Raw genomic sequence first — 122,227 nt, 5'->3', positions numbered from 1 at the left:
TCTAAATGACCATGCAGATCATGTGGATGGTGCAGGGCGGGGGGCGTGAGGAGGAACAGACTGTGGTGGAGGACAACTGGACACGACAGGCTTCAGGCTGACAGCAGTCTCTGAAGATGAAGACTACCCTATGGGCTATTGAACTGTTCTGGAGATTACGACCTGGCCTTAATCCAGTAGATACACCACAACCCTCCTGACCCCACCCCAACCCCCACCCCGCACCATCCAGCACAAACCTGAGCGAACGTCCTTCAGTTGTCCTTCCCCATGCCCCTTCCATCCCCCATAACACATACTGCCCGCCCGCCCGCCCGCCCGCCCGCCCGCCCGCCCGCCCGCCCGCCCGCCCATGCACCCCCACTAAGGCTCCATCACTGCAAGACGTCAGCTACTGGTGCTCCTGTTAAAAGGTCAGGAACAACACAAAGGGCTCTCTCTACAAGTGCTTCAAGCAGAGTGTGCATAAAACAATCTGTACCTCTTTCAGAGACATTCCTCTCAAACAAATGAGAATAAACGTGTGTATGTGTCTCACACAATGTAGTGAAAATGATTCAAAGGGAAAGGGTAAGAGAGAGAGAGCTTAAGATCAAGAGGTGAGCAATCATGAATTCTTGTTTTTTTGTGTGGAGGATGGAAAGCTTGCGGCGTGTTTTAGGATACGAGAGTGTGTGTGGTTTGGTGAGTGAGCGCGCGCGCGCGCGCGCGCGCGCGCGCGCGCGCGCGTGCGTGTGTGTGTGTGTGTGTGTGTGTGTGTGTGTGTGTGTGTGTGTGTGTGTGTGTGTGTGTATGTACATGTGCATGCATGCGTGGTGCACGGCTCCTTCATCCACAGTCTTAGTATCTGGGGACTTTGGTGTAGTCTTCCTGCAGGACACTCTTGCACAAGCACATGGCAAGGATCATTCCCAGGAGCTGGAGAGGGAAATAAAACAAGTCAGGACCAGAGCAAACACAGCACTCAAAACACACCCACCACAAACAAACACAAGCACAAGCACGTACTCGCGTGAACCGCTAGTGTTACAAACTCTAACCTGCGACTCAAGTTTAGCTTCACTTCCTCTACAAGAGCCTCAATAACAGTGATCTGGTATCAGTGCCTTGCGCAGAGGCTGATTACATGCGCTGTAAGATTAGTAGTGGCGTCGTGTCAATCAATAAGGAAACCCAGCGGAGCATGCTAATGCTGGGACGCCAGCCCCGGGTGGATGCAGCCAGGAGGCGTCCACCCACGACAAACAGCCTTTCTGTGGGAAACACTGGATGAAGCAGAACAAAGCCGCCGAGGTTTGAATGGTTTGAGGCTTTAAAAATGGTCCTCTGCTAGGCAGGCCAAATGTGTGCAGTGGTTAAAAAGAGTCTCTGTAGAACTCTACGTAATTACAGTTATGTGGCAGGGTGAGCAGGCAGAACATCGCAGTAATAAGGGGGCGGACGACATACACATTTCACAAAACATCCACATACCTCGACCACAGCCACGCCGATGCAGATCCCCAGAATTACTCCACAGTTGTTGAGGAGCCAGTCCTCCACATTGGTTATGCAACCCTAGAGGGGGAGAGAGAGAGAAAAGAGAGAGAGAGAGAGAGCGAGAGCGAGAGCGAGAGAGAGAGAGAGAGAGAGAGAGAGAGAGAGAGAGAGAGAGAAAAGAGAGAGAGAGAGAGAGAGAGAGAGAGAGAGAGATGAATGAGGGGATGATCCTATGTGGACAGTGCGCCAGCCTCTCCAAACACAACTGTTATTGTTGGACGAGGCAGCGGAGAGGAAGAACAACAGTGCAGGCCAGAGACGAACAAAATCATTTGGACACGGAGGGGAGAAAACACTGAAATGAACTCATGGCTCACAGGAACAGAAAGGCAAAATTCACAATAACCCCCACCTTGTTAGAACACACCACTGCCAACTGCTCACAAGAAAAGAGGGGCGGACTGAGCTGCAGAAAAGGAAAGGATGCAGTCTTTGTTTGCTAGACTGACTGCTGTGAGTGATAAGGAGAACTATGAAAGGGCAGCGGCCTCGAAAAACTCTACTGTGCTTAAAATATCGCGTAATGATATGAAGGAGAGACTAAGAATACCTTTGCAAGGCAATAGTACAGGCTACCATAGTCCTGGCCAAAAACAAACTGTAAGAGTGGCTGTGTAAAGCCACTACACCGCTACTGATCTACGACACAAAGCGTGTAAATAATTGAAACTAGCTTGTAGGGCAGGCCCCTTCTTACATCTCAGACCTCTTAACCCCTTATTCCACCTCCAGGCCCCTCAGGTCGTCTAACTTAGGGGCTCATGGCTGTCCCGCCACCTAAGCTTACAGTGGGGAAAATACTTATTTTCTGCATCAAATGCAAATTAAGTCATAAATGTTATAAAATGCAGTTTTCTGGATTTTTTTTGTTGATATTCTGTTTCTCACTGTTAAAATACACCTACTATTACAATTGTAGATCACACATTTCTTTGCAAGTGGCCAAACTTGCGAAATCGGCAGGGGTTCAAATACTTATTTCCCCCACTGTAAATCCAGGGGTGGCCGTGCCTTTGCTGTTGCAGCCCCTAGACTGTGGAATAGCATCCCCCTCTTTATTAGGTCTGCCCCCTCTATTGACTCTTTCAAGTCCAGGCTCAAAACATACTTTTATTTTTTAGCGTTTGGATCCTCCTGATCTGATTTGATGATTTGTACTCTTTCACTGTGTGTATTGATGCTTTTGTGGGTGTTTTGTTTCTGTTTTAGCTTGATTCTATATTTTATTGTGATTGCCTGCTCTGGTTGTACAGCACTTTGGTCAACGTGAGTTGTTTTTAAATGTGCTTTATGAATACATTTGACTTGACTTAACACTTATTGTCCAGCACTTCTAATCTTGTTTGAACACTGATGTTGGTTTCTGCCAGTTCTCCTAAACCACTCAAAATTACCTTGTGCCGTTCACACACACACACACACACACACACACACACACACACACACACACACACACACACACACACACACACACACACACACACACACACACACACACACACACACACACACACACACACACACACACACACACACACACACACACACACACACAAAAATGGTGTGGAGAAGCCATCCTGGTGCACTGATCAAATCCAATAGCATCAGTGATGTACACTGGCTGGCAGTGGAATGCAAAGGGGGCTGACTTTGGCTGTGTACCTTAGTGTAGATTGGCCACTGAGGGGTCGGGGATTCACACAGTCCTGTCATCTGCAGGTCCCCTGGCTGCTGTGGGCTGCTGCTGTCATTTCTGCAGGAGCAGGGATACAGTATCTCCGAGCTGTTCTTTATCTTAATGTTGTCAGTCCAGTTTCCAGGGTCTGTCCATCCACAGCACTGGATCTAGAGACAGAATGAGGGACAGAGAGAGAGAGAGAGAGAGAGAGAGAGAGAGAGAGAGAGACACATGGTTAGTTGCCGATATGGACGAGCAAAGATCTGTGTCAAAACGCCATAACATCACCATGAGGTAATCTCTGCCTGACACCCAACACATCCTGCTCAGTACAAACACAAAGGGAGTGAGTGCTCACCGTCTTCTGGATGTAGTCCCAGGCAACGTCGGCGGTCTTGTTCTCACCCGTGTAGTGCACAGTGATGTTGTTCACGATGATGGCCATCTCTTGCTTCAGCTTAGAGAGAAGAGAAAACAACAAATGCTTTAGAAAGGAAGCAATTTCTTATGACAACAGTATCACAAGATAAGTCCCTTAGATAATTCGGCTGTCCTTGAGCTGTATTTTCTACATACGGCCTTATTTTGAGTCATAAACTCCAGGAGACATCTCACAGACTGTCAGAACAACAGCAGTCATCATTACTTAATGGTGTCCATCTGCTTGTCTCTTGTCTAAGGGTAGCATGCCGGTGTGAGAGCATGGACGGGTCAAGTCAAGGCATGGAGTTGAGATTTGGCAGCTGTTCAGCAAGGGGCTTGGAAAGGGCAGCCCTCTTAAGTGGCTTTGTGTGCTGGCTAGAAGCCTCGCCCTATCCTGGGAGAAAGAGAGTGCCACCCTGCCCTGTGGTGAATCATAACCACGGTGAATGAGTGTGTGTGTGTGTGTGTGTGTGTGTATGTGTGAGTGTGTGTGTGTGTGTGTGTGTGTATGTGTGAGTGTGTGTGTGTGTAGGAAGCATGTCTGTGCTTGGCACTTGGTCTGCATAAGACTGGTCCTCCAGGTAATGGGAGTGAGGAGTAAGCTCTAATTACTGAGGTAGGGAAGTTCAAACCACAACTGCTGCCTCGCCCATGTGCCAAGTCATCATGAATACAATCATGTGAGCTGATGGTAAACACACCAGGGTGTGTGTGTGTGTGTGTGTGTGTGTGTGTGTGTGTGTGTGTGCGTGCAAGCGAATGTGCGGTTGAAGTGTGGAAGGTTGTTAAGCAGAATCATACGGAACTCAAACCAGCGTGTTCTGAGATGTTGAATCGTCCAATTATGCGCTACTCAAAGCAGCTCTGGCCACACCCTGCAGAATGATGGCTTAGAAAATGGCTTTCACATTGCTTAGATGTCCTGCCATTTTCAGCTCATACTTTGGTTTGTTTAGTTTCATTCCCTAATAGCCTCTGCCTGGAGAGGGCACTATACCATCATAAAAACATTAACGCCTGCCCCTTCCACCCTGCATGCATGCATGCAAATCTCTAAGGTTGGGTTTACACTCATTGACGGAGGGGAAAACCACAGTGTGAAATGACGCTTGCACCCACGTTCTATAAATATGACCTCCCACCATCATTTCACAAGTCCGCCCTTTGCCCCAAAAGCAGTGGGGAACTGTGTGACGGTGGACAGAATGCAACACCCCACCCCCCCCTTAACCTCCGACCTCCCCCCCACCCCCCACCCTCCATCCCTGGCAACGCCACTCACCAGGTCCCGCTGGAAGTAGATGAGCACGCCGGCCGTCACCTGGGCGATGAGGATGAGCAGCAGGCAGGTGAAGTACTGTAAACACAGAGGGAGTGGTTGTGAAAAATAAATACAAAAAAAAAAAACACTGCACTAAAAATGAGACATGATGTGGCATGGCTGAAAAAAAAAAAAAAAAAAGATAACACAAGGATAACTGTTATGGGGAAATTTCACTGTGGCTACCCGCAGAGATGCATAACATTTATGGCCTTTCGGAAAGTATCTTGTTAATTTTAAGGGGACAGGGAGACACTGGGTTGCATTGGAATACTTTGATACACTGATGGAAGCTTTTATTCCATTTATAGTCCTCAACTCTAAATTCAATTGAAAGTTCATGGCATTAATAAATGACGGCAGCTCACACTATTTAACCCTTAAATGCACTACACATAGTGTTATTTTTTTTTAAAGAGGATCTTAGGAGAGACAGTTGTACATGTTTGGGGTTAAAGGGAGGGGTTCCTCAACTCTTTACACAAGGGGCTGACAGCTGGTCCATTCAGCTGGGTAAATGGGTCAAATAGTTCAACGTTACACCCACTTTACCCCCGGGATGGGTTTAACCCTTTGAAGGACACTGATCCACCATCAGTTCCCCTCCCAGACCCCTAAATCTCATGGGCTTATCCCTGTAACCCCCCCATCTCAACAAATCCACCAGCACGAAGCCTTAAAGAAGCCACAGGCAAAGCCCTTTTTTTTGCCGAGAGAAACGCATACTCATACACGCATGGCTTTGTGACCTTGTTTGAACAGGATGCCAATCCTTCACTGAGTATCCGCTTGTGGGGAGATCAGCCTTTGCCCTCACCAACCTCTCAAGGCTACAGATCCATCTCTGCGCTGTGCTACGAGCTTGAAACGTCTGTGACGGCATGAATGAATGTGTGTGTGTGTGTGTGTGTGTGTGTGTGTGGGTACTCACCAGCCCAAGGAGGCAACGGATCTCGTAGATGGAGCCGACACAGCCCAGGAAGCCCATGAGCATGGAGAGGGAGCCCACACCTATGAGCATATAGGAGGCCACCTTCAGCGTGTTGGACTCCTCCTCTGCACAGGAGGGAGGGGGGGAGAGAGAGAGAGAGAGAGAGAGAAATCCATGTCAACAGGATGAGGTTAACCCCCCTTACCTGAAGAGTCTAACTGACATAAAGCCTAAAACTGGCTCAAAAGATCTACAGCACAACCCAACCCTATTCGACATGTGTTGGATTTTAATCATTTCTTGTGTGCACTGGCAACCAGAGGCACCAAAAATGTGAAGCACACATTAGCACACTCATCGGGTGTGGAGCCATGCTTGGAACCCGGGAGGTACTGTTTTACAACCGACTGGAGGAAGAAGAATAGATGTGAGGAAAGCCAGCGCGAGGAGCAATGGGACCGCATCTTCCAGGCCGGATGCTGGTGTGCGGGGGAGGGGGGGGGTTAACACAGGATGGGGCTGAGGAGGAGCCGGAGGAGTCAGACACCAGACTTTATGGATTTTGCCAGGTTCTCACTCCCGCTATCTCGCGCCTGGAGCATCTCCAGAGGGCCCTGCTGTGCCTCCTCCAAAGCAGCCCTGGCGCAGTGGACGGTGTCGGCCCCGTCCCAAACCGCTCACTACAGGGCCAGGCAATCTGACGTTCTCTGGAACTCTTCTGCTCCTCTCTAACTCCCATAATCACATCAAATCCTCTGCTGCCTTCCACACACACAGATACTTAAGCACTGCTACGGAGCACTGCTGAGACACTACACATACAGCTTGTTTTAAGGTATTCATGTAAACGGCGGTTCAAGCCGTCAGGTTTTGAATCATTTGAATCATGTCCAAAACGGCTTTGCAAAATCTCCTATGAAAGCATGTCTGTAAAAAGTTAGATTGAGACGTTGATAATTATAGCCACGTACTGTACAAAAATATTATTCTTGCCATAGATTTAACGTGTGGGTGTAGTCTAGAGACTCAAATGTATCCAAGTATCCAAATGTATCCAAGGAGAATGAAAGCAGGTCTGCATACTGATTACATCTTTATCTACGCACAGGACCACCTAGCACACATTTTTCCACTCTCTTACACAAACACAGAAGAATATACAGGCCTACATCTGTGTCCCTCTGATAATTTAAGGCCATAGGGTACTACTAAAGCCTACTACCACAGACTATATATATGTAGAGCTAAGCACTGGGTGTGTATGGAGGCCAAGGGGATGATTTGAAGCACATGATCAGGCTATAAATTGCTCCACTGCATGTACCACCATGAGTTCCTCAAAACAAACACGGATTCACTTTGGCTTCCTCCATGTTCCCAACCCAATGAATATTTGGGTACCAACTGACATCAAACTAAATGTGAGCCAATGAAAAGTAGTCAGCATAACTGGCCTCGTAATGTATAAGATCTGTAACACATTCAGTATATTTTTAAGCCACACCACGCATAAGGGTTTGAAAGCTGAAACTCCTACTTCCTCCTATGTGGCAGCATCTGTAGATGACAATGTGAAATCACATCTTTCCACTGAGGTCAGCTCGTGTTTTCCTACTGAACACTAAACCCTCTCCTCCCTCTTCCCCTCTCTCCCAACTTTCTCCCTCTCTCTGACTTGGCAAGTTTCCATCTAGGTCGGGTATGGAATTCCAAAATAGTTTCTCTCTGGTGTGCACAGACAGTTTGACATAAACATAGCTACTATGACAAAATGCATCTTAGAATTTCCATAGATTAACCTTTGCATCCATATAGGGTCAGAAGGAACATGTTCCTTAAAAAACAATTGTCATACAGGCCCGACAACTTTGTCATATTTTTGAGCCTTATAGAGCCTAGCCTAAACATGGCAATGGCACTCAGTGTCTATAGGGTTTCACACAATACAAGTGAAATGTCTTTCAGAAGCACACTTGACCTCCATAGATGCCCAGCGGTTCATGTTGACACCTCCCTCAAGTCTCCTGTTCCTCCACAAAAATGACTACATGTATTTGAACAGAAGAAATCATTCTGACATTTTCCTCAGCTGGGATAAATATGCTCCCAGGGTCACTGAACAATAGCAAACTAGGGAGGGAACCTCAGAAATAGCAAAAAGAGAAAAAAAAAAAAAAGACAGAGAGAGAGAAAGAAAAGGCTCCTTTAAATAGAGCAGAGGCAGCTGTTGTGAAATGCTCTATTAATATGAGCGGCAGAGAAGCGGGACGAGGAGAACAAGAAACACGCATGCTGGAAACTGAAAACACACAGAAATCCTGTTTTCCACAAAGCCTCCGAGGGACTTCAGAGCGACCAGCTCCAGAGTCAATAAACAAACAGGCCTGCTCACGCAGAGCTGGACACACGAGACCCACGCAGGAGACCCACACAGGAGCCCCACGCCAGAGCCAGCGACCCGCCCAGGCTGGGAGCGCACTGGGGTGGGGACCTCTGAGAAAGCAGGGGGAGGGGAGTTCATCCTCCAGGTATCAAGGGCAGGGCTGGACGTGAGCCAGCGGGTTCCCAGCCATCTCTAGAGGGACTGGTGGATCGCAAAAACAATGGGGCTTCGGCAACGGTCAGGACGAGACGGGCCAAGACAAACCAGATAAGCAGACTCCACGGCAAGGCTGGATGCGGTCCAGCAACGGCTATCCTCTTCCAACGATTTACGAGAAAAGGGAGAATGGAGGGAAACGAGAGACAAAAGGATGAGCCGTTTGGTAAGCGGCTCAAATTCTTCTGCGCTTTGGTCAAAATGTCACTCATTTGTTAACTCCTCAAGGACATCCGGCATAAATAGAGATATTTTCAGAGACTTTCCAAGTCTCTTCAAAAAACAAACACCTTAACGGATAGTCTTCCGTCTCATATTCAGTTTCAAACGGTCCATATTACATTAGTTTAATAATGACTTACATAGAAGGTGCTCTGAAAGATGGGAAGGAGTGTGTGTGTGTGTGTGGGGGGGGGGGGTTGCAAATGACATCCAGGGTGCACAGAGTTGCCAAACGAAACTCTAAAGAATCATTCATACACCCGATTCGTCTCAGCAAACTACTGCTTTGGGCTGTGCTCCATCTGCGCCGAACACATTGGAAGCATTTATTATAAATCAGGGAGATTTATGCAAGTTTCCATCCACTTCTCCTGGATTCCAGCAGGGCAGGGCCAGGCTGAATAAATTCAGCTGTTGGAGCCCGTCACTGTGGAACATGGAGAGATAAAAAATAAATAAAAAATAAGGCAAGTCCACCAAAACCAGCTTCAGCTAGCCGGGGGGACAGGGGGTGGGGGGCGGTGGTGACGTAAAAGGGAAAAGAAAAAGGGAGGGGATAAAAGAAAGCACTTTTTCCTGCCCTGTGAAGTCAAATACCTTCTTGTCAGCATTGAGCTCTACTATGATGTGACCGAGATACAGACACTCTCGAGGGTATTTCGCATTTTCTTTTTTACTCTCAGCCCCTGACTCAGTGTGTGTGTGAGAGAGAGAGAGAGAGAGAGAGAGAGAGAGAGAGAGAGAGAGAGAGAGAGAGAGAGAGAGAGAGAGAGAGAGAGAGAGAGTGAGTGAGAAAATGTGTAGGGTGTACTCGGAGACGGACTTCTCTACCACCTAACTGTACTTTCCGTCAAGAGACATCTCCCCCAGCTGCAATGGAAACACCACAGCAGGGAGATGGCGAGGGCTGATTTCACACCATACGCAGGGGGCGGTTCGCACTGCGAGCAGAGCCTTCGCAAAAAACCCTGACTGTGGGTTGTAGAGAATGCTGTTACACATACAAACATTCACACCCGCATAGCAGTCCCTCACAACGTGCTAGGCAAACACGACACATAAGAGCAGCTAGAAGAAGAAGTGCACAGCCGTAAAAAAAAAGGAAATGTCGTATTGAAGAGGAAGGCAGCCCTTTCTAGAGTAAGTCAGCAGAGATGTGACGGGCCGCGTCGCGCCGCGTCGCGCCGGCGTCCCACAGGGAGAGCCGCTGAGTTAGTGGTCTTTGAAGAGGGGCCTGCTGAGGAGACGCTTAGCAGACAGCAGCTCTTCCTGTCCAATCCCCGGGCCAGACCTGTGACCTGCTTTCCCTCTCGGTGGGAAGGGACAGCCTCACAGTTTCTCGTCTGTGGGCTCATATTTTGGGTTTATTGCTCACATCCTTCGGGTTTTACAGCCCCTCTTCCCTGGGGACCAGCGGCAGAGAGGCACGGAGGATTAGATGCAGTGGGATGGATTTTGTAGAAGGGGGGGGGGGGGGGGGGGGCCGGTTTAGCAGGAACTACTGCAGCCTTTGACTCTAGATGATACTGTCCAGTTCCGACTGTTGTGCCGTACACCAAAGATACAGAGAACAGAGAAGACGAAAACTTATTTTGGGTACTTACGCAGCACAGCGATGAAGCTCTGGTTATCCAGCAGGATCCACAGCCCAAAGCCCATGATCAGTGCTCCAAACAGCTAGCAAAGGGAAGAGAACAACAAAGAAATAAATTACTACAAAAGAATGTGTTTGGCTGTTCTTGTTTGTGTGGGAGTGTGTGTGTGTGTGTGTGTGTGTGTGTGTGTGTGTGTGTGTGTGTGTGTGTGTGTGTGTGAGAGAGCCTATCCAACACATCTGGGACTGATCAGGTCTTCTCTCAGCAGGGCAAGGCCACATGACTGGCACTGATGCCACAACTGCGTGTAACTCTTCACTAACTAACTCAGCAGCACTATTTTGTTCACTTGCCTTTCCAACACTCTCCACTCCTAACCTCCATAGTTTTCCTCTCCTCCCCTCTGCACAGCTTCACCATATACAATTTAATAACTCTTGCTAGAGTTCCTGTCTGTCTCGCAGATGCTCACTGACAACCATCATCGGTACGCTGGGCTACTCTTTCCTGCTGGGACTAATGGGTTAATGAGAGGAGAGCTGTCTCTAAATAGGGCGCTTCTCAGACAGAGGTTTTGGCCCGAGGGGCAGTCGCAGATGTCTGAGTGTGGACAGCTCTCCTGTGGTCTGCAGTGGGCAGGTCGAGGCTCAGGCAGCTCTGGGGACCAGGGGAGGAGGGAGGCGGAGTGACTGTGTGGAAAGAGCAAGAACTCGAGCGGTAGCAGCGGTGGAGGCCTGCTAACTAATTAAAGGGCCCTGCTCAGAAACGCAGCGAGCCGAGATCTGAGAGATTCACCACCTCACACAAACACACACACACACACACACACACACACACACACACACACACACACACACACACACACACACACACACACACACACACACACACACACACAACTAATGAGCTCCAGATAGAGAGAGAGAGAGAGACCTCATCATCACACAGCTTCTCAGAGCAGTCATTAAGGGGCTCATGCAGTCCACACTTCCCACACACGTCTAACCAGAAACTTCTCTGGAAGTCACCTAGGCATGCACAGCGTGCACAGTGTGCACAGTGTTTAGTGTTTCCTCTCTGAACAGAGGCCCTTACTTGAGTCTGACCCACTTATGAAGTATGTAGTGTATTCCTGAAATATTCCGGTCAGTGCAAACAGCTGCTGTGTGGTCAGGCATGTCCGAGTGGAAGTATGTGGCCATGGAAGAAGAGAGTGGAGGGAGCATAAGCGGAAAAGCAGTGATATGCAAATACTTGCTGCCTGGAACTGCGGATAGTCAAACTACGCCATACTCATTTTACTAAAAAAAAACTGGCTCATAAGTGAAACTGATAGAATCAGGGGCTGGGACATTGCACAAGTGCACAGCATGCAGTCTTCACAGACGAAAGGAGAACTGATGGGGAGTCATATAGCTTCAGTGAAGTAGGGATGTGTGAAGGTGTGTGAAGATGTGTGTGCATACTCACAAAAAAGAGGAGGTTGAACAGGAACAGGAAGTACTTGGTGGCCGTGATGCACCCCTTCCCCATGGTAACGCCTCTGGAAATGAGAGTCAAAAGTTGATGAACGTAGCTGAAATACAGCGAAACTTGTGTAAAAAAAAAAAAAAAGATTTAGAACACACTTTGAGTCCATATGGAGTTGTGACATCAGACAGAGGCATGTCAGAAGCCTCACACGGAAGGAGCCCTCAGCCTCTTTTGGCAAGAACAACTAATGTGATTTCAACTGACAACCAAATATAGAGACAGTCACTGCAAGTAGTTTCATTCATTAGAAAAACATATCAGTATTACATATAAACCATTCCTCAACATTCACTGTCAGCCAATGGCAGGCATGGCAACTTATCTAGACCAGGGGTCTTCAACCTTTTTCAGCCCAAGGACCCCTTGGCTGAGAGAGACGCTGAGCAGGGACCCCCACCCCCGCCGCCCCAAATTTGGGCCTTATATTCATATAATTTATTTGGAACTAAGTGTCAGTCACACACACACACACTTCCCTACACATGTTTGAACAGAATTACAAATAATCTGTGACACAACTAGTTTCAATTTATTCTGTTTATTATTGACATTACAGTTAGTCGTCACTCTATATTCAATTAGGGAGGGACAAAGAATTGAGTAGCTTGAGAAGCTTAAGTATGGATGAAATATCTCATACCTAGTGAGAGATCTGACGTTTGAGAATTCATCATTCATGTCTTTGGCAACGACATTCTCCCTATGAAGCATGCAGTGCGTCATACATGGCTCTTGCACCGTCTGTGCACATCGCGACACATTTTGGCCATGTTCATGGAAAAAATTGTCGAATCTCTGAACTTTTTTTTACCTCCAGGCAGCTGCTTACAGAATCGAAATTCCTCCTGCATCTCATTTTGGTCGACAAATCACAAAAAAGCTAAAAGCTGAGCTTCGTTTGACACATCGGTGGATTAATCTAATTGTATTGCAAAATAATATGCCTTCGGGAGTTTTGCGACTAATAGTGCCCTCACATCAGCTGCCAATTCAATTCAATAGGGCGGGCATTGGGATGCTTTTCAGTTTTTTACGTACTCATCCTTCCCAAACATTGTTTTGCACATATCACTAGCTGTTGTCAATATTAAACGTTATTATATTATACAATTATGTATGGCTGTTTGGTCTGAGCGACACGTAACTTGATAAGAGGCTTTTAAAGCTAGCTCGCACACTTTGGCTGATTGTCTCATCAAGGTCTGCTGGCCCTCAAAAGATTTTAAACGGGAAATATTAAATGTTTTTTTCTTTCAAGTGAGCATGGGTTGTCTTTGAGTGTCGTTGCAGCTTTGATGGTTTCATAGTTTCGTTTGATAGCACGGAAGAGCAAACCACGCACACTGCTAATTATTCACCATCGGTCTCTTTGTAGGTGAAGGCAAACTTCAGATAATTCTCTGAATATTTACCTGTCTTCTCCCGTTTGCGCTTTTGGCTGTTCATGTTGGCATCCTCTGAAGGTAGATCATCTGAACCGCCATCAGTGGTGTCTGACGAGGAACTTTTGTTCCGAGAAATTACAAACGATCAATTATTTCAAATTGTATGGTTATGGCAGGTAACGTCTTTTGGCACCAGATAGCTAAATGTAGCTAAAAGTGCATATGTTGCCATTATGATCAAATGATCGCCTGGAGACTCATGGGTAGCCTGTGTATTATTTTTATGGAATAGAAAGCAATTTTTACGTTCAGTTTATGTTTATGTAGTCTTTTGGACGTTGTACATTTTTGGAAGAGGGAAAAAAATGCTTCAGATGAAATCATTTGGCGGACCCCCTGCAGTACCTCCGCGGACCCCCGGTTGAAGACCTCTGATCTAGACAATACATTTGTGTCCAAAAGAAGATTTCAGTTTTGTGGTTATGGTTTCCGTTCCAGTCCTTCTGGTTATAGTTATGGTTTCCCTACAGGGGAGTTACAGGGTGAATGAACCTGCAGTTAGCTGGAGCTGCATCCTGCACACTTGTGAAAGCCTCTTCATTACCTACTAGTTATCCAATGCACTGTGGTGCAGTACAGCCTAGAGATGTCTGTGTGTACAGCTGTGTGCGTGATGTTTTTATCGAACAAATCAACCACAGCTCATAGAGGGAGGCAGTTTTCTAAGACAGAGCTGGAGGCAGTTAACGTTGCCACAAGAGAGGAGGCTGTGGTCAAGCACACAACTGTCATCACACATACGTATAAGAGGCCCCGCAACAGACCTCAGCTACAGTGAAGGCTCTTTTACAGTCCTGTTTATGGTCTATTTGAGGCTCAAAGGGACCACTACAAGAACACGCTAACTTGTGTTTAATAGCTGAGATCATGTCATGGAACAATTTTTTTTTTTGTTGTGTAACTGGGAAACCGTACTTGCTGCGGCATGGGGGTGGGGGGCTGGTTAATAGTGCCAAGCAGTGGCAGACTGACTGATTGCAGTCCTAGGGGGAATGCTGAAATATCAACTGCAGAGGTTGTAATGGGCTACGGTGGAGCCACGGCACACAAAGTAATCCTCTTTCCCTTAATAAGGAAGGGGTGCCGCGTCACACACGCAACACACGGCCAACTCAAAGATCCGGCACTCCAAGCCTGCTGCTCCACTATTCCTTTCACTTTGCATTCACAAGGCTCGGTGGAACACAGCTTTGTTGAAACATGTCAGCACCATATATGAAATGAATACCCAAGATAATGGGTTTGTGTGTGTGTGTGTGTGTATCTGTGTTTGCTAAGGATGTGACCCACCCTGTTTTTTCTTTCTCTAAAGGCCCTATGAATAAATAATAATTAAAAGGCAGTGGGTGTAGAGGGGCAAAACAAGAAAGATCACTCTTTGTGAGACTTGACTCATTCCATGTGTGCTCAATTGGACTTCTTTTTGGCTCAAAGGATGTCTCTTTACCAAAATAGGCAGCACTCAGCACAACTCAAAATGCACAACAAATGTCTGGCAGCTATTAACATCAACATCAGTTGAGAAATGTAACGGCTGGATGTGGTTATATGCAACAGTCAGGAAATATGAGAGCGCAAACACCATACAGTCTAAATAAGAGACTCAAGGTTTTCTCTTCTGGCATCTGCCAAGTGCAAGACCATCCTTGGTCTCTGTGGAGAAACAAATACCAAAGGTAAACAGGGGAGCCAAAATAAGGAGGTACCACAGAAAACCTGTGCTTCAGTAGCAAACATGGGTGTATAATTTGCCAAACGTCATCAGACACACCGGAGACTGCCTCCTCCTTAGGGGGACCAATTTCTTCAATCCTTGCTTTAACTGATGTTTCCTATAGAAGGTGTCTTGTTATGATTCTTTGCTGGTGATACACAGCAAGTCATTAATTTTTTAATAAAAGAAGACTTTACAATATAGGCATAGAAATCTGTGTGTGTGTGTGTGTGTGTGTGTGTGTGTGTGTGTGTGTGTGTGTGTGTGTGTGTGTGAGTGTAAATGATTTCTGTTTTTATTTCTTTAGCACTGATACAACACAACAGCTCTTTGGTGATAAGGTTATGACTACTTCTCCTGTCTGATGAGAGAACTTACTTTCGAACTCTGATAAAAACTTGGGTAAGACAGTTGCGAACAAAAAACGCAACCAGGTAACACAGCTGGTTACAACGGGAGGATTCTAAAAATAGGGTCAAAGTTCTCTCCACAGACGTTGATACTTCCCCTTTCTATGATAACATGGCCAGTGTTTTTCTTTCTTTTCTAAATGGGATCTCAGTAATCATAACTGTAAAATCAGATCCACAGGTGCCACTTGGACCTGAACTTGGCCTATGCTATACATGAATGCAGCGGGCTGAAAAACAGTGACACACAGTGTGGCCATTCTTCCTATGGAATGAAGCACTAAATTCTATACATTAACAGTATTCTACTACTACTAATCGAACCATTTCAAATGTTGGTGCTGTCCAAACTTGCAGATTTTGCACAGGACACCCAACCACAATACCCATTTCACCCCAAATCCCCCCCCCCCCAATGAGTTTGCCATTACCCCTCCTGGTCTCTACCCAAAGTAACGGCATGCTACCCCATTCTCCCCTCACTCACGCACACACTCGAAAACACACCAAACAAAGGACGCCTTCTCCTAGGCTTTTTAGCACAGGACAAAAGGGAATCTGAACACACCCAAAGCAAGCTTAACAACAGCACCGAAAGGAATAGGCCTGTAACTGGGTCTGCTTTCCCAAAGATGCTTACTAAAAGGTCAGAGGACCTGAAATTTAATCCAGGATCACAGAAATGGTTTGAGGAAGTCTTCTTCCTAATCTGCTCAAGTAAGGGAAACTGAGGATGGGGTGTTGTAATTAGAGGCCAGACGGATCCCATCAGACAGCTTGGTCTGACAATTAAAACACAGGCTAACCAATCCACAGGACGACAGCAGAAATTCAGGAACAGCACCAAAGCACTAACAATCAAAAATGGAGGGATCTGCTTTCCTTAAACAGTTTCACAGCACAAAATACACTAAATATCCATCGTTTCTCAATGAAATGTGTGGCCCACTCGAGAGGATAAACAATCTCATGCTTCACCCTTCCTGAACTCTCCCTCTTTTCCCCCCAAAGATGAGAACGGTCAGCTGGTGCAGCTGACTTGGACTTATCTGACACATCCAACTAAACTCAAGTTCCAACCGGTCATTCCCACCAGAATCAGCACAGCATTGTTCTAATGGTCAAGGCAACAGTGAAAAGAGTAAGACAGGAAGCCCGCACGATACCAGCGTGTGCTTGAGAGATCACCCAAGTGGCCCTTCGGCCACACCACTCAGCGGCAGCATTAGGCAGGGGGGTGGGTGGGCAGACGAGATTCCCCAGATTAGGCCCTTTGTTTGGGCGCAGAGAGGTCTGCGGGGGGCCATGAGGGAATTATACTAAGCAGTCCGTGTGACCGGGGGACCACTTATCGGGCGACAGCGGGTGAGATTTGCCCAAACTACAGCGTCCTTATGCTGTGGGCTGAATTTTTCAGCAGCCCGATCAATTTTTCAGAGGTGAGAGGGAGCGAGTGGCCATATGCTGGGCTTCACTGAGACAGCGGGGACATTTATCTCCGATTTGGCACAAAAAGGAGAGTGAAAACTGACCCACTTGCTCACAGTGTGCTTACTGCCTAGAAAAAAGAAAAGAGAAAGAGAGAAGAGGAAGAAAATGAAAATGAAAGAAAAAAACGGTAGGGAGAACCAAGGGGGGAGGGATACTGAGAACCGAACACATGGCAACAGGGACTTTCCTTTGGGATGTTCTGATAGCATGCCCACCCAGCTGAGGTGAAAAAGCGTTCACTTTGACTGCTGAAACCTCAGAAGAAAACTGAAAATGAACAGTGGGGAATCCCTTAAATGAGATCATGTTAAGAGAAGTCTGAATCACTGGTAGGATGTTGATTCTCAAATGTGGAACAATTACCTGTGTGAACAGGTATTTAAAAAATAGGACTATAACATTACTTTTAAGGCAAAACGTGTGAATGGATTATGTCCACTAGTTGAGGCTTTGAATCCAGAGCGGGCAATGACAGTTTACAGTCCAATAAAGACTTGATGAATTAATTGACGAGATTAATTTGCCAAGGACAGGTGTACGATGAACCAGACAATGGCGACAGTGAACCAATGCCAAAAGTTCTCAGATTCATCACCAGTGTTGAAAACACTTCTCACAGAGGATAAATAACAACCATTACAATAGCAATGCTTTGTGGCCATCCCATGGTTAGATTCTTAACAGCAAGTAAGGTGAACTGAGTTATTGCAACTAATGTTTTATTGATTTAGCTAGTATTGACTGGTACCCCTTTAACCGTGCCATGGGAAATAGACAAGTTTGAAAACGTGGGATAATTAGTTTGATTTTCTGGCAAAGTTGAAAGGTAAGCTTCACAATCCACCGTTACTGAAAGCAAGTGAGCTCATAGCAAAGATAGGTAAGCTAGCACGGCACACTGTTAGCCCTTTAGGACAGCAATAAAGCTGGCACAAGCGAACCTAAGTTAGACTTTCATTTTCATTATTAAGGTCACCTTTCTCAATGACATCTAGTGAATGGTCTCGGTGGTAAAAGAAAACTAAACGTTATTTAAACAAGTTGCCGAAACAGCAAACCAAACTTGAGGTCTGACGTAGCCTAATTTACAGTGACTTAGAGGAACTTGGCACCTGTACTGAATTTGACTGGTAACGGTAACAGATCATGGTCCTTTCACTGGTTATGCTTGAATAACAGGCATGACACTTTATATATATATATATAAATATATATGCATATATAAAAAAAAACACAGCAGAAACAGAAAAGCAATTCATTGTTTGTTATACAACATTAACAGTTAGTTAGCTAGCTTAACTTCCGTTGAAGTTAAGGTTTACTTCTTAACCTTGCTTGACGTTTCGTTGGCTAAAGTTATCTAACTTTTCACATTACAGTCAGCATTTGCCTAACGTTTTATAGCGCTAACGTTACCATCTTACAGACAAAGAGGTGCAACATTTATCTTAGCTGTGACGTTTTCATATGGTTCAGGATATCAAGTTTCAGAAAGACAAAGAAAACTCTGTACTTACGTTCGTTATTTAAAAAAGGAACAAAACTTTGACAATACTCTTCGGCCTTCTGTCTGTCTCAATGTACTTGTAATGAGTGTCAGGATTACACGGAGCAAAGCATGGGAAAGCGTTCTGCCCCCCCTACACCCCCTCCCCTGTGCGCGGCTAGACGTATTAACCCTTTCCTAGCTCATGCTGTGTAACTTTAAGGTGGTTCACTGACTTCAATCACTTTAAATTAGTCATTCAGCAAATTCGCTACATTATGAAAAGTGAGATTATATGTTTGTTCCCTGTCCTGAAAGAGCTCTCCTAGCCTACTTCTTTCGAAGAAATTCTAAATTGTAGGTTACTTGAGGGGTTAATTCTTCAGTTGCTTGAAAAGTGGAGTAGGCTACAACTGAAAATATCATGTTAATTTGAGGGTCTAATAATACTTACTGTTTGGGTAGAAATACACTAGATGAACCTTAACACAACCCCTTGCAAAAGTTAAATGTACAGACAGCAATGTTTTTTTTGTATCACTGATTTATATGGATTAGTCACACAAAAGAACATCTGTGCAGAACAGGATGTAGCGTTCTTCATAAATTAATGGGAGTTCTTTCTCTGTCTGTTTATTCTAGCTCGTTAAAGCATTAGTGATTTTGCAACTTTTATCTTAAGACGTTATTTGTCTTATGTAATTGTGGTCTTTTGATGCACACAAACCACCTCTAGACTTACAATTAGGCTGCACATTTTGCCAAAACAGTCACACTGTAAAGTAATTATGCGTGCCTGTCTTTTTACAACCAGTCTAAGCTTGTTTGGCTTATTGTGATTTGTGGCTGTGTGTGGTGACAATACTGTGATCAACCTCCACAATTTGTGCAGACATGTTTTGTAAACCTGTTTATAAAATGCGGTGTAGGCTCACAGGTATGACTTAAGAGTGATGACTGATCATCCGCAGGAGTCAGGACTTCCTGCCTGGTAAACCTGTGCAGCCAGAGCAACACTTGACGCAGACAGCATAGTGACTAAGTTTGGGACCTAAGCTATTGAATATCAATTACTGATGTACAGTTAGGGTGACCAGGTGTCCCGCTTTGTGTTGTAGGCCTACTGCACAGCGAATGACCCTTTGTCCTGCATATTGAGATAATGTCATGCATTTTCATTGGTCATTTGGTTTTTGATTATCAGAAATAAAAACTCATGGATGTGTTATTTTACTGGCACACAAACCACTTATGTCGCTGCGGTATCGTTTCTACTCTATATAATAGTGCTACATCAAAAGCAGCAACCTGGCTCATACAAATGCAACATCCAATGGCTGAGAGCAGTGACAGTCATCACCATAATCAAGAGGCTCTGATGGCTGTCAATCAAACTGTGAAGACACAAAAAAACAAAACTACAGAGGTGTTTTCAAGCTGAAAGGCAGAATACAAATGTTTTGTATTCAGTTAGCTAGACATTATATCAAAGTTTTGATCAGCGTTGGTAATCTGTTCCACATTGTCCCACACAAACTTACTACACAAACTATATGTACTATATGTCACTCTATGTAAAGTTGAACCTACCTTATCCAGTCTCTTCTCAAAGTTGACTTGTGAACTGAGATATAAACTGAAAGAAATACTACAGCTAAGTAGGAATATAGAGTTTGGTTTATTTTTAGTCACCCTAATTGAATATCTAATAATAACAGGAGGAATGTAAAAGGTTTGTTTTCCTTCTCCTCACACATTTTATTGCTGAAAAGAAAAGGCACAGAACCTTGTTGGATGACTGGTTCCACAAACAAATCCCCCTAGGGGAACCAAGTAAACAAATGTTAGCTCATTTGGTGCGGCCCATGGGAACTATAGCACAGCGCTATAGGCCTTAAGTCATTCACTGTTAAAGCACTGCCTGGCATGAAGGAGGACTTTGTGTGAAAACTGGGAGGAATGTTGGTGAGGGTAAAAAAAGCCAACCAATCAAAATCCCAAGAAAGCACCACACATCTGCGTGACTCATAAGCACGAACCACTCCCACTGACTGTGCCCTGTCGAGATTTACTGGGATAGGGCCATGACCATATGTAGGTTGTGTAGGGGCTTTTCACCATCATGTCTGTGTTGTAGAGATTTTCCATCACTGCCATCGCAGAGCAGTATTACTACTGTCTGGCCAAGGATGTCTGTATGTGTGTGTATTGAGGGGGTAAAGAGAAAATGGTTAAACTAGTCAGGAGAATGTGACACTCTACTGCCCTCTGTAGGACACGTGCGTCACTATACAAAACCTTGGAGTCCAGCCTCCATAAGTGTCATTTCAGGTTAACGTGCAAGTATTGTGCAACGCCTGCTACGGGCAAACCCAACGCCAAGTATAAGGCCAGGAAAATAAACTTACAGAGAAACACATTTTATCCTCAAGAAGCTCCGTAGATGATCATGTATATCTTTATTTGAAAACAATTTCAAGACAACTACATTCTCTTGTGTACAATATTTACAAATAAAAACCAAACAAAAAAAAAGTCTGGAGCAGCCTTACACACATGAAAGTTCTCAAGAGATTGCTGTGAAGCTGCAACATGGTTATCAAATGGTAGTGATACAGGTAGTGTTCAAATTAGTGACGTACACATTTCACTTCACACCTCATGCAAGAGCTTCCTGGGTACTGGTACTCTGGTACTTATTTAATCCCAAATAAACTTGAATGACAAGAACAATTGGACCGTTGCTCAGAAACCGTTTAATAATGAATAGACCTTTGTGCTTCTACAGCTTCCATCCAAATGGAAACTACATGAAAGATGCCGATTGATCCTTACACTTTATCAGTTTGGGCAATCAGGCAGTATTTGTGTGTCAGATAGAACGACCATTAGGCTGTTCTGGTCAATGAATCCCTGCTGGGCTCCTCTTCTATACAGCTAAATTAAGAAAAGGGTTTCAGTGAGTCTGTGCAATCAGTGGCTGTGGACATGCAGTTTGTGGTTCACAGCACTCTAGCCTAATTGCCATTCAGTACAAGTTTCGCACTTGGCCAAAACAAGCATAGCAAAAGGCCATGGTTAATTAAACTTTATACAGGAAGAAAATTGCCATCTTACAGAGGGTGCCTGTCAGAGTTTAGACCTTTGCTGGATATTTGCCCTGCCTAGCATTTCTACATTGCCTTACTGGGCACAAGAGAGCCTATGATGCACTCAGAGCCATAGACCAGACCTCTGGTTGCCATGGTGGGAAACAAATAGTCAGAACACTGTTATTTACTAACCCACGCTTACACACACACACACGCACTGCACTCACATAAACACATCCTACCCTCTCTGTCCAGGCCTGCATGCAACACATGGGAATATTCCATGCCTCCTCTTGCCAGAAGACCCTTTTCTGTAAACAAAACTGATCCTGCCCCAGAGCTGGTGGCACTATGTTCAGTTTATTACTGTGTAGGTTACCTTATCTAGTTCTAGTCTCTTGCGTGCCTCGTGGTTACCTTATGCCCTCAAAATATTACTACTTCACAAGATTCAATACATTTGTTCAATTTTATTGGTCAAAATATCAGCCAGTTGTGCTTAGATGATGTAGCAAGAACAATGTTCACAATGAAAACCAGCATGAAGTTCGAATTTACTGAAACTGAAAAATAAAAAGGTGGATAAGTTACTCCCTTCCTGAAATATGCACAAAGCTTTTTGAACGGACACACAAATACACACACAGACTTACAAAATAACTTCTATTTGTCTTGAAAAATAAACGCACACACAATAGTCTTTCCAAAAGCTTTAAACAACCAATTAGTGTACAGCCGTGCCACAGATGATGCATCATCTTACATGCTTTCTCACCTCTGCATAGCTGTACATACATTTTTTTAGAGGTCTGCTACAAAAGCTACTTGAATGTATTATGCATGCGGTAGTCAGCTACAAAGAAAAAGGGGGCAAACAAAATGGATATATAGATCTTCTGTTGTCATACCAAAAATACAAAATGACTCCAGACACTCAAGACACACTCGGCCAAATAAATAAGCTATATTCATAAAATACCAAAAAGATCAATTGTGCAATTTACAGTCCATAATAATCACAATATTGGCAGTAAATATGGCTACTGTGAATAAGAGAGAAGACACTGATCCATGAGTGAAGGTCCTGTAGCAGGACTTCTATCAGAAGTTAAGGCAACACTATAGTAGAAGTAAACAGCTGTGCTGCAGCTGATGGAGAAAAGTAGTCTGCTACACTGGACATGCCTGGTCACAAATCACTTGTTAGAGTCAAGATCAAATGGTTTCTCTACCTACAGATCAGGAAATCGGCTGGTGTCAGGGCACCAACCTACTGAATCCCACGTCACAAGAGAGATTTTTCACATTGCTTGCAGCATGCACATACATGTAGCGTTACTCTAGAACGGATGTGTAGTAGTGTTGTTTAGATGGAAATAGTAGTCGTTTCACTTTGGTCTGTCAGTACAAGTTCTCTTATTTTCTTCCCACATGAGTAATTTGATCATTACTCAAATACTTTTTCCCTGATATCGTGCCCTGTGAACTCCTGTCTAGGGGTGGGGGTGGGGGTGGGGTGGGGCTGCTGACCTGGGGGACCTTCATCTACAGCTGAGCAGATACAGCAAGGTGGTACTTGCAAATGAGAAACAGCCCCAGAGAAAAGAAACCTCTAAGAGCACAATATACTGTTCATTAATATCATTGTCCTTGTTAAGTCAATACTTTGTTAGTGAAAACATGGCATAACGTAATTAAGACATATCAAGCTATCAAACTATCCTATCAAAATCACACTGCAGCTGCTGAAACTGAGGCATTTCATCCTCGGCAAGCAGTTCTTGTGATAACCTAGACAGAAAATACCACAGGGCAACATATATGGTGATGCACCACAAATCTAACAAAAAAAAACAACACTTATTTACCGTGTACACATGAAGATTTTCCCAATTCAAATAGAGAAACGGTGTTAAAAGGCAGAAGACTGTGCTGTGTGGTAATCTAATCTCGAACAAGGCTTAGTTGCTCTGTCCTGACAGTAGCTGGGCTGATGGGGAGGAGAGCTTGACGTTAAGGGCTTCCATTGTCGCTGTGCAATGATTCCTGCCTGCCTGGCAGTTGCACCAGCGTCCAGGGGCCTCACATCTTCCTGTTCCGGCGGCCAACGTGGTAGTAGTACAACAGGGTGACGGCGAGGAAGAGTAGGCGGCTGACAATGAGGAGGATTGCAGAGTTGGAAAAAAGGTCCAGTTCTACGAGAGTGATGGTGGTCACTGCAGAAAAAAGGAAAAGACGGTCACATTAGCTGTAAGGCCCTAGAAGCAAAGGTCGTCTATATGTTATTATAGTTTATCTGGATTTGTTGTAAATACTTCCTGGGAAACTACACATTAATTACACATTACTATTTGTGATCATTCCTTTCTAGGATTTAAAGCTCCTGTAAGCAGCACTTCTTCCCATTATTACAGCAAGCACTGACACACATAGAAAATATGAATCTGTTTCTCCGGCTCTCTAATAAGTGACTACTGAATTCTGCATGACTGGATAAAACAATCACCACACATCCTTCACATACCTGCATCTTTGCCTGCTAATTGTACATAATATTGCTCTTTGCAGGCTAACTACTGGACTGTGTTTCCCAAAAGTGTCATTGAGCAACCACCGCGGTAACCATGGAGATTGATTAAAATGAGTCTCGCCATCATTTAACTACGGTAATTGTTCATCGGCGCTTTTGGGAAATGCACCCGTGTTGCCAAGTCAAAACGTGTGCTACCAGAACCACCACAAGAGGGCGATGTTGCTCCTCAGGAGGGAGCGGTCACATTAGATCCTCACTCAAGCGTGTAGGAATGCACAGAGATGTCCCTGTGGCCCCCCTCACCTATAAACTGGATGGCAAAGTAACAGGCCTCGCTGAGTAAGGTCCACTGCATAATGACCTTCTCAGTAGTGTATAGCCCATTCCACATGATGAGGGAGAGACCTGTTCAGGAAACACACACGCACACAAACAAGAAAACAGGTGAATACACACACACAAGCACAAACAAACAAACAAACAAACAAACAAACAAACAAACAAACAAACAGGTGAATACAAACACACACACACAAACAAACAAACAAACAAACAGGTGAATACAAACACACACAAACAAACAGGTGAATACAAACACACACACACACACAAACAAACACACAAACAGGTGAATACACACACAAACAAACAGGTGAATACACACACACACACACACACACACACACACACACACACACACAAACAAACAAACAAACAAACAAACAGGTGAACACACACACACACACACGCAGAGGGTCAGAGGTAAGACTGATAGGCACGGAGTGTCATGGGAAAGTAGAGGTGGTGTGTGACAAACCCTGGAGGTCAAGGTTGAGTTGCTTACAGATATTCTGGGAATGTCTCTGTTCGTCTGACAAACTCTGCAGTAGTGTCTTTCTCCCTAGATAAACGCCCTGCTATTCGTCTTCCTATGCTGCCCGCAGGATGCGCCCTGTTTCCCCCCGCAGTCATACAGATTGATTTGGTGTCAACAGCAACTGAGGGGGCAGTGTGTGCAGTGGAGGGATGATGCAGGCACTGGGAGATGACTGCATTGTAAACATCCATTTTTCTCCACCGAGGACTGTGGCTGCGTTGCCTCCTAAAGCGGAGTCGGTAATATGGATAAACAAGCTTGTGAGCTCGTGAGGGAGAGAGTGGGTGAAAGGGAACACATTGGTACTATATCTGCCAGGGTGAGTGTGAGAAAATGAAAGTGAGAGAGGGCTGTGAATGTGAGTGTGTGTGTAGATATGTGTGTGTATATGTCTGTGTGTGTGTGCGTGTGTGTGTGTGTTTGTGTGTGTGTAACCGAGAGAGACTTAACAGGAATGTTGACGCTTGTGGCTACACAAAGACACCCCCTCCCTCTCCATAACTCCCCCATCCTCCTCCTCCTCCTCCTCCTCCTCCTCCTCCTCGTGAGCTTGTTACCTTTCTCTATGAAAATCCCACACAACCTGCTTGGTTCCTTTAAACCTCTTAAATGCAAGACAGCACATAGCTTGCCAGTGCAACAGCAATAAGGACCAATGAGACTCAGTTAAAAGGCAGTCCTCACAATAACCTCACACTGTGTTTGCTCCACTCCTCAAGACAGGGGAATTATGGATCTGAATGCATCTTCTGTGTGTATAGTGTGTATAGTGTGTGTGTGTGTGTGTGTGTGTGTGTGTGTATATATATAGTGTGCGTGTATGTGTGTGTATGTGTGTATAGTGTGCGTGTATGTGTGTGTGTGTGTATATAGTGTGCGCGCGTGTGTGTGTGTGTGTGTGTGTGTGTGTGTGTGTGTGTGTGAGAGAGAGAGACAGTGTGTGCCTGCCTATGTGTGCACATGTGAGAGAGGAAGGAAGAGAGACAGAGAGAGAGCCTTCCTTGTTTGGCTGGTGGCACTGGAGTACAGATGCGGGATTTAATGTGTAATTAAAAGAGTGAGTGGCATACCGCATTTTCATCTGGGGGAAGATTCCACCCTTCTCATTCTGCAGGCCACCCACGCTCCCCCTCCCCTCTCTCCCCCTCTCCCCCTCTCCTCACACGCCCCCTCACCACGGCATAGGACCCGCAGTGTGAGGCATGATATAAGAAGTATATTGTGTGGCTTTTGAATGGGCACAAGGAAATGATGGTGACTGTGTATGGGATTATGTGGCCCCAGTCAGACAGCGCTCTATGTACTGTATTCAAAGACCGGCTTCATCCAACACAGAGAGCCCCTGCTTGTTTTGTGGAGAAATGCGAGGAGAGAGCTGGATAGTGAAAAGGCAGACTGTGGTGGGGCTAGGGAGAGAATAGAGCATACAGAGACAAACAGATAAGAGAGAGAAACAGGGAGAGGGAGAGAGAGAGAGAGAGAGAGAGAGAGAGAGAGAGAGAGAGAAAGAAAGAGAGATAGAGAAAGAGAAAGAAAACCAAAGACAGATCTTACTGAGCAGTGCCCCTCCATAGAGACGTATCGACATGCTCGTGGCTGTATGCTCCTCTTCAAACACAACTTCATAGAGCTGACTGGGGAACGTGAGGGCCTACAGGTTTAAGGGGAAAAGCACACGCGCACACGTCAGTCAAGCCCGGCTACAACTCAGAACAAGTCAAGAGTAACGCAACAGTGTTGATATGAAGTCATGCAGGTTGAATAAGCCATTACATCTCATTTTTATACATCATTAACATGCAGCAAAACTACGATGCCTTTCAGTAACCAGGGTTCAGCGGTCAAACCAATTCCACCTCAAATCAGTCAAGCTGATGGTTTGAACGCTGGATGAACGCAATGGTTTGAACGAATGAGCAGGGAGTCAATTCAGTTATACAGTGGGCGAATTGTGTTAAACTCATTTCCTGACTGGCCCCTAATGGATGGACTCCAACCCTTGTGTGATCCCATAAAGTTCAGAGGAAAATAATGCCACGGTCTAAAGTCCTCGGGCGCACTATGATGCTGACGTGATTTTTACATGAAATAAAAAATGCAACACTCTCAGTCAGCAACATTCTCTCAGCAGCCCCTTCTCCACCCATCCCCATCCAACAGATATGGAGAAACAGAGGCGTTCGCCATCGCCTCTGACTGACAGCCTAATAAGGATGCTGGCGCCATGGCACCGCATCTCCGGTACCCCACCCCGACGGGTGGTGTGATGCAGGAGCACCCAGCAGGGGAGTGCTCCACCCAATCGCCTTCCGCTCTTCCCTACGCCACTCACCATGAGCGCCACGGCTGTGAAGACCACTGCAGAGAGGAGGATCCATAGCCTGCAGGGAGGAGACACGGTTAGGCTCGATAGAGAGAGGAGGCGCGCCCACTCAGCAGCAGCAGCAGCAGCAGCAAAGACAGACATACATTATTGAGTGCCTTGTGAGTTGTTAGAGAAAAAAAACAAAAACAACAACAACAAAACAGAGTGCTTGAGGTCATGGGATTGTATTCTGCACTTCTGAATGAAACAAGTTGTGGTTTCATAGATATAAATCAGGACCACTTTTCATTAAGGACATCAGATTGTTTTCACTGACATCATCTTAACAAATGAATTTCATAAATCATTCACTAACAATAAGTTAAGGAAAAGGCTGGGTGTATTAATGCTGGAGTTAACATCTGAATGTATAGAACGGTCATGTGTGTCAATATAAAGGGTTACATATTAACTATCTGACTGGGCTAGATTAGAGAGACAAAACATGTTTAACTATACAACTCTAACAGATCAAATGTCCAGGCACCGAGGAGTATCCTTTCATTTTCAACCACTGTTCAAGTCAACCTTTAACGACGTGCAAAAGTTAGAGAGAGAACTGCGGGCTAAACATTCATTTAAGAACCCTCCAAAGGCCTCTGGTCAGCAAGCTGACTTAATGTCCGAGCTCCACTAGGAGCTCCACTCGCCTGAGCGCAGTCATCAGGAAACAACACGGCTCCCAGTGGAGGGACAAGGGGACAGCAAAGGAGAGGAGGGAAGAGAGTGAAAAGGAGAGAGAGAGAGAGAGAGAGAGAGAGAGAGAGGGAGAGAGGGGGAGAGAGAGAGAGAGAGAGAGAGAGAGAGAGAAAAAAGGAGGTGGATAATGGTGTAGGAGAGAGACTCCAGTGGGTCAAGACAGGGGCAGAAGAGATGCGCCTCCTGAGGCCGTGGCCTCTTACCTCAGTCCCACAGGCTCTCGCAGGGCAAACTTAATCTCGTTCCCCAGCATCTGACTGATCTGTGGGAGAGAAAAGGGAGCGAGATGAAAACGAAGAAGGAGCCAAGACAGTCATTAAGAGACATGTTGATGATGACCCATGGGACCAACAGTGATATCAAACAAACGTGGGCTCCTTTTTGTTACTGAGCTATCGAGTTTATTACTGGAAAGTTGATTGGGGTGGGCCTGGGGTGTCATTAAAACAATTCTAATTAGAGTTTACCTTTTGTCATAAAGGGGGAGCTGGACAGATATGAACTGGTAATAGACAACCTATTAGGCAAGGTCTGGCAGATTAACAGGACTTTATATTTAGCACGAAATCGAATGAACTGATGGCTTACACATGCTTCTTCTGCCTTCAATATTGAGTCAGAACTGAAGGCAGTCATGCTAACATGGGAAATAACACTTCCAAAAGCAGTAGCAGAATATTAATTTTCTGGAGAGATGGTTGGTGCAAGCAACAAGTGTTTAATATTGGTGTTCCACTACGTGTAATAGCGACATCCGGACCCAAGCAGAGTTTAGCAGTGAGAGTAGTACAGGGAGTAAAAGGAGGGAAACCATAGTTGTAGCTTTTTCTTATGCCCCTTTCCTGTTATACTGGCACTAGCTGGGGGGGGGGGGGGGGGGGGTCAGGGGCAGTCATAACAATAAGATCCGTTCAGTGCATCCAGGCGCATGATATGAAAAGAAAAGGCTTCTTTTCTTTTCTTTTCTCTTCACACACACACACACACACACACACACACACACACACACAGAGGTGAACTTGCTTAGAAGAAGCATGTGATTATCCAGGCTCAGAGCGCATGTGTGCACGCGTGGACACACACACACACACACACACACACACACACACACACACACACACACACACACACACACACCCCAAGGCTGACCAGGACCCGGATACAAACACACAAACACACACACACACACACACACACACACACACACACACACACACACACACACACACAATCCAAAAAAATAAAGATAACCTTACCTGACTCAGGAGCAATACTAAAGCTAAACATGCCAATAGGAAACAGTGCTGTTCATCCCTTCACAAACTATTAGATCAAGGCTCAGCAGAGCTTGTAACCCTAACCCTAGCCCTCACAGACATAAACAAACAGGCCATCACATACACACAAACACATACACCGATGTACACCCACACACACACACACACACACACACACACACACACACACTTTTAAACTACACATTATCACAAAACGCTCTAAAAGACCATAGCTTCATGCATGGGGCAAATTTCTGAGAGAAATATTATGTAGAAGAGATTCATTTTCTGGTTGACGGTGCATGAAGCGTAATATCAGCCATGAGGAAGCCCTTTTCAGTCTGATACAGCTCTGAAATATCACAGATAGAGAAAGTCTTTGATAGGAGGACCGATAGACACAAAAACCAGACTAACAGCTTTGTTCTACCAATGGCCTCCTCTCCTCTCTTCAGGTCAAGGAAAAGCACTATATTCATACCAGACCAGGTAACCCACCACAGAAAAGGGCACATTAAAGTGCTGTAAATATACAAGGATCACTAAAAAGGTTCGCTTTAGAGGGCGGAGAAAAGTACATCATGCATACAGTCGTCGTCTTTAAACATTAACACCGCTGTTGGCACACTAGAAACCTGGCCAAATGTCCCATGACCCCCCCTCCCCCACCCTCTCTGACCAATCCAGTGCTGTGCCCATGTCCATTGCTCTTGGGGAAAACGCTCATGCAGAAAGAGGTCAGACGACCTTTTGCGAGGGTTTGCATAATAGCATCTCCATTAACTCTGGTTAAAAAGGAAAAAAACGACCATCCAGCTGCTGAGGCCAGCACTGCGTAAAATGGAAATAAATGCACGGCTAACACGGTGCAGCCGCAGACCTCTCACTCCCCTCTGTGTGCCCTGCTGCAGCTCAAGGCTAAGTGGGTTGTGTGTGTGTGTGTGTGTGTGTGTGTGTGTGTGTGTGTGTGTGTGTGTGTGTGTGTGTGTGTGTGTGTTTTTTAAGCTGCAATATACGCATACAAAAATGCCACCCATCCTTGACACCGTTTGAACAGCATGCATCTGTGGTAAACTAATTAACAGAGAGCGAATGCTATGATTATCATTTGGGCGAGCTTGGCCTGCCCATCACACACACAAGAGCACCGCTGGAGGATGCTGAGTGCAGCCTACTGGCTACTGAGAGACTCATGAGTGGGGCAGAGGGAAGGCGATGAGCACACTCTCTCTAATTGAGTGCCAGCAGGGGTGAGCCTACTTCACCCTTCAGTGAACTAAGGTGCAAGAGGCCCAGACTGTAGGAAGAGGTTTGTCAGAGGCAATTAAGAAGAAGAGTTCTACGTAAGTGTCAATCACTCACTTTGACTTACATTTCTGCTTTCCCAAAATGCAAAAACTACAGCACACACAAACACCTGCACACACACACACACACACACACACACACACACACACACACAGATATTGCACGCTATTATTCAGCACCAGCATCCAGATGGCCTTCACAGTTTGTGACCAGTTAAGCTCTGCCAGAATACCTGCCGGGTGTCCAGCCAAACATTGAGCATCTGCAGGAACAATGTGCACTGAACAAACCCCCACACCTCACCAGAAGCAGAAGCAACAGTCTCCATTAGTCACTGTGTGTGTGTGTGTGTGTGTGTGTGTGTGTGTGTGTGTGTGTGAGAGAGAGAGAAAGAGTGAGAGAGTGAGAGTGTGTGTGTGTGTGTGTGTGAGTATATATATATTCAGTGAGGCCTGTCTTCTGGCAGCTGTGAGGTCTCGAGCTCATGAATCATGCTTCCTCTACATCATTCCAGGGACTGTTTTTCACAGGAACAGAGACCCAACAGGAACCATAACTCAATCACGAGCCATGAGACTCCTATTCAACAGGAATTATAAATTCAATCACTGGCACTGCTATTGGTGTGGAGGCAGGGACGGGAAGACGGAGAGAGGGAAGTGTAAGAGGACAAACACAACAGCAACGACAACGACAACAACAAAGCTGATTTGCACGAGAATAATGAGACAAGTGCAACATGCACAGATTTCTCCATCGATCACATAGCAGCCAGGAAAATACTAGCCAAGTAACAAAACACCACGGCAATCAGAGTTAGCAGGGAACAGTGACATCTTAATGCAATCTGCAAAATTCTTATAGATTTTTCTAATTGCCTTATTAACATGCAAATGTCTCCAGTACATTTCCCTTTTTACCTACCGAGCCCCTCAGGACCTTCCAACTGATTGAAATGATTACCGTGATGAATGACGTTCAGTTCATTCATCAAGGGCTAAAATAAGGAACGAGATAGAGAGACAAGATTGAATTATTCCCCTTTTATTTCTTGCAGGGGCATTACCTGAGCCTGGAGTGTGGAATAGGAGCCATGCACTGCTCAGTCTAGACACCCACATACACATACTCATACTCTGCCCCCACACTCTGCTATCCTATTCACTCACACTCTGCAAAGCTCCCCTGGCTGGATTTGCTTGGAGGAGACCAGGCTGTCAACAGCGAGGCTGGGGAGGAAAGGAAGCGATGTGCTCCTGTTTTCCTTTTTCGCCAAGGAGGAAACAGGAGAGCGGTTTCCCTCCACTGGGAGCCGAGAGCAGCAGGAAGAGTGAGTGACAGAGTGAGCGTTTCCCCCTTTTGTTAGGGGTGGCTGGAGATGTGTGGGGGTGGGGGTGGGGGGGGCGGGGGGCGGGAACGGAAGAGAGGAGTAGGAATTATCCATCAGGCCCCTTATCATTTCACAGGAGCACGATTTTCTAAAACAAAAAACTTACTTCCAAGGTCAGAGATTTAAAAAAAAAAAAAAAAAAAGAAAGAAAGAAAGAAAACACTGGATACTCAGGAGCACAATGGCAGCTTTCTCCTACTTTTCCGAGGGAAAACCATTTGTCCTGAAGGACCATTTATAAGACTTACCCAATTTCCCATTTGCTCAGACAGCTGGCATTTTATCAAAACAGCTTCAAGCAAGAGCTAACATTTAAACTGCATGTGGCAAAAAGCAGCACTGTGTGCACTGTAAGAACTTACAAATGAGCTCAGGAGAGTAAAATTACTTCTAACTATCTAACATCTTTGCAGATTGCAGGGAGTGTGTCTTTATACAGGGGCGGACTGGCCATCGGGGATACCGGGGGAATCCCCGGTGGGCCGACGAGGTTGGGATGGTCCAAAATACCAGCCCACTTCCATCACCAACCGGCCCTCCCTCTTACACCGCCGGCACCTTCAACTACAAACTAACTTCAAAATGGGTTCTTACACAGCCAAAGTGTTCTCAGCTGTGCGGATTGAGGATAAGGATTCTTAAATTACACGCACCTGGATTTGCATACACGCCCCGCCAGGGCACTCAACCGTAGTGACGTGTGCCGTCAGCCCTTCTAACACGGAGCGGCCCGTGGGGCATCTGGTAGTTTTGAAGAATTGCATTTAAGAAAACTCTGGGCCATTTACGACTGTTATTTCGCGTGACAGTGATACAAGGTAAGTTGTGGCGTTGACTTGGCCAATGTTAGCTTGCTTTTCACAGATGAGGTAACGTTCACTACCAACTAGCTTAGCTAACGTTAGGTAGATAAATGTCCAAAATTGAGACCGTTATGATCTGCTAAAATAAGCAAGCTGGCGCTGTTGTCATCATCGAGATGATCTACTTTCACATGTTAGCCGTAGTCACTTGTTTACAATCGATGAGCAAGCTATCCATGGTGGTAGTTGTAAAGAGGGCAATCTTATAATTTCTAATAATTTATGTAAAATAAGTTAACCAGCTAGCTTGTTATGCTAAAATCACCGTGTTACACACAACACTAACATTATAAACAATGTTAATATGTTATCTAGATTAGATAGTGAGGTCATAATAACACATGAGTATACTGATATTGTTTTTTATTATCATGTGACTATAATGCACCCGGGCCAGCAGAGTTAGTTTAGGTTCTGTTACTTAACTTATTGTTTTGTTATGCACCTTCAACACCCCTACACACACACAATCACACACCCAGCATGCAACACTACTGATACCACTGATGTTCACACCCCATCGTATGTTCTATTCTGTTCATTTCTACAATATAGTTCATACTAATTCTACCCTCTGATTCCAGTTTCTTTATTGTGTGGATATTCATTCCTTAATGTTCTGTAGTTATACGTATAACCATCTGATACTAGCCCGGAGTTAAGCCTATTCATCTAGCAAACTATACCTACCTTGGAGGGTTACAATAGCCAGTATCATTTTATTCCATGTGTCCACCCAGGCAAATTGGTGGATGCAAATGTTATTAAAAAAAAAACATATATGATGTAATTTCTTTGTAATCATCCAAAATAATGTTAAGTGTATGGGTATTTTTCCAAGTAGGCCACTGACTGGTCTATACGTGCGATGCATTGAATGGGCAGCACGGTGGCTCACAGCAAGAAGGCCCTGGGTTCGCATCCCGGTCCTTCCAGGTCCTTTCTGTGTGGAGTTTGCATGTTCTCCCCGTGCCTGCGTGGGTTTACTCCGGGTACTCCGGTTTCCCCCACCATCATAAAGACATGCATTGCATTGTATGAATATGAATGAATGTTGGTGGTGGTCGGAGGGGCCGTTGGCGCTGATTGGCAGCCACGCTTCTGTCAGTCTGCCCCAGGGCAGCTGTGGCTACTGAGGTAGCTTACCACCACCGGTATGACTGTGTGTGTATGACTACTGGACTCTGGACTCTGTAAAGCGACTTCGGGTATATAGAGAAGCGCTATATAAAACTGAATTGATTGATTGATTGATTGATTGATTGATTGGGCAGCGCGCAGTGTACTGAGTGGGCCGCGCGCCGTGTATCGAGTGGGCCGGTCTGACAGTAACTCCCGGGCCACTTTTTTCCCCCAGTCCGCCCCTGTCTTTATACAATACTCTTCATTAGTGAGAAATGATCAACTTAATCTCTCCCTTGTCTCTCTGATGACATCTTTCAACCAACTATTTGACAAGTATTTCCCCCCTTTAACATCTACCTCAGTATGGTTGAGGACTGTAACTGGCTAAAGCAAACAGGCCACACATTTACAGGTGCATACTATGCAGCCTACTGTAGGCTAGATCTAATACACAGTCTAGTAGATGCCATATGCTCAAGGAATAAGTATGAACTTCACAAACAAATGATATATGAGGACATAAAGCCACCAAAACTTGCATGAATGCCACAGGACAGACGACAAGGGTCACAAAAGGAGGCAGATATTGTCCAAACGCCCCCTTGCCTCCACCTGCCATGCTTGAACAGGCTCCAGAGACGCTCCTCCAATTAAAATCTATCTCCACAATGAGGCGGCACGACTTCTCGGTTTTAATGGATATTTCGGGTAGGCTACATCGGCAGCCTTCGCTCTCTAACTGGTTCCAGCTGGGCGCAAACGGCATCTCAAATCACAAGCCAGCCGAGGGAATTCAGACTGACGTACATTCGTGATGAGTGTGACCTGTACAAGCGGCTGGTTAATGAGTGTGTCTGTTCGCAGGGGGACGTTTGATGTCCGTGTTAGGAACTGCGGCATGAGCAGACTGTGACTGTTACCGCATCTCACAGATCATTTACTGTATGTTTTTACATTTACAACAGATGAGCCTTCAAAACCTCCATTGTGTTGGTTAGAAGCCGTCAAAACAGTAACACCTACGATGCTGGTATGTCTCTGCATTCACAATTCACAATTCACAACATTATTTGGTGTAATGAAAAAGTATATCATTTTATTGGTATACTATGTATGGTAAATGTAAGTATATGAAATGATACTATGTATAGGGGAGTAAACTATAACAATGTGTTATTTAGGGGCTACATTTCATACATTATGGCATTAAACTTCTAAAATGTTTGACATTGACAGAGTTCAGATGAAGTGACGATTGTGCATTTGCTTTTTCTGTGCTGTTTTTACATTATTATTATTATTATTATTATATCATTTTACACCTTGTATGAAAGATTATCTTGTTGATCAAGATTCGTGGAGAGAGACTCATGCATGCATGCACAAAAAAAACTATTTTTTTTTGCAGATCTACACAATTTACATATTTTGAGGTAAAAACGACAAATTTCGCCAAAAGGGTGACAAGTTTGCACCCCTGAAAGACAATGGTGTGACACATGAGCACAATACAGGTTCATTCTGTATTCAAAGCACAGCTGATAGATCTTAGAATCACTTCAATGCCACACAGTGCGACAAGTGCTTACTGCCTCAAAACTGTGCTCCGGCTCTGCTGTTGTGCATCTGCAGTATTTTCATGTTTTTCACTGAGGCTTTTTACTGGGATTAAGAGGGATTTTTTTCCACCAAGTCTGACAGACATCCTCCACATGCTGCCAACTCCACAGGGTAATGCCTTCCCTTCCCGTGAAGCCGTAATGCATTGCGCTCACCTTCGATCGGTGCACTTCTCCATCATCGTCCTCTCCCACGCCCAACACCTTGCGTGTCTTGAGCCGGCTCACCAAGTCTGTCTGACTGTGCTTCTTCATCAGTTGATGGGATTTACCAGCCATACTAGGAAGCTAGGAGGAAAAGAATAATAGAAGTGAGAGTCAGACAGACACAGAATGAGAAAGAGGCTACTTGCCGTGTCTATGGCATAATTAACCAAATCAGTAATGTCATCAACAACAGCACCAACGTTAACCCATTGAAATATGTACTGCATTGCGTGGATTGCACTCTAAGAAACAGAAACCACAGCGTGATGTCGTCGTCGTCGTGGTCGTCATCACAACAGCAGTTCTTGCTGTGAACAAAAACCCTCATATGCGAAGCCCTATATCGGACTCTGTTGCTACAATTTGTTCTGCTGTTCTCCTTCCCCCTCCATCCTTCCTAGCACCCCTGCTGAGGGAAGGAGGTGACATCGCATTAGAACTTGGTTAACACAAATCAACCACCACCAACACTTTATATTACATGCTCACATTTCCCAAAGCACTAACCTCATTCTCAAATCCCTACATGAAATTCCCCCATGATTAGCCTACGTGACTGGTGCAATTCTCTTTGGGGTTTGTTGAATATGCATGCTAAAACACAATTTGCAACACACTGAACACTTTTGTCATTGATGTCACAGATGCAATTCTGATTAGATTCCTGTGTGGTCAAAGCTGATTATACTTCACTTAGTCAGCTATGTACGTTTCACACTCACATTGACTCAGCTTTTTATTCCGCGAATCACTGAATAAATAATATGCATAATGTGTGCGAAAGCCATTGTGTCTCTCCAAACGAATAGGAAAGAGAGGAATGTGTGCTTCTAGTGAGTCACTTTCCAGTGTGTTCCAGTATGTTCCAGTGTGTTCTCTTACATTCAACAGCACAATGGGAAAACTGAAACTGAACGGAGATCATGAATGTACAGCTGTGTCCTATGAGAGAGTCCAGACAGGATGCATGGCAGGCATTGGAGTAAATTTGATCAAACCAGTATATGGGATAAAAGGTGGCGTAAGGGACTGGCGTACATGTCAATCAGCAGTTTTTTAAGTACTTCACAGTGCTCCTTTGGTGTCATTGACTCTCTAAACAGACAATGTATCAATTTGTTACTGTAACAACAATGAATTCAGGCTTGCCTTTGACAAGTCAGTGTGAACATGGATACCGTCATTTCCTGATTATTAACCGCGGTTTATACAGCACTGTGGGTAATACTTGGGTGCAGCCTATACATGGAAATGCATGTTTTTCTCATTGGCTATTGGGCACTTAGTAGTTTGTCAGCGCTGCTACTGCCAGAAGGTTGCGGTAATGCACATAAAAGCCAACCTCCATTAAACAACATACTGGTTAGAAGATGAAAGCGTTACTACCAGAGACAGAACTCGAGGTGCTTTTCCACTGCAGGAGCTCAGGGCACTTACCAGGTTGCGTGAACCTTTACAGGAATGGCCTTGGCCCTTTCTGTTTCCATTGCAGTGCAGGAACTATAGACCTACAAGTGATAATATTTTGCTCTCCGATCGTGACGTAAACAAAATAATGATATATTTTTCCAGGCAGCAATGACATTATTCCGTTAAACCAGAGATTTTCTAGATAACATTAGGATGACCTCAAGGTCGAGTCAACAGTTGAATTTTGGAGTGGGTGGATTGAAATGAATGGACACTGCAAATCTAAGAATAGGGAAAAATGGCGTTGGATAGCTTGACGCTAGTTTCATGGCAGATGTAATGACTTGAATAATCATAGTCGTGCTGGTATATTCATTTAAGCCAGTGTATCAGCTGCCGTTTTTCTTGTGTTCACTCACTTGTGTCTGCAACCTCAACCAGCTAACTGTGTAAGCTATAATTTACTTAGCTGTATTCACCTCGTAACCTCTGGTAAATCTTGCTGGATTTAAAAATGGAATTTGTTGTGGTCTCTCTCCCCCTCTTTATTTGTTTGTTTGTTTGTTTGTGTGTGGCATTTGATAAATGTTCACGTTGGACATTGAATAAACCGCAGTCGATACACGGGTGCACAATACACAAGGTTTGTTTTATAAAATTACATAAAATACTATCTTTCGGTTTATATACGGTGCGGTTAACAGTCAGGAAATTACAGTATGGTAATATCACACCTGTCCTATATATGCTAATTATTCTGTCAAATTTGTATGGTCATAGGTGTGTATCTGTGCCTCTTAACCATTTATGAAACTATTTGGACTTAATATTTTACTGTTTTTAGGTTTTTCTGCAGCCAATAGTGAAATGCTCTTTGCAGAATGGGAGAAGCCTTTGAGGAAAGGAATATATGCCGTTTTGAAAACCTGTACTGTAGTCAATGAAAAGTAAAAAATAACTAATATTTACAAGACTTACAAATATAAGAGTACTAACTTATTCCAAGAAAAATGTGTGACCTGAACTCCTGCATTATTAAGAGTGGGTTGGCACTTTACCTAGTTCATCAACAACTTTGAGCTAACTTGATGCTTTGTCAAGAAATCTTCCAGAGGCATAAGAAGTGGCCAGCTGTCCAAATAATCCAATATTTGTTGTTTCCTCTAAGAGAAACTGAATATTTGATCTTGGTTTTACATCCATCAACTGTATATAGAGGTCCATATAGTGTCGTTGGTTACATCATGCACTTTCAACTGTCACTACAGATGACCTCATGATTGCAACAGTGTTGTAGTGAGTATTGTTTGCTCAGAAATCTCTGGATGTGTGACTGGCATTAAAATGGGAGGTTCTGGTGTTTTTTTTCCATCTTGTTTTAATTGGGTTTGGACTTGCATGAACATGAGAGGGACTGCTGAATTTATAGTGACTCTCTTGAGCAACACAAAGACTACCTGCTAAAATGCATGTAGCTCCTTTGTTATTATTTATTTTGATTAGGGTTAGGGTTTAAATGGTAAGGGAGAAAAAACAAGCCTGTACTAAAGTTTGAATGGCATAATATGATAAAGATTAAAATGTTGAAGATGTTTTACAACAACACAGCCAACACATGTCAACCAAACGGAATAGCTTGTGTTTCCCATCTTTCCATTATCCTACTGAAATTCCATTATGATCCAACATGGAACCGAGACAAGTACAACAGCTGCAACACTCATACATTTATGGGTGAACAAAAGATACTTCTAAACATCCAGAGGCTTAGTTCTGGGCAAGTAACTACTGGGGCAGTATCCTTTTTATAGCCATGACACACCCCCTTTCAAATGACGACCATATACGTGTTATGGCAAGAGTCAAGATATGCATCACGATACAGGAGTTATGATTTAATATATTGCGATACTGTAATAGATATTGATACTACTGTCATAGTATAAAGAACACACCTTAGGCCTTAAAGAAAGGACATTTTCTGTTCCTTAAATGTTTTCTGGGGTTACAAGAAAGAATGGCGGGAAGGGGGGGGGGTTCATGAAATAAAGAAATGAATAATCAAGATAGAATTAGTATATTTAGGGTTCATACACATTTCTAATACTATTATATTTTCCATGACTTTTCCATGTCTGAGGCAAATTGTCATGACCATACATTCTCTGCAACGTCTGTGTTCACATGAAGAATAAGAATAAAAATCTATGTCAAAATGTACCATAGTATATGTAACTACAATCAACGACAAGTTATGTGGTTTGACACAGAATAAAGATTCATTTCAGTAACGCCGACACACCAGTGAGTTATTTACAGAATGTTAAAAATGTGTCAAACCTGGAAACAAGTACAAGTTGCAACGCAGGTCAGAGTCTGACGTTACCCCCCGCATACACCAGACATACCAGATGTACCTGACATTTGAGAGTTTTGGAAGTACACTGTCCACTCCACATTCTCCACTTTTCAAACCATAGATCTCAATAAAGCTTACCAGTAAGGTGACCTTCTTTTTGCCCATTTCTTTGCCTTAAAGTTGCGGTTGTCTTCTACTACTCAGAGTTAGGTATGTCTTAAGGACATGGAAGTGGCTTGTACAAGCATGTTTAAGGAGGAGTCCAACATGACTCAAGGCAGGCTCACAGAATCAAGCATCGATTCCCAGATTAGGAAAAAAAACAAGATGGCCGAGTGGTTGGATCACACACTTCTTGTTTAGAGAAATGACAAGTAAATACATGTCAACACACATAACCAAGGACAAACGCTTCACTCACCTCAACACAAGAAGAAGTCAATCCCTGAGGAAAACAACTGTGACCGCACTTTCAGCAATTAGGCTACATAAACTGAGTCTCTTCTGTAAATGCCCAATGAAAGTCCTGTGCAGATGACCCGTTGGATGAAACAGGGGAATTGACAAACATGGACCTAACATACTCTACTGAGCAGTAAACTAATGCGGTTATAAATGTTAACCATGTCAAGGGCCATGGAGACAGTCTGCTATTACACCCAGGAGACTCTGTCTCAGACACAGTCAATAATTTGTATGAGATAACCCACCAAGCCAAGGACTTGGGATACGCACTCAGCATTTTAGATGTAAGGAACCGATTAGGCATTCAGGAGAGAGTGGAATAAACTGGAAGGTTGTGTGCCCAGACCTCTTCTGGGAGATCAAAATCTCTTCTGCTCTCCGCTTCTTGCCAAAGAAATCAAACATCCCTTTTCTAAACGGCAGCAGTAAATAAACACACACACACAACCATCCAGGCAGCCATACAAGGCGATAAACTTGGCTTTCGGCAAGTAATGGTTATAGAAAGCATTCAGTAAAACAATGTCCTAAAACAGGAGTTCTTGCCATTCTCTGAAAAAAATACATGCTGTAAATAGGGCCAAATTGGTCCAGTAAAGCTCATTACATAGGGCAATTGTTTCTTAAGTAGCTGTCAGAAATTGTGTGTTGATGGATGTCTCCTTCAGAAGTGAAAATGTCATCAATTCTCCTGAGGCGCAGAGACCAAGACAACACCTCGACCTTCCCATTAATAGAAATGTCATCAGCAAGCAGCATCAATGTCATTTTCACTCTGCAATCTGGACAAAGCCAAAGCAAAAAGAAATGACATTAGTTTCCTCCAAACAACGCGTGCTACGAGGAGGAAGACCAGTGAATGGAACAGTGAAGCCCTAGGTCTAGGCAAGGAGATGCTCTTGTTTGTTTGTGTGTCCATTTAAAGAAAGGGGAATCACATCCCATTCCTGGAGGGCTTCAATGAGGAAAGATTTGTAAGAGAGATATCCCCTAAATTCTACGCATGCAAAAGCAAGCTAGTACTTGTGAGATAACAACCTCTCTCATATTTTCTCCACATCCTTGAGGCCAAAAATTCAATTCGGAGCTTCTCTTATTTTTCATTGGTTCAAGTTTGAGGCCCCATGAGAAACTTCAGAAGGGAAGATAAATAAAAGATATGTGCTTTCCAGCACATTTCTAAAGGGAAAGCATGCCTACTCTCTTTAACTACTGTAGCAGCTTATCTTTCTACCAAGCAGCAGGTATTAGGAGAAACACCATTTTTTAAAGGAATCTTCACATATTTCTCGGAAGTAATGTGAGTCTGCAGGTAGAATTCCTTAAAATGCTTTAGTGCCATATGAAATTCCTAAAAACATTATTGTCGAGAGAGGCTCATGGACCACATGACTTCAGAAATCCGGGACTCATCTCAGGGAGCAAGATGGCCTCTCCCTTCTCTGCACCATCTCCAAACAGCAAAGCCTCCACTCAGGGAGTTATGTGTGGATGGGGGATCTCATGACAAAAGGAGTTCCAAACCCCCATTTCACGCCGACCCTCCCTAATGCCGTAACTCAGGATCTGACGTCTTCAGCACGACCCTGGGGGTCACCAGTTGACCATGAGTGAGAGAGCAAGAGATGTGTGGGTGATAAGGGAGCAGACCAGAATCAGTGCCTTCATGCTTATTTGCCTCACAAACACACATTGAACAAGCTTTCCTGCAATCTGCTTCTTGCCTTCTTAAGAGGGTGATGCTGATGCAGTTGCCTAGCAACGGCCACTGGCGGCTCTTTGCATGCTTTCTCATTATTGGGATGATGAGGCCTTTCGTCTCTGGATGATTCCCTATAGTTCTTTTGTGTTGCTCTGGTTCGCTGTTGCACACTTTGATGTTGGCTTAAAGACCCCTGTTTCCATCTAATTTGCAGGTCATTTAAAAAAAACTCTGCATCTGGATCAAGAATGTCAAGGGTGAGAAGCAGCTTGTACAATTATCTTATCAAAGCAAGCTAGCCTTCCTGTAGTGTGTTTTTTGAACAATATCCTTACAATATCCTTCACCAATGAAATCCCACAATACAAAGTCTGAAATTAGCAATGAAAGACAATGGTCACCCTCTTTATGTTTAGAAGTCTTCTGGCTGATTGCCAGCAGGTGAATGCATATCAGAGGACGAAACATAGCTGGGGTGTGAAACCTACGACAAAGCAGTCAGAAAAATGCCTGTGGGCTTTACTGCCTTGGTTACCGTCACCTTAGAGACAGAAAGCTGATGGACACACATTCTTCATCAAGGCAGCAACCCACATAGACTACCCTGTGCAGGAAAGGGTAATCAAGACATCTTTTAAATACGGTCATTTATGTTATACATGAATTATATTACATAGGAAGTACATGTTGAAGGAATCACAATGTACCAGTGCAAAAAGAACAAAGGCAAAAAGAACATGTGGGCTATGGAGTTTCATACCCAATCTGGGGTGGTAAATATACGAATGGGTGAAGACCTCAAAAGACAATATTGTCAAATTCAGGTCTGTGTTAATCCAAACAGTTAAATAAATCAAAAATATACTCAATCTGAGTGAAAAAAAAAAATACAAATATGCACAAATATATGACACAAAAAAGAAAGTGACATTTATCACTCCTAAACCCAAGCAACTAGCTATGACTAAGTTACTTCTGAATCCATTACAATCGGTAATCACTGGTAGCTCTCCATTGTTAGCCAATGCACCATTAATCAGATATTGGCATTTGCTTGGCCTTCCAATGCCCTTCACTGTGTGAGGTCTCTCGTTATGTAAAGTAAACGTGTGTCTAATAGGACCTGCCTGGATGTCAAATATTAATTACCAAGAAGCAAGGTTTAAAAAGACATATTCACTGGTTTAACTCATAGAATTCATGGATGTAGCCCTAAAAAAAACGAAAGCTATGAACTTCCATGAGAAAAATGAATAAAGAGGTTTTTGTTTCAGATGACTCAAACTGTGTGACCTGTGATACTAATTTTGAAAACATGGCACCCCAGGGTGCTGCTGTCTACCCACCCCTTCTTCTACTGAGCTTGGTGTGGGTGGCCGTGTCAGAATTCATTCCTATATTTGGACGATCTGTGGACAGACACAAAACAACGGCCCTTCAATGACCAGTGAGCCTGAGACAGGGACGGCTCCTTAAAAGTGCAATACATCCTTTTCGTGACAAAAAGGTTGGTAGATCCTCTATATCAATGTACATAAGAAGTACAGCGTCTGTTCATTTTCTACATCTAGATTTGTTGTGGTGTTGTACATTTTTCTCGGTAAACCGTAACAGTAACATGTTTTATTGCAACAGTAAAATGCGGTAACATATGTAAAATAGAAGCACAGAGTGTTCAGTTCAGAGGGTTAACTCTATTTCATTCAGAATAATATCATTTTAGGAAGCCTAGAAACATTTTTACACTCACATATTGCACATTTAAAATATAAATATATAGAATAGTTCCCATCTTATCCACATAAGCAGTGTCGATAGGAAAAAAAACAGTAATGCAAATGCTTTAGAAACCTCTCAACACTTTCTCATCTAAAATTCCATGTCTGAAGACTCTCTAGTGGGTGTATTCAGTTCAGCAAATGCATTAGCTTTGCAGTTACTAAGCTACCCCACCAAGTTAATGTTTCAGCTAAATCCATTACAGCCCAAGATGGCCTGGGGTGCCCAGAGGAAGCTTCTGTCCAGGCCACTTTCTCGCAGCCACTCCCTCCTGAAGCATCTGCTGATGAATGGAAGTCCATCTTGCCTTCTCTGATAGCATCACTTTAAATGTCTCGAGAAGCCAAATCTAATTCTAGCCAATTTAAGCCTAATAGCACCACTGGCTATGCGCAAGAGCACGGCCCTAAAGCACAAGAGTTGCCTTCTGAAATGGACTTGCTTCACTCACGGTGCACTACAGATTTTAAGCCTGGGATGATAAACAAACCCCCCTCGCATTAACAACAGAACATTGTAGATACTCCTTGCAAATTATAGCCAATTTACTATAGAGTGCTGACTGTTCCTCTTAGCTGTTATTAAGTGCACTTTACTTTCCCTTGGCTGTTTTCAGAAAAGAAGCAAAAGACAGTGTGTCAGAGAGGCAAGCAGAGAACATGATGAACGCACCGAACTGACTGACTACAACATCTCCTGCTGATCTTGTGCAGGCACAGCTAGTGTTTATATCTTGGCATGGACTGAGGGATTCCTGTTACCAATCACCTGCACATGTGAATGGGGTCACAGCCGCATAGAGTCTACAAAGTCCGACGCTTTGGTCGTTTTGACTGATGAGGTGCTACAACAGGAGGTCAACGGTTAATGCAGAGAGATGTTGCCATTGTTCCCAACTGTCCAGGCAGGGAGCCGATTCTGATAAGAGGATGAGTATACACCATCTGCAGAGAAACAGGGTCGCTTCGTTTCTCTTGTACCTTTTCATGGGGGATTTCGGTTTACTCAAGTGTGTCTAGAACTAAACGATCAAAGTGAACCAAGACAAATGTTTAGGGGACTTGAGTGCTTATAGAGTGAATCTGTAGATACCTTGCCCTGTTCCCATCGTTTTGACTGCTCTGACAGGCTGCTCCTTCAGACAAACATACTATCTATTTGCGCACCGTATTCTCATCAGTTGTACCATCAGCTTGTGAGACACATGAGAGAAAAAAAGCAAATCAGTTTAGAAGTGCTACCGGTAAGAAAAAAAACAAAAACATATTTGATGTGTTTTCTCAGTTTACCTGCCCGCGAGCTGGCTGCTTCAGAGTGGGGCTTGTGAAATGAAGCCTGATGGGTTTATCAGAGTTCTCACCCAGGAAGATCACAGGTTTCCTGCACCTGCCGCTGTACACAATTTCATGGTCTGTCACAAAGGCTTATCCGGAGTGACGGACCAGAACTGTGTGGAGTGCCCAGCTGTGCATCTCCTCTGAACCCTCCCTCCCGTTTGCTAACCCTCATCGCTTGCCTGCTCCCTCAGTCTCAGTGAACAGGGGTCAACTCAACTGGGATGGGCTTATTTGTGGTAGCTCCCTACAAATTCCAACTAGTTAAAAAAGTTTTTGTTTTGTTCATGTAGTACGACTGATTTGGGGCTGATTTTCTGTTCCAGGGCCCGTATTCACAAAGCATCTTCAGGCTGAATGTTCCTACCTGCCGATTTAAGAGAAACTCCTTTATATAAGGAGGATTATATAATAATGTCAGTCTTAACTTTGGAACTTCTTGCTAAGAGTAATTCACAAAATCCCTTAGCACTAAAAGTCTGGGAGAATGAAGACAGTCGAGAGGACTCCTCACCAAAACAAACTCCCAAAGGAATAGAAAACAGCAGTTTCTATCATTCCACGTTACAATGTTTTTGAATACAGATGCAGAATTACTGAAGAGATACAATCTCAATCTCAAGGGAATAATTATAGAGCTTGTAAGGAATGCAATACGTCACCAACCAACCGAAACAACCCACTCGGTGTCAAACTGGAATTGAATGTAAGGTTTTATTGCACAAATGCATTTTGAAAACTGTGCGAAAATACTCTGTCTGAGTCTGACTCTGTCTCTGTGGACAATTTCAAATATTTATTTACTAAATTATTTATCGTTCTTTGCGGTAGGCTATGAAGCATAAACGTACCTATTACATCATTGCAGCCCTGACGATGTGCAACAGTGTCCATGCCGCACCTTAACTCTACCAGTCAGTTATTTTAAAGGCTGCATGGCCGTATTTGTGAATAAATGAGTAATTTACAACTTATTAGTGATACTAGCAGCAAATGCAGTAGGTAACACTGAATATTGAAAAGAAGTACACCTACATAATACAACATGTGTGGGTCTGCATATTACAGAGTATGGGAAAATGAATGTACATAACACATAAAATGCAGCTTCACACACACATAATAAAAGGAGTAAAGAGGAAAGGAATACTATATTTCCCAGGCTCTCCAAAATGTATATTTTACGGTGTTTTTTATATTGATGATGTTTGTTATTTCAATTAAAACAAGTCTGGCGTAAATTTCCTTTTCCCGTCGAGGGCATCCCAAAGTTTGCCGCTGTATCCCCCCCCCCTACCCCTTCATTAAGAGTGGCCTCCCACCGCTGCGAGTGCGACTATGAACAGAGTGCAGAGTGGGAGTGGGGAGCATCCGGTTTGGAAAAGGTCCTCTCTCTTAGCTTAGGAGTTCTCGCTTTTCCTTAGTAAAAGTTTGTCTCGGCTGCTTTGTGAATAGGATTTATAGGATAACTTTTAAATCAGAAGCAGTTCATGCGACTTAGGAGTACTCTGGTAAGATGAACTGCTTTGTGAATACGGGCCAAGGAAAAAGGAAAATTTATATTTGTCTAAATCTGACTGGGTCTGAGAACGCAACAGCACAACTGCATCGCATTCCTAAAGTGAATATCGTTTTCTGCTGTGTGTCCATCTCTATGTGAATAACGTGAAGCACAACATAGACCCAGCATAATACAAAACAGTTCCGACACACTCTTTCCCCCCACTCTCCTAGCAGGGGATTCTGGAGGCTGATTAAGAAATCGAGAAGGAGAAAACAGCCATAGAGAGCATAGACAGAGCTTTTGCCATAAACTTGGTGTAGCGTCACAACAGAGTATGAAAATTCATTAAAAATCACAGCTGGAGCAAACATTCTTAATTTCACACTCCAGAACCCTAAAAACTTCATCAAAATAAATGTTTCTTCTTTACTTTACTTTTCCTCCTAGCATCCCTGCTCCTCAGCTCAAAGGTTAAGAGCTCAAGCGTCTTTTCTTTGTGAATGTCACGTCCAACACGTGCTCTTCTCCACTGCTTTTTAACTCCCACTCCTCCATATCTCTCTGCGGAGACATCTACTCCCCGTTCAGCTGTGCAAAGCCAATGCCCCCACTGCCTCTCCAGGGGTCCTGTGCTCCTTGAACGAGTCCCTGCTGACGCAGGACAAAACAAAAAGCAAGACATAAAAGCTAATGAGGAGGACATGCTGTCTACCGTGCATGGGCACCTTAGCAACAGCTCCAATGCAGTGAAACAATAGGTTGGACACACACAAAAAAAAAAAAAGAGATACAGAATCCGCCATGAGGCTGACCCCATATTGTCACACAGACCGAGAGATATGTCAACTCCCTATCAGAACACACCTTATAAAGTCTGTTTAAGGCCAGATTTAGCACTGCGACACATTGTGAAGCACAGCTGAGGCTTCAGAGCAATCCCACAGAAGTGTTTTTAAGTGTGACTAAAGCTAACATATGTTCTGCTACCAAAGGGAGGCGCTCACAGATGTCATGGTGTGACGCAACAGCACCACAGGAATGTGCAACACTGAATTGCAACACTTGCACAACCTTTTTTCTGATTTACTCATGGGCCTACGTATGGATGCATTACTCATCAGGGCGTTAATAAGATACGCTGTCTGATTAATACCTACAGGGAGAGGGGGGAAATTAAAAAGTGTGAATAGAAAAAAAAGAAATCTATGATGATCTAAATGTGGATATGAGTAATAATAACACTGTATTCATTTGCAGAGCAAACAACAAGATTACACAAGAGCACGGCTCATTTTCTCTCTAATGGAATTCTAGATGGGGATTTAGATGGGGATTTTCCTTTGAGATTACTGATGAAGACCATCGGATAATGACAGAACCACAATGAATGAACAGCTTCCCTGTGGCCATAGGGCCGACCTATGAAGGGAATATGCTGGAGTAGACCGATTTGCCCCCCCCCCCCCCCCGAGTCAGTCTGGGATGTGTAATGTCACAAGAGCTGGTGCTGTTACAGCTGGAGCTTGCCAGAGTGCATATTTGAACAGTAGAGGCATTCAGTGAAGGCACTGCGCTTCTATTGATGAAATATTAAGGCTGGCGAAGAAGACAATGGCACAGCAGTTCTTCCATTCAAAGACTCTCTCTTCATTAGAGCCTATGAACTATGAGTCATAGTGGCCCTACCTGGTCCCAGCCTAGACTAGTCATAAAGGAAGTATGGTAGCAGCTTTCTGAGAGCTCATTGAGCTACTGTTCATACTAGTGTGACAAGCCTAGGAATGACAGAGCCACAAAGATGTAATATCCTAAGGCTGAAATCCATGTAAGGCTTGTCATGTAGAAAAAAAACCGTACTCAACATTCCAGACCAATTCCCTAACGGCTAAAGCCAATGCCATTGTCCTCAATTTTACACCAGGTAATTGAGGGGGGGGGGGCTCAAAAATGTAATGAAATTTGACACATCTTTTACTTCCCTTCAGATTATCCACATTCATCTAACTCTAAAGCATCTAATCTCACTTACCATGACAAAAATCACATATTTATATCAAACTGTCACAGTACGTGTGTGAGCGCATGCGCGCATGCGAGCGTGTGTGTGTGTGTGAACGCATGCGTGTGTGAGCGCATGCGTGTGTGGTGTGTGTGTAGGGGTGTGTGTGTGTGTGTGTGTGTGTGCGTTCGTGCCTGTGGGGGCTGACAGAGTAGGTGGCCCACCTTGCTGTGAAACACCAGTGAAAGCGTTCAACTTGCCAAATGAACCCCTGCCAACCTGTTCCCATGGTTCTCTACCATTCCACCTGGTTGCTAAGCACCCTGATCCAGTGACAGGTGATACTCAATAAAGAGCTCAGTCTGCGTCAGCAAGGCACGGAGCGCTGATTACCTGGTGGAGGCCAGACTCACGTATCCAAGACGTTCACTATGTTTTGATTCAGAGGACATCCCACTGGCTTGTCTTCCATAGTCTAATATGCTCCCCTCTATCCTTTGTAAAGAGCACATACAGTTTAGCTTTCCTTTATCATAGCCTAATAGGCTATTTATCCTTTGTAAATAGTACATACAGTTTAGCTCTCCTTTATCAAGACAAAGCTGTAAACAAAACAATGCCCAGTAGTTGTGGTATACCAGTAAATCATGTTTAAATCCTACAGTGCTGAAGGACGTGTTTATTGTGTCATCCTTTTCCTTTTCCTGAATAACAAGGTCTTGAGCGTACTGAATAATAAATGTGCTTTCAAAAGGCCACTGCAAAAACGATTGCCATGCCGTAACTACTCACCAACATGGTTTCATACATAATGTCAATAATATGGTGTAATATTGTGCACTTGTTTTTAAACAGTAATATATATATAATATACACTAATAATATACACAATTTGTTTGTCACATAGACCGCCATTACTGAGCATATCAAATCAATAAAAGCACACAGAAGAACTATTCCTGCACGGGTGTATCGTGGATCAACAAAATAGACCACAAGTAGCAATTAGTAAATCAGGGTTAACTTGATTCTGCCTGAAAGAAAGCAACTGCCTCAAGCTTCGTTTTTGCAATTTACTTCTTACACCTGATTGATAAAAGTTTTACTTTTTTCTTCCATTACAGCCTGTCCCAAAGATATCAGCACCCAAAACCAGGTTCTCAACAGAATTGTAAGCCTGTCTTCTCCGGTATACCACAGAGGAAATGCAGGGAGGTAGCCAAAAGGATTACTGCCAAGTAACCTCATTTGAACTGACTAGATCTATGAAAGTGTTCCAGAGGTATTGTTATACTAAGTGTACCAACCATCTATGTATATTTTCAACTTGCCAAATCATTGACAGAATTGACAGAATCTCATTTAACTACTGAATAACACACAATTCCTGAAAGTACCTCTAAAGGGAAAAGTGACCGCACTTGGCTATTTCCTTCAACAGAATTGACACGAGGCTGCTCTCCTAATGCAATTCTTAACATTTCCTCCTTGGTACTGCGCATGTAATTCCATTCCATTTGAATGGAACACTGGTCTTCCCAGCATCCTCAGCCAAACAAAGAGCCATTGATACTTGTGCAAGAGAAAGATCATATGAAAGATGGCATATACAGGACAGTACAGACCGTATAGTTGCTGTGATGTGCAGTTACCAGAGTAACACTGACTTTAACATAAAGCCTGTGGAGGACATGGAGAATGGTAAGCATCAACGGGAAGCATTCGGTTCACTGGTGTGATTCTATTCCATAGTGACGGTTTAATGATTGCAGTTCTGTTCCGTACTACACCGGCGGCACCAAAAGCATGTTGTCCCTCTGGTGCCCATTAACACGGCAAGAAGATTACGTGTGGTTAGCATGGTTACAAGGCTTATGGTTCCTTTCAACTGTCACCAAACAAACCATCAAACAAATCAGACCTGTGTACTATCCAGAGACAAACAGGATATTTCTGTTTCGTAAGACAAGCATTTTTTGAAAACAATAGGAGTGACTTAAATTACAGTGAGAGAAAAAAAAAGGACGTGAACCAAAGCCAGTTAGGACAGGAAAAAGAGCCACTTACTCAGGAGCTGCCCGTCAGAAGCAAAACCTCTGGTATCAGGAGATAAAACCCTCCCACTGGAGACTGCTTTGTAAAAAGCCAAGAAATTGGATTTTTACTTGACAGCTTCTAGACAGCCAATCTATTCCCTCCCTTCACTATTTTCATCACACGCATGTATAAATGCACAATTGCACACCCACAAAAGATTATTCCAGAGAATCCTCGGAAATCTATTCTTCTTTCTGATAGGTATGGTCTGCAGGCCACCCCTGATCGAGTTAATACCCAAATGATGTAACCGTAGTTAGCACACTGTTGCCTACATTTACATATATTTGGCTGCATTTCACCTGATTGTGTCACCTAGGGAGAGGAAAATGAGCAGTGCCTGAGGGAGACACCAATGGAAGTACCATGCTGTTTTTAGCCTTAACGTTCAGAAAGTTAGCTTTGGAAGTAGGCTTTAAATAAGATGAATGTCTACGTAAAGAGAAGGCAACTTTTTTGAATTCCGCCGAGCTAAATAGTAAACTTCCTCACCAGAAGTCCACAAGATTTGGCGTGTGTGTGTTCGGAGTGCGGGGGATGCGATGGATTGAAAATGAAGATCTACATAGGGATGATGCCATAAACATTGATAGTAAACCATGTGATGAGTGGGAAATTACCCAGCGTTCAAGACAGCATTGCCATGGGCATATTTGTACAGTAAGATGTCAGTAGTCCTCGTGAAAGCATAAAGACTGTTTCACAGATTGTGACCAATGCATTACACAATCAGCACTGGCTAAACAAGTTGAAGTCTGGAGTTTTGAATCACAAAAATATGACTATACTCCTTATCTCTATGACAAAGGCAGGAAACTGGCCACAGCGCACACATTCCTTTGAACATATGGGGAGGAAGACCATCCCATCATTTAGGAGTAAACAAGTCCTGTGAGAGTGTTATGCTACTTTGTCCTTTGAGGTTCTAGTCTTATTTTGCCATTAGCTATTCCAAAGGAAACCAGTAACTTGTTATCATAGCAAGGTTTACTTTGATGCTTCCCTGCACTTGCCAAATGTCTTCAATGTATGTCTTATACGCCTAGAATATCTTGAGGTTACACTATGAAGTAAATCATAGGGATTGGCCTTTTATCAGCCTGAAGGTGCATTGGGTTGAGTTTTGTTTGAGAAAAACAAGGATTACCCTGGATATCAATGTAATGATACAATGGACTACAGACTGCTCCACTGGGACAAAGACGATTGATAAAAAGTATCTGTAGGCCTTGACGTGAATTTCAATAAAGAGACTGGTACTGCTTCAAACTGTACTGTGTTAAGTGTAGTGGGAGATTGCAAAAAACTCAAAGAAAAAGGCAGATTGGGCAGGTGTTGTTGATACGAACAAATCATGCGTTGTCCTCCACCAAAACTAGCATGAAAGAAGCATCTGTACTCACACAGATGGAGAAACATGACACTATGTCATAAAGCAGTGACACAATGTGTTACTGTGAACCGCCCATCAACACAGTGAGCAAGTCTCATTTGCTCCAGGCTAGTAACTTTCTTGTTATTTGTTCCAGCAACGTTCACTTTCTGACCTCCTCCAAAACAGGAGATACTTGGAGCTAGTTGGGTGCAGCTAAGCACTCCACCAGGAGTAAGAAAATTGAGCAATCACTACCAAAGTCTTTATACTGAACAACTACAATGTGGCACGCTCACAGTACCATGGAAAAGTCATCGGGTGTGCCTCTAACGAGGTTACCACCCCTGTAAACTCTCCACCACTCTCCTTGCCTTTCCTTCGTCCAAATAAAATAAGAGAATCTTCATAAATATTCCACAAATGAGATGGCAAACTGGGCACATTACTTTAAAATGAAAAGCAGAAGCAAGCGCAAAAACCTTAATGACTTCCCTTGGAATAGCAAATGTCATGAAACAAAGCTTCATTTAGTGGATTTCCAATATGTGAACCTCAGATTTCAAAACTGCTTTCAGAGCTCATGGACCAAGAGTAAAATAGGCATTGCATTCCAGTGCCTTTTTCACACTGTGCAACTTCATTACTTACATGATCAAATTGGAGTCCTCAGTCTTGAGGGAGTGGGGTGAAGGCCTGGCTCCTGACCCTAGCTACTGGTGCACCCTTCTCAAGCAAGAAGTTGGAATGGCTCCCTTTCTGAGGCAGGCTGTGTAGGTAAAACACAGAGAATCCAAAAGTCAGAGGCCAGATTCATTTGGCCAGATGTATTTATAATGTAGTAGGCTACAAAATATCTAGTCATTTAGACATAGGCCTACTGCTTTGGAAAAGGAGACAGGTTATGTAATGTGTGTGTCTTTCATTTTTTTTTTTAAAACAGCTACGTAATCAAATGTTTAAAGGTCAAATAAAGTACAAATCTAAGTGTTTGTATTTATGAATAAAAAACCACGAAGGGCAAGATGCATCCAGATTAATTTTATAATTGAACTGTTATCTTTTGAATCTTATTTAAATCGAATTGTGAGGCCAGTGAAGATTCACACCACTACGAGACGGACACAGAAAGTTGCATAAACAAGGACACCAAAAAGGAACATTAACGTTTATCCCCGAAGGCAAGAAGCATGCAAACATATGACAAACTAGACCCTTAACTCCTAGACGTCACTGTACACAAGGAATTGACCCATTCAGTGAAACACTAGAATTACCACAGCATGGTACTGGTAGATAGGGCATATCCGGGTCTAAAGAACTTCATAGCTGAGTGGAAACCAAACAAAAACATGGGCAGTCTGTTGTGCGAAAACACAAGTCATAACAACACGACCCATTTGTCTGAATGACAGATGGCTAGCTTCACCACAAAAACGTACATAACAGAAGAATTTGCGGCATCCACTGCCCTGTTGGCAGCTGTGAGGGAGGTTGCAAGCTAGGCTACTTCTCCTACCAAAAGCTCTCCAAATGCTCTGGGGAAAAAACAGTTTGATGTGCTTTTTTTCACTATAAAAAAAATACTTGAGTAGACCCTTTCTGTTAGTCTGACAAAGGAGGCAATATCAGACAATGGCCTGCCCTGTCTGACAGTAATCCTGTTGAGGTCAAATCCATAGGAGGATACCTAGCCTGAAAATGTCCTCATAACTCCACAGGTGTTGTCTTCAGCACAGCAAGAAGGGAAGAAGCACATTCTCACAAAGTGGGAAATTGTAGCCCTTTTGGGAGAGGTTTGGCACATGCAAAGTGTATTAGGAAAAACTGAACCAACAGCTCATTCGACATAAAGACTACTTGTGTTTGTTCCATCTACAGCCTAGTCTGCTGACCTTAAGTGAAATAAACACTCCTGAAATGCAGCAGGGCAACTTCTCTGGCCTGCGTTTCCCCAAAGCGTCATTGAGCAACCACTGTGGTAACTGTGGAGAGAGAGAGAGAGGTTGTTCTAAACAATAATCTCTATCATTTAACTATGATGCTTGTTCAACGACACTTTCAGGAACCGTGCTCCTGTAAAGGACAGCAACAGGACTGTAAAGGTGTCAGGGATGCAGCAGTCAGTTCTCTACTTGTTGTGCTTCAGCTACGAGCAAAGTGCATGACCGTGTTCATATAACAAGTCAAGCTCCACAGTAGCACAATCGATGGAAAGCAAAGCTGTAAGGGCAGCAGGAAGATCAAGTCACTGTGTCCACAACAAATCCCCCAGGAACAGCACCTCGGGCATATAACATTGAGATCACTGGGAAAGTCGGAGTCCGTGATTCGGGTTTTGGTTTCACGGAAGGTTGTTGATATTTGAGCTCCTGTGTGCTCCTCCACCTGGCAATGTCCTGAGCGCAAGCGCACCTGTGGGGGCTAAACCAAAATAATCTGAATTATCTCAAAGAAGGAAAAAAAATGTAATTGCTTCTTCTATCTTTTTTTTTTAAAGATTCATTTTTGGGCTTTTTGCCTTTATTCAGATAGGACAGTGAAGATTTGGACAGGAAATGAGATGGAGAGAAGAGGTGGGGAGTGGGATCGGGAAATGACAGCGGGTTGGATTCGAACCCGTGTCCCTGTGGGCGTTCGAGCCCGAAAATGGTCGGGGCTATTGCTTGCACCACAGTGCCCCCCTGCTTCTTCTATCTTAAAAGGTAGAGTCCACAATGCTGTTTTGGTCTCACAAAAGGTTGTTGATATTTGAGCCCAACAGCCCATCAAATTAGACCCTCCCTTCCATGCTCCTGAAGCTCTGCGTTGATTGGCTGGGATTGTTTATGGCTCGGCCCGAAGCACAATGTTTGTTTCCCCATTCACAGAGCCAAGACACGACCATCTGAACTTTTTTTTAAGCGCGAATACTAAACGGACAGCCAGAACACCGTGAGGAGCAATTGCTGATTTTCGCATTTGCAAAAAAAAGTGTATGGGATTAGAATCCAGGAGCTCGCCTTTAGTGAGAGTAATATGAGTTCAGGCCATTATTGATCCAGTCAGGCTGTGTCATTTACCTTCACTAAAACTAATTCCATCGTGCAGACAGATTTAGAGAATTAAACCAATGGGGCCACTCCTCTAGGGCTCTGTGCTCTGGCACACAATGAGTCTGGCAATATTGGCAAGTCACTGCGGTAACAAACACTGCATCTGGTAAGTGCTCGATTCCTCTGTTTACACATGCTTTAGTCATCGGCCTTAATCACTGATCTAGATCTAAAAGGTCACTCAGCAAAGAAATCATGCAGGCACTACAATGTCCACAACACGATTTGAAGAAACGATTTGACTTGCGCCAAATCAGACTAAGTACTGAAATTCGTTTTCTACTGAACTTGGATTAACAAGTGAAATCGTGTAACGGTTAAGTTGAGGACAGAAAGCGGGTCACCATCTGCCTGTGTGACCAACAGAGTCAAGCTCTCTCTAGACCTCTAGGACATCTGAGGACCTTGCTGCCTTTTGAGTCATTGCTATACATATACCTTAACTGAATGGCTATCCAACCTGCTGAGGTACAGGGGCAGTTTTTGCATATGAACTCTACCTCATGAAATATGTAGGGAATTTTCATGTACATCCACTGATCTATTGATGGGTTCCAAACCCATGGTATGGCAAACATCACAGAAATCTATGTGGGATGACTGGAATAAAAAAACAGAACATATCTCACATAGAGAAATCAGAAACCATACATAAGCCTATATAATGCACTCTAACAGCTGACCAAAGCATTAACACCATATTTGGATAATTTTAAGATAGACAAATTAACCAATAAAGGGCAGCTTCACACAGTCATCATAGTGTTTAGGTGGGTGTGTATCTCTTGCTCCCAAGAGCCCTCCTTAAGTCCTCTAACAACATCTCTCCTTGCTTCTTCCCACGCATACCTCAGAATGGCAAACTGATCAACAAATAGTCCAAACCATCATGTGTCATGATGAGTCAAATTTAGAATTCTCTCAGACAGTCCTCAGTAGGTTGGATAGAAGGGAATGACTGCCCACACAGCGATGGAACGGACCTGCACTATGCCCCAAAACCTACACTTGTCTTGTCACCTTCAGAACCTAGCTCTTAAGGGGAGCTGTTTCTCTTCTTTTTTTCTCCCTTTATTTCCATGGTAACTTGGGACCAAAAAAAAAAAAAAAAGAGAGAGAGAGATACCTTCCACCATTCCTTACTAATTAGATGGCCTGGACACGATGTGCTGATTCCAGATCAGCTGGTGATCAGAAATCTGGGCCACACAATGGCAATCATGTGTTGATTACAAAAAAGCCAGGATTGGCATTGACAGAAGGGCAGGCACCCTGGGAGGCCAGACTCGTAGGCTCTATGATGGAGACAGCTGTAGCTAGGCAGGGGGTTATATATGGGGCCGCTAGAGAATGGCAAAATCCACGCAGTAGTTATGACGCCAGCAAGCTTTAATATCACCTTGGTGAACAGTATCTATTTGGGGGGAAAACACCTAATCGATAAAATTCTGAAGAAACCTGGAAAAAGACAGTATTACCCAATATCAGAGTGTACAATGCATCTCAATTCTTTGTTTAAGTTTCTGAGATGTTTTTATGATGAGGGAGGTAATGAAAGACATTGAACAGAATTCAGAGTAATATCAGAAAAGGCTGTCTTTAACTGCGCCTTTAAAGACAAATTAATTGTGACACAAGTGAGACTAGTTATTGCCGTCACTCTAGGCTCATTTGACTTTTGACAGCAGGAACTACATGCCTCACATTTAAATGTAATTGCGAGACACATTGTTTCTGCTCTCTGCTGTCAACAGAAGCAACATGTAACCCCTGCAACCAAAGTTGTATCTAGTCCCCACTAAGATATCACCATCTTGTTGTAACTAGCCACACACTTAAGTGCTTGCTTAAGTGCATACGAAGGTCAACCTTAATTCAAGATCTTATAAGTATAGCAATTGTAGGTTTCTTTATCCTATTACCGATCCGGCATGCAGTCATTTGGGATTTTAGTAACGGTGTAAATGCCAAACACCAACTACTATTATGCCACAATTGTTTTGGGGTTTCGCAAATAAAACAATTAAAGACCAGACCTAAACCTAGACATGTCATAAAGTAGGTGAAAGAGATTCCCAACCCATGGTGACACGCTGAGCCTCCCCACAGCTCTCACTACCGGATGATCAAGTTGGAGAGGCTGTCAAGCATTTCAAAGCAAATGGTGACGCCATCTAACACACCATCTCTGAAGTGCACAATCTTGGAAGTGGCTCTGCCCTACCTACCTCCTCTTGCAAAATCTGCGCACATGCAAAACTGAATTCATCCCAAACACATTCCCACAACTAAAAGAATTTGGCATGCAAAGGCAATCATGGACAAAGACTGCAAAAAACTGTGCCAGGTATACACTTCAACACAGAAGAATGAATTAATCTTGCCCAGTAACATTATACTACATACTGGATTACATGACATGCCTACCAGCAGGGGAATGGGCAGAATAACAATGGAACTAAACCATAGCTGGGGAAAGGACCTGAAAAGCCTGGAATTTCCCAAACATACACCTTAGAATCACAGATTAAGATGGGATGGGGGGCCCATACAGAGCAACCTACTCAAAGTCCACATTTCTGTCACAGCACTATACTTGTCACATAATGTTTAAACAGGTCTGTGTCAGAAAAATCACATAAACCTTTCTGTGGCAGTTCTAAAGATGTATACTAGGTAAGCATGGTAGTGTTAACTACTCTCATGTTGCACACATTTAATTTCCAAAGACGGTGACAGAGTGGCCCATTAGGATAAGGCTATTGGAGTTGACTCTTGCTTGCTGAGGCGTGAGGGGGCATGATGACATGTCAATAACTTACATTTCCGTCAACACAAAAATGCCCTTTTGGCTGTTTTGAGATGTCTTGACATTCTTACCGAGACGCTTATCGTAAACGTGCACGCCCAGAGAGACTCTAACCAAGCGCATGATGGAGCCACAGTTGGAAAGCAAGTGCTGTAAGTATCAGAAGCCAGAAGACCATCGTGTAACGTTAAGCTATTTTGGCAGAAACATACGGTATAGGAATTTCCTTCACTAATGTCAAACGTGATGTCCGAGAATATAACACTGCGCGTCTTACTGCACTTTAAACATTTTCCTAGCAACATTTTTCAGATGTTCGAGTGCATTTCGCAAAATTAAAGTTTTACAAGCCGTAAATGTCATTTCTATTTATAGAAAATCAACACCAACAACTGGTAAACAAATAAAAAGAACTGTGATTTATTCAATAGTTCAAAGTCCATTCCATCACACGTATCATCAACTCACGCGCCAAACCTAAAATATTTCCCCGCAATTGTCTTCTGAATCATTTATGCACTTCATGTTTCCGCAATGTATCCAAACGACACACACATGCTTTACGTATTTTTACAAGTCGTGTCATTTTCAGAGAATGTTTTAAGACATTTATCTTTTCACCACATGTCAGACGAAACACTTACAAGAAGAACAGGAAACACTCCTAAAACTATTTATAAATTTGTAGATGTTTAAGGTGTTAGCGAGGTTGCCAAGTGTGGCTTACTTACTGTGAGACAACCGGCAAAATTTCTCCAAGCTCTCGTTTTTTCCACCTTATTGTCGACTGTCGCGGGTGTGTTTCCCTCAAACATTTACATCGCCGTGCTCTTTGGGTTTGCAAACATCCTAGAATCCGACAGAGCTATAAACTTACCGTAATGTGACAAATAGAGACAATTAACTGCGCGTTCTTTTTACCGTAAATTGTAGAAGAGTTATACCAACAGGATTTTCTTCGATTCTTGTAATACCTTCATATTCGACCGAATAGGGTATGTCGCCCACATTTGAGATAGTACATAAGAGTTAGTAGTGTGTCTTATGAGATATGATTAGCAAAAATCAAACAAACATTGTTGTTAAAATAAGTCTCATTGGTACTGGTAGCTTGTTTTGCCCTCTGAAATTGTGAATCCAGAATTTCCCTAGAATATATTTTAGGAACTTAACTGATGAAGGGGTCACATTAATGTAGTTCATGGCAGACTATGCAAGATACAGCTGGGCTGAAGAATATATCTGAACATGTAAGCATATAAACCTCATGAATTTAGAGGGTCGGAGATTGGCCTGTGGTTTCTGAATGCAGTGGAGTCTAGTTTTTCCTTGGAGTACGTTTATTAGTATGCTAGAGGGTTTTGAGGCAATGGGAAACTCTCCTTCTTGAATAAGTAGTCTGTTATTCTATATATTTATTAACAAACAGCTCTAGATGTGTGGATGGGTGAGTGTAAAACTGATGTAGCATTCACTGTGTGTGAAATCGACTGCTGAGAACCTTGGCAAAACCTTTTTTTGATTATTGTGTGGTGTGAAGAAGTAACTCTCTATCTCTGTTCATAGATAGTGATAGAAGTGATACAACTATTAGCAGTGTTAAACTGCAATGTTGTGATAGAGGATGAGTTGGTCAAACAAAAGAGAGGCTGAATTTAAGGTTGTCTGGATAATCTACAATCAGTCAAGAGAGGTGAGATTAATGTACAGGCTTAATTTCCCCTATAATGTTTTTGAAAGACTTTCATAACGCAGCCTGATGAATAGACAGCTTTGAGTATCTCCATCTCCTTTAGCCTCCTCTACAGTCTCTATGTTCATTTTAAAATGACAGTTGTGCTTCTCTGTGGGGCCTTGACTTTGCCAGAGATAATCACAAATGCACACCCACAGACCTTTCTGCCAACACCATTCATTCAGCCTCCCATGCCCTAAGCAACCAATCAGACACTAGCTCCCCAGCTGTCAGTGCCAGGGGAACATCTCTGCAGCTCCTGAAAGATGCTCACTATCAAATATACTGTAGCTCCATTTCCTTGCTAGTGGAGATCTATGATAAACACAAGCACCGGCAGATGTGTCAGATGGGTTCAATTCCAGTAGTAGGGATCCTTTGCTGTATTTATGAGATTACCCTGAAAAAAGGCTCAAGAAACTGTGATTTTTGATTACGTCAGGCAGTATTGTGTCTGCACACCGCATCCCACCTACTCGTTTTAAACAGGAGCTTACCCCCTTCTGTTTCATATTTCATTGTCTTGACACAAGCAGAAGATAGAAGCAGTAGATTGAAGACAGGCAGAAGTCTTCAGACGATGACATTTCCATCATGCATCTTCAACATCACTCTGAGTGAAATATTACAAAACTAATTTTAAGGTGAAATTCAGGAGGCCGGTTTGGTCACTGTTACAGAAGAAAACTCACAGTGTCTGGCACAGCAAAAGACTATTCGAAATCTTACTGAATTTAGTGGCTGCAATTTGAGTTGGAAACAAATACCTAATTCTTAATACCAAATACCTAATACCTAATGCTTTTTATTTACAGATAGACCAAAGTCCCATTATTTCTGGTCATTTAAACCCCCTCACCTCAGTAAATAAAGCTCAGCCTTGTAAACAGGGGGGGGGGGGGGGGGGGGGGGGGGCTTGTACAAATGGTGAAAGTATTAATTACTGGTAACATGAGGCAAGAGATTACTTACCTTCTTTGCAGGATGCAATAATGTATAATTTTTTTGGGTGGAGCCACAAAATAAAAATTTCTGGAGGGCATTATGAAGAATGAGATCTATTAGGAGTGTACATAAAGTATTTAATATAAAGTTCAAAAGCACATCGGTGCTGTAGTGTTGCTGATGATGCCTAATTGCTAGTCAATGCCGATAATGCATCATTTGAATTCATACAAGAATTCATTCAAGATACGATAGTGAAGTCAGACATTCCTGTACCATACATTCCTGCTGTAATTACATTCCTGCTGTGATATACGCTCTGGGTGCGGAACAGATTTATCCAGATGGGTTAAACTCCTCGACTGTTGCTGAACTAAATGTGTCTCTGTCTTGGCAGCAAACCATGGGTCACCAAAGTTAACTGGTGAAATGTCCATCTAGCTTAGATTGATTTGATACATTCTACATTAAAATGTGAAGTTGTGAATGTATGAAAACGCTTTTGGAAAATACCTACCGTTCCAGTTTATTTTAAGGAAGGAGGTAGGATAAGGAGTGCTACTGAAGGAAACAGGAAAATGAAATTGAGGCACATGACATGTTGAGGTCCATAAACTGTACCCAGGGCCCCACGTAGCATGTTATGGAGAAGAAAAAATGTTTTTGTTCTGATTAAAGGTGCCGTGGGGTGTTGTGTAATAAATGGAGATCAAAGTGTACACTGTTGTGAAGGAGGAGCTAAAAAGCGAGAGGGATTTGGAGACCCAGTGGGAAGCAGATCATAAAGATTAAGGAGGGGGCGGCGAGGGGGCAAGGGGGTATAACAAAACTCAGCTGTTGCCTCTAAAAACTTCCTACACCTTGTCTAGCAAGAAACCGAGGACAATGACATTCCTTGAGAAAGAGTGAAAGGTTCTACAATAGAAAAAAAAAAGATGTGAAGGTTATACCAGGGTGGAAACAATACATTATAATCTTTTGGCTGGCTTCTCACTGTCCTATATATCTCCAGAGTTTTTGTTTTTCTCCGCAGAAATATATCTTGGCAAAACTTTATATAACCAAAACAGCTCAGGCCAAGTAGAAGGCCGTTGTTATCTAAAATGGACACTCTGTTGTGTTTTGGTGAGCAAGGTAAGAATGAGGGGATGGGGCATTTGTTCCACTGATTAAAAGGACAAAACAGGGACTGACACTAGCCTTTCAGAGGCCCTGTTGTCACATAAAAAAGCTCCCAGTCCTCTTGGATGTCCTTAATGCAGCCCTCACAGAAGTGGCTGACAAATCGACCTTCCTTCTGAGAATCAAATTGACAGCACTAAGTTGTTGCTGTACAGCCAGGCTCCCCCTGGCCTCCTCGCTGCGCCTTGCTCTACTTGTCCAGAACACACAGGGACCAGTGGCAAGGTTAATCCAATATCAATTAGGTCCCTGTCATCACTGAACAACCTCTTTGTGCTTTGCTTTCATCAGGCTTGTGTTTTTGGCACCCGGCCCTCTCACAAAATGCACTTACTTTTGGCTATTGTGCCACATTCATCATTGTGCCACATCACATTAATAGACTTATCAGTCGTCCTCCTCCTGTTCCAAGTGGGTCATGTTTTTACCCAAAACATTGCTTCTCTGCTGCTTAATTCCAACAATTAGATTATGCCGTTGCTGCTGCTGTTTATTATTAATATTATTATTATTATTATTATTCAGAATGAACACTTCAGTGCAGTCCTTCTATGCTAATAGTGTGTGGCATGCTAATGGAGGGCCTGACGGTGCCCCCTGTGTTTCAGTCAGGTGGAAAAGCAGCTTCCACAGGGACACAGTGGCATATGACATTTCTGTGCGCAGGCATAACTCAATAAGGCTCATGACTCAGACTCTTGTGGAGCCACAGGGGGAAACAGAAAACAAGGACCCGCATTTGCACTGGCAGCTTAATTAACAGAGTTTAACCATTCGCTCTTTCCCCCACAAATTCTGCACTACATCAAAGGTGCTCCTAAGCAGCATTGCAATCACTCATGCATTGTTAGCACTGAAACTGAGTCTATGTGCAGCCAATTAGTCACACAGCCAAGGGCTAGCCCAGTGGGAATCAGTCTGTCAGTGTTTTGTCTTGAAAGTTTGGGAATTTTCTGCAGTCAAATCAAATCTTGAGCACATTTTCATGATATATTTTCCTGTCATATCTGGTGCAAAAGGACTTCTAACTTGGTTTTATAATCTATTCAACTGACAGTCTAGTATCAGTCAGTGTGAACATCAGGGTCATTCATACTCACTGACTCACTCATACTCACTCACTCACTCACTCACTCACTCATACTCACTCACTCATACTCACTGACCAGTAGCTTAATAGATCAGGGTCATTCATACTCACTGACTCACTCATACTCACTGACTCACTCAGTCATACTCACTCACTCACTCACTCATACTCACTGACCAGTAGCTTAATAGATCAGGGTCATTCATACTCACTGACTCACTCATACTCACTCACTCATACTCACTGACCAGTAGCTTAATAGATCAGGGTCATTCATACTCACTGACTCACTCATACTCACTGACTCACTCAGTCATACTCACTGACTCACTCATACTCACTCACTCATACTCACTGACCAGTAGCTTAATAGATCAGGGTCATTCATACTCACTGACTCACTCATACTCACTCACTCACTCACTCACTCATACTCACTGACTCACTCATACTCACTGACCAGTAGCTTAATAGATCAGGGTCATTCATACTCACTGACTCACTCATACTCACTCATACTCACTGACTCACTCATACTCACTGACTCACTCAGTCATACTCACTCACTCACTCACTCACTCACTCACTCATACTCACTGACCAGTAGCTTAATAGATCAGGGTCATTCATACTCACTGACTCACTCATACTCACTCACTCATACTCACTGACCAGTAGCTTAATAGATCAAATTGTTCTGCTGGTTGTGCTACATGTCAATGGGAATATGAATACTGTTAATATGAAGACTTTATGTTCTCTTTGAGAACCGTTCATTAAAAGAAAATGTGTTCAATACATACATGAGTATGCACATTTATTATGACTTAGTCATTCCCTATCTACTGTCCTGTGATTGAGATTGGGCTTTTTGGTGCTCTTGCTCTGGAAGGGTGATTCTCTGTGGTGATTCTCTGTGGTGATTCCTGACCCACTGTGCCTCTAGAAATGTCAGGCATTTATTTTCTAACTTATTGTGTCTGGTCCTCTCCTGTCTGCTTGCATCGGGTCAAGCATAAAGCAGGGAAAGGCCAGTCCCATGGTAATTCCACTAGACCACTCTTTACTTGACATTTTTACTGTGGTGAGAGGGAGGTTTTTTCTTTTCTGTGTGTTCTGATCCACATATAAAGGCACCCGAAAGGTTGAGATTCCTTAAGTGCAAAATCGCCCACCTGGAGCTAGCCAGTATTCATTCACATCTGACTGGTAGGTAATGCCATCTGACTGGTAGGTAATGCCATGATGTATTGGGATTGGGCAAAGCTCTTTAAGCCGTTATTATTATTCAGCCATTATGGGTTGCGCTCGGTTAATGAAAGCCAAGAAGCAAATGAGGCAGTGAAACTCAGCGGAGCATTAATGCTCCGGCACGTGAAGAAGCGGCCCAATGGCTCTTGTCCTGTGAGGGACTGAGCTCACGCCCTTAGCAGCAGATCTGAGCTTTCACTGGAGTGGAAGAAGGACCGGTTAAAGGGCTAATCAAGGACCCTGACACACTCAGACACAGACACGCACACGCACACGCACACGCACACGCACACGCACACGCACACGCACAGACACACAAACACACACACACACACACACACACACACACACACACACACACTCAGACACAGACACAGACACACACACACACACACACACACACACAAACACACACACAAACACACAAACACACACCACACACACACACACACACACACACACACACACCACACACAGACACAGACACACACACACACACACACACACATTCAGACACAGACACAGACACAGACACAGACACAGACACAGACACACACACACACACACACACACACACACACACACACACACACTCAGACACAGACACAGACACAGACACACACACACACACACACACTCACACACACACAAAAGAGAGAGACAGAGCGACAGAGACACCCTTTTGCATATGCTGAAAAGCTAAATTGAATTACACCCCCCCATGCAACACTGACTGAGCAAAACATTTTCCCCCACGTTGTAATTATGGTTTTGAATAAAGCTTCAACAATAGCTTTGTAGCTTTGCTATTATCTATCTGAAAACAGGGTGTTTCATGCCTTTTGATATTCACTGCATGAGCATTCAACATGCGGGTCACAAAAGAAGACCATTATATTTTTTGAGATGGGGAAGATTACAGGTGTCACCATAAAGGTTGTCCACAACGATCGACTGCCATTTTATCATTCATTGAACCAACTCTGAAAAATAAATTGAGCCGGTCTCGCCGGTATGTTCTTCTTGTTCGTACTGAAACAGAATATTGATATGTTGGATAACTACTGTAATTGTTCAAAAGTCCCGGTTCTTGTATCACTGTCAGCCAGCATAATCTAGGCTGTAGAGTGTAGCTTCTGAATAGCTTCAGGGTGCTTTGTCAGTTCTCTCTCCTGGGACTTCTCTTCAGACACAAGGGCAAAGGTGAATGTGTCTCACACCTGAGACAAACTCCACTGATGTCTCCTTATGAGTCTCCTAAACCCACGAGCACCTTCACAGCATGATGTGATTGGATGTGTCAACATGCCAGGGCCAGACAAACAGAGACATACAGAATCAAAGGAGGGAACCCATCAGAACATCATGGCAGGTACTGTTCAGCTCATGTTATCCGCTCCAGTGAATCCGAGAAAAATAATGGAATCCGCCCTATAGGGAAGGACATACGCAGGGCATCTAAAACGTCAGGAACGTATGGACGTCTATGTGGGAAAATAGTCAGAGCATATATCCTCTTGAATAGAGGAGACTGGGGGATTCTAAAGGCATTGTTGGGCATGATGAATGCCAGTTTCATGCCATTATGGAAAAAGCATCAACGCCTATAAAGTGTAATAAGGAAAGCATCAAAGCCTATGCATTCATCAATCTACGCACTGACTTTGCAGTCCGTTTGATAGATTATGGTGTTGTATTTAACAGTGTGTCCCAGATGTCAACACTCAATCAGGACTCCATCACGAATATCTGTAATGGGAGCACAATCCATCTTAGATTAAATTCTTCCAGCAGAATGATCAATGCCACTAGGTCAGCGATCAGTGATCATTGTACTGACAGGAAATTCATTGTCATGATTATTGTGAGTCAGCAAAGTTACACATTCATATACATTAATAAATAAATTAATATATACACAAATAAGCCATTGTGATGACACTGAGTGCTGCTGTGGACTCTACCAGCATTTCTGAATTACTTTCAGCAACTTGTACAGTCAGTCCGTTGACATATCTTCATCTTTGTTTTGAATGTGTTTTCTGCAGGAGTCATAGAACACAAACAAACACATAAAACCCCATGGATGCTTTGTGGAAGTGTATATACGTAGGTGTCTTCTGTTGGAAATGGCGTGTTGGTTGTGGACAGTTCTCCTCTGGCAATCCCCAGTAAGGAGAGACAGGTCCCATCAGTAAGGAGAGAGACAGGTCCCATCAGCTCTGAGAGAGACAGGTCCCATCAGTAAGGAGAGACAGGTCCCATCAGCTCTGAGAGTGACAGGTCCCATCAGCTCTGAGAGAGACAGCAGTGGAAAGTGAGAGAAAATAGATGGAAGAAAAGCATGGCACACCGCTGGGAGTGACTTTAAAAAAAACACACACTACAGCCAGATAGGAACATCACAGACACAAACTGACAGCCCCAGGAATATCCCTCATCTCCGGGACGGAGGATAAGAACAAAGGGCTGTCACCATTTCCCCCCTCTAATGGACATGAAAGGAAGAGGAGGGCCACATTCAGAGGGCACGCTGGACGAATTGTACTCATATGTGCCATTTATAAAATACCCATTCGTCTTCATTACAGCATTTCTCTGTGGCTTCAGATCAGTCCTCCAATGACAATTTAAATTTGGGAAACGTGAACTACATTAATAATTGCTCACAGTATTGTAAGCATTTCCTGCTGCTTCTGCACACATAACACAGCCACTCGTTTGATTTTCCACACGCATCAGTATATTTATTCTGTAAATCCTGTCATGCTGTATAATTTAGATAGGAATAAGACTTCAGCTTATAAGACAAATGGCATTAGATAGTAGAGATGATATTAGATATCAAAAATTAAATTAAGATCTGCTAATGCTGTTATACAGTCTCCATCAACAGATGCCTGTCCTTCCTGGGTGCAGTGAAGATTTCTTGTGTGGGCACCTCATTAGTGATATTTTGGGATTGGTGTGACATGCTATCTATATCTATATCTATATCTATATCTATATCTATATCTATATCTATATCTATATATTTCTATCTATCTATCTATCTATCTATCCATATATATATATATGCTACATACTGTATTTCAGGTGTGAGGTTGATGACATGCCTATTGTATTGTAATCATTCTATTGGACAATTGGACAGTCTCATTCTCACAACTACTACTGACAGCAGACAGTAGTGATCTTTGATTAAAGATTAAAAACTATTTGGTTGATATTGTGCAAAATAATGCTGAGCAAATGTTTATGAGCTGAAGGTGTCACAACAAAGTTCTGAGGATTTTAAGAATTTAAGGAGCAAGAGCTGAGAAAAGCTGAGAGCTGGGAAAAGTTACGGTAGCTGCAGTTCACTACAATGACTCAAAATGTCATCATTTTTGTGTATGCTGCCTTTTTTTCTGGTCACTCGTCTATCTGGCTGAAACTAAAGCTGTTTCTACTTCAAAAATACTTATGCCTGTCTCCTGTTGTTTAATAATGGCATCCAGACAGCACATTTCAAGGGATTTGTGTGAATCCCCATGAAGAGCACTGAGAGTCAATGACATCTTCTTTTCATCCGGTGCATGAAAGGCCAAAGATCTCAGGTCAGCTCTATTCTTATCCCATAATTCCTTGTCCCCCCCCCAGCACCGGCGGATTTCATAATTCATTCGATGATTTACGGTCAGACAAATGTGTCTCTGAACTGCAGACACACAGAGAGAATGATCTGCATTCTTCTCTTAATCTTTATCTTAAAGTGATGCGAGAAAGATGCACAGCTTTTCAGCTAACCAGAAAATAGTTTCATAAACACACAAAATGGGGAACCAAGAACAGCACAACATGATGGTACTGAATAGATTTTTTTACAATGCTTTTGACACCTTAAAGAGCTTGAATGGACTTCTCAGTCTCATGCTCAAAGCTATTCTTTAAATGTCAGAGGAGTAAACGAGGTCGTTTTTTTGCTTCAGACGTGTCTTTTGTGAGTAGTTATCTTTTATGCTGCAGTGTTCCATAGTAGCTATGATTGCCCCAGCACAGCAGGTGGGCCGCAGTGATTGCTGGCTGGGTATTTGCAGAGGGTTTTGTGTGAAAAGCCTGTCTCGCGAGACGACTGTTGGAAGTGTATTGAGTATTACCCAAGACCATTTCCTATTTCCCCAGCCATCTGCTGCAGCAGGATCATCTCGAGCAGCAGGAACAAGAAATGTGACATGTTCAAGAACTGACGCAAAGCCACAGTTTACAATTGGGTTACAATGACCGAGTAATTAATGTTGCTAATGGGAAGATCTTTAACGGGTGCCAAATCTTTTCAGCACCTCCTCCATTTTTTTCTGTTCATTTTTCTATTCTCAGTGGACTGACGTAGAATGTAGCAAAAAAAAGGCTCAATGCACTATTTTCCCTTTTGACGGAAAATAAATTACGCCTCTTGCCACCGGTACAGCTTGCCAAGATGGATCTCACAACAAGTAGCCTAGTGAAAACTCAATTCAACGTGCCATACCTCCAGATTGTGTACTCACTGGGCCCTCTGGGAACGGCCAGTGGACTGCTGAGAGGCAAAGGCTGGCTGCCTTATCTGGCCTGTTGAAGCACTCAGGCTGCTACACCTGTGCCGTGTGCCCACACTCTCCGAACAGCTGAGGAGGGCTCGGCCATTTCCCGACGAAGAGGTCGACACAGCGCTGACTGCACATGACTGCAGCTGTGAAAATGATTAACATGACAATACACCTGTTCTGGTTTTGAGTTTCTCTTGAAAAGAAACTTCCGAGTTCATTTTTGGGGGGGGGGGGGAAACAGCGGGGGGCGGGGGTGTGAGGGGGCTGAAGTTTTCATGCATTATCAACCAAGCAAATTTCCAATTAGTTGAGCTGTGTGTCTGCAGCATGAAGATAAGCACAATGCAGCATCCCAGAGCCCCATCCTGAGGAGAGCGGTTCTCCCTCAGCCAATTCGTTTCTTTCCCTCATGCAATCTTCTCACATCGGACTTTTTTTTCCCCTCATCTTCCCCTCTCATTCCGACACATCATCAGCTGTCTTCTTCTGTCTCTACGGTAACCCCACCCCCTAAAAAAATAACCCTTCCCAGTGGAAATTGAAGTCACTTCGGGAAATACAATACACCAGCTCGACCCCAGTTGTCCACTTGATTGTGGAATGCATGGTAATTAATTGTAAATGATTCTGGATACAGGCTCATGACAAATACAAAAATGAATGGACCATACTTGAGCATGCGACTGAGCTCATAAATAAACCTTGAAACATTTCTGTGATATGGCCTTCAAGGGAAAGGCCTACTCTTTAATAAACATTCACAGCACGAAGACAAGCAGAGTTCGAGTGGATACCATCGCTAGACCCTTTAGAATCAGAATTCTAGGTGTAAGATGGGTGATGACATCGAAAGAGTGTGGAAACATATAGACGACAGAATCACCATCACTGCTGCAATTCTAAGTCTGCACTCACACACACACACACACAGCTGTGGTGATGATTGAACACCCACATGGTTGGAAAGTGCCATGCCATTGTGTATGTCTGTGTGGAGTTGGGCTGTTTCAGACCGTGTGTGTCAGCAGCCTGATCTGTGGTAATGAGCTCTGTGTAAAGGCCAATGCTGCCCCCACTCCGTCTGCTTCTGTCTGTGCCTCACAGCCGCTACAGAAGACCCCACGGCATACACACAGGCAGCATATGCCAACCGTGTCCTCTACTAACTCCAACACACCACAAGAGAGGTATACCCTCTTGGCTTTGTGAACACTGACAAAATGACTTAAAAAGCATTTAAGATGTTAAAATATTAGATTGTGTAATTGGTATTGCAAGTCTTACATCATGATGGTGTTGATAAATATTCTTTTGTCTTTTAGGTTGTGTTTAAATATTGTCCCAAGTAAATGCTGCCATCTTGTGGGCACACATCTGAATTGTCTGAATGACAATTAAACAGTGGCCCTTTCTATCACTACAGAATTTTACATAAAAGCTGGTTCGAGGACTTCAGTAACTATGATTTCATTCCTACTATGAATCCAAAAAAAGTTAGCAAAATTTAAATGTACTCACTAACCTCACAATTCACAACATCAGAGCTGCTTGAATATGACTGACTCAACACGCATACAATTTGTAAATATATGATTTATTTATGTAGAAACAGATATGAATTCATGAGTGGTACAAATCCCTGTATTCTGAAAAAGACGTTGAGATAAAAAAAAACGAAACATTTACCAACATGGAAATCCATTACACGAAATGCCAGTAGACGAAAAAGTAGGTGACAGAAAACAACCCACATCATCTTGATTTTGGAATGATAAAAGTGATTTAAAAATGATTTGACAGACTATTCCTGATTGCTCTCATCAGCACCATCCCTCTGGAAGAGGTCGCAGATGGTCAGCTGAGTCTTGGACACAGCCAGGGCGGGGTAGAGGGGCTGGGTGAAGGCGTGCTGGTAGCTGTACAGCAGAGTCAGAGTGCCCTCCTCAGCCACGCTGAAGAACGACAGGGAGCCCTCCTCGAAATCCAGCAGCACGCCCACCCTCGGGGGGGCGTTCGCGCACACGGCCGTGGACTCCTTGTCGTGCAGCACCTCCACCTTCCCCTTCCCCTCGCTCAAGAGGCACCAGGAGAGGCCGTTGAAGCCCATCCGGCAGGCGTCCTTCTGCCCCTTGCGGCCGATCTGCCCGTCGCACACACCGACCTTCCACCTTCCCTCGTCTGCCGCCACCTCCACCTCCCAGTACCAGCGGCCGTAACACAGGGCCCCCGAGGCCAGGACCTGGGGGAACGAGCTGAAGCGGGCGTCATGCTCCGGATGCGGCTGGGGCGTATCGCTGAACGACACCCGCCGGTTATCCATCGACAGGAGCAGCTTTGGGTGAGCCGTGTCAGGATCCAGGAGTGGAGTGATGCCGTCTGCAAAGCGAACACAGACCATCAGGTACCACCAAGATGTTAGCATAACACATTCTATGCAAAATAGCAGTGGTCATTCACTAGAAATACACTTAAGAGAATGCAATATATGTTCAGTTAGCAGTTCATCAGTATATGTTCTATGAGGCAGAGTACGAGACCAAGAAACAAGCAGAGAAAGGTTATTTGTAATATATGTTAAGGATATGAGCTGATGGTTAAGCTGGTTCTTCCTTCATTTGCTGCAAGTGAATCGACAGCAGTAGTATATGGAGACAATAAGATATAATAAGATATAACAGGGCCACTCACACATCAGTCTGAATGGGTCTCTGTGGGGCCGTGAAATAACCACCGTGTCCAGCCTCCTCTCTGTCCACCCTTGCAGGCAGCCCAGACGAGCACGGTCCACCTCCCGTGGAGCCTCCAGGTCCTCTACTGGATTGGATATTCCACTAATCCTGAGGATAAAATGACAGCACTATTATGTAATATTCATGTAACTCTACACAATGGACACAATAATCCTAGCAGGAGCAGCTCCCAGATTTGTTCAGCTTAGTCAATCCTATGATTTGTTCTAATTCCATATAATGGCACATATTCTTCATTGTCATCCTCTTACCTGCAGGCCACCTTGTTGTACTCCTGTTGGAAACATGAAAATACAAAAACGACATCAAGATTTTTGCATTTGTAGCATTGCAAAATAAGTGCCATTGATCATTGATTTCATAATTCCACTTCAAAAAGCTACTTTGTCAGGAGCTCCCTATCGTCCTGCAGTACCGTGATAAACGCCTGGTCTTGGACTCTGAGAGCCCCAGTGGCGTCAGCCAGCCCCGTGAGGGTGTCCACACTGTGCTGGATGGTGCCCAGGGTGGTCTGCAGAAGGCCCAGCTGGTCCTCCACTCCGCCCAGGCTCCTGGTCTCCTCCTTGGCCACACAGAGCAGGGCCTGCTGCTCCTCGTGGTCCAGGGCCTCCCGCATGGCTTGGTACTGGGTCCGCACATTGCCTCTGGCCTCATTTAGAACCTCCTGCAGAAGTGAGTGGGGTAGATTTGATGCTGCAAGGGGAGACTTATATCCTCACGTACACTATATCAACGTGGCATTCATTCCTTTCTAAATATTATAGAATATTGTTATTGTCTAAATATTGTACCTAAACACAATTTTTTCTATTTTTATAATTGAGCATGTACAATTTACACACCAAATCCAACACATATGTGCTAAATTAAACAGGAAGCAGAATAAAGCTCTGTCCAGTTTTTGATCACCTTACCTGGAAGGCCTGTTTCTTTTGAAGGAGTTCAGCTTTTCTGGTCATAACAGCTTGTTCGTGTCCCTGCAACTTCTTCATCTCCTCTTTCATTTCACCCTAGAAGATGTCATCATTAATACAAAAATCTTCAAAACATCTGAACACAAAAGTTAAAAGCAATGTAGCAAAAACATCACCGCTTCGATTTCAGTGGAAGATACATACAGCTAAGTGAGCATCACTTTCTGATTTTCAAAGGGAAGACCTCGGGCAACATCAGTGTATTTGGTCAACAAGATAAGATCACTGAAAATACAAAACTAGATGCCATCATCTCGCTATTATGTCCCTTTTCTGTGAGAACCACATCCATGCAAAAGCATGCTCACCCTCAGCTCCTTCTCCGCCTCTTTGATGCCGATACAGGGGTGGTCGCGGTGCGAGCCGATCACGGTGCACACGGTGCACACACACACACCGCACGGCCGACAGTAGATGCGGTTCATCTCCTGGTGCTCCTGGCATCTCCAGGGTGACACGTCGTTCACGGCTGGTACCAGGGGGTGGCCCTGGAACACCGGCGACTCCAGGTGGGTGCGGAGATGCTCGGCACACATGGAGGCTCCGCACTGCAGGCAGGTCTTCACGGCAGGCCTTTGGTCCTGGGCGAAGCAGTAGTGACACGGGACAAGCCCAAGTGCAGCTGGTTGGATAGTGTCTCGTGTTGGTGGGGACTCCATGCGTTTGAAGGACTGATGATTGGCAGCAGGTGAAAGCTGACGAGGGGAGCTGGTTGCTGGGGGTGAGCCACTAACAGAGCGAGATCGGGCTGCTGGGGGTGAGCCACTAACAGAGGGAGATCGGGCGGCTGGGGGCATGTCCATTGCAGGGGTCGTGGCTCTTGGGGACTTCTGTACAGGCGGGGTGGATGTTTTAGGGGGTGTCTGTTGTTTCAATGTGGGCTCCTCAAGAGGTGTCTCTACTACCACTGGTGACTGGCTCTCTGAGGGCACACCACTTACAACCAGGACCTCCTCCACACTTGAGTCATCACTCTCTGGGGATTCAAGTCCCTCACTGACTGGGATTCCCCCAGTGCTTCGGTCGGGGCACCACACTGTGGCAGATGTCCCTTCCAAAGGTAGTGAGCTTCTATCTGAGGATGATCTTTTGACAGAGCCATGGTTCTTTGGTGTAGATGTATTACTGCTTGGGTTAATCCCTGGTGTGGAATGTGTTTTTTTACGGGGAGGTGGTTCACCATCATGATAGGCGAAGCCATCACTTCTCGCTGTTCCATTTGTGGCTGGAGATGACACTTGCCTCTGCCCACTTTCCTGTGGCTGCGGAATTCTGGAGTGACGTCTCTTGCCGAGAAGACTGTTCTTGGACGCAGGGGAAGAAAACTTATCTCTCCAACCTATGTTTCAGTGTGATGAACAACAGAGGAGAAATCAGCAAAGCAAACGTATACACGTAATAAATAATGTTATGCACGTCATGGAGAAATGGGTTGGGCTTATAACCAGAATTTGAATTGGCGTTACAGTGTGGACTTCGATCTGCAATAGGCCTGCCCTGCTCCAATTATGTCGACGATTACATAAGCTACTATATAATTACTGCCATTAAATGTGTTTGCCCTTATTCAAAACAAATATCATATACATACCCGAAGGATATCTGCTAGCCGATGGGAAGGATGTTTCCATATCCCAAAAAGCATCGGTTAACTTCCTGTATTCTTGTTTGCATTCGGGGCAAAACACGGGTCCCGACAGTGACCCACTCCACAACTCGCCTATACATTCCTCACAGAAGCGGTGTCTACATTTCAGTACTGTAGGATTCTTGCATTCACAATGGCATAATGGGCACACAGGACCCCGAACTCGCGCTGGGGTGTCCAATTTCGCACCCATTTTCAGATGCTTACTCGATACTCGAAACAGAAACCGTTGGCCATCACTGGAGGAGGAGCGTAGTTCGTTGTTTGAGTCCGCAAAGCCTCTAAGATAGTTTCCTCTTAAAGTCGCAGTACCTTGGGTGAAAGATGACGCAATGTTATTGTCAACCATAAACGCATTTCATATTCGGTTACTGTTACAAGCGAATTTATAGAAGAAGAAAAAATAGCATGAAAAAACGTGCCCTGTATAAACGTAAAATCCATTGAGCACATGTCATATAAATGCAAAGCCATCGTGCCACAATGGTCAGTGGACAATGGTAACACTTTCTGAAATGTTTCTGGTCTATTACAAACTATTTTATCCCACCCTACCACTTCATATCACACATGTTCCAACTGGTCCCAGCATTTCACAAGTCCACCTTAGTCAGTTGGAGCCATCTACATCTAACTCGAGAAGACTCTTGTTGATTCTTGTTGGATTAATACTTCACCCAAAATAGTCATCATTAAAAATAAATGTTTTCTTAAACCCTTTGGTTGATGAGCTCCAACAACTTTGGAGTGGCATAATTTTGGAAGACAGCTCCTTCATAGGACATCAGGTTTACAGAGCTGCTCAAATCTCCCCGCAACTTTATAGGGAGGCATTGTTTGACATACAGAGATAATTGTTCAAACATATATAATGATAGTTGAATCAATAAAATGAATATGTAGATGTTTGTTGATCTTTTGATAAATAGTAGTTTGTCTGTGTCATTGAGTACTCAAGTATAGATACATGTGTGTGACATATTGCATTTATGACTGTTGCAGGATGACATAAGTGTTTGAAGACGTTCAGCCCATAAAGAATTTTGGTGCAAAAATGTTTTTCTCTGTATTAGAGCGGTCTTCATGGGAGACATGCATGTCAAAGGATCATCGTACACTACGCTGGATTATCCAAGCAGGAAAGGACGAAGGCCGAACAGAAAATAATTGAACACCAGTGTAAGGAGCTAGATGGTCATAACTTTTCCGCTTGAGTTACTATTATGCCATCAGATTTGCTGTCATAGATCCAATACACAACCGTCTCCTTGCTACGGCAAGACCTGTATTCCGGCTGTGGACAGAACTAGGAAGTTTAACAACAAAGAGCCTTGATGAACTTCAGACTAGAGTGGAGAACATCAAAGTATCTTACCAGGTTGGAAGAATTCCCTTACAAATGTAATCTGTCTTAACAGGATTTAAAGCAGATCAGTGGAACAACTGAACAATTGTTAACTCCCTGTTTAGTGTGCAGGGGCTTACAATAGACAGACACTGTGACATGTGATTTGACTTTGTGCCGGCTTGCATCTAACCCTGTTCTGGAGTCACAGCCATCAACTGTTTGGCCCATTGCACTGCACCCCCAACATGCCTTTACATCTTCATTTGAAAGAGTGCATGTTGGACTACGGACCGGTTTATTCTTTATGGTGTTTTCATTTGAGTGTTTTAATTCAAGACTGGGGAAGTTTAATAACAACAATAGGATCATTTAAGTCAGAGTCAACAGCGTAGTATGCATGTGAATATGGTGCTGAGTTTTTAGGAGGACAAATGGTTGGGACTTTGTCACACAATGACACAGCTGATATGCTTTATGTGAAGCACAGTGTTTTAGTGTCAACAGAAAGACTTCTTTTTAGAAAACTGACAATCAGACAATCTTGTATGAGCTGGACAGACAAGCAAAGTTGTGCCCTGAATATTGTATCAATGAGGTTGACTGTTTTGCCATGAAAAAAGGTAACATATCTGAATGTAGATGGACCTAGAGCAGAAAGGTCAGCATATGTATACACTAAGTATATAGTATGTATATTATAGTACTGTATATATACTATATATCAATCTCTACCCGGCTCTACCCCCCTTATGTGCCACGGTCCTTGCCCCTGTCGCCATTGTGCTTGCTCTAAGGGAGTTTCAGGCCCTGGGCTCTGTAAAGCGCCTTGAGAGACTTTTATTGTTTTGGCGCTATAGAAATTGAATTGAATTGAATTTAATTAAGGGTGTGTGGACACACTTAACAGTTTTGAGGAACCCACACTTGATACTTCATAGTTGTTAATGTCGTGTCAAAAGGTACTGCACTCAAACATGTCATTCTGGAAGTTTCCTGGCTTCATCCCCATTCCGGACAGACATTTTTATGGAAAGCTAGAAGAGGTTTGGAGCTTGCAGGGAACAGACACCTCATACCCTGCATCCTTTCTTCCTGTTGAGAGCATTGCTGGGAGATCCACTCTGCATTTAAGCAAGATGAAAGATGACCTTTTAATAAAAAAGGTGACTACAGTCATTCCCCTCTGCACAGTGTTTGGGAGCTAGGAGATTCAGAGAATCTACGGGGCTTACGCAACAGCTTTTCAGTATACATTCATTTCAGTGTGCATCAGCATTGGGAGACGGATAATAAATGTGAATATGGATGATTGCTTAGAGTCTATTTTTATTGAGGATAAGCCAAAGTTGAGAGAATATCAGGAGAAGCCTGTCGTTGCACGATGTTCTGGAATTTAGCGTATTTAGTAGGGTGTGCCCTTTGTGAAATGTTGCATGTTCTGTAATCCTGCTCAGTTTTTGTACATTGAGCATCGTCAAATAAAAAAAGCACTACAATATTCCGCTGTTACCTTCATTTATGTAAATTCATGACAACAGAGCAACATTTTACAAACGGCATCCCATAATCAAAAGCCATCAATGACGGGCCACAATTATAGCTGAAGAAACCTCCTTGAGATAAAGAGTGTCGGCACTCTTGCAATGCTTGCAAATTCATCAGATCTGACCTGACTAGCACTGTTGATGTCACAGAACATGCTCATGGACACTTGCAACACTTATGCCACTGAACTCAGACTGTAATATCTGAATATATCTCACTGTACAAACTGGAAGTTGTGATATGTAATTAGACATGGCCAAAAGCCATTGAGATCATTGCTTTGAATTTAACAGTACATTAAAATGCAATTTAGATGTGTTGATAAATGCTTCAAGAGTCTGGACATTTTTAGTTAAGGCACCATGGAAGTGCTTGAATCTTACTCTTAAAAAGCTGTACGAACCCTAATTAAAATAAGTTGTTGAAATAAATTGTACTGTGTTGTGTTTGATTTTGTATATCATTGACCATTGCCACTTTGCATACAAGGTCATTCATCTAGCATACTTATTTACATGAGACAAATCTATTCAAGCTACAATTTAAAAGTCTATAATCATACTAAGCCTGATCTATTTATACCAGAGATTTTCTTAAAATGTTACTTTTTAAAAAGACCTTTAGAAAAAGTTGCTGAGCCAAGTGCTGAGTAAAAATCCCCCTAGTACCCTGATTTGTTTTGTATAGCTCACAGCATTGTCATTTACTTATGAAAGCCTCCCCTAGACCAAGGTGAAGGGGGGTCAACTGCCAGGCAAACATCACATCAATTTCCGGCAGGTCCTGCCATTGATTGTGTGAACAGTCATCAACGAAAATACCACTTTTCATGCAGTGACACATGCACACACGCACCACACACACACACACACACACACACACACACACACACACACACACACACACACACACACACACACACACACACACACACACACACACACACACACACACACACATACACACACACACACACACTCATATGCAAACACACATGCGAAAACATTCATTGTGTGTAGGTACGAGTTGTTCATAATTCATGTTAGGAAACAAATTAGTCTCAAACCAAACTGTGATAAGGTCTCATGTTAGAACATTGTGGTTCCATTAGCTATCAGAATGTTTGAATTGCCTGATAAAACTTCCTTTTCCAGTGAAACCCTTGCCAGTAGAGATAATATAAATATAATAGGACCTAGTTTCCTCTGATTCATATTTCTTTGATTCATCTTTAAATTAAATGACAGAAAATGACTTTACTTTTACTTACTGTTAGGATAAGATATAATATGAATATAATATACTAAATCGCTTCTGTAACTGTTTCTATGTCACTTCTATGTCAAAATAGGGACTCCATTCATGTTAAAGTTTGCAAGATGAAAACTTTTATTTTGGCATTAAAACTTCTAGACAACATGAATCAAAAAGGCAAAAAGGCCTCCTCAGAATAAATCATTATTTCAGTCATAACATTTTATTTATTAATATACAGGTTGCAATTATTCATGTGGTAACACCATATCATATGGATACATTTAGCAGTGGTGATTACTTATTATTTATCTTATTATTTATCTGTTTTTGGTCTGTTTACAAACTCCATGGAATCTCTCTCAAACGGAAATATGTACTGTGGAAGTCTTGATAACATTTGATAAGAAGTTGTTGGCTGTGTTGAGATTGATAAGATGGTGATAAGAGTGACAATAAAGACCCAGGTAAATGCGACCCCTAGGACAAACCCCCAGAGAACTCATGATGCTGCTCCTGTGGTGTTGTGCTCTTGGCGTCGCTCTCTGCCTGAGCGGGTCGGCGGCCCAAAGCGGGCCTGAGGCCGATCTGGTCACCTCTCTGCCGGGCCTGGCACAGAACCCCTCCTTCAGACATTACTCTGGCTATGTTCAGGCTGGACAGGGGAAGCAGTTTCATTACTGGTGAGCACTCGCAACTCTCTTGTCTTTTTTTACTTGCCTTTTACTGTAGTGGCAGAAATGTTTCATCTAAATGACTTACCCACAGCCTTATTATAATAATAATTATTATTATTATCATTATTATTAATATTATTATTACCCCCTGTGTTACTTTGTACACTTGGAGGACATTTGAGTGAATAGTATAAAAACCTCCATGCAGGTCAGTGTGTTATTGACATCTGTGTGTGCCCTGTGTCATGATGTTTCGTACAGGTTTGTGGAGTCTCAGAATAACCCCTCTACTGACCCTGTGATGCTCTGGCTGAATGGAGGCCCTGGCTGCAGTGCCATGGAGGGCATGCTCTCTGAGAACGGACCCTTCCACGTGAGTCGGGGAGCCAGGGGATCTTTTCCATAATGTGTCATTCTGGTGCTCCAACTGATCAATGCTCCACCTCAGCCTCTCCCTGTTGATGTTGTGTACTGTACTGCTCTCCGATCAGAGTTTCTTTAATGTCCCTGTTGTCCTGTTCTAGTTGAGGGATGATGGCACAGTCTACATCAACCCTTACAGCTGGAACCAGGTGGCCAATGTCCTGTACCTGGAGTCCCCCGCTGGCGTGGGTTTCTCCTATTCCACCTCTGGGAAGTACGCCACCAGTGACCCTCAGGTATCACAGTCGGTTGAATGCAGTGGGTGGGCCAACTGTTCCACAGATGCTCATGTCCTGCTCATTACCTGCATAATGATGTATAGCATCATCATTTCTCATTTTCAGTTTACTTTTTACCCCTACCACATACATTTTTTCCTCTCTTAATGCTTTTATTCACATTGAGACTCATTTTGATTTACTTGGCTGTTGTGTATTTTTGCATCCTGGGAAAAAAAAACAACAACTCTGTGGTCTCATCAGCAAAGTGCCATATAAGGAAAGGTGTTATTCTTCCACGTCTTTCAGGTGGCAGAGGATAACTATGAAGCCCTGCAAAACTTCTTCGCCAAATTCCCCTCCTTCGTCTCCAACGACTTCTATGTGTTTGCCGAGAGTTATGGGGGTATCTATGGTCCAACCCTGGCCCAAAAGATTGTCAGCAACCCTGGAAACATCAACTTCAAGGTGAAATCTCTGAACTAGTGTCATGGGTGCACTAACAGTGTTCTTATGCAGACAATGTTCTAACCATATTCTTTCACCAGGGAATGGGGATCGGCAATGGAATGACCAGCTACGCTTTAAATGATAATTCACTGCTTTATTTCGGATACTATCATGGCCTTTTGGCTGACGAGTAAGTGATATTTAAAATATCAATGCATAAAGGAATTATTAGGTATTTAAATGAAAGTATCAACTATTAAAATGATTCAATACCATTTTTATGGTTTTGTTAGATTGTTGTCTATAAGCTTTGCTGTCAGTGAGCTTTTGTTAGGTTGGTGCAGCTTTCCAGAACTTTCCCTCTGTTTCCCCTGCAGTCTGTGGAATGAGCTTAACCAGGAGTGCTGCTCAGGAGGCTCCTGCAATTTCTACAGCAACAGTAACAGCAACTGCCAGAACTCTGTGAGTCTATCCTGTCGGAATAGCCTCTGGGATACACATAAACGTTATCCATCCTTCAGCCAGTGACCCATCCGTATCATTACACTGACACGTTTTTTGTTTGTATTGCTTGAACCTACCCAGGTGAATCAGGCTCTGTACTTGATTCAGGACATTGGGCTCAACCTCTACAACCTGTATGAACAGTGCTATGGAGGGGCACCCATGAATGCTGGACGTTATGCTGCAGACTTGTCTAACCTGTTCAGAGATTCTGGGTTCACCTTCAAGCCTCAAGTGAGTGACCAGCCCTGCTCATGGAAAAGGAGAAGGAGAAGGAGAAGAAAACAAATCTCTATTCATCTTTGCCAATACTTCCCATCTCTTAACTTATCACACGTTCTTCCCCTATCCCATTCCACTCTTCTCTGATAGGTAGAGGCAGCTATTCCTGGGATGCCCTTGTGCATTAACGGCACAGCCATGTATGATTGGCTGAACAACCCTAATGTGCGTGCAGCTCTCCACATCCCCAGCTCCGTGCAGCCCTGGGAGCTCTGCAGGTCCTGCCACACACCACTGCTGCAGAGACACAGCCCTGTGCAGCAGACTCTTTAATGTTATAACATCAAAAGCTTATATTTATTAGCTCTCCGTATATAGTGATCTTTTTGTGTAATTATATGGCTGATAAACACTCTATTTATTTTTTGAATACTCTGAGAAATGAAAAAAGATCAGAGAAAAGAGATATCATGTTCTTATATGGTATGGTATTAAAATACACATATATTACTATGATCTGTTCTTTTAAAAACACTAGCACATGCCCAAACAATGAAATGACAACTATGCTTTCAGCCATACCGTCGGTGCCCTGTACCAGAGGACCTACAAGGACATGACCTGGTTTTACCAGGTTCTCCTGCAACAAAACCTCAAGCTACTGGTGTACAATGGAGATGTCGACATGGCCTGCAACTTCCTTGGGGGAAAGTGGTTCGTGGAGTCTCTAAATCAGCAGGTGACCTTGCCATGTCTACGAGCATTAGCATTCTGATTCATGCTAAACCAAGAGTAATGTTGACTACAAATAAACAAACACTGCACGGAGGGCGTTTAAATCTCCAAGTGCAGGGTGACCACGACCACGAGTTTGTAAACAAAATGTCCTTGGGTTTGGAATTATCTCAGGTGGTGAGCCAGTACCAGCCGTGGTACTATGAGGACCAGATTGCTGGTTATGTGCAGCAGTATGAGAAGATCACCTTCATGACGGTGAAGGTAAGCTGTCTAAAAGTGCCCTTTGAGACCTGCCCCAAACACCCTTAAGGGGCACATACAGTGAGGTTAGAGTTATCTAGGGCTTATCTCCTTTTTCCAATGTGTTTCGGATCGTATAGGGTTCCGGTCACATGGTTCCCCAGTACAGGCCCGGCCCCGCTCTTCAGATGCTGAAGAACTACCTGGCTAACTCCTACTGATCTCACTGTGTGTGTGTGTGTGTGTGTGTGTGTGTGTGTGTGTGTGTGTGTGTGTGTGTGTGTGTGTGTGTGTGTGTGTGTGTGTGTGTGTGCGTGTGTGTGTGTGTGATATCCTGTGTGATCAGAATATTGTCACCACTCAAAGTGCTACAAGGAATAAACACAGTTTTTGTCCTTTAGGCTATGGAGTTGCTTTGTTTTGTGGTCCTGTTTTGTCTGATTATGAAATATGTTATTTATGGTAGCTGTACTGCAGAGGGTGCAAGAGATCGCATTCTGATTTTGTGTCAGATTCTTGACATTTTGGAGAGAAAGCGTCAAATAATCTGAATAAACACAAAACTGACTGCGCAACAAAAAAACAAAACCATGATCAGGGTGCTTACACTGGGGACATCTTTATTGACATTAATAATCTGTTACTTTCATACACATTTTGTAAATGTATGGACTATTTACATCCGCATACATACATAACAGGGAAGCTGAACAGACTGAATTATAATCTGTCATATCGTAACCACCCCAATAGATGTGATACATCTTCTCATCAGATACCCTGTATATACCCCTACTAAAGGGTGCATTTACTGAGAGACGGCTTAGGTTAAACGGGTCGAGACACAAGAAAAGAGAGATGTATATTTATGATGTATTTACACATTGCAACAAAGTCAGACTCATTTGTTCAGTGACAGGAGAAGCTAGTGCAGTCATGTTTACATTGTCTAACAGTGTACAGTATATGTATATATGAGTACAAACTAACAGCATAATATCTAACTAGTATGTGTATATGTGACAGGGTGTGTTTTATGGAGAGGAGATGGTATGCTTTACACCTACGTTTAAGCTATGCATCCAAAAAAGTATGAAGTTTTTATAGAACAATTCAGATGTGCTACAAAAGTTCTGAGATAAGTACCAGCATATCCTGGACTTTTTCAGAGAGAAATAAAACTACGAGGGTCCATAAGCTGGAGGTGACCCATAGGTTCTTAAAGAGAAGTTGAAGTCATTTCAAAACAATAGGAAAGAATGAGCACCTGTCTTCTGAGTATAAACTATAAATAGCCAGCCAGCAGTATGCATAATGGAGTACGTGTATTTACATAACCTCTTGGTCTTAAGTTGGAAAGTCATTAAACATTAAAAGGGCAATGTATATTTCACAACACCAATGGGTTATGGTCATCCTTGGTTTCAGCTGATGTTCGGGTTACTAACTAACTTTCTAGTTATTATTCTATGCCATTGTTTGCTCAGGGTACTGGTGGAACACATACTGTACATGTGAACACTTTTGTGTGTGTTCCCACACACACACACACACACACACAAACACACACACACACACACACACACACACACACACACACACACACACACACACACACAGACACACACACACACACACACACACACACACACACACACACCTTCTCTATCTCTAACACACATAAACACAACACCCATACACTCATATCCAAATACAGTCTTAATCCTTTCACAGTGAGAGGAGATCCAGTTATAATCTTCTGTGAGATAGGTTAGGTTAAGATCAGAAAAAATGGTGACAGGTCATTTGAAATGCGTTCAAATGTGATGAGAAGTACAACTGATAGCATTTATTCACTTATTCTTTTACACTGACTGGTCCAAAAACCATTCTATGTCCACAAGTCATGAAGTCCTTCCCTAAGCATAAACTAGGTCCATGAAAAAACACAAAAAAACTTGAATGTAATACTGAACAAGGAAAACAGCTCTCATATGCTTCTTTGATGGTTACAAATGACATTGAAATGAATAACTGTCCGTGCTGAGAAATGCTTTCCTGATGAATGTTTATAAGTGTGATTGTCTACAGTACTGTACATATGACATAATACATTTACGATGTGCAATTACAACGGTGTGTGTGTGTGTGTGTGTGTTCGTATGTGTGTGTGTTCGTGTGTGTATGTGTTAATGTGTGTGTTCCGATGCAGTTGTATGTGTTAAGAATGAGACGCGGGGGGCTGGTGATGGTGGTAACAGTCTCTAAATCAGATGCTGCTTAAATATGTACAGAGAATATGTTCCTCAAGAGGCCTGTTAAAGCCTGTGAAGCAGAAAAGAAGATAGAGTTTGAGTGAGAAGGATCGAGAGTTCAGAAGGGGTGTGTGTGTGTGTGTGTGTGTGTGTGTGTGTGTGTGTGTGAGTGTGTGTATGTGTGTATCTGTGTGTTTGTGTGTGTGTTTGTGTGTGTGTGTGTTTGTGTGTGTGTGTGTGTGTGTGTGTGTGTGTGTATGTGTGTGTGTGTGTGTGTGTGTGTGTATGTGTGTATCTGTGTGTTTGTGTGTGTGTGTGTGTTTGTGTGTGTGTGTGTGTGTGTGTGTGTGTGTGTTGCTGTGTGTGTGGCTGTGTGTGGAGACTTTGTGTTTTTAAATGTTTTATGACACTGTTGTTGCTTGACTTGATGTCTGCTGGGGTCCTGGATCATTATGCAAGGTCGTGACCTGGTGCTGCAGCAGCTGCAAGCAGAGGGGACAGGCGGAGCGATTACAGGGGTGGAATCATAAGATAAAAGACCGAAACCATATTCCACTTTTACAGACTCATCCCTGGTGGTTCTATTAATGCGTTGGAAAAGATTGAATGGCTGACTACGAACTTTATCAAGGTTAACATTTAACGACACTTTATCCCTAAAGACTTTCCTCTCAGAACTCACCTGAGTGTGTTAGGCAATCCCACCCTCGGCTGGAGAGAGAGAGAGAGAGAGAGAGAGAGAGAGAGAGAGAGAGAGAGAGAGGAGGGGGGAAGATGAGAGACAATGATTCACACAATCACAAAATATTTTGATGTACAGAGAGATTAACTACATTCTTTATAATCCAAAAGAAGTACACCACAAAATCCCCTGGAAGACAGTAAACACCAGCATGTAAACACCAGCCTTTCCTGGCACACACCACTGTACCTTTTCAGATCCAGATTTCAATGACAAGACAAATAGAATAAATGTTGTACTTAGCCATGGGGAAGCCAATGACAAATTTGAAAGTGTCCTCCTTCGCAGAGGTTCAGGACAGAATAACAACCTCCCCAATTACAGTAATTGTCTTTGTCAGGGAAATGAGAGAGATGACTCCCGCTGCTCTGGGAGAGGGCAATCTATCTCTTGGATTGTCCCCCATAATGGCAGTGTTCTTCCTTCAAGCTGAATGACTCCAAGGGGATTTGGCATGCCAGACTTAGCCTCCAAGTTTCTGAAAAATCCCACGCTGCTCCTCCTGGACAATGTACCGCATTTACAGTATAGATTTAACTTGCTTTTAAACTAGCGCTCGGTTACTTGTAAAAACACCATTGAACACCTTTTATAAAACTACATCAACATTGCATCATTAATGTTTTCTCTAACCAGCCGCTTTGGGATCTTTTGGATAGCATTTTATAGGCCCAGTGAGAATCAGAAGAAGACATCTTGTCAAGCACCTGGCGCTACGCTACGGCTAACTTATCTCCAGCCATTCGTGGTGCATTCTTTTGACCTTGCTGACAGCAAGACAAATAAACAGCCGCTGGCGAGTGGGCAATCCATCAGAGAGCTGCGAGCTGCAATTAGCGCATGTCCGACGGTGTGGCTGCTCACTTACACTCTCACGCACCCTCTTTGTTCTAACACTCTCCATACTCTCTCACTCAGAGCGTGAAGAGCTGCGCCTGTGTCTGTCGGATCCCATTTGATACAACAGGGAACATGCACACACAGACACACACACCCTTGTCATATTCTCTCTCTGTGTGTGTGTGTGTGTGTGTGTGTGTGTGTGTGTGTGACAACGTGTACGTTTGGCTGTTTCTCTACAGCAAGTGCTTGAACCGTGATCATCTGGCAAGAGTTTCCTGCTGGACCAGGTTCAAGATGCTGGGGTGGCGCTGCCTGCTCCCCACTGGGCTCCGTGGGGCTTAGCGATGTCATTACTCCACTCAGATGGGGGTGTTTTGGCAACTCTGTCACAACAAGGTGAGCTTTTGATATTACAGCACACATGGCACTCTACAAACTTGGGAGGGGAGATCTCCAAAAGCACTTATGATATGCATCACCAGTGAATAAAATATTGGCTTGCTCTCCTGGCACATTCTTTCGTAGAGCCATGACAGAAAAAAAAGCCCATTCATTTTCTTTGCCCAGATATTAAAACTCTCTCACAAAGGTTCAATGAATTCCTTTTTTGTGAAACTATCTAGCAATCAATCATCACAATCCAAATTGTACCTTTTTTTCCCCCCTAAAAAAGTTGACAGATTTTTCACAGTCTCCATTCTGCTATGCAATGACCTACAAAAGTCACGTGTGGGAGTAATCTAAAAGTGCTCTCTGCTATAAAACACACAGTCAATCAATTCATTACTTTAAGATGAGACACAATTACTGTTGGTTTCTTGCTATTACAGCCCTTAATGGCTCCCTAATTAAATATAAGACATGCAATCACTGAGGCTTTATAATTGTGCAAATTCAAATTACGACCAATATAGCCAATTATATTAGACACTTACTTCGTAACCACATGAATAAAGAATACAGGACGTATGGGATGGGTGGTCCTATGTTAATTGTAGATGCACCCTATGCCATCTCACTGTTTACATTCTATCTTCACTCTGAGCAGAGTTTCACGCTAACCTCCCCCATATGTCTCTTCAGATCTGACCAACAGTATTCAGTAGGGCTGAACGATTTGGGAAAATAATCTAATTGCGATTTTTTTACCAAAATATTGCGATTGCGATTTAATATGCAATTTTTTTTATCCTCTTTTTTTCCCAAACAAAACGTAATGAATGATTTAAATATGACCAACACAATATTAGATACATTTAGTGTAAAATATTCTTTCCCACATTTTACATTTTTATTTAACTGCCCATTACAGAAACAAGAACAACAATCGGTGGCTTTGCCACTGTGCATTTAAGTAATTTAAATTTTTTTTTAAGTATAAACAGTAGGCATGCACTTTTTAAACACTGTGTGCAAAATGTACCATCTTAAAAAAAAAAAAAAAAAAAAAAAAATTTTTTTTTTTTTTAGACCACGTTTTTTAATCGCGAACGTTGCGGTTAGAAAATCGCGTTCTATCATATCGCGATTAAATCGCAAATGCAATTAATCGTTCAGCCCTAGTATTCAGACTCTTGGCTAAAGCATGGCGTCTCTAGCCAAACCTAACTGCCTATAAGTGTCACTCTTCAGTGCTGTGAGATGTGAGACACCCCACTCCCACAACATGAGCTGGCTGCCAATTTTCTCCTCCATTTCCCAGCTTTACCTCTCAGTGCCTCCGACTGGCGTTAAGTAGCACAGGGGCAGGTAGGTCTGAGAGAGATTAAGGCAAGATGGGGTAATAGTCCCCCTGGAGGCACAATGAGGGCCGCTCACACATGACATATTTGGGACAGGGTAATTCGATTTGAAAATGGCCGAGGCATACTATTAAGGGGGCTTAAAAACATGTGGGTTTGGTGCCTTATGGACTTTCTGAATACTTTGCTGGTCTGAGACAGGTTTGTCCAATAAATGTGTCAGTGGAGGGGTATATACCACCATTATGTTATGAGTTATGTTTATAATGGGAGTTGTGTTTATAATACTGTATCTTTCATAGCTAAAGGAAACCTACATGAAAACCTACATGAAACCTACATGAAACTTGGCCTGATTGTAGCTCCATATGTCTGATGCGGAACATAAAGTTTGTGACCCTAGGTGGGCGTGTCCCCTCGTGCTAGTACCCCCTGAGTGGGCTGGGACCAAAGCAGTTCTTGGGCAATAGATTGAAAACTGTAGAGTCAAAAACTCTGAAATTTGTATGTCAAGCTCACCACTAGCAATTCATTTGTGTAGCGCAAGCTAGTTAAAAATGGTCAAAGCACAAATCTAGCACTTCACTAACCAATATCTTGTGATGTAAAAGTTCAAACTTCACAGAATTTCACATCCTGCATCACTACCACATTCTTGAGATTGTGTTCATGGGGTCGGTGCCATTGACACATTTCAATATCTGAAGAACCGCTTAAAGCAAACATTTGGTATGCGCCTTTACTTAGCATTTACTCATATCACCTAAAGTTCCCTTTGGCTTGCTCAACTAAATGGCCGCCAACGGCCAATCAAAAGGCTCATTCATAATATATCGTATAGAAGCTATTTAACCAATTTCAAACAAATCAGCAAACAAAAGATGTCGCTACAACTAGCTACAACATGATTTCCTCTGTTTCTATGACATGGTTTGGTCTATATTCAAAATTAACGTTTGTCTTTAAATCCTTACGTAACATTTACAAAATTCAAATGGTCATCTTTCACCTGTTGAAACAGTCAAATCATTCAGCATTTTGTTACTTGGCACAGTTTGCATATTTAGATTGGACCCTGATGATCACTGCTTGTGGTTATATTACAACATATTATTATTATTATTATTATGATAGTGCATACCCCTGTCCTGTTATTAATGTTGATACTTGTAGGCCTATATGTAGCACTTACTCTACATTTACAATTGTATTCAAATATATTCTTGCCTTTAACTATTAATCCCACATTTATCCATGCATATTTTTCAAAACCTTGTAAATAAATGCCAAGTACAATTATACAATGAAGCTCCTATTGTTGTTTATTTAAACATGTAAATTTCACAAAATCTAGCACAAGAATATATCTCATATTCACTAGACAGGTCTCAAAACTGCATAACGTATCTCACAGGTTCTGCTTCACACCCTATCGTTGTACAGCCACCACATCAGTTCCTTACATTTTTTACTCAGAATAAGATATGCAACAAACATTTTAGTCTATTGTTGCCAGAAACATTATCATTCAAGATAACACACTTTTCTTGGAACAGAATTTTTTTTTTTTGCGCATTCTCTCACTTTCTGTGGCGGCCATATTATGCAACACTATGTGGCACGTCTAGTTTATTCCAGTATTTGTTTTGTTTTCATGTTTTGGAGCTGTGAGGATAGCAAACGGAGTGGCTCACCTTTGCTCTCTGCCAATAGCTCTTCAGCCATCAGGTTGTCCTGTCGGTTGCCCAGCACAAAGGCCAGGAAGGAGAGGATGAGGGCGTCCAGGATGCCCACGATGGCCAGGATGTAGGCCCAGCGCACTGAGCACGCCCCGATGCTGTACTTATCCGTCTGCTCCCCGCACATGCTCTGCACCTCCTTGGAATCCCAGCCGTCCGGGTAGATCATGCAGCCCAGGACCAGACAAATACCTGTCCAGACATGGGAGGATGAAGGAGAGAAACAGAATGAAGTCAGGAGGGACTCAATGAACACCGGTGGTATGGAGATCAAAGAGGGACAGATCAAGAGAGGGTGGGAGTTGAAACAGATCGAGAGAATGACAGAGAGATGGTGAGGACCAGAGAGAGGGTTAGAGAGAGAGAGAGACAGAGATAGAGAGAGAAAGAGAGAGAGAGAGAGATAATGATGATAAGATGAAGAGGTAAAGTAAGGACACATATTTCCACTAGTGCTCTAAAAGCTCTGGTGGTCATCTATGCCCCCCACCCCCACCCCCACCCCGACCCCGCCCGTCTCGCCTCTCATTCTGCATGCAACGCTTCAGTCACAGCCTGATTGATTTTCTCTCTGGCTCTACGCTCAAGGTAGTGGCAGGAGTCAACAATAGCCACAAAAACAACAACAACAACCGCAACAATGTCAACAGCAGCAACCACCCGAGCTGCACAAATTCGAGCCACAAGGAGTGAGAAGCCACAGGAATAAAACCACAAATGGCATCCCTTCGATTCCAGTTTTCATCTACTCAAGTCAGGGTGGAGAAAGCCTCAACATATTACATGCTTTTATACTCAGATACAAAAGGCCATGGTGCAGATTTCTATTAGGTGGTTAATGGCCTTGTTCTTCGCTTGAATATTTAGCCAAGGCTTCTCGCTCAGCATTTCTGCCTGGAGGGGCTGGGATTAGATGTAGATGAAGTTCTCCTCCGGAGGTGATGGCACTGCGGAGAATCAGAGGAGCTGAAAAGGAGCTGACTACATATTACCCAGAGTGCACTTCCCATGAATAATGAAACACATTTACAAGTTCACCTCACACTCGCTAAAAAATTTCATAAAATTTGGTGTGTGTGTGTGTGTGTGTGTGTGTGTGTGTGTGTGTGCATGTGAGACCCTCTGGATATGATTTTTTCCGGTTGATACAGTGCAGTCCAACAAGAATTCCTCTGCAAGACTGCACAAATGTTTGGCTGCTGTTTTCCGAATGTGGAGAGACATTAGCGTTGATGAGACGACAGCTGCTTCATTACCCTATACAGTCGCACTACCTAGTACACAATAACATCTTTATTATAATAATATTTGTTCTGTTCTCCTATATTGTCTTCTTCACTCCCTCTCTCTTGCCTCTTGTCTTATCGTCCTTCAGCTGTACTTGAAAGCTTATTCTTGCTTTTCATAATTTCAGGTTACGGAATGTCCACTTTTGACAGCAAGGCCAACAAGCTGTCCACCCACTCATCATTTCTGTACAATCACTCTTTCAAACCTTCTCTTTCACATGCACATGCTCATTTAGTCATTTGGTACTAGTATATTTGGTCCCCCTTTTAAATGTGCTTCAGTGTTTTTTAAACTTCAGTGTTCCTGTAGGCATCTGGGTTGATTTCCCCTCTGTAGCTAATGCTCCTAGCTGCCATGCTTTCAAGAGATGGTTACGGAATGTCCGATTTGACAGCAAGGCCAAACAAGCTGTCCACCCACTCCTACACCATAACGCATTGGAGTTACTCTTGAATATTCTTCAGGGCTCAAAAACAACAATGAGAAAGCACAAGAAGGAAAGACAGAGCGAGAGAGAGAGAGAGAGTGAGAGAGGAAGAGAGAGAGAGAGCAATAAAAAAGAACGAGAGGAGGAGAGAGAGAGGAAGTGTGAGAGATAGAGATGCCCACTGCAGACATACTGCGTACCTTGCAGTAGCTTCTTTAAGTTTCCCCTGGCCAAATCCCCCAGCAAGTCCTGTCAAAGCATATTCACTGAGGTCTGCAGTTCAAAGGCAGTCAAAATACATCAAAGAAATGGGCTAGCTTCTGTGCTTACCGCAAGCTATATTTACGCCTCATGTATCCACAGAGCAGCTTGCTGTCCAATACTTTAAGACCTAATTCACACAGGTGACATCAGAGTTCTCATCGTCATCCAGCCCTCAGCTGCTAGCATAGGGAGCTGTCCATTGAGTGGTGCTGAAAAAGCCAGTTGAGGAGCTGGTTTGGTTCGGATCTCCCCCCAGGAGTTTGCAATGTTTGGAATTAAAGTCGATAAATCATTAAAGGCCTGCTCCTCTTGGCTGTATGCCATACAGCATGCTGACAGTGTGTTTATGATGTTAAGAATTATTTATACCGAGTGTGACATGTTAGAGCACTGGCCTGAATTGCACGCCCGAGGTACAAAAAAGCAGAGTGACATATGATGCAGTTTGCAGCTGCGACAGGATCATGGTAGCAGAGTCAAAGAGCAAAGAGTGGAGTGAAGGCACATGTGTTTGAGGATTCATGGGCTATGAAGAGGAGAGAGAGACTGGCCCAAAGTCTGCAAGAGGAATTCAAAATAATAGTTCCCTCCATCCACCACTGGGGGGCTCAAGGACTCGAGCGTCAAATTAACAGTTAGTGCTCTCCCCTGAAGACAGGGCACATGTATGCCACGCAAGCTCTGAGGCACAATAATCCAGTGCAACTCAACCAACCCTCCCCCACCCCTCACATGCTCCCCCTCCCCACATCAACACACACATACACGCTGCCTCATCACACACCAGCTCCCTGCCAGCTACCCCTTTCAAACTCAGCACACACCACAATCTGTCCCTCTGCAAAGCCCGCTGTTACGTAACAGAGTCTTTAATTCAGAGAGAATTAAACAAACAAAAAACAAATGTAAACACACCCCCCCCAGAAAGGGAAAAAAGAACACTGCATCACCACCAGATGTTGAAAAGACAGATTAATTGGGACGGTTTGGGAGAGGTTTTGTTTTTTCTCTAGATGCGAAGCTTTGACGCATAAAGCCTGAAGTAGTAATTTCCTTTCAGATACTTAAAGACGTTTCGAATGAATTCTTACGAGCCTCCAGCAGAGGAGCGGCACTGTCAAATTATTCCGCAAATTATGAATCTGTTCATTGGTAATATTAACACTTTTAATGTTCTGCCTTTCTGCTGATTCAATTATGCAATAAGGCACTGTTCAGACTGAGAGTCCCAGCCCTACTTACTGACTGACCAGAGCTCATTGAGAGGCAGGAGATATGCCATTGCATCTTCACCTCTGTGCTTCAACATGATGGATGACGGCTCTGATTTCTCCAGACTAGACCAGACTACAAGTCTTTGTTGAAGATGCCTGTGATGGTACGGCTGTATTTCTTTCTCTGGCATTTTGATTATAAAAGCTTCGGTCAGTCTGAGAGGCCATAAAATCATCCAGGATATACAAGTGAGCCACGAAAAAGCCATATAAAAGCAAGGCAACACCTTCAAAAAGAAGTGTTTGATCTATGGCTTGAACCAGAAAATAAGCAGCTGGGTTGTCCTATGACCATTCAGTCTGACTGGCTCCATGTCATCTGATTGGACATTTTCAAGGGATTGTCATGTGTCGTAGGCCGTGATGATTCCAAAGTCAAATCATTTTGGAGACATACATTTGAGACACAGCAGTGAAAGAGTATATATATATGTGGGAATACAGGGATTGTTGATCTTGCATGTAAAGAGACTAAGAGTAATACCCTTCATGGTAGAGGAAAGGAGTGGATGCAGAGGGCAACAAGACACGAATAGATGACTACTGGGACTGAAGTGAGGAAATGAGTTCTGTTATTTATCAGATTTTCCACATGAACAATTATGGGCCAACATTTTCTGACTCACAAGGGGCGTAATTGCTCGCAATTATTCTGACAGATTAATTTGCCAGTCTCTGTGAGAATGATGAGAAAAATCAAGTCATCAGGGCTGGCGTGAGACCCAAACCGAGGCCAAAAGCGAGCGCTAAGATATGCCGATTCCTTCCTCAGGTTATCACCGAGTGACTTTGGCTCTCCGAGCCATTAGCAGTGCCTCATGGGACCGGTGCCTCATCTGTGAGAAGCGCCCATTCTCATGCACACTCCAGAGGAGACAAAAGCTGCGCTAGAACCGGAGCGTTTAAAATAGCCACCACCACCACCCTCTAGATTACAAATCAGCAGACACTCACAGTGACCTGGTAAGCAGCACTAAGCCTCACTCCACATAAAACCCTGTTGAGAAATAGTTAGGGAAACGCAGCGGCAATGATGCTAATGATGGCTGCCAGCTGTTCTCCTGCTGGGCAGGTGCTCTCTGTCTCTGTTCCTCTCTCTCTCCATTTTACCCCATTCCTTCCCTTTGCATGTTTCTGTTCTCCTGCACGCACAGCGTGGTGCCCATGGAGGAACCCTGTGGAGAGTGGCACACCAGCCCAGCGGTCGGATGCCCTGCGCTCACTGGAGCTGTCAGTTACTGTGGTAAAGGACGATAACTGACAGCACTCTCACCCTCCTCCTCTTTCTCTATCTCTCACTCGCTCCTGCTGGCACTGAGGAGCATGTTAGGGATGTTGTCACAGAAACAAAGAGAGGAAGGGTGAGAAAGAGGTGAAAGGAAGAGGGGGACCAGAGGACAGAAAAGAAAGAGAGAGAGAGAGAGAGGGAAAGATAGAGACCTATCTCCTGCAGAGAGCTGAGTCCTCTCCCCTGGCTCACAGCATGTTCCTGGGCTCGCACATACGTCATGAGACTGCACTGCCATATGCCCGGGCCCCTAGGACAAGCCCGCACATGTGCTTCATGTGAGCTATTTGCAGCACTCTATCCTAAGCACAGAGACTACTACCAGCCTTCAACAAGATATCTCAATGCACTGGCAAAGGAGAGCCTCTCTAATGTGAGGACTGTATATTCCTTCAGCATAGACGCGAGGAAATTGATCTTCGGTGGTCTCCATGACCTTAGATTTTGATCGGGGTGAGGGGGTGTCATGCTGAAAGACTTAATGAACGAGTGGGGCATGTAGCAGGTATAATGATGGCAGGGTAAAGAGCAGGTCTCCATTCATCAGTGTGACTGCAATTGTGTGCTGACTGTCAATGTGTGCGTGTGTGTCACAGATGGAGTGTGTGAGGACGGTAGTGAGTCTAAAGAGACCAAGTATGAGTGTAAGTATGACGCCCCTGCACTGTGCTGCAGACTCTATCATTCAGTCTGTCTCCTAGTGTGAGAAATGTGCGTGTGTGTGTGTGTGTCTTACTGCAGAGCCCAGTGACTGCTACTCCCTACTGCACACATCTGCTGCACATTTAAGAAACCATGAAATGGGATTAGCATTTTTTGTTCCTCCCTGAATCCCATTTCACTCTTCTCTTTTAAGGACTTGTTACTATGTGTGTATATAAATATACGCCGAGTGTGTGTGTGTGTGTGTAAAATTCTGCAAACACACTCACAATTATCGCTCATTCACACACATATGGACACATAGTGCATCTCTAGACTGTGTCTCCACTGGCGTATGTGAGCTTCCTTGTAGGCTCCACTGTGTCTATTTCTCACTGCGCCATTCTGTCTCTGCGTCTGTGGCTCATGCATGTTCCTCATTTTTTGGGGGGGCTTTTGACAGAAGCACAACACCCGACTCTGTGAATACCAACAATTCTGTGAGAAATTCATTCCCACTCCCCTGTCTCATTAGCACGGATGACAAGCGGTACAAAATGACTCTGTGAGATGAAAGCTATTTCTCAGAGACTGTATTTGTTAAGCTGACTACAGGGCTTACTTGGCAAGCAAAGTAGAAAAAAAAGATGCCTTCCGTTCCATCTAAATGACGGTACGGGTTTTATTTGTCTGAAATGGTCCTGGCGTGAACCATTTGAATACTGAATGGGGGTTGTTTTTTGTGTGAGAAAGTGTGGGAAAGTGTTAACAGTCTTAAAACTTCGATGGTGTGTGTGTGTGTCTTTCTGTGTGTGTGTGTGTGTGTGTCTGTCTCCCTGCAGAGATGGATTGATTTCTTGATGCGCTGGAACAGTGGACGCTGACACCTGCTCTGCTCCTTGGCACTCCATCTATCACTGACGCTCGCCCCCTGCGGTGGCACAAGGTTTCGCTGGAGGTTGTTGTTTTTTTTTCTATCGCTACTTGGCACTGACACTCTAACCAGTGGGCTTTCATATCACCACAAATACTGTAACAGATTGAAGACAACAGCTATCCATCACGGCCTTTTCAGTGGGGGATGAGGGATACAAACTGATTAGACATATTAGTTACACATCATCCATCTTCATCAAATGCCATGAATAATGATCCAAAAAATGCACCTGTATTGGGATGGTCTCCATCTGATACATGGTTATTGATGAAGAACTGCTATTTCCTCTTTTGTTCATATACCAAGACATCTTTTGACAACATAGGTGTATGTGCATAAATCTGTAAATCATTTCTTAAAGATGTGCATGCATAAATGCGTAAATAATATTTTTGCTGCAAATAGCCAGCATATTTAATTTGAACGTTGTAAGAAGGGATGCTAAAACTGAAGGCATGTGACTGTTGTTTGTAGTGTCTCCATATGCCATATTTGTTGTGACCATAGTTGTTTTGTCCTTTAGTCGCCACTGCATGACTCATAGCTCCGATCGCCAAGAGTACAAAGCATCTGATTGGAGGGCAGGGTGTATAATCTCCACCCTATACGCCAGACATCTTGAGTGAAGTCCAAGATGTCAGATGATGAACACATCGCTCCAGACACTGCCATCAGCGCGTGTGCTTAAAGCCTGCTGCACACTGGCAGTAGGAATTGGAGACCTGCCGTGTGTGTGTGTGTGTGTGTGTGTGTGTGTGTGTGTGTGCGTCAAGACTCTGGACTGAACCAGGCTTGTCTGGTGAGGACACATGCGAATGCTCAGGGGAGGCGGAAGCGTGGCGGTTTGGCAGCGAATCAAATCACAACGGGAGAGAAAAGGAGAAAAGAGGTAACTCAATATAGAGAAGCAGACTGTGGAGGAGTCATTGCCTTGATGTGGCTAGTCTGGCAAAAGTCATGAAGCACATCGCACTTGTCCACGGCTGCACTGGCTACCTCAAGGATAGGAGATGCGGGGGGGAAACAGGGTTGGGCTGCACATAAATCATTCACCTAAAGGATAGAGTCTGCCATTTTGGAGAAAGGTTGATGCTTAAGCTTGATGTTTGAGCACAGTAACCACTCAAATTACATTCCTTACTCATGTGCTCCCGCAAGCAAAGCATCGATTGACTGAAATTATTTATGGCTCGGCCCGAGCCACTATGTTAATTTCCCATTTACAGAGACAGGACTTGTGTACAATCACTGGGGTTTTCTTGAGCGCACACACTAAACAGACAGCTAAAGGATCGTGAGGAGCAATTCATTGAATTTGACAAAAAAGCGTATTGGATTAGTATTGCAGACTGTGCGTTTAACTGAAACCGCTCAAATGGAGTCGATAAAAAAAAACTTATGTCGGTTGGAATCTATTCTGTTCTTTGGTCAATTTTGCAAAAGGAAAAAAGGGTTTACGGTTTAATTACACACAAGGACCACTGGATCAGGGCCATCGTGCTTAGGGGAAGGACATGCTGACCTAAGGTTGACGTTGTTTGTGGGCCAACTCCTATCAGCTCATTCGCACAGCACCTCCAGGGTGCTTAGTCACACCCTTCCCTCACAAACACCCCCCCACACACACACACACGTACTCCCTTGGCTCTGAGAATACGCCATCAATACTAATGAGACACCAGCCGGTGCTGTCAGCAACAGTTTCTCTCCCCAACACTGGTCTCTATCTCTCTGTCCTTCTCACACATGCCCCTGACCTCCATGTGGATTTACCTCATGCTTCCTGAGGGGAACGTGCATAGCCTGTGACTGCTGTGATTTAGTCAGGTGAGGTCAGCGAAGCCTCTAGCCCTATCCAGGCAGAGGTCACCTGACCCTAGAGGTCAAAGGTCAGGAGGGAGAAACCCCCAGCAATCAGAGAATCACTGGGATGGACCAATCGATACGCTCACAGGTCTTAGGGCACAGTGGCATGGCCACAAGGTGACACCTTCAGATGGAGATAATGCTTTAGATAATTGGGAGTGTGACTGGTTCAGCGTAGCCAGTTTGAAGCGATTATAGCCATTTGTAAGCCTCCTTACTCTTCAAGCAGATTCTTAACTGAGAGAGCAAGGCAGTTATCTCTCAGCCACGAGAAACACTCGCTCAGGAATAATAGTTAAACTAAAAGGGGATTTCAGCAGGTTCTTTCTGCCTCCATCCACATTTGTGCCATATGTCTAAAATCGGTTCGGTTGATTGAGAATATCTCGCTGAATTGTCTGAGGATGCTGCGTAGCCTTGAGGGTAGAAGTCTGCAGAGCAGTAGTTACTGGATTTACAGAACCAGACTGAGAACAGACCAGACCATATTTTATATTCCTTTTTAAATTCCTTTTTATAAGCAGTCTTGCATGAGTGTGCCATTTTAGACTGAGAAAACATTTGAAACATCTGAGGACAGTGTAAAAGGTATAGTGCCACCTGTACTTGTATTCAAGAGAAAAAAAAGATATGAATAAATGATGCTGATAGCATTTCTCCAACTCCATTCTCAAACTAGGCACCCAGAGTGCTTCAAAATTTCATCTTTAACTGCTTTAGCTAAAGTGATATAACGCATCGTTGACCTTTTCAACAGGAGTTTATCTAGTTTAATTATACTGTACACCCACGATTTATTCTGAGCAACCCTGTGCACCTGTGAATCTAGTGCAAAGTGTTACTGCGATGTTTATCAGTGCCAGAGACCTATTTTCCCTTGGCCTTCTTGGCAAAATCTTATTTCCACTGATATGAGAAGGAGGAGAGTATGGTATAGACAGGACAAGATGGAAAGATGAAGAAAGAAAGGAAGAAAGGCAGGGAGAGAGAGAGAGAGAGAGAGAGAGAGAGAGAGAGAGAGAGAGGAAGAGAGCATTGCAGGCATGCTTGGAGGCCCACCCTGTCAACATCATCAGCTATTTTTCACCCAGCAAGCACATAAGACCTGCAGTGCACTGAGCCCCATCAATGCAGGGATTAGACACAGCCGGAAACAGCTTTCCCTTCAACTTTCCAGCTATATGTGAATACTGAGCCCTTATGAAACTTTACCATCTAGCAGAGCGGATGACTCACCCACACACGTGCTCTCCTCTATATGATGAGTAGGCAGTGTGTAGGATCACTGAGGGTTTTTACCATATACTTCACTATTACACCAATTTATCATTTGCAGGATTGAGGGAAAGAGGCACTATGGAGTTTTTGCAACCAAAAAGTCTTGCCTTGGAAACACCGACAGAACAAGATAAAAAATGTGCAAAAAAAACAAAAAAACATACAAAAAAATAAAAACAAAACTACAGCCAGGCAAGAACATGCAATTCCAGAGCCAATTCGTGAGTAATATGCAAACAATTATGAAGGAAAAATGATGTCAGGGTGACCCGTGGAAAAGCGTAAACAGGTTAATTACAGTTCTATTCCTGCTTGATGGTGTTGTTGCCAAATAGTTCTGAGAAATAGGGAAATATTACAGTTTCCCAGAAGGGATTTTTTTAGAGGAAGACTGTTAACCAATCCTGTAAGAGAAATTGAGTTATGCAATCTTATAGCCAATTGCAAACATAGATAAACAAGTTTTAGAAAATATTTGTTGTTGCTGTCCATTATTTGACCCAGGGTGTGGGCATGTGACCTAGCATCTGCAGAGCTGTTAAGAAACCAAACTATTCATACAATTTGATGAAATTTGATTCAACTAGTGGATCTTCTACCACAAAGATCAATCACCACGGCACTTCTTATTCATTGAAATATAAATTAACTGGATGTTTTGAATCATATTCCCACCTCTCCATAAATAAACTACTTTGGGTAATCAGTTGGGACCGAGTACAGAAAAAAAAAATCCCAAATGCCACTCTGCTGGCCCCTGAGTCTGATGTATAGGGGAAATTTATTCTGTAGGCACTGCTACTTGACTGCTAATGACGCATACACTTTCCCTGCCACAGGGATGCCTGTCATTATTCCCTATTGATTTATTGCATGGAAGAGAAATCAAGGGCATTGAGGCAGGAGCCCAGGTTGAGACAGAGAGGCGCACCCCGCTTTTTAACTATTAGAATGCTTATGGGCATGTCTGCACTGCTTATGAGGATGTCAACCTTTATATGAGGTCTCCTTCAGAGAGCTTGTCCTACCTGCCATTTCAGATGGTCTCTCCAGAAAATGCAGTGCTGTTTGACTGAGGCGGAGAGAATGTGTACGAGCTGGCAGAACCAGGGTGTGTGTGTGTGTGTGTGAGTGAGCGTGAGCCGTTGGTGCTTATGTAATGCAGCCAGATGCGCCCCACACCTCTGCTGTGGCTCTCCGCTCACGTTGGAGGAAGGAGGAGGGTGATGATCAAAAGAGCTGGGGAAAGAGGGCCTTTGATTTTCAGCAGGGAGACACACGGCTACGCTGCCTCCATGGAGACGCTTGGCGATGTGGACTACTGTTTTGGTCACGGGGAAGCATCTGTGACCCCTGCCAAGCCTGGCAAGGGTTGGTGAGCATTTCTCTTTGGCATGGGTCGTGCACACACGTGAACACAGATGGACATGTACTCATTCACACAGATGCACAAGAGCCTAGTTTGTACCTGTGTGCATGTTTGCGCTGAAGAAACAAAAGCAATACACCTCTTCTGTCCTGATATGGGACCACACTACATGTGTCAAAGGGTCATTTTTGTTTCTTTCAGAACATGAACATTTTTCTCTAGATACTGAGAAAACAAAACGTATATCTCGAACCTTTTAAACCAGTTTGTTATTTGTGGTTCTGTGTTAGCATCATGTGACGTTAAAATATAATGTCTATGGCAAGGCCATTTGAAAGACAGAAACTGGCTTAGCAACACAAAGAGGCAAACTGATGTCAAGATTACAGAGGGTAGGAGATGTTTCAGAGTAGGCCTTTCTGAATGTGTACTGGACAATTCAAATTTGGGCTTTTCCTGAATCTTTGTGCAGAGCTGCGTACCCAGTGACCAGAACAACATGGCCTCATTAGGCATTACGGTGGCCTGCAGAGGACATGGCAAAATCATGACAGTACAGTTCTACGTTTTCCTTCCCAGAAATAGATGTGGTAACATTGTGTGCAGGTGTACCAAGCAGGCAGTGAAGCATGTTTATGCAAGCATCTTTTTTTTCTTTTTCTGCTTTGAGCATCATTGTGAGTATATGTGCGTGCCACAAGCATGATTCATGTGATGAACTGTGTGTGTGTGTGCTGCGCTGCTAACGCTACCTTGTTCTCCTACACTGGCTCGTCGACCTCAGCAGGATTGTGTGCTGCATGGCTGATGGCTCCCCCACGCCTCCAAGCTCTAATTAAATTTAACTCAACTGACTGTGTTTCTTAATTAAAATGGCAGAAAAAAAGGCTTAATGCCGGAGTTGGTTTAAAGCAGATCTACTGTTTGGAAATGAGAGCGAAAGAGAAAGATAGAGATGGGGGGGGGGGGGGGGGGGAGAGGCCAGGCTCGAGAGACCATTCCGAACATGAGCTATCCCGGTCAAATGGGTCACTGCAGCATCTCTCAATTAGTGTGCAGGAAGGGACTCCACATGTCGGGTACATTTGATTGAAAAGGGTTGGAGGTCTCCACAGACTCAGCTCTGAGGAGCACATCAACAAAAGGAAGTAGATTGCTTTTGCAATTATTCCCACCTTCGTGACGATCCATTTCTGACATTTCCCATTCTGTCAGCTCTGTTTGCTGGTTCAACTTTGTCATCTTCCACACTCCCTTCCCCACCCCATCCCCCAACCAAATCCGCTCTTTCAGATCTTTTCCCAAAGCTGCAGTCTCATGCTGCACTGGCTTCAAAGGCTTCCCTTACCTTTGTGTTAAGCTCTATTTGCAAAGCAACAGCACAAAACTAAATGAGCTAGGCACATAGATGGCAGAAGGGTATAAATATTTTGGGGTGGTTCTGCAGAGAGGATGCATTGTTCTTCTTTCATGGGACTGGAGGTTAAGAAAATGCACCCATTTCCTCAAATTAATTTGTCTTTACTGATTTACAGTAGAAGGACAATAAACTTCACATGAAGGGTAGACACAAACTACAGATTTCTAGACTTCACACTAGTTTAACTCTAAAGGTGGTGTTGACAGTCTGCTGAGAAACTTGTCAGAGAATGAGAGCGGTGTGGTGCAATTCACTATCATAGAATAGATGTCTCTTTACTCTCAGGAAGGGTCAACGCACACTTAAGTAGCATGGCCTACATCCATAACTGTTTACTAACCCAGTGATATGGATGACTGGATCTTTCTCTCCGTTCCTTCAGGCTAACTACCCTGTGTATCACAGTTAAGAGCGCTAACACTCCATTAGCGCTGTACATGTTCTTACTCAATTTCTCCCTCTCTCTCTCTACTTCTCTCTCACACACACACACACACACACACTGTGTCTGGGCTTGACACTTCATACCTCATAAAACTGCCTCCGGGGAATTTACATTTTTGCTGGTGTAAAGGAAAGCAAGTGATCCGTGTGACAAGCGTCATTATGGAGTGAATGGTATTTCCAGCCACCAGTTTGGAGTCAATGGGAGTACTCCAGGTTGGCAGCATTGGACTGCTCATTTGGAAGGAATCAAAATCAATCTCCCCTCTACTTCCCCTACCACTACCTCTTGAAAAGGGTCTGGCCTCGCTCAACTGCAGATTGTTTCCAGCCGTTGCGTCCTAATGGGCGTATGGGTTAATTTTGAAACCATTGGACCAGCCTTTAACCAATCGGCATTGGATTGCTATACTTCCTACTTCACCACTAATGGTGAAAGCTGATGTATTAGCATTTTCCCAAACACCGTTGGTAGTAAGGAAACAATGTATTTACCCTTGATGGATACATTTAGACATTCTTCTAGCTTTGGCTCCAATTCTTCGACGTTTGCAAGCATTGCTTCTACTGTTTGTATCGCTTTGATACTATCACAATCTTTGAGCCATGTTACAGTATAACAATATTGCGATTCTTCACATTTCTATACTGGGAGTCTCTGCAGCCATCCTGGCGCGATACATTTGTTCTCGACTCTGACTTCCTTTCCAATTTTCACTGTGACACGAGGGAAGAATAAGGTCTTGCGTCATCTTGAGGACTTTAGAATCAATGTTTTCAGTAAATTAAATTCAAATAATCATAATTTAATAAATTAATATTGTGATACTTGCTACCACTGTGTCAATATAACATTGTGCCCATAAATACCACGATACTACACTGTATACATCCCGCACACCCCCCACCATGGACGGATTAAGAAACCATGGGCCCCTGGGCCTGGACATGTTAAAGGCCCCCCCCCCTTCGCGAAAAAAAAAAAATTGGGCACTCGCAAAACACGCACGCACACACAAACACCATTTGGATTTAACGGTCGAATTAGATACTTTGGCTATTGTATTGGGAAAGTAAACAGGTCAAAGTTTACTCCGTAACATCCACCTTCGGTGCACTGCCCTGCTATTGTTTCTGACATTACATGTGACAGGGCAACAGCCGAGTGATTATTTTCCAAATTGAAACTGATTAAGACCTACCTGAGCAGCATGGGGCAGGAGAGACTGAATGGGCTGGCTATTCTGTCCATTGAAAGAGCAAATTCGTGCATCACCACTTCTATGTTTGAAAGGCGTCGTTCGGCAAGTGTACTGTGCGTGTGTGTACTGTGCGCCTAAACTAGCTATATCGTATCGTCTCGTCACATGATCAAATAGAGACTTGACATTGGCGAACAAGATACATATTACCCAGCAATCATCATTGCATATCTGTATATGACAAAAATAACAAATTAAATAAGAAATTATTCATTTAATTGAATCAGCTTTTTAATAGTTTCTATAGTGTATGTACGATAAGCATATAATTGTTTTTATAGATTGTTACTGACGATTTCCCCCTAAAAATTATGAATACCATGACAGAGACAGGTTTGCCATTTTGAGGGAATATATAGCATAAGGTATCACCAATGGGTCATAATATATCATCCTTGATCACTGTCGTATTAAACTAGCGACACTTTGACTACCCTATGGTCGATAAAACGTAGAAAGCAGGGTCTTCTTTGCCTATGAACCTTCCGCGCTGGCTGCATTGTTTAGTTACGCCCCTGGCGCTGCACTTTTTCTAACACAGCACAGGTACACTCAATTAAAGCCATTAGCAAATGAACAAAATATGCCTTTTTCAACCACAAATAAGAGATACATAACAGCGACTTCACGCAGAGGCTCTGGCTTAGGGGCCCCTTGAGCTCATGGGCCCCAGGGCCTGGGCCCGGTAGGCCCGTTCGTTAATCCATCCCTGCCCCCCACCTGTACTCAGACCTGAGCCTCCACACTCATGCAATCTGTTGGCATCACCAAGGAGCCAGACACATTGGTGACTTATCGGTATGGCAGCTAGGCCCCGCACGCAACCATGTTGATGGCTTCCGTCAAGCTGCACTCTCTTTGGGAAAATCACCCTTACGCTTTATGTAGTCCATAGCATCCCTCTCACATCCCACGCCATATTTGATCTCTTACGCTGGACCATTTTATCTTTTACTAGGGCCCAGGATTGCCTAATCCTCAACTAGCACTCTCCCTAAAGCGTAACAGCACAATTCCATTATTAGAACAATACATGGCCAAAGGAAACAGCAGTGACCCCACAGCGCCTCGCTGTCTTGGATGGTGCGGTCAGAGTGCATGGTCATCACCCTGAGTCTGTGGTCGGGGCTGGTGTCTGCTCCCTCTCTCTGCACACACAGTAGATATTCTTCACTCAGGCAATGGCGTGCTTGTTTGAGCCTTAAAGGGAAAATGAGGTCAGACCCCTGCAATGGGAGAGTCCCAGCAGTTTAAACATTCATGAGACTTCTGTATCTCAAACTTCTGTTGAGAGCTATAATACCATTTACAAAAGCATCTGCAGTAAATTGTTCAATAACTTTAACAAAAAAAATGTTTAATACCATAAATATCACTAAAAGGTTATTAGTTCCAAAAGATTAAGATTTAGATCCACTACTGGACTATCCACTACTACTTTACAATAAAGATGTGTTCCAAAGCAGACCTCACTATCATATGAAGGATAATTGCAATATGGAGCGTTCAACGATAAGTAAGAGGGGAACACGAATACACTCTTAATTCAAACACTACACATAGAATTACACATTACATCCTACAGCTACTACACGCTCAGAATTATGGTTCAATTCACCACACACAGAACCCAACATATGAGCACAAAGCCCTGCACACTACACGCCATTTGTTACCCTTTAAAAAAAGCCATTTTAAGCTATGCAGTAACTTCCTTATAGTAATGTGGTTAATGAAATGCAAGAAACTGCATTGAAACAAGGGAGCAAGAAGGTGTTTGAATTAGCTCTCACTGTCATGCAGCCTACTTGTTTCAAAATGCTCATGTTTATTATACGTGCATTCCCTCACCAAACAGACAACAAAGAACAAGCGGCGACAAAAGCCGACTGTTGTGTCGCCTCACGTCACCTGTGTCTGGGCCAAAAACACTGTAAGACTACAGCCAACTAGCATCTACATTCTGTGCCTGAATAAGGAAATAACTAGCAGGTGGTGCTAGTCTGTATTTGTCATTGATAAAGGGAAACCAGAAGACCTAGGACTGCGGATATAGCCTACAAACTGTAAACAAAGCAGCATTTGCTGACCATTTTCACACCACTCTCACCACAGACGGTTTCATAATATAGCTACTCCTAATCGAAAACATGTCTGATGGCTGAAGTTGTAAATGGCACTGGCGTTGGTCTTTTGGTTGTGGAAGAAGAAAGGAGGAGGATTGTTCACAATTAGGAAGAAAAGCTCTAAATGGGTGAAACCACGGACACTACAGCGATGAATTTGAGCTATAATGTCTCAACGTTACAATAAATGGAAAAGGATGAGTTCTATGAATAGCCCTGTATTTTAAAATAATACACAACATAATATTAGACCTGGATCATTCCAATCGTACATTAAAGCCCTTGGAAAATAACATATTATTGATCAAAACGGTCAACCCCCCGTCCTCAACTCCTACCACGTCCCTGATGGTGCCTAGGTGAAAAGGTTGCATGACGCTTTGTGCACAGTAAGAAGGAACTCACAGTCCAACCACCCTGTGCTTACTGTTTGACTTTGTATAGTAATGATCTCAATAAATGGATCATCATACCCAAAGTACACACATATACACCATGGCTGAATGGGCTGGTGACATAAGCAAGGCCTGAGCACCCTCTGCAGTTGTACACCAGGAGAAGCAATAAAAAAGCTGCTCAATCAAAGAGAGAGGAGTGGAATGGTCTGAAATGACTGTCCATTTTGTGTGTGTGTGTGTGTGTGTGTGTGCGAGAGGCAGGTTCACCCCTGTTCAGCTGCCCCCCCAGGACCCGACTGTGCTTTCAGCTTCCTCCTCAACCTTTAACCACACTGTCTGCAAATATCACCACCAACCTGAGATGAACTCAGCACTGCATTTTGACTCATGCAGGCCACGTTTTCCTTTCCAAACTTGTCCTCCCTCAGATTAAACACAGCTACTCTTATGAAGACACCTCACATCACAAGATATAAGGGCTACCAGCGCTGATAATTATAGAGAAAAGAAAGACAAGGACAACTAAGGAGGTTAAAGGTCAAATCAAAACTTTCACAGAGTATATTAAATTAACAATGCAATTTTGTTCTGTCTATCTAAATAATTCAATTTGAATTGTATATGCATAGAATATTTTTTACCAAGGGCATTAACAAAGGCGTCCCAAGTGCATGCTGGAGGCTAAAGTGGAAAGGCAAAATGGACAATATAAATGTTCTTATCATAATGAATAATCTAGCAGTGGTACTTAGCGAATAAGAGGACCACAATATATAGTAGACTGCATAGAGACATATCTCTGCAACGTAGGAAGACCATACAAAGTTAACACAACTGTTAGAGGTAGAGGCATGTGACCCTGATATGGCATTACGTTTTGTCAAAATTATTTATTTTTACTGACTGACATTTTGTTCTCAGACACACACAAAAACACACATGCACATCCGCAAATGCACACAAATACCCACACAAACAAATACGTGTTCGACCCACAAGACTCCCATGAGTGGAAGACAAGACCACCACATACTTAAATTTACCAAAAGATCCCGAAAATTCGACAACCACAAGCTACTAATAAACCTAATCTATTTCTCACTTCTAATTAAGCTTACAGTCTCTTGCCGTACACTCTGTTGTGCAGGTAAGCACGTAGCTTTCCCGCTGACCCTGATCTTAACAATCATGTGAAACAGAGCAAGAGGCTTTGTGTTTACTCAGTAGGTAGGTGTTAGTCCTGCAGTAAGTCACCATTGAAACACAAACTGCGTTGGAAATTCAGTGTAAGCGCTAAAGCTATCGTGATGCAATGATGATCCTTTTGGATGCTCATGGCGACTCAGTCTGCACAAGCAGACACCACATGTGACAAACTGCAAAGAGGGCTTTAAAAGCATGCGACACAAGACAACATTTCACAGATGAAAAGAAAAGGGAAAGGCGTCGAGGTAATTATCATTGACCTCACGGTCTGGTTGCCTCGGAGGCCACAGGCAGCTTTGCTTTGCATTTTGGAGTTAATTGGTGCGCAGTGTGCGGGGTGCCTGGGAAAAGGAGGTGGAGAACATGTGCTGATCTGCTCCCTTGCTCTCTCTCTCTCTCTCTCACACACTCTCTTTCTCTCTTCCTCTCTCACTCTCTCTCTCTTTCTCTCGCTAGCTCTCTCTTTCTGCACAGGACCCTGTGGACTAAGTAAAAGATAGAAAGAATAAAGCCTGTGCAGAGCAGATCAGATATATATGGGGGAGGGCAAGAAAAGTGAGTGGGAAATCAGAGGGAAGGGGAAGAATGAATGTGAGAGTATAGATATACGTAGGTGATAGAGAGCACATGGGCAGATATTTAGACATTGGAGGGTAGTCCTAAGGGGACTGTGGAGCCTATTTTGATGTTGTGATGTACAACCACATGGTGCTCTCTTACTGACAAATGAATGGTAATTCAGGGTCATTTAAGATCCCAATCTGACATGCAGTTTTTGAGTGATATCAGGGTACAGAAAGTAATATGAAATAAATCACAGGCTAAAAGGCTTTAGTGGCACTACACAGCCCCATTAACACTCAAAAGGAATTAGAGATGACAACAAAAACATTATACACATTAAAACCCCATAGCCTAGGCAATCATAGACAACACATTTTCAGTTATGTGAGTATGTGGGGAGGCAGCACAGCACAGCACAGCAAACGTTCAGAGAGATGCCCCCAAGATGCTGCTCAGATCTCTGGGTGGTTTAATCTTTCATTAAACATGCAGCCTTTTTACACTGTTTCTGGAGATGTGCCTTTGTGAGATGAGTGTTGCGGCTCACATTCCCTGACAACCTGAGAAGAGTGGTGGTGAAACTCCTTGTCGGTCTGAATAAGCCTCAGAGATGACCAGACCCCTTGGAAAGGCAAGCCGGCGGACTAGCCGCAGCCTTTCCACACTACATGGCATGCCTCTGGACATACTACAGTCCACACTCATACACATGACTGGTCATATGCATTTCTCAGAGACTGCAAATCATTTAAAAAGATTTCAGGTCAGTCTATGACACATAGCCTCCCCCATACTCTGCAGGAGCAATATCACTCAAATGACCAACATTATCAATTATTATATATGGCAACGACAGTACGAGCGTTCTGATTGGCTAATGAGTAGTCATGCCAGCCGAGTATTGCCCTCCTCACCGGTGAATACGGATCCGTATTGCCCTCTGACACTTTGAAAGTGAGCGAAAGCGTTCAGTCTGAGTTCTACTATCCAGACGAAAATGAAAACATTAACAGCCATGAGGAAATTCAGAAGAAGCGAAGATGTGTTATTGAAAGTGATGATGAAGACAAGAAACTATAGTTTAAATCACTTGTGTGGTTACTTTACTGTAAATTAAAGCCATTTTAGCTGAGCCATGTTGTCCGTTTTCTATTGATCTTTGTAACTTGAAGTTAGCAAGTAATTGGTTGCTACGCAACACCTGGAACACATTGTGTCGTGAGAAGACTTGAGAGCTGAACAAAACAACATGTTTTCTATTTACAATGACCACTTCTTTTCTTTTACAAAATGAAAGGGGTGAAAAATGCCATATAATAAACAACTTACTAACCTCGACCGTTCTGTCGATACTAGGGATGGGCATTCGATTAAATTGTCTTAATCGATCGTCGGGAGAATTAACGATCGATTTTCGATTAATCATTAATATTTTTATATTAAAATTCACTATTTATAGGCTATATTAAAATGCAGTGAAAATAGAAAAAAACACAGCGTGTTTCCTCATTGAGATCTTTATTACAAGATGAACAACTCTTGTGGCAGTTAAACTTACAAGATGGACAACTCTTGTGGCAGTTAAACGGGATCCGTTCAATGGTTACACTTGAAAATATGCGCTGCTGTACTCTTAAGCAGCGGAGCCGACAGCTAGAAGCCGGTGCTCATAAACACAACTTTTTTTTTCTCTCTAACTAATTAATCTCACATTTTGAAATTCATTCATCTAGATTCATCGTGATTAAAAGTTTGTTTTCTTCTCAAGACTAAATCTTATAAATTAACGAGTAATCACTTCAGACAGCGTGTATTTTAGACACTGTTGTTCAATTGTATTTCGTGCTCTCTCGCCGTCATACAAGGAATATATGCGAGACACAATGGTGCCCCTCGACGATAAATCGTAAGAATTGTCCCCTGAAGCAATTCGAATCACCTCAGTCAGCCCACCGTCTTCAACTATGTTGATGGGCCGACAGTCACCGGCAAACTAAACTGCTACAGCGTTGGTAACCTTTTCACGGACTGGTCTAGTTAATTTCCTAGAGAAGTCGTGGAGTGTGGGTTGGCGACCATCTAACCTGGGACTGCTTTCTGTCGGGTGCTTTGCATTAAGGTGATAACTTAAAGACGAGCTGCTTCTGTAATAGCTACATTCAGCTTGACAAATGCTACATACAACTTTAGTTTTGTCGATTGTTCTGTCATTTTGCCTCTTAAACAGAAACGTTCCGCCCAACAATCCCTCAGCTCTCTCTATCTTCAACTACCGTCTCGGTCTCTTCTATCTAACTGACTTGCAGACACGCGGCAGTTTCGTGCCATGGGTCAACGCGCACCGGAAGTAAACAAAGTTGCGTTAACTGCGTTCAAATATTTTATTGCATTAATCTCGGCCACAATAATCTCATAGAATAACGTGTTAACTTTGACAGCCCTAAAATAAATAAATTACACGCACACTACACAACAGAACATGCATTAGTTTTAATCGATGAAAAAATAATTTCATCGAGGAAATTCTTAATGATCAATTAATCGATCGTCGATTAATTATGCCCATCCCTAGTCGATACGTTAAAGCCTCAGTTTGATATTTCCCGGAATGACCTCACTCTCGGTTAGTAAGTAGTTACTATCATGGATCATATTCGTCATCTTTCTGCTGCTCAGTTCCCATGTGACCAGTTACCAGATTCTGTCAGATCCAGAAAGAACCTTCGCTGAGTTAAGCTACAATTAACCCATGAATGAGGGTTTCTCAAAAGGCCAGAGAGAATACAGAGAAAAATGCATGTGAAACAGAGAACGAGTGAAATCAAAGCACTGACAATGAGTGCAAGTGCAAAGAGAAGAGAGAATGAGAGGGTGTTAGTTCTCAGGCCTGAGGGAAGTGCTGTGAATACTGAATGTGTGCCACCCTAAAGAGCAAGGTGCAATGATATCCTCTGTTTAATACAAGAACTGGGATGGTATGCCATCCACAGTCGGCCCAAGGTTACCTCTAGACATCCCCTGGCCTTTCTCAAACAGGGATCTGATCGAAATGCTGTGAGAGAAAAAAAAAAGAAGCTATGCAAGTGGGCAGTGTTCCTGACAGCCCTTTGAAAATCCCTCTAAAATCCTTTGACCTTGACTGATCCATAGATGGTGAGGTTTCGAGTCATGGCTAGAAATCTCAGTGCCTTTCAACATTCTCAAAAAAGTAGCATGCCATTCAATACCGCCTGAGAAAGTACTGTGCCTTTCAAAGTCCTTCAAAAAGGTATTCTGCCATTCACTTCAATCTAAAAAGTATTTCACCTTTTAAGAGCTTCCTATTTATTTATTTTTTTAGTATCAAACTCAAGTCTGGTTGGTGCGAAGGAACTATTAAGCCAGCGACACTGCCATTTGCTTTTAGCATGGCTAACTTATGGACACAAAATGTTGCATGTAGGTTTGGGGTGATGAGTGGCAAGGGGGGCTCATTACCCTGCGCTCTCTCTACTGGCACTGACAGTCAGCGCCGCTCGGGTACTGTGGAGGTGGCTGGAGGGGGGGTTGATGCCGGTGACTGCAGAGACACTGGCACAGTGGAGTGCTCATTAGGATAGGCTACAGCGTTAATTTAGACCCCAGATAATGCAGCTGGATGAACCACTTCCAAGCCATTCCCTCATTTGCGTTGCGTGGGTCTGGAAGGCTCTGCTTTCTGCCTCTGCTTGCAGCCATGTGCACGCTGCTTGGGCAACGATGGGCGTTTGGGAGTGGGAGGAAGGGCTCAGGTCAGCAGGGGAGGATTTACCACGTTCAGGGCAGGGCAATCTCTGAGAGCATTGATTGAGTGGGTTAAGTAGGCAGTAGGCAGGCCTAGCAGTATGTCTAGAAATTCATGTGATAATTTGCTGATACATCATCACAATATCATCAGGTTGATCATGTTTGGAAGGACAAACTCCATGCATGGTAGTGTTAAAAAAAAAAACAATTTCTCACTCTTTTTCCGTAGTGTTTGAGGAGTGGAAATATCAGGAGTGTAAAGGGTGTATAGGACCAATCGCATCTTGGCGCATACCACAGGACTGTAGAGAAGTGTTGTCCATATGGTGTATGCTTACTGTTATAAATTCTGAACTGTTGCAGCAGGTGAAACATTGATTTTATTTTTTGACCATGTATGTACATGGCAATATTTCATCCCAGACAGGTTTCCTTGATAAAGGGTAGCTGCGGAACAGCGCTGTCTTTAAGTCAAAATAGAATCTTCATAAGACCTTAGTGACAGTGAATGACAAATAATCAAATGCATGTTCCCTTGAAACAAAGTCATGTCAGTCACTGTCTTGCACCTGTGCACCAAGCAACAACAATGATTAGTACCTCGAAACACTTTAGAGAAATTATTTTCTTAAAGATGCATTGGGTTGTATCAGGATTTTCCTTACCAAACGGGTTTTCTGATGTGGTAGCATTTATACAATGCAGGGGGATGAAATGGGTATTGTAATTTTCACTTCGTTGACAAGTAGCCTATTTTGTATTACTTTAACTTCCACATAAAACTGTAATTATACAAGTATCGGATATCTGGCTGCTATAATCTTTACGAACTCTGATTCAGTACACTACTGACATCAGTCAACAGGACAGTGGTGATATATGCCTTGGCAAAATATATCCCCAGTGAATCCTCAGAAGAGATGAAAACTCGACACATGGTTTTACCAGGTTCATGCCTATTTCTATCTTTCTGAAAGCCAGCTACATTCCAACGGACATTCCATGACTTAACTTGAAGTTCACTTTGACAGGAGAGCACTCACCTGAGCCCAGCTGCATCCATCCGCATATCTTGTAAACTGTGTGCGTGCTACAGAAGAAGAAAAGGATGAAGCAGCCCATACAAGACAGCACGAGGACCATCGATGTTCCCACGAAGAAGGACGCGGCCTTAAACGCGGTGGAAGGGATGGCGGCAAACTCGGTAAAGGTTCCCTGACAAACGAAATCCCGGGATTGCTCGTTACCGATGCAGTAGTGGAAGAGGCCGAAGTACCCAGTCTGCGGTGTGTCCATACCGTCCCCTATCCAGTAAGGCTGCGCGAAAATCACCACGTTAAGGATAGCAAATAGAATAGTGAATATTGACCATAGAAGTCCAATGGCGCGTGAGTTCTTGATATAGTTAGTTTGGTAGATTTTCGCATCTTCAGATGAAGGTATCATCGTTGCAGCAGTTCCAGGTATCATAGTCTACTTTGCTGAAACTTAGTTTGTAAATGGTTAATAAGAGGGCTCAGTTCACTCGCTGAATTCAGGAGCTGATAGGTAGCCGAGAGTTTTCAGATGCAGCTGTGTTCTCCGCGAAGTGAGCCTGCTCCAAGATCAAAGCATTATGTCCACAGAGGTTTGCGTTACCGAAGGGGAAAACAGAGGCTCAAAGTCAATACAGGATTTCAGCATTTACGTTGAACACCCGGTCGTACGTGCAGGTTAAAGACACGAACTACCTTATCTACACCTTTACAGTGCCATGTTTGGTGTTTCACACAATCAGAGATAAAAACTGGTACATCCACAGTCAGGAAATCAATTAGACCACTTCTAATGAAATAACCAGAAATAAATGAATTAGCATCTGCGGCAGGATCGTAGAGTGTAGGCTATCCGTACATTACGCGGGTTAACATTGCTATAGCTTACGCAAATCTTTCCAGACCGCGTCTGAAATACCAAGGTCGACACACGCGAATTAACGTGTTGTGTTTATAAAGCAAAACTGTGTAAGTTATAGAAATTACTTCGAAAAAGCTGTACCGATGTCTACCTCAGGGTCAGACGCAGTCCTGTGGTGGCTATGGTGATCATCCTTTTCCCCTAGCTGCCGTCAGCCTGCTCCGCCAGGGATGCCGTGGGTATAGGAGGAAAGGAGAGACACGATTAAATGGAAGCAGATGAAGTGGTGATGATGCGTGTGTCAGAGCTGACGACGTTGTCTCCACCTACAAGAAAATTATGTCATTTGCATGCCCTGAAATATTAGCATGCATTTTTCCAGAAGTACCTGTATTAGTAACCATCCGCTAGACAATCTGCGCAAAGCACTGTAAGCTGTTCGGTTGGTAAACGAACATCACAGACTCATTTCTTCACTATTTCGCTGTGGTGCAGGCATTCTACACGCGATACAGCATCCGACTGTACTCTCATTCAAACAAACCCTGGTACTATCTGGCTATCTCTGCTATTTACGGTGCATCATGTACAAGTGGGTGCTGTTTCCTACATGTACGGCAGCCGGCTTGGACGAATCACACGACGAAATCCTTGCAGTCGCCCAAAATGGATTTGAGGCGAGAGGATTGAAGAATGCTGCAATATTTGCGTTGTGCTCTCGGGGGATCTATACTACTGACATGCACGATGCTAGCTTTCTGTAATAATATGTCCATTGGTGGGATGGGATTGAATCACTGAGTTGATCAAATTAGTTATGTAACTTTTGCATGTTTGTCTCATGAATGAATCCCAGAGCAGCACTGATGTACAACATGATGCCTGCTCTCCGTGTAGTATTCTCCAGCTCTCTTGGCCTCTTGTATCCTTGTTTGCACTAAAATTGGGCACAGGCTGGATTTGATCTGTTTTTGTGAAGCCCGATTAAAACTAGATTAAATGTAAAGACGACGAGGCTGCTGAGTTACAGGCTCAACAGACAGGGCTCCCCCTCAGGACATTTTAGACTTGCAGCTTAGTTGCAGCTTTATCTTCTCAGCTCGGGGAACTAAATAGAAGAGAGACATCTTTTTAAAAAGTAGGTCATTTTTAATTTGAGTTATTCACAGGAAAAGACGTTCAATTCCTTGTGCTATTGGTTGCAGACTTCCCACAGCGGCCAATCCTCTCACTGTCACATGCATCACTCATACCCAACAACCTAGTTTAGGTATTATAACAACAGGGTGCACTACAACCATCACACTGATACAGCAATACTTAACAAGAACAACAGCAAAGATGCCTTTGTGAGTATTTCGATGGGGTTGTCAAGTGGGCACCAGTCACATTGATAATGACAGAACACAAATTACATTGACATTCTTATATCGATTTTTCACTATTATATATTTTGTTGTTCATTGACACCCCCCAAGTCAACACTGTTTAGGCAGTCAGGTTCTTCTTAAGGGCAAATAGCTCTGACCAGAGCACACATTGCTTTTCTCATTCACTTTTCCTCTGGATATCCATTTATTTGGATGATACCCTGGGTGTGACTTTCAATTTTACAAGCTCTAAATTGTGTGCACAGTCTACTGAGGGAGGTAAGCTACCGAGAGACACATTTGAAATTCATGAAGTGCAGTGAAGGAGCTCAAAACGAACTCGCTTGCCCATTCTGCCAGTGTGCTCCCAGTTGGGTGTGGGACAAACTCTGATGTTGTCCATTGGCAATGTACATGTGAATAGGGACAGCCTCTGTGCAAAATATGAAGAGAACAAAAACATAGCCTGCTAGCGGGAAAACATGTTAATGGTAGAGACTACATTGAAATGTCACTGCCACAAAAGCTAGAAATGCCACAGCATTTTACATGCCATGTTTGTATGTTTTGTTATTTCAGTAGGAGAAGGCTAATGCGGGCGGCTGTGTATATTCATATTCAAAGTGCCTTCCTTATCCTATGTCCCAACAGTCCTGCATTCCAGACAACACAAACGAAATAATTGACTGCTTTATACATAATACACACAGAAGTGATTTCTAATCCTGTCTCCACTGAAAAAAATCCTTCAAAGCGTGTTGAACAACAGGCCACATGCTTTTGGTATTCTTTGATGGAAATGTGTATTCTTCGAATCGTGTCTGAAAAAGGTGAATTCTGCCTGTTACAAGACAAACAGGCTGTGGAGAGGTGTTAGCTAAAATGTGTTTTTTTAAATGCAGTTAATATTATTTAGTCATTATTTCTCACTGTGTAGTTCACGTGACTGGATGCAATCCTTCCTAATCTTTTTGTGTGGGTGGTTTTCTATGGTTACAGCAGAACAGTATTAATGTCCTCATTCTCTCCCCTATCTCTCTTCCTGTTATAATTGTAACATTGGCCTGGGATTATAAGGAGATGAATACCACTACTAACAACTTTTCCTTTATATACCCTGACAATATCAGTAGGTCTACTGACAATGAAATGGTTGAGGCAGCATTCACTGCCTGCAACTACGTTTTCTTTATGGTGATACAAGGTATATTGTGATAAGCATGCATTAGTCCAAGCGTGCATCCAATCTTCCAATGTTACACATTGATGTTGCATTGTATCAGTTCAGTGAATCTAGGTCATAATCATTCCTGATTGCCCTGACTGTTTGATTACATTTTCCTTTCTGAAAATACGGATTTAGTACAGTTTAGCTTCTGTTGTGAGACTAAATGATTGGAATGTTTCTGCTGTTCCTGTAGGTTATGAAAGAACATTTCCTGGGCTCATTTCCAGATCATTAGCAGGCGAAGGTCTCTATGCCAACTTCTTACCACATCTTAGTTTTAAAGACCATTAAGACGGTAAACCATCAGCTATTTAGAATCACAACTAGGATGGGGAAAACCATGTCTAGAGAATCTTATGGAAGGTACGTTGGAAAGAGAACAGCCTTATAGTAAAGACAACAGTGGTCAGTTTTTAAAGCTTTTGTTAAACTAAACACATTTGTGTTTTTCATACTACAGAGCTACTGTCTCTGATATGTTCTTATATCACATAAATTACATATATTTGTGAGATATATATATATATACAGTATATATATAATTATATATATATACATTTGATCTCAGTCAAAAAATATATGATACTTCATGTGGCATCCAGCTAATGCTAATACATATACAGTACATATAAAATATATGGTAATATATCATGTCATATATTCATTACAACAGCAGAGAATTATATGGAAATGTTTGTAAAAACATTTGCAGCAGAGTGGTCACTTTTTTACACACTCCATGTAACCAAAGCGGATGCAACTCAGACTCACCATTTCACTTGATTGCACCAGCTGCTTGCATGTTACCGTGCTGCTTCAGGGCTACTTGACTGTTGTGTTTCCCAAGACACCTAGCCCACGGCCAGACTCTCAACCAGGCAGTGCAACTGTTTGACTCCAGCGCTCCATTTAGTCAGGCACACTTCACTGGTGTGGAGATATAACGCCAATATTACTTATGTCACATTTCAGCCATGAAATGGGTAAGATACTCAGAAAACATACACGTTTACCATTCTCTTCATGCATGATGAACCGAGTTAAGTGTTTTATAGTTATGTTCCATAATCATTTACTGTGTGACAGCCCTTAGTAGATCAATAATATCTTCACTTCAAACAAGTGCCTTTTCCCCCAGATTTCCTAGCTGCAGACTGAGATGGTCCTGAGAATGTTAAAAACACTTTTTGTATGATAATAGCAAGAAATGTTTTTCTCTTTTAAGAAATGGCATACAAGAACACAGCACATGGCACTGCACAGTCACTCCCTTCATTTGAATATCACACTGAAAGTGAGTGTGAAATAGAATAACACCAACAGCGGTGTGGGAAGTGCTCCATCTCTAGGTGTGAAGCAAGAAAAATAATTATGATATTGGTGAACCTGAGCCAATATTACACAGCGCCAGTGAACTGAGCCTTTGCTCAGTAAAACTTACCTCATTCCCCTTTGATATCAAAGTTGAATATTACTTGACATTAATTCACGAGGGCTAAACAGTTAAATCAGAACTATGATCTCAGTCAAAAAATATATGATACTTCATGTGGCATCCAGTTAATCAAAGTCAAAGTCATTTATTTCTTGCCACACAGCACGACACACAACACACCCGTGCATTGGGCGGCGACACAGGACACACACACACGCATGCTGAAGATGTCGCCGGGAGAAATTGTCCTCTGCTTTTCACCCATCCTGAGCTGCCCTTCCTCACTTGCAGCCAGGAGCAGTGGGCAGCCTTTTTATGGCACCCGGGGACCAGGCCAAGTGCTCGTGTCCAGTCCTTGGTCAGGGGCGGGCAGGACAGAGGGGTCTGTTCTTCTGTTTTTTAATGCTAATATTGCCAAAACTTCAAACTGTCAGGGTGACCACAAGTCACTATAAGTGAAACCTTTAGTATTGTAGAGTGATAGACAGTAATGAAGCGATGGTTTGAGAGCTCTCACTGTGATTGGGGTGGCATAGTGACATCTTAAAAATTGTTAGGCCAAGCCAGTTTCTTTACGTTATTTATATATTCCACATTCTGACATTAGTGAAACCCTTGGGTAGGCCTATTTCTTGTGATGTTATTTCTATAGGCAGGCAGGCAGGCCCTTGGCTGGAATTCTTTGATGCTTCTGAAGCCCACCAGTTTAGCCTGTACACTTAGCTTACACAGATATTCAGACAAATTCTACACGCAGTAGAATGTCTTCTTCATGTCCTCTGATTGCATGCAAAAGCCCATTTGTATTCACAAAACCACCATTGTCTCTCAGACCAGGAAAAGCACATCAGTCGTCTACTTCCTCTGCGTCCTTTGTCAGTAGTTTGACGCTGACATTTTTATTTGTCACTTTGAGGCAACTGCCAGGAGGCGTTTCTATTGGCTCTACAAAACATGTGGGATTCCTAGTGCCTTATCTTTCCAATTTACAAATCTAGCCAGCAGCATAGGATCACGAATCCAAATCATCCACTTGATCACGCATCCTGTGGTGCTCTGCCAGTTTTTTAACTAATGCAGCATTCAGGGGGTGAGACACACTGCACTCAGTCTCAGTAGCTGTTTCGGCGCTAGCGCTAGGCTTGCAGTAACGTTAGCTACCTGTGATTCTGACCCACTTAGCGAGTGGCTGCAGCAGTGGAAGCAACAGCAGCAGAACAACGTGCGAGAGGAGAGAGCTGCACAAAGCGGTGGCTGTCTGTCTCCCGAGAGAGTGCATTAACCCCCCCCCCCTGAGTGCCTTTATTCCTGATGGTTCAATATTTCATAGTAGGGAAGAGTGTGGGAGAGAGAGCCTGCTTAACAGACAGACAGAAAAGCTGTAGATAGGCAGCATATTACTAACATTGCCTGTATTCTTCAGCTCAGGGATTCAACTCTGAGAATGTGTGTGTGTGTGTGTGTGTGTGTGTGTGTGTGTGTGTGTGTGTGTGTGTGTGTGTGTGTGTGTGTGGTGTGTGTGTGTGTGTGTGTGTGTGTGTGTGTGTGTGTGTGTGTAGTGACAGCATGTTTACTGAGCGTGAATGGAGTGATTTTGCCCCTGCTGCTTTACACTGATAGTGCCACAGCCTCTTCAGAGTCCTAGTTGTGTGAAGGTGTGGTAGCTAATAGGGTGCGTAAGGAGAATGTTAATATTCTCACCGGGCTTTAAGGAAAGAGCACAAGGGACTTGTCAGAGATAACCCTGTTAAGTGACACATCAAGTACATGTACTCTATCCTTCTCTGGAATATTTTTTTCTCATCCTAAAAAGATGTAGGCTCCTCTGCACTAAGAATATTTTACCAAACCACTGATTTCATGTTAGCTGCAGTGTGAATCAAGACACCCCTCGAGATATTCTCGTACAACTTGAAATTTATACCAAAATATAAACCATTATAAAAACAGTCATTCACCAATCCTCTGTGTAGCCAGCACAAGTAAGCTCAATGCCAAAACAAATTGAATTAAACTTTGTTTTCTGGTAGAAAGATCTGAAATACAATTGTGTATTAATGTGGGAAAAGATTTACGTTGGTAGAGGTGTAAAGCACTCAACGATGCACGCCTGCCAGGAATGCTAGCATGTGTTATAAAAAATCTCTTTACTTTCATGGTTTAAAGCAGAAGGTTTTAAATAATGGAAAAATTTGAAGTACTCAGTAATGAGCCCCTGAGATATGACAGTGAGCCAGTGGGAGGCATCATAACGCTAAATAGTGTTTTTTGAAAGTAGTTTCGAAGGCTGTCCAGCAGATGTCAGTGCAGGCCAAAAAGAGAAAATGAAATTGTACATCATAAAGGGCTGTATGTTTTTTGTGGAAAACCAGTTACTCAGCAATGATAAGTTGTCCACAAATACGGTGCAAAGTATTCAGCCACTCTGTGCCATGTTGAACTATTATACTATTAAGACTTAATAATAATAATAATAATAATAATAAAACTTTATTTATATAGCACCTTTCATGCAAAAGAATGCAGCTCAAAGTGCTTTACAGCAAATACATAATATGCACAAGACTTAAGACTTTTAAGAAATTCTCATTGTCTTTGTTATAACCTATGTAGTTTAATGTTTATAGTATAAAATATTATAGATATTTCTTATAACTATATATACAGGTTTTTCTTATAACTTGTATTGCTATTTGCATATATATGATAAATACGCTATATTTAAAAATATGTATTAATGTATTGTATTAACAATAGGCACAGCTTGAACTGTTGTGTAATTTCTGTTTGTGTCCCCTTGCAGGTATCTGAAGATCAGAGGGTGGCTGGCATACACAAAAAGAGAGAGAGAGAGAGAAAGAGAAAGAGAGAGAGAGAGAGAGAGAGAGAGAGAGAGAGAGAGAGAGAGAGAGAGACTGGTCTGGAGGAGCCATATCCCAATAAAGCCAACAGCTGTGAGATGGAGAAGGCCATCTGAAGTTTGGGCTAGCTCACAAATATGTAGCCTGCCATATCTGTGGATGGCTATATGCAGCCTGCCATATGGTTGTGTTGATTCAGCCTGTTTGGTGTGAGTGTGTGTTTGTGTGTGTGTGTGTGTGTGTGTGTGTGTGTGTGTGTGTGTGTGTGTGTGTGTGTGTGTGTGTGTGTGTGTGTGTGTGTGTGTGTGTGTGTGTGTGTGTGTTTGTGTGTGTGTGTGTGTGTGTGTGTGTGTGTGTTTTAGTGCATAAAAGGGCCAAATACTGTATAGAATATAAACATGACATGCTCACAATGGCATCTGTGCATTGAACTGTTTATGTTGATATATTTGAATATTTGTTTCTGTGATCTTGCTCATTTTTCTGTTTTAGGGTTAAGAAAGCATCAGGGGTATGCCTATGTCCTGGGAGAGACTAGGTAAGAGTTGGGTATGAGCCTGATTGAAGGAGAGAGGAAGGGAAAGAAGAGGAGGAGGGAGAGAAGAGAAGGATGAGGGAGATGTTTTGTGTGGGGAGGGAATTGAGTCTGTTCCTGTATAGTTTTTGTGGTGGGGATTGCTGGAGATGAAAAATACGCACCCAGCCAATTAACATCCAGCCCTAGTGCTTGGCTGGGAAAATAGTGATGTTTTGAGTTTGGTGTGTGTGTAAGTGTGTGTGTGTGTGTAAGTCCATGCATGTGTGTATGTGTGTGTCCATGATTTTCAGAGAGAGTTCGAGCCAGAAAGAGAATGCCTGGGTTTAGGAAGATAAGGGGAGGTCGTGGGGAGGTTGTTGTGTGTTCTTTGTCACAATGTCTCTCTCTCTCTCTCTCTCTCTCTCTCTCTCTCTCTCTCTCTCTGTCTCTCTCTCTCTGTCTGTCTCTGTCTCTCTCTCTCTCTCACACACACATATACACTCCCTCTCTCTTTCCCGCTTTCCCTGTCACTCACTCTCTCCACCCCTCTCTCGCCCACCCTTTCTCTCTCTCTCTCTCTCTCTCTCCCTCCCTCCCTCTCTCTCTCCCTCCCTCTCTCTCTCTCTCTCTGTAAGTGTATGTGAAAGAGGAGGGTGGCTGGCTTGTTACTTGGTGATTTGGGACTGAGCAGTCTGCTTTGAAATGTCAAGCCTAAATGGCGCCACTCCCGATAAGCGTCTCTCCCTCTCTCACAAGCAGGTCTTTTTTTCCCCTTCCCTCTCAGTGCAGCTTTTTTTGAGTGGAACTTTCTTCCCCCTTTTCCTCCAGCCACACCACATATTCTTTATCCTTTTTCCCCTCCATGGAGCTAAAAGCGTCATCTTATCTCACGGAATACGGCTCTGCTGGGTGCTTACATGGTCAACACTCCCATGGACTGTGACTATTTCTGACCAGTTCCTTTGTTTTGCCATTTGTTGATTAGGACATCGCTGACCCATTCCCCCAGCGCCTCACACACGAGACATGCCAGTAGTCATGTAGGAATGTTATTGCTTTTGTCCTGAATGCAGTGAAAATTTAGAATACAGCTAAATATCTGTACTTTTGCAGTGGCAATGATTTGTCCCTGTGGTATTGCAGAAGATTGTATATATGTATGTGTATATGTGTGTCTGTAAGTATGTATTAGTAGAAGCCATAAAAGTATTGGTCATGCCTATATTTGCACATCATCATTTTAAAATAGAATTACATGCATAACATTTTTACATTTGTGTATAGAAAAATTGGAACTGGAATTCCATTCATTATCCCTCCAAGCAAATGTGTTATATTTTGTAGACAATCATCTGCAATCATTTGGCAAAACATAATTTTAATCATGCTTTGATCAGGATTTTGTTATCTTTTTCTCTACTGCCTGAGGTGTAACCTGAGTATATTTAGGGCTTGTTGTTTGATATACTATGTCATGGCTTGGCAGTAAATGAATGATCCCAAAACTTTAAACATATTTGGATTCCCAACGTCACACAACGCAAACTCAAAATAACCGACACACACACACACACACACACACACACACACACACACACACACACACACACACACACACACACAAAACAAAAGCATGTTTATGTAAGCGTTGACGCTAGCATAGTGGGGGGAAGTAGTGTGTGGACTCCCACTGGCCGCTCACAGAGGTGACCCCACTGTGTTATACACACACAGCCTCTCTCACACCGCTCCCCATTTCACCGCTGACACTGCCATCGCCAGGCCCCTTTTCAGCCTTCATATTTGTGTATTTTTATTGTAATTAGCAGCGCTTATGGTTTCCAAAGAGCGCCTCGCTCCCTTGCGAGCGCCTTTCATCCATGACGGCGTGATCAAACCGGGCGGCTGCCAAGCATTTTTTGGGTTTCTCCCCAAACAGAGGAGAATAAACCCATGGGTAAACAAAAGATAAAACGCTAAACAAAATCGGGAGGGGGCAAAGTCAACACAATGAGAGAGGGCTGATGGATGCTGGCTGAGTGTTTGCATCTACGTTAGTGTATGTGACTGTGTGTGTGTGTGTGTGTGTGTGTGTGTGTGTTTGTCTGTTGCTGAGCGGAACAGCTGTGGGTTTTTTTTGTGCCTGCCTTTATCCAGCTAGGCTTTGTCTCAACAGTTTCATCGCCAGAGAGATGCTTGACAAGAGAGTCTTTTTTAAAAAAAAAAGGAAAGAGCATCCATCCTCACATCAACCTAATCACTGCACAGCAACTGGAGTGATTAAAGTGTGGAAAAGAACTCTGCCTGTCATTATCAGCTATTCTTGTCTGCAGTTGCAGGGACAAACAGT

General features: G+C 43.4%; 5 protein-coding genes across 12 annotated transcripts; 1 reads left to right on the top strand and 4 right to left on the bottom strand.

Annotated features, from left to right (window-relative positions):
* Nucleotides 1-742: 742 nt before the first annotated feature.
* On the bottom strand, nucleotides 743-18,531 carry cd82b (CD82 molecule b). The gene is made up of 9 exons (XM_031565290.2): nucleotides 18,419-18,531; nucleotides 11,779-11,851; nucleotides 10,318-10,390; nucleotides 5,893-6,017; nucleotides 4,923-4,997; nucleotides 3,576-3,674; nucleotides 3,202-3,384; nucleotides 1,474-1,557; nucleotides 743-918 (listed from the first exon to the last, which is right to left on the bottom strand). The coding sequence occupies exons 2-9, from the start codon at nucleotides 11,839-11,841 to the stop codon at nucleotides 841-843; spliced, it is 780 nt and encodes a 259-aa protein (XP_031421150.1). The 5' UTR covers nucleotides 11,842-11,851; nucleotides 18,419-18,531; the 3' UTR covers nucleotides 743-840.
* A 2,300-nt stretch (nucleotides 18,532-20,831) lies between these two features.
* On the bottom strand, nucleotides 20,832-58,541 carry tp53i11b (tumor protein p53 inducible protein 11b). 3 transcript variants are annotated; one of them, XM_031565292.2, is made up of 9 exons: nucleotides 58,399-58,490; nucleotides 53,659-53,748; nucleotides 52,415-52,532; nucleotides 35,692-35,823; nucleotides 28,157-28,215; nucleotides 27,222-27,270; nucleotides 26,444-26,540; nucleotides 24,316-24,417; nucleotides 20,832-23,695 (listed from the first exon to the last, which is right to left on the bottom strand). In XM_031565292.2, the coding sequence occupies exons 4-9, from the start codon at nucleotides 35,812-35,814 to the stop codon at nucleotides 23,562-23,564; spliced, it is 564 nt and encodes a 187-aa protein (XP_031421152.1). In that variant the 5' UTR covers nucleotides 35,815-35,823; nucleotides 52,415-52,532; nucleotides 53,659-53,748; nucleotides 58,399-58,490; the 3' UTR covers nucleotides 20,832-23,561. The 3 variants fall into 3 exon arrangements, with proteins under 3 accessions (XP_031421152.1, XP_031421151.1, XP_012694541.2); XM_031565291.2 differs by lacking the exon at nucleotides 53,659-53,748 and having other exon boundaries at nucleotides 58,399-58,530; XM_012839087.3 differs by lacking the exons at nucleotides 52,415-52,532; nucleotides 53,659-53,748 and having other exon boundaries at nucleotides 58,399-58,541.
* An 11,472-nt stretch (nucleotides 58,542-70,013) lies between these two features.
* On the bottom strand, nucleotides 70,014-74,088 carry si:dkey-29p10.4 (zinc-binding protein A33). The gene is made up of 7 exons (XM_012839095.3): nucleotides 73,754-74,088; nucleotides 72,471-73,501; nucleotides 72,103-72,198; nucleotides 71,604-71,852; nucleotides 71,440-71,462; nucleotides 71,127-71,275; nucleotides 70,014-70,814 (listed from the first exon to the last, which is right to left on the bottom strand). Exons 1-7 carry the CDS (start codon nucleotides 74,001-74,003, stop codon nucleotides 70,240-70,242), a joined length of 2,373 nt encoding a protein of 790 aa, XP_012694549.2. The 5' UTR covers nucleotides 74,004-74,088; the 3' UTR covers nucleotides 70,014-70,239.
* Nucleotides 74,089-78,282: 4,194 nt separating this feature from the next.
* LOC105910362 (lysosomal protective protein-like) lies at nucleotides 78,283-81,650 on the top strand. The gene is made up of 10 exons (XM_042707433.1): nucleotides 78,283-78,640; nucleotides 78,896-79,007; nucleotides 79,159-79,293; nucleotides 79,585-79,743; nucleotides 79,824-79,915; nucleotides 80,103-80,187; nucleotides 80,311-80,595; nucleotides 81,008-81,190; nucleotides 81,361-81,450; nucleotides 81,570-81,650. Exons 1-10 carry the CDS (start codon nucleotides 78,429-78,431, stop codon nucleotides 81,648-81,650), a joined length of 1,434 nt encoding a protein of 477 aa, XP_042563367.1. The 5' UTR covers nucleotides 78,283-78,428.
* A 2,367-nt stretch (nucleotides 81,651-84,017) lies between these two features.
* LOC105910363 (LHFPL tetraspan subfamily member 3 protein-like) lies at nucleotides 84,018-113,370 on the bottom strand. Of its 6 annotated transcripts, none has more exons than XM_031565289.2 (6): nucleotides 113,077-113,370; nucleotides 112,618-112,682; nucleotides 111,614-112,167; nucleotides 88,706-88,942; nucleotides 84,367-84,395; nucleotides 84,018-84,166 (listed from the first exon to the last, which is right to left on the bottom strand). In XM_031565289.2, exons 3-5 carry the CDS (start codon nucleotides 112,038-112,040, stop codon nucleotides 84,376-84,378), a joined length of 684 nt encoding a protein of 227 aa, XP_031421149.1. In that variant the 5' UTR covers nucleotides 112,041-112,167; nucleotides 112,618-112,682; nucleotides 113,077-113,370; the 3' UTR covers nucleotides 84,018-84,166; nucleotides 84,367-84,375. The 6 variants fall into 6 exon arrangements, with proteins under 6 accessions (XP_031421149.1, XP_031421148.1, XP_031421147.1 ...); XM_031565288.2 differs by having other exon boundaries at nucleotides 111,614-112,164; XM_031565287.2 differs by lacking the exon at nucleotides 113,077-113,370 and adding an exon at nucleotides 112,855-113,066 and having other exon boundaries at nucleotides 111,614-112,164; nucleotides 112,592-112,682.
* Nucleotides 113,371-122,227: the final 8,857 nt, after the last annotated feature.

The sequence above is a fragment of the Clupea harengus genome, chromosome 3 (genome assembly GCF_900700415.2).
Source record: "Clupea harengus chromosome 3, Ch_v2.0.2, whole genome shotgun sequence".
In the NCBI taxonomy this organism is placed as follows: Eukaryota; Metazoa; Chordata; class Actinopteri; order Clupeiformes; family Clupeidae; genus Clupea; species Clupea harengus.
The sequence above is the reverse complement of the archived record's forward strand: the minus strand, read 5'-3'. Positions and strand labels throughout refer to the sequence as shown.

Excerpts from the sequence above, each read along its gene's own strand:
- cd82b (XM_031565290.2), bottom strand. The coding sequence starts at position 11,841 with ATGGGGAAGGGGTGCATCACGGCCACCAAGTACTTCCTGTTCCTGTTC. Across the intron at positions 6,018-10,317 it reads GAGCTTCATCGCTGTGCTGC|AGGAGGAGTCCAACACGCTG; the intron begins GTAAGTACCCAA and ends CCTCCTGTGCAG. Across the intron at positions 919-1,473 it reads TCGGCGTGGCTGTGGTCGAG|CTCCTGGGAATGATCCTTGC; the intron begins GTATGTGGATGT and ends TTCCCTCTCCAG.
- tp53i11b (XM_012839087.3), bottom strand. The coding sequence starts at position 58,482 with ATGTTTGAGGGAAACACACCCGCGACAGTCGACAATAAGGTGGAAAAA. Across the intron at positions 35,824-58,398 it reads ATTTTGCCGGTTGTCTCACA|CTTCCTAGTATGGCTGGTAA; the intron begins GTAAGTAAGCCA and ends TTTTCCTCCTAG. Across the intron at positions 23,696-24,315 it reads CTTTGCCATCCAGTTTATAG|TGACCACCATCACTCTCGTA; the intron begins GTGAGGGGGGCC and ends TTTTTTCTGCAG.
- LOC105910363 (XM_031565284.2), bottom strand. The coding sequence starts at position 112,040 with ATGATACCTGGAACTGCTGCAACGATGATACCTTCATCTGAAGATGCG. Across the intron at positions 88,943-111,613 it reads ATGGATGCAGCTGGGCTCAG|GTATTTGTCTGGTCCTGGGC; the intron begins GTGAGTGCTCTC and ends ATGTCTGGACAG. Across the intron at positions 84,396-88,705 it reads GCTATTGGCAGAGAGCAAAG|CCGAGGGTGGGATTGCCTAA; the intron begins GTGAGCCACTCC and ends CTCTCTCTCCAG.
- LOC105910362 (XM_042707433.1), top strand. The coding sequence starts at position 78,429 with ATGCGACCCCTAGGACAAACCCCCAGAGAACTCATGATGCTGCTCCTG. Across the intron at positions 78,641-78,895 it reads GGGAAGCAGTTTCATTACTG|GTTTGTGGAGTCTCAGAATA; the intron begins GTGAGCACTCGC and ends TGTTTCGTACAG. Across the intron at positions 79,744-79,823 it reads CTGGAAACATCAACTTCAAG|GGAATGGGGATCGGCAATGG; the intron begins GTGAAATCTCTG and ends TTCTTTCACCAG.
- si:dkey-29p10.4 (XM_012839095.3), bottom strand. The coding sequence starts at position 74,003 with ATGGGTGCGAAATTGGACACCCCAGCGCGAGTTCGGGGTCCTGTGTGC. Across the intron at positions 73,502-73,753 it reads GGCTAGCAGATATCCTTCGG|GTTGGAGAGATAAGTTTTCT; the intron begins GTATGTATATGA and ends ACTGAAACATAG. Across the intron at positions 71,463-71,603 it reads AAGACCAGGCGTTTATCACG|GAGTACAACAAGGTGGCCTG; the intron begins GTACTGCAGGAC and ends TGTTTCCAACAG.